The following is a 144,179-nucleotide window of genomic DNA, read 5'->3' as shown; positions in this document are numbered from 1 at the left end:
GTTGAACAAAACTCACTCACACCTAACTCTAGAAGCTGTGAAGCACTTGAATCATAAGAACATGAAACTCTTGAAACACAACAATACACCACGATCATTGTATGCAGAAAAGTATGAAATGCATATGAAACAGGCTTAAGGTGATCAAGCAAAGATGAAGTGAAGTATCAAATCATGGCTTGATCAACCAAGTAATCACCACAAGGTAGTGATCACAGTGCTCATTCACACTTGGAATGAACACTAGAACATACAAGTTAACAAGAACAAAGCAAGTTACTTGTATGCCTAACACTCAACCAATGCTTACACTAAGTATATGCATCTAGGAACAATCCTACAAGGGCACAAGAGTGACAGTACTTAAAAGAAAATGCAATACATTTAGATAGAAGTACTGATTTAAACAAAGCATAAAAGGTTGCCTAAAGCATGGTACAAACCATAAAGCCTACAAACATGCATAAAACATAACCCTTCAATGTCATGTACATCATCAATGTCATGTGCATCCAAAGTGAACTCTTTACCTCTAATCCAGCAGCTTAGATCATCCTCCCTTATCACAGCATTAGAATAAAACTCCCTAATCAGGGGTTCACACACAACTAGGAGATCACACAGAAGCTTTTCCCATCCTCGCCCTTCAAAACAGTTGGGGATAAAAGTGCCTCTCAAATCCTCCAAAGCCACAAACCTTTCTTGAATAATTCCTGTCTTTAAGAAGAAGTCCTTGTATCTCTCAAAGTGGGAAACAGACCTGAACAGGTTAGGGTCCATTTTCATTCTTTTATCTGCTTTCTTTGCAGCTGTTTTCTTCTTTGGGGATGAAGGAGTCATCCGTGAACAATCAGAAGAGGCCACAACAACATAGTACAATACATGTGTAGAACAAGTCAGCACTATGTTAGTAACAAGGACAAAAAGGCAACCACACAGATGAACTTAAAACAATTAAACCTCATGCTACTTAAATCAACCACACAGATGAACAAGTCTAAAAGTGGATACACAAGAACAACTGGTATAATGCAGGGGAGTATTAAAGCAACAAAGATTGAAACATCCAAAAGACTAATATATGTCAATGAGACATACAAATTGATGAGTATGACATGACTCAAAGAACAAAAGACAGATGCACACAATAGATGAACATGCACATATTCAGCATAGTAAACCTCACAGCCAAAACAGGAACATTTTGAATCAACACAACAACATAAGATCAGACAAGATGAGTAACCAACAAATAACACCCCTAGCTAAACACATGATGAAGAACAAAACCAACAACTTAATTAAGTTCAAACTAAATCAATAGCTTCCATAAGCTAAGCATGGACAAAGAGCAACAGCCGAAACAAAAACCCAACTCAAAAACATAAACAAATGCAAATAATCAAGAGGGAAAAATACAAAATCAAGTAAAATAGAATTCAAGAAAGAAAACCCATACCTATTACTTGAAGATTTTGAGTTGAAAGGAAGCAACGATGGAGTTTGAAATGGTTACACGGAGCGTTTGGGAAGGAGACAGTTGAGAGAGAAGATGAATAGTCACAAAAAGTTCGAGGGAAAACTGAAAAAGATTTAAAAACTGCTCTTATTTTTGCCAAACACGCGTTTTTCGCGACTTAAGTGAGTCGCCAACAAGTCGCCAAGTCAAGCCGCCAAAACACTCAAGGACAAATCTTGAAAAAATTTTCTAAGTGTTTTTCGCGACTGGAAAGTCTACCCGCAAGAGAGTCGCGGGCTGAGCCGCGAAAATCTCTGAGTAACCCTCGCGAACAAGTAGCCAAAATTGACCCGCGAACTCGCGACTGAGGCCTGCGACTTGACTTACCCGCGACTAAGTCGCCAAAACAGGGCAAAAATGAATTTTTGAAATATTCAGATTTTAAAAACAAAATACTTTCCAAAAACACCTAAAACATTCAAAAATCATTTTGTGCTTGAATCAACAAAGATTGAGCATGTGAAAACACATTTCAACAAGTACAATCACACAAATGAATATGGCATTTATTGAGCATAAACTTGTGTGTTGTGTGTGGATATCAACAATGAGATAGTCCTTAGTCTATTGTGAAGTTTCAATGATCAATTCAACTAAGGCATACACAATTAGCACTAGATCATGTGACCCATCTTAATTATAGAAATATGTATATTTGACCTCCCACAAAACTTGATAACATATCTTAGAGCTTTACATTTGACTCCACTTTTAATCATAACATTTGATTTTTTTTTATCCTTTCGAGAAAATCACCTCTCATTGTGAGAGTGATAATTGATATTTCACCTTGATGAGATAGCCTTTGGCTTTTTGAATAAACTATCACTTCAATTTTTGGTCGCTTTCCCTTTTTCCTAGTCGAATACTAGTATGTGCGACAAGTTTTTGCAACTCAATATCTCTTTTCATTTAGAGATTTACATTTGGTGAGCTCTTTTTAGCAAAAACAAAAAATAAAGAGCGGGAAGATATATGGACACAAGTCTATGCATGTCTCAAGATCATCATAACCATTCACTCATCATTCATGACAAGTTTGAAGATCTATTTACAACAATCACATAGATTTCAAAATTTCTCCCACAGCGATAAGAGTGCAAAGAAACAAGTTATGCTCGAAAATGCACAAAACCATTAGCACAAAGGTACAAGGCAAAACAAGTTTTGAGACAAAACTCAACTATGTCAATCAAACTTTTTGATTTTCTAATTTTTTATGTGATTTTTTGGATTTTTGACACAAGAAGAAAAAATAGATCAAAAACAAAAAGAAAACCAAAAGTATGCACAAACAGACAAACGAGCAACCATCAACATAAACAACAAGCAAACAATCAAACATCGTCACAAAGCATAGGAAGTATTAATGCATGGACATGTTGTAATGCTAATGCATTGACATGTTGTAATGCTTACGCATGAGTACCCTTTTTTACCCACACGTCACTTGCGTTTGGGATGATTTCCTTATAGGATTGGGTACGAGAGTTAGGGCTTTCAAACCTTTGTGTGAAGCTTTCCAAGCAGTTGGTGAATGCACCAATCATCTTCATCACGTTCATCATTCCGTGATCATCATTTTGATCTCTTGATGTTGACCTGCCCAATTTCTTCTATCATTTCTAAGTCTTCATGACCTTTGAGGAGTTGCACTATTCTTTGCTCTCAGCTTTTGACAATTTGATCGAGTATGCCCTTGAAGTTCGCAATGATGACACACATAATTTGATCTAAGACCTCTTTGTGGTCGTGGATGAGACTTGGCTCGAGATTCAGACCTACCCACAGATTGATTACGTGAATTCAACAACCGTTCATTCCCCACATTTCTCTTCTCCTCTATCTTGGGCTTCTCAGCAGTAGGACCAACATCAGCTGATTCTTTGGCTTTTATAAACTTCACTTCTTTAGTGACATTTCTAGATGAGCTACTTCCTCCGGTATATCCCAATCCAGATTTTTCTGAAAAGCTCTTTTGAGATGATATAACATCATCTAGCTTCTTGATGGTGACCCTCTCTATTTTAGCATTTGCTTGCACAACCTCTTGCTCAAGAAATCTCACTTTTGTGTAAGTTTCTGACAACTCACCATTCAGTGTTTCTATCTCACATTTGGCCTCTCTATATCGGATTAGGAGACTCTTATAGTCCTCATCTGCCTTCTTCATTTTTCTCACAGCTGCCTTGGCCACCCTTGTGTACTCACCCGACTTCTCCAGAGTGAGTTATAATTCTCTTGAAGATTGGCTGTGCTTTCATCTTCTTCAACATCTGATTCTTCAGCAACTCCTAGTGATTCTTCATCACTATGTTCTCCAAGGTCTCGTACAAGCAGATTCAACTCGTCTGAAAACTTAACATGGGCAATAGTCATAAAAGCTGAATAGTTCCCCTCTCTATCACAGCTTTCTTCAAATTCTGAGTCAGATGAATCCGAGTCACTCAATGTCGTGGCATACACTTTGCCTTTCGATTTCAAATAATTCGAACATTCTTTCTTAAAGTGTCCATGCCCGTTACATTCGAAACAAGTGACACCTTGTGTAGGTTGAGATTCTTTTCCATCTTTCTTTTTGAATTCCCTTTTCTCCCTTCCTGAACTTTGGAATTTTCCTTTATCACCAAATTTGCCATTATTTTTGAATTTCAAGAATTTTTGGAAATTTTTCACAAGGTATGCAACATCTTTATCAACCACATTTTCTCCCGATGAGTCATGGTCTTCCACCTTCTTTAATGGTCTTAAGAGCAAGAGATTTACTCTTCTGTTGATTGGGCAGCGACATCTCATAAGTCTGAAGAGAACCAACCAGCTCTTGAACTTTGATGTCATCAAGGTCCTTACTCTCTTCAATCGCTGTCACTTTAGCACGAAAACTTTCCGGCAATGATCGAAGGATCTTCCTTACAATTTTAGAATCCTTCGTTTTCTCTTCCAAATTGAACTTGCTAACAATCACCTCATTCAGCTTGTTATAGAAAGAGTCAAAGGACTCATCCTCACTCATTTTTAACTCCTCAAACCGAGTGGTTAGCATCTGCAGCTTGGTGTCTTTTACTTTCTTCGTGCCTTTGTAAGTGGTCTCCAATATCTCTCATGCTTCTTTAGCAATGGTAATGTGAGAGATCCTGTGAAATTCATCTAGAGACACACCACAGAAAATAGCATTGAGTGCTTTACTGTTAGCATTAGATGCAGCGAGTGCTGCCTTATCCCATGTGGATTTGGCTTCCTCAGGCCTGATCCAACCTATCTCAACAACATCCCAAACAGATTCATCAATGGAACACAGAAAAACTCTCATGCGAACCTTCCAAAAAGTATAATTACTATCATCAAAATATGGAGGTGCATTTAGAGATTGAGACCGATCCATCTCAATAGGGAGTCCAAGGATCACACAATGGTAATGAAACCACAAGAAGTGTACCCGCTCTGATACCAATTGAAAGTTCAAATATGTGTATAAACACTCTTGAACATTTAGTCCCCCAATTTACAAATTAACCAATTCAAACTTTATGTCAAACAACTAGTGTGCAGAAAATGAACATAAGCTATAATATAGAATTGGAAAAACTATCTAAGCCAAATTAAAATCACAACCCACAGCAGATAATAAAAGGCAAAGATAAAAGGGAAGAAAGATGCAAACACAAAGACAACACGCGATGTGTTATCGAAGAGGAAACCGAAGCCCTCGGCGTAAAACCTCTCCGCCGCCCTCCAAGCAGTAAACAATCCACTAGAAAATGTAGTTGGGATACATGGACAGCAATAGACCCTCCAAGCCTAATCTACCCAGTGCACCTAAGCCCTCCAAGCTTCTTGCTCCAACGAGGTTGCGCCGAACCTTTTTCTTTTCTAACTTCCCGGATTCTGCTACTAGACCGTAGCATCAACCAATGTAGATTGGTTCCTTCCTAACTGCTTCCCAGAACATCAAACAGCCCTCTCACAATGATGAATATGGTGAGAACAAGGTTTTGGTAAAATGCCTCTCAAGGGTTTTACAATGGAGAGGAAGAGAGTTGAAGAATTTGAAGAGACTCTAATGTATAAATTGTAGGTGAATTAATCTTGTTTTACTCTAGGGTTTCTCTCTCAAAATTCTCTCTGGAAGCTCTCTTTCATTTGTGGGTATAAAGGGTATTTATACTAGGGTGAGAGGAGAATGTGAAACGTCAGGTTTTTCAAAACAGGGGTGGCTCGCGGCTTGGCCTCGCGACTTGACTGAGTCGCGAGACCCAATCGCGAGATAACCGTATGGCCAGTTGTCCTGTTTTGTCCTGTAGTGCTCCAGCTAGCATGACTGTTCACCTTTTGGCATACTTGGCACGTGTGCTGCATCTAGCGGCTTGCAGCCGCGAGTTACCCGCGAGATCAAGCCGCAAGTCTCTGTTTTCTTGCACACTCTTAAGCAATCAACACTCTATCTCACTCACTACCTTTACAACAAAATCCACATAAATACAGGATTACTAAATGCTGAAATACAATCAAATTTGGCACGGGATAAAGCTAATAAGATGGTTGATTAAATTCAACCTTACAAATAACTATATCATTAATTAAATATTTAAATTTCAGATTTTTATAGTATAGAATTATGCATAAAAAATAAGTTTATGGATTGAATATTAGTAAATAACATCTAATTGACATTAAAATTGACATGCATGTATGTTAAGAATATACAATTTAACAATTAAATTTTCAAAATATATAACCATGCTAATTTTTTGAGTAGGATTGTAGCCTTAAGCTACAATCAAATTTGTAGCTAAATTTCGTCCTTATTTGAAATGTTTCATTGTACTCCTTGTACTTTTAAGTCTGTCTAAAAAAATGTGCCATTGACTTTTGTTTTGATATTCTTCTTCTACAAACAGGTATAAAAGAAGTTAACAAAATATTTGAATAACCAATCTTTTTTCCTTTACTATTATCAAAATCCCAAATATTTCACTAAAACAATCTCAACTTAAAATCAAAGCAAGAGTAATTAATGAGATGGACCTTTTTAACACAACTTAAAAGTATATGGACTAAAATGAACATTCCAAATGACATGGATTATTTTGAAACATGGGACAAAGATTGAGAACTAAATCTAATATTAAACCTTATCATTTTTACAATTTTTATTTTAATTATATTAGGAGTTAATATATTTTTTGGATTTGACATGTATACGTCATTTCAAGTTTAAAAAATGTGACATTAGATATACTTTTAAATTTATAATATTTAATATGAATTATGACTTGAAATATATTTACTTTAAATGGAGAGGATATATATACACATTTGACAATACTCACAACATTGAACTACACATAAAGTTCCTAAAATTATTTTCTAGAAAAGCTAAAAAGAAAGTTTAAAGTGCTTTTGTACCAGGTCGTTTGATCACTGATAATGTTTTAGTAGCATATGAATCTTTGCATGCCATGCATTGTAAAAGATCAGGCAGAAGGGGTTCTATGGCGATGAAACTGAATATTAGTAAAGCATATGATCGGGTTGAGTGGCCTTTTCTGAAATGTATTATGACTAGGTTGGGGCTGCCTGAAGTTTGGATTGATAGAGTCATGACATGTGTGACAACTCCGAGTTTTTTAGTACGCATTAATGGTAAAGCTTATGGTAATATCACACCCTATAGGGGAATCCGATAAGGAGACCCTTTATCACCTTATCTGTTTTACTATGTGTAGAGGGATTCTAATCTTTATTGGCTAAGGCAGAAGGAGAGGGGTGAATTCACAGTGTGTCTATACGTAGGAGAGCTCCCAATATATCCCATTTATTATTTGCTGATGATTCTTTTCTATTTTCAGACATATGTAGCATCCTCGGGTCAATGTATTAACTTTGAGAAATATTCTATTTATTTTAGCAATAATACGAAGGGTGAACAACGGGAGAGGATTAAGACAGCTTTGGGAATAAAAAAGGTCAACAAGTTTGAATCCTATCTTGGGTTACCAACGTTGGTGGGTAGATCAAAATACAAAACTTTTGCCTATCTAAAGGATAGAGTTTGGAAGAAAATCCAAGGATGGAAAGGCCAATTGTTGTTAAGGGCTGGCAAGGAAGTTTTGATCAAAGCAGTAGCTCAATCTATCCCTACTTATACCATGGGAGTGTTCCAATTACCAATGAAGTTGTGTAATAATTTGAATGTCATGTATGCTAGATTTTGGTGGGAACAGGTTAATAATGAACGGAAGATACATTGTTAGAGTTGGAATGTACTTTCTCAATCTAAGAAGAAGGGTGGTATGGGCTTTCGAGACATACGGTGTTTTAACTTAGCTATGTTGGCAAAACAAGGATGAAGATTGCTACATGATAATGGCTCTTTGCTATATGAGTGCTTCAAAGCTAGGTATTTCCCAAGATGTACTTTTTTAGAAGCTACTGATGAACCTAATAGTTGGTATGTTTGGAAAAGCTTAATTGCGGCCCAACCAATTCTGAAAAAAGGATGCTGTTGGTGGGTAGGGGATGGATCTACCATTCGGGTTACTCAAGACAGGTGGATCCCAAACTATCCAACAAACAAGGTCCTACACCCACCACTTGATGAGGAATGGGAATGGCGAGTATGAGACCTTATTGATTGGACTGTCCATGACTGGAATCGTAGTGTCATTGCTGCCAACTTTCACCAAGAAGATATGGAAGCTATTTTGTAGGTTCCATTGAGCAGACGAGTGGTACCAGATGCTATAATGTGGCTCCACAACAAAAATGGCATTTACTCAGTGAAATCGGGCTATCACATAGCTCGACTGGTTTCAAAGGAAGCTATTGGAATGATGGAGAGCTCGGGGTTGAAGAGGAAAGGACTGACCTGGCCTAAACTATGGAAGTCTAATTTGCCTAGTAAAATAAAAGTCTATGGATGGAGGGCCTGCCAAGGAATTTTGCCAACTAAGGAGAATTTGTCTTGCCGAAAGATTGTGGAGGATAACTCAGGTGATTTTTGCAGGCAAGGTGCTGAGTCTATTCTTCATGTCTTGTGGGAATGTGGGGTTGCCCAAGATGTGTGGACTGGAAGCAAGGTTTGTTCGCAGAAGTGCACGACGGGTAGAGGAGAAATATTGCAGCTAATTGAGGATTTGATGGCTCGACTAACCGTGGATGACATGGAGTTAATCTTTGTTCAATGCTGGGTTATATGGAATCAGAGGAATTCGGTGTTATATCGAGGCAGTATACAGGACCCTTCTCAGCTAGTTCGACGAGCAGAGGACTATCTGAAGGAATATCGGGATGCTCAAGACCATCTTTTGTGATAGAAGCAAGCTTCAGGGAGATAATATTAGAGAGGGATAATGTTAATGTCATGAAAGCTATTATGGCTCCATGCACCAATAGGTCTAGGCTAGGACATATTTTTGAAGATGTCTACTATTTTAGAGCTTTCTCTATTAGTCATGTTAGGAGGACAGCCAACTCTGTGGCACATTCTTTGGCTAAATTTACTAGACAGATAAATGGTGAGAGGATATGATTGGAAGAATCTCCACCACCTTCTCTTGAGGCATTTTATGTTAACAGTTGCAATATTATGAATGAATGAATTGCTTTGTTTTCACACACACACACACACAAAAAAAAAACTCTTAATTTTAAAAGTTTATAAATTTAGAAAGATTATGAGGGCAAAACAAAGCCCTCTAAAATATATTAAAACCGAAAAGCATTTGCATCAATGTCGAAAACAGTAGCAATTATATACTTTACTTTTAGTAGCTATCACAAATTCAAATATTTGGGGGAAAATGTTCCCACCATATATTTTTTTGTCAAAAAATAATAAGAAATTGTAAAAAGTATTTTATTGGTGAAATTATAAATTATTATCTTTAAATTTCTCCAAAATTCAATTTAATTTTGTAACTTTTGATTTATTCATATCTATCCTATAACTTTGACTTTTATTCAACGAAGTCTTTTTGTTCACTCCCGTTAAGTCAGTTGTCATTTCTAAAAATGATGTCGTTTGAAAATCTAAAAACTAGCAAAATGATGTCATTTTTAAGACACTTAATGCAATGTTGCAACAAAGAGGATGAAAAAGACTATATTGAACACATAATTATCTTTTTTTTCTCTATCTTAATATATTAAGGAAATTGTCATCCAAGTTAAGTCAGAATGCGTGAAACCTAGATTTTTCTTAACCAAAATTTGTGTGAAGAATTCATAATTCATGCGCATGTAGCATTCTATACTTGTATGAGGGATTAGGTTCTACAGGCCAATCCCCTCATTCTTCGCAAGAATCATTTTTTGTAATCAAGTTAGTAGTTAGTATTTTTTTTAAAAAAAAATTAATAATTTGATATTTATAATGAAAAACAATATTTAATGGGGTTAAATCTTAAGCATCATCATTGAAAATACTAAAACGTGTCGCTTGAGATATAAGAGCATTCTCATCAAGAATGCTAAATATTTTAGCATTTACCACTTCAAAATCCTACTTTATCAATTTTAAAATACCATTTTACAATCCACAAAACATCAAACATTCTTTTTTTTTTTTTACAACTTCATTTAAATAATATTATTTTTATTTTACCACTTTCTCTCTCTTTCCACCACTTTCTTCTTAGCCCAAGCAACCCCAGTCAACCACCACCACCACCATAAACCATCAACATTCAACAGCAAACCCAGACCCATGGCCAACCCACTGCCACCACAATCAGCATCCATCCAAAAATCGACCCCATAGCCAAAAAAAAAAATAAAAACAACAACAACAATAAAAACTAAACTAAACTTGAGAGAGAGAAGCCTCACCGTGAGAGGAAGAGAGGGAGGCGAAGGATAGAGTGGCGAACAAAATCCACAAACCCAAGACCTACAGCTGCCATGGCAAGCAAAACCCATCAAACCTAGAGACCCACGCCTCAGCCACAGCAACCCACCTTAGTCACCACCCACCTAGAGACCCATGAACTTAAACCCACAAATCCAGACCCATAAAATCGCCGAAGCACATCAGGGAGAGAAGAGTGGGTTCGATATGGGTTCACTCAGAGAAAGAAGAGGCTATATTTGTGATGGTGGTTCGGTCAGAGGGAGTAGTGAAGCGGAGATGGGTTTGGTAGCGTGGATTGAGGGAAGGGAAGAGCGGCTTGGGTTGAGGGAGAACGAAGAAAAAAAAAAGGAAAGGAGGCAGAGGCAGAGGTGGAGGCGTAGGTGTGGAAGAAAGAGTGAACCAGAAAAAATAAATAAATAAATAAAAATGAGGGAAAACTAGTAGAGATAGGCACGAAAAGGGAAGCGGGTGGGAGGGAAAGTGATTAAACAATTTTTTTTTTTTTTTTACAATCTTGTTATAGTGGGCTACTAGAGAAAGCAGTCCACTATAGCCGGATTGCAAATTTTATAGGATTTAAAAGTTTTGATGGAGCATGCTGTTTAACATTTATAGCATTTATCATGCTAAAATTTAGCATTTATATCATTTAGCATTCTTAATGAGAATGCTCTTAGCAAAGGTGTCAAATACTATAAATGTTATAATTTAACATCAAATTAAAAAAAAGCACCATCCATCAAAGGTGCTAGATGTTATTAATTTTAACATCTAGCTATAGTGGGCTGCTATCTCTAGCAGCCCACTGTAGCAAGATGCTAATAAAAAAAAAATGTTTGTTTAATGAAACACCATAGATGTGATTATTGATTTAAATGAATAAAGAATAAAAAAAGAATATTTCTTATCAAAAAAAAATATTTAAATGAAGTGGTAAAATAATAGAACTTTTGATATTTGGTATATTTTAAAGTGAGTTGTTAAAATAAATAAAATAACTTTATACTAAATGCTATATTTTATATCATTCTTGATGAGAATGCTTTTAAGACTTATGGCAAAAAAAAAAAAAAACATTAGTTAATATGCAATGTAAAAAAATAACAAAATAAATAAGTAAATTAAGTAAATTGTAAAACGTACCCAAGTTTTGGCAGTCCCAGAAACGCAGCGTTTCGAGCTTCCACAGCTTTTCATTCTTTCAGTTTCAGGTTTATGAGCTAGTGTCGAAGTGGAAGACCAAAGAGAGAGATACATTTGACACTGTTGTTGATCTCGAAACCATGTGGGCAACAACTACAACTGTCTCTTTCCCTTTTTACACAAAGGCGAAGCCACCAAATTCTCTATCTAGTTTTGCTACTAACAACCGCAACTCTCTGAAGCTCAAAGCATCTCTCTCTGACTATCCCCTTGCAAGCAGAATCATGGTCAGAAGTAAAGTCTATTTCTCTCTCTCTCTCTCTCTCTCTCTCTCTCTGTATATTTTGATTCATTTCTCATCTGGGTTTTCTTCCATTACAGTTAAATTTGAACCTTTTGGTTGATTTCTCATCTGGGTATTCTTACATTCGTGGTATAATGCGTGGGTTTTTCTATTTGTTTGAGTTTAAGAGTTTGTTTTGTGTGTAAATTCTGTTGTTAGTATGAGTTTTTATTTGTTTGTTTCTGTAAATTTCTTTAGTTAGTACTATAATTCATGAATTTCTGAGTTCGTTAAGTCCTTAGAGTATGTTGCTACTTAATTGTTTTCATCCTTGGGTTTCTCTAATTCTATTTGCCCAACTTTGGTTGAATAACCCATCTTGGTTTTCTTTAACGAGTGATAAAATGAATGAATTCTTGAGTTGATTTAGCATGAATTCTCTGTTATTTGTGCAATTACGTGTCTGAATTCTTCATTTTTACAAATGCTTTCTATTGTGTGATTATGTTGATTACGTTCTAGTGAGTTTGGTTCCATAACTAGCCCTCCATCATGTGCTCTCTCTCTCTCTCTCTGTGTATGTGGATAAAGTGGTCTGTACTTAGAAATTTTGGGTTAAGAGGGGAAAGAGAGGAGAAAGTCTCTAGGTGTATGCTTTTTGTAGATGATACAGTTTTAGTGGATGAATCTTGAAGTTGAGTTGATGACAAGTTGGAAATTTGGCTGGACTTTGGAATCTAAAGGCTTGTGGTTAATTAAGACTAAGAGTACATGAAATGTAAGTTTAGTAAAAGTTGAAACAAAGATGAAGGGGCAATAAGACATGATGGTTAAAGAATACCAAAGAGTGATAGTTTTCTAATATCTTGGATGAATAATTCATAAAGATGGAGAGATTGAAGAGGATGTGAATCATAGGGTAAAAGCAAGGAGGATAAAGTGGAGAAGCGCATCAAGAGTATAGTTTGATTGTAGAATACCTATTAATTAAAAAAAAAAAAAATACATGATACACGGTTTTGGCGGGTGGAGTCTTGTATCTATGGTTTACTCCCCAAGTGTGGGTCGAAATGGCCCTACCTTGATGAGGTTCCATGTCATAAAAAAAAAAAAAGGTTAAAAAAAAATTATAAGTTTGCCATAAGACTAGTTATTAAGCAACTTATTGATAAAATGAGGGCAGTTGAAATGAGAATATGTGGGAAGGTCGCTTGAAATGGTTTGGTCATGTTTAGAGTAGAGCGATTAATGTGCTGGTGAGTAAAAGTGGGTTGATTCAAGTTGAAGGGAAAAAAAGAGGTAGGGGGGAGACAAAAAATAACATCAATAGAAGTTCTTAAAAAAGGACATGTCAATTAAAAGTATCAAAGAGTATGACTTCAAATAGAACAAAATGATGGAAAAGAATACATGTGGCCAACCCTGATTAATCTGTTAATGAGACACAGCTGACCCAAAAGTTTTGGGAGTAAGGCTTGGTTGTTGTAAGAGAAGACCAATGGAAACTGCTCACTTCATAATGTTAGTTATGTTCTTGAATTTTTTTTTTTTCTTTTTTTTGATAGGTAAAGAAGACGGATGAATTCTTGAAGTTTCTGAAAGTTCTAAGTTATTACTTAACTTGCAAAATAGTAGATTAATAACAATAAATAAGTAAATGAAATATGTAAATAATGCCAATGAGCGCTGGCTTAAGATATGGTCCACACAGAGGACTATTGTTCTTGAAATCAAATCTATCCCCATCAGATAGTCACGTTAGGTCATCAAGTAGACTACAGTGGTATCCAATCTCCAAAATTCAAGAGCCTACTATAGCATTTAATGCAAAGTATGAAATTGGTTTGGGATATCTAGACTTTTGCCAACTCAATTCAAACTACCTACTCTGGGAATGCAATTGTCTTAGATATAGGAGACTTATTGGGGCAGGAGTTGAAAAAATTGAGGTTTCAGCTATTTTCATTGGTTTGGGAGAAGTTCCGATGATGTCCTTTAGTGAGACCACTTTATCAGTCTACGTGTGTCTTGCATGTCATCAGTCCTCCATGTCATTTTATTCAACTGCAGATGCCAAACCATGTCATTTTATTCAACTGCAGCATCACTTGACATTTAAAGTGTCGATTGTGAGTAGAGCTGGACAGAGGGATCAAATTGACAACTTCGTACAACTTTATTGACATTACTAAAATTGGAACGATCCCAACTTTAGTGAGTTAATCCCTTATGTTGCCTCAATTACTGTTGGATATATATATATATATATTTGGATAAGTTACTGTTGGAATTTTTCATCAACATCATTAATAAAAAGGAAATTGGTTATTGTGAAATTGGCAATGGCTGCATGAGTTTTCCACTTGTAATTAAATGTGTAGCACACATGCAATGTGTAACATAGATGAAGGTTGTTGCCACTAGCTTGAAATTCAATGTTTATGCTTAGAGTTGGTTACATTTGAGGTTATAAAGTGACACCTCGTCAGCTTTTCTAATCAGTTAATTTCAATGTTACAAAATGCTCTCCAGTTGAGATTTCAAACGCTATATGTGCTAATCCTTGTAATTTCTATATATTTACCTTTAAAATTTTAACTTCCAATATGATGTTTTCAATAAATCCCCCCCCCCCCCCCCCCACCCCCAACACCCAAAAAAAAAAAAAATCAAGTATCACCTTTGTTACCGCCACTAGTGGTTGATTACTTGAACTTTGTGAATCAAATTTGACTGATTGTCGAATTCTTTAGATGCAGTCAGTGATTTCTGTTAACTGATTACAGATTACCTGGACATTGGGTGAATGAGCACAGAGCCTACAGAGGCAATTGTGGGCTCTGGATAACTTTCCTGAATCCCTCTGGAAAGAAATACCAAAAGGGATTGTTTGATTTTTCAATTTTTTGATAAGTAAAACAGGGATTGTTTGATTTAAAGGACCCATGCTCCGTAGCATGTTGAAGTGACTACAATACCATAAATATACTAATAGAAAGTCCTAAAATTTAAAAATTCCATTGTTTTTTCATTTCTTGAAGAACACAAGTAGAATTGGTCAATTGCTTTTTGAATGCAATACTCATCTAAAATTCCTTGTTTACTTAGCTCTCTTCTTGCAAGTTCTAATTCTGTATATTTACAGTGCAGATTTACCATATTCAACCAATGAAAGTAGTTTGCAACAGCAGTTTTCAAATTTTGGCCAGATAGCTGAAGGTAAATGTTATATTAGGAGTTTGGTATGTTTTAAACTTTCTTCCTGCCCTGCATTTGTTTCACTATGCTACTGTATTTACCATATCTGGCAGTGAAACTAGTCAAGAATGGAGCCACAAACAGGTCAAAAGGCTTTGCATTTATTCAATATACTTGTCAAGAAGATGCCATGCTTGCCCTAGAGAATATGGATAATAAGGTTCTACTTTGCCTCCTCCCTTTTGTTTTTCTGGATATATTAACCTCAAAGATTTACCTACAATAAGAAACTATATATTATATATCAAGTTAAGAGACTAATGTGATCTTTTTGTCAGAACTTTGATGGCAGGGTGATTTATGTAGAGCTAGCAAAGCCTGGGGGTGATGCCTCTAAAGGATACCTGAGAACCTTGGGACCACCAAAGGTGCCGCATTTGCATTTGCATTTGCAGGAGCAGGATGAGGTGCCAGATTGCTGGTACTAATCATTTGTTTTTTATCAAAATCAAGAAAATAGGATAGGTGACAAAATGGGGGTGGAGTTACAATGGAGCATTGCTATTCAAGTAGATCTGGACAATATGATCAATGTAACTGATAATGTCTGTGATTTACCAATGGCATTGGTTCTAATCAAGAGAATATGATCAAACACTCTCCGAGCACTTGGTACCCTCAATAAATAATTACATCACTATATTTTACACTATAATCTGTGATCTCTGCGAACCAGAAAGCCATGCTTTGTTGCCTCAAAAAAGAGGAGACATAATACTGAGATAAAAAAGATGAATAAAGATTTACTTGAATTTTTGTTGCAGGTATGCAAAGGTGACATTTTAAAAGGTCTCTTTTATGATCACTAAATAACCTTTATTGATTATGTGACTAATAAATACATTATATGTTTTAAAAACACAAGTTAATGATCGCCAAATAATGTTTTTTAGAGAAAATTTTCTTCATACTTTTTTTTTTTTTTTTTTTTTTTTTTTTTTTTTTTTTTATGTATAGATAGTCTCGTGAACAATAACATAGTGGGTTGGAGTGTCCTTTAACTTAGTTGGAAGAAAATTTTGGGTTTGTTTGGCTGGAAAAAAGGGTAGAGGGTGGAAAACTTAGAAGAGAAAATGGTGGGGTGTATTTCTTCCTGGGTCCACAATTTTTTTTCTCTACAAATCAGAAAGAAAATATAGCAAGAAACTTCCCCTAATTGGAAAATGAGGCAAGTTTTTACTCCAAAACTTGTTAACATGGATAAGGGCATAATTGTAAGTTCACACATGCCATCTTTTCATCTGTTTTATCCTCCCTACCTATGACACATAAGAAGGAAAATAATAATAGTATTTTTTTTTTTTTATTTAATCTCAATTTTCTATCTTCCTATATTATCCATCCTTCCAATTTTCGCTCATCCTAACCAAATGAATCATTTGGGCCTAATGCTCCAATGTCAATATCAAGCAATCACCCATATTGGGTTAAAAAGATTTTAACATAGGTGCAACTCAACTTCTTTAGGTTTTTGTCCCCTTAGCTTGTGTATCTCCAATTAGTAGGATTTGTGTTTGACATGAGCGGTTTATTGTTAAATACATATTAATTTGTTGAAGCAGTTTATCACATGAGCGGACCTTGAACTATAAATACTTGCGAAAAGAAAGAAACAACACCAAAATCTAATTGTTAATCTCACTAGCTATTAACCCGTGCTTCGCACGGTTTTTTCATTTATAAATTAATTGTTAACTCGTACCATGTACATGCATATAAAATGGTCACTGCAACAACCTTCTGAAACTCGTTAGTTTAACCTGAAAAGACCATTTACTAAGTTCTTCTACAACTCACTTTATAATCAATTAATCACGGTTCTTCACTTTCTTGAGTAGTTCTCAAGTGGGTTGAATCAATTCATAACTATAAGTGCTTTTTGAAATGTTCATGGATTATGGATCATGTAACGTTTTAAATCCTTAAATAAAAGTTTAGCACACTAAACTAAATGATGAATTCTATAAAACTTTTTTTTTTACCTCTCACTGAATGGAACTACTGTAAAACAACATGAACAAAATATAACAAAACAAAATATTCACATTCATCGTACCTTAGGGCTTGAGCGACTTCCCCAATAAAGTTGACGGGGGAAAAAATAGCAATTTCAAATTATTTGCTAAAGCTATATACCTATTATTGATACTCTTATTTACTCAATTGTGTTAGGCCCTTATTGTGTATGGTGATGTCATTAGATTGGGAATCACCAACACAGACAGAGAGAATAAAATTATGTAATGTGACAATGAATGAGGAGTCCCAGTATTTATAGACTCCTCATGTCTCTTGGGAATAAAAGATATGTTTATCTACCAAGAGATACATCTTATCTAAAAGACAAACCACTTCTATAAATAACTAACTTTAACGCTTAATTAATTCTCTATTGATGGTTGGTGAAGCAACACCGTCCACCAAGTGGGTGTTATTATATAGGTGAGGATGCACCATATTATGGTGTGATTACCTATCATTATTATATGCTAACATCTCCCACTTGTTTGCACCATAATAAATGGTGTTAGCTACAATCAACATATACTATAATGTCACCGCAATATTGCCCTATGTTGATTCTCATCTGTGTCTTTCATAGATCGGCATCAATGTCTGACTCTAGCAAAAATTGTGTACGCATCTTGTCATGTACCACTGATCTCACCCTTCGCTATATACCACTCCTGTAGTATACTTCGGATGTCTTATCATTCACTATTATTTCAAATGAATGGCATATAACATGTGGAACGCTTGTTACCACACGCAACTGGAAATCTTAGTCCATACCCGCATCGCCAATCGACGTCCTTCAACCACACATATTAGATGTGTGTTGACCTACACTGAATTGTTTAATGCTTCCTCTAAGCTAGTATCCTGAAAGTTTTCTCATACGACTTCAACGATTTTTTTTTATTGTACAGGTTGTATTATGTATGATGCACATTAGTGGACTTTACATTCATACACCAATTTCTTATACAAGACTATTCTGCTTGATATTGACCAATTATGTCCCTAAAGCAGAAGTTGCATAGCCATGTTCTCCGGGCGTCCCCAGTCCTTCCATCTATGCAAATACATGTAGTATACCATCTAGGTTTTTGGATTCACAAGTCCCATATTTTTTTTACATGTACTTTAAATTTATCTAGAGTCAATCCTTTGGTTATAGGATCGGTCACCATCTCGCTTGAGGGGATAAATTGGACTCATATTTCACCCCTTTCCATTATATCTTGAATATAGTGATAATTTGTTTTGATATGTTTGCCTATAGAGCTTTTTGCTCCACTTTTTATCAACGAGATAGCGGATTTATTGTCACAAAACACATCAATTGGTCTATTTGGTATACCTAATTTTAAACTGTTGACAAATCACTTAATCCAGACTGCTTCGCTTACTGCTGTGCTGCATGATATGTATTCTGCCTCCATGGTATGTTTTGTAACACAACCTTGTTTCTTACTTAACCAAGAGACAACTATTCCACCAAATAGAAATACATGACCACTAGTAGATTTTCTATCATCTACGTCTCCTGCAAAATTAGCATCTGTATATCCTATTATTTCTAGATCACTAATTCTAAAACATAATTTCATACCTTTGGTGCCCTGGAGATACCTAAAAATTCTTTTGATTGCCTGCCAATGTACCCTTCTAGGATTAGATTGATATCTACTTACCAATCCTACTGCATGACAAATGTCTGGCCTTATGCTTGTCATTGCTTACATTAAATTGCCCACAGCTTGGGCATATGGGACTTTTTCCATAAATTCTTGCTCTTCTTTATCCTTAGGGCGCATATTCTTACTTAATACAATTCCTTTACTTACAAGTGTACTCAAAACTCTTGATTCTGCCATATTAAATTTCTTAAGTACTTCTCCAAATAGTTTTCTTGATCCAGATATAATAATTTTGTATTTCTATTTCTAGTTATTTTAATTTCTAATACATACGTAGCAGGACCCATATCTTTCATTTCAAATCTTAATGATAGGAAAGATTTTGTCTTTGACATCATGTCTAGGCTATAGATTTCATCCTCACTTAAATTTTCCTTTATGTTATATAAATGATAGTCTTTAAGCATAGTTGGCGGCCGTCTAATCTTTTTACTCCCACTGTTCTTAGGATCAAAGGTTTGTTAATCTGGTACCAATTTATCTGATGTTCTTATGCTGCCACTTTCAGAAGCATCCTTATAATGATCTTGTGTTTTATTATCAAGGTCTTCTTGTAACCTTATTTCCTCAAGTGGTGTAATTTGATTGGTGCTTTCAAGGAAAATAGCATCTCTACTTTCTACTAATCCCTTTTCTTGATTATAAAATCTATAACAACTACCGTTTTGAACATATCCAATAAATTTGCACTCCCACGTCTTCCTTTTTAATTTATCTCTTAATGGTTTTGGTATTAGTACATGGACTTTGCATCCCCTTCCCTTTTACAGAACTCATCAAAGACTTTATATTCACCACCTCTATCATTATTTATACTTTTAATTGGTCGTCCTAATTGTTTTTTCTACTTTAGTTTTATAATTTAAAAATTTTTCAATTGCTTCACATTTGTGTTTGAGTAGATATACATATCCATATCGAGAATAATCATCAAAAAAGGTGATGAAGTATTCCATTCCTTTGTGTGTTTTGGTTCTCAAAGGTCCTCAAATATCTAAGTGGATTAGTTCTAATAACTCTAAAGATTGCTAATGTTTAGTGAAAGGTTTCGCTATCATCTTTCCTTTGATACATGATTCACATACATCAAAATTTTCAATGTTTAAATTAGGTAATATACCAGTTTTACTCATTCTTTTTATTTTATTTTTACTTATATGTCCTAATCGAAGATGCCTTAAATAAGAAGAATCTGACACAATAGAATAATAGCAAACTGAATCTTTATTAAAAATATTATTGTCAAGTGCATACATATCATCAATTCTCACTCCTTTGAGTTTTATATTACCCTTACAAATGGTCACCCGACCAGACTTCGACCTAATTTCATAACCTTTCTTATCTAGTACAGAAACAGAAATGAGATTCCTACAAACATCTGGTACATATAATACATTATTTAAAATTATAGCAATACCATTAATAGATAATCTACAGTTTCCTTCACCTAATACATCACTATAAGTATTATTTCCCATATAGACTTTTTGTCCTCCTAACTTCTTTTCCCTCAAATCAACGAATAATTCTTTACTTCTTGCTCTATGTCGAGTCGCGGCTATATCGATCCACCAATTGTCTGATAATGGCTCAATTATCATTGCTTCAGAAATGGTCATTATTATTTGCTTTGTTCCATTGTTTTTGTTATTATTATGATTAGGACAATTTTTCCTAATATGATCAAATCTTCCACAATGATAACAAGCATTTTTTGGTCTTCCATTGTTTCTTTGCTTATTTGGCCATCGTTTTTGGAATTTTCTTTTCTTATATGGAAATGATGTATTTTTCCATTGTCGCTTAAGGGGTCTAATTTAGGAACTGTTTGAGTCATCAACAAATTGTGAGTGTGGTAACTATATGATCCCAAGATGGTGGAAGGCTATTTAAAATGGTTGTTTCTTGCATTTTTTCCGACACAGGATTATTTGCATTGGCCAATTCTTTGGCTAAAAGTTCCATGGTATTAATATGATCACCTATATAATCACCTTCATTCATTCGTGTACTATTAAATTTATCCAACAATAATTGTACATGTGTGTCAGATCTTGGTCCATATTTAGCTTCTAATGCTTCCATCAATTCCTTTGCAGTTTCTTTATTCTCAAATAAAGGTAGTATATTATCTTTTATATGGTGTAACATAGAACCTTTAGCAAGTGAGTCATCCACTTCCCAATTATATTTGGCTTTAATTCCCTCATTATCATTTTTATTTATTGGTATGTGTTTTGTTGTTGACAATGTATATAAAGTCCTCTCATGCGTCAATAAATATTTTATATGACGTTTCCATAATTGGAAATTAATGCCATTGAGAATTTCAATACGATTAGAATCAAATGAGGTTTTTATTGTCATTGTAAAGTAAATATACCACCCAAGAAATATATTGAAAATGTGTTTAACATAATAACAAAATAAAACTAATAAACACACCAAACTCTTTATCATATAAGAAAATTAAGTACAATAAAAATACTTATATTTTCTTTGTTAAATATAAACACACCAAATTGGAAAATAAAACTAAAAAGTAAAATAAAACACACTTACATATAAGCACAATATTTAAAAGTAAATAATAAAACTATTATATATAATGACGTTTATAGTCATTCATGTGTCCTTTCCAATATGCTCTTCTTGGGTTTTGCCATGGATATCCTCTAAATGATTCTGCATACCTTCTCTTGTATTGTGGGAATCTCAAATTGTGTCTTTGTCTTTTGGACTTAGATGACTCTCCTCTTTCAAATTTGCTAAAATTTCTTTTCCTTTTGTAATGAGGATTGGGAATACCTTTGACTTGTTTACCTTTTGGATTTTTGTCAATTTGTGCTTGAAACTGTGAATGAACTTCTTTGTAATAATTATTGTTGTTGTAACTATTTTCAAAGTCAAGAGAATCCAATTTTTTATTCAAGTTTAGAGACTCAGAACAACCACGAATTGGACTCCAAGTGGGCCTTGATTGTGGGCTTGATTCAAGACTTGAATCACTCCAAGTCTTAATAGCTTTGCGAAGTGGGCTCGATAGTGGAGTTGGAGGCCTTATAGTCTTCTTGGCTGTTGCTCTAATACGTGGACCTGTTTTGGGTTGAATAAAAGGTTCAATAGGATTAGGATTAGGATTGAATTGCTTTATTTCTTGACCTTTGGGATAATCTTGATAGATACTTGGAGAGTCTTGTTTGACTTTGCAAGCAAAGTTATCTTTATTGTTGGCAAAGGGACTCTGAGATGCAGATTGAACTAAAGTCGATCTGGATTCTTCGGATCAATCCAAAAATGGGTATTAATATTATCTTCTTTTTCAATTTCCAAATCGTTGATCTCAGTTTCCAATTGATTCAATGTTTCTTCTTGTATCTTTTCTTGTTCAGTATAAGAATCCCAATATTTTTCTTGAAGAACAAAATCTTCATGTACTTGATGAATATCACTAGTGAATGGTAAACCACCAATTCTCACCCAAAACGGAGGTTCATCAGGATAGGTAATGTTTTGATGATAATTATAATAAGACACTGATGTCACTAAGCCTAATACCTGTCTACGAATTGTTTGAAAAATTAATTTCAATAATTCAATAGAGTGATTATAGGTTGTGGGTGAGGGTGGTGGTGGTGGAGGAGTGTTTTTTCCCTTTGGAACCTGGCTCTGATACCATTGTTAGGCCCTTATTGTGTATGGTGATAAAATTATGTAATGTGACAATGAATGAGAAGTCCTATATTTATAGACTTCTCATGTCTCTTGGGAAAAAAAATATGTCTATTTATCAAGAGATTCATCTTATCTAAAAGACACACAACTTCTATAAATAACTAACTTTAACGCTTAATTAATTCTCTTCTGTTGGTTGGTGAAACAACACCATCTATCAAGTGGGTGTTATTATATAGGTGAGGGTGCACCATATTATGGTGTGATCACTTATCACTATTATATGCTAACAAATTGAACACCACATCAATTCTCTACATATCTGCCAAGAGCTTCTAGATGTCTTTTACTAATATTTGTTAGGCTTTGTGGAGCCTAGTTTTGTTTAATCTGATTTGACAACTTAACTCGACTCGAATAATATTGTGTGGTTTTTAATGGGAGATTTATTGAGGTTTAGTTCATGAAGCAAAGGCTTAGGTTGATAAGCCCAAACTGGAGCGCTCATGGATAAGTCTCTTAGGGTTTCGGGGGCAACGCTCCTGGGAATCTGGTTTGACAATTCGACTCGACTCGAATAATATTGCATGGTTTTTAATGGGAGATTTATTGAGGCTTAGTCCATAGAGCGAAGGCTTAGGTAGATAAGCCCAAGCTAGAGCGCTCATGGACAAGCCTCTTAGGGGTTCGGGAGCAACGCCCCCTGGAAAATTTTTTTGGCCTATTTAGCCCATTGTGGACCCGACTTTGGTGATTAGGTTTTTATAGAGTTGTTGCCGTGTTTTTGTGAGTGTGAAAAAATCTTGTAGTTGCACTTTGTATTTCTTTTTCCCTAATAATAGTGAAATCTCTGCAACTCCGTGGACGTAGGCAAATTGCCGAAGCACGTAAATATTTTCTTGTGCGTTTGATTGCTTTCTTTGGCATATGTTTTCTCTATTTTTTTGTTTCTCACAGGTTGGGATTTTGGTTAAATTTCCTGCAATATTCGCATCTCCCAAGCCATATATAGCCATAGACTGCCATAGATCTCATTTCCAAGCTCCATTTTTCCATGGCTCTCTATTGTGGTGTTGATGAAGGAAGCGTTAAATATATGCCAGAATGGAAATTAGATAGTTATACTATTTTCAATTTTATTAAGGATATGGGAAGAGGAGAAGACATGCACATTTCGAGAGTTGAAGGAAATGTAACGGCTAATTAATCATATGAGTGCAATAACTAAATGACAAAATTTAGTTACAAAATTGGTTGTAACCTAAGACTACAATCTTACTCAATATCTTTTTAATGGAGGTAATTTTGAAAAATTCATCATTGGATTACATCTTCTTCTTATATTCTCCATGCTTGCAAAATTTCTAAAAAATTAAATATCAATAGTTATGTCATCATTAAATTGTTTAAATTGCAAGTTTTTATGGTTTAAAATTATGCATAAAATATAAGTTTATAGATTATATAGTAAACAATATCTGATTAACACAAAATTTGACATGTGTATTAAGAGTATAAAGAATATGCAATTCAACGGTTAAATTTTCAAAATATATAATAATGTTTATTTTAAACTTTATAGTTTATACTGTTTTCAGTTTTATTAATGATATGGGAAGAGGATAAGGCGTGCACATTTTCAGAGTTGAAGGAAATGTAACGGCTAATTAATCATATGAGTGCAATAACTAAATATGTAGATTGAATAAAAATGAGAGAACAAAATCAGAGGTGGGTTAATAGAATTCATTTAAGATTTTTTTTTTTTTTTTTTTTCACTTGAATTGTAATGGTCATGGACATAGACAACCTTTCTTCCAATTTTGAGCATTGTACCACCATGCACCCTTGGCACGATGGTCACGCCACAAGTATAAGTGTTTGTGGGGTGTGGGGGGACAAGGAACGAGGTTCAAGTTTTCAGAAGAGAGTTTCACATAATTGCGTCGTCTTTCCATTTATGTTGTATTAATTGCATTTTTTTTTCCTCTTGAATTTTATAATTGCTACACGTATGGACAACTGATTTATTGCTGCCAAATGTTTCCAATTTTTTTGCGTTGTAATTGCAGTGTCTTTTAATGCTCCTGTCATATTGTAACACTTAAATCTTTTTTGCTTCCCCCCCCCCCCCCCCCAAATTGAAGTGTAATACCAAAGGATGTGTATTATTGTATTGTATAAATTCAACATTCACTTCTTTAATGAATAGGTATGGTGGCACATGTCATTGTAATTTGTAATTAGCTTTGATAGAAGGAAACATGTGCATCTTCTAGTTTTAGAATCCAACTTTTATAAGATATTATAAGTTGTTAATGTCGAATGAGTACTCTCCTATCCTATGTTTAAGTCAACAAACATAGGGTCTATGATCTCTAGTACAAGTATAAATAGACTTCTAGTACAAATCAAGTTTTCTATTTATACTCTCCTATCCTATCTTTAAGTCAACAAACCTAAGGTTAAACCTTAATAAAAGACTTGATTTGTATACAAAATAGAATTGAACTTGAGACTATATTATTAGGCTAATATATAATATATCTCAAACAGTTGTTTTTTTGGAATTTATGAGGGTACCCATCAGTTGCCCCCCATTCCCAAACCTAACCGTATACTTGTCTCAAGCTTTGGGAATCTGTCCCTCCCCAAAATCTGGTGATAGTTTTCTTAGGTAATGTGGGAGGCACATCTGATATTGCCTTGCCTTCATGGTAACTAGGTGTGATGTGAAAGTGAAAGCGAAAGCAACCATTTTTTTATTTATTTAATTTTTTTTTGAGTAAAGTGAAAGCAACCATTTTAGTTTCAAGGCCACGTGACATTTCCCTATGGAGGTCGTACCCCTTATTCCACGTTTGACTGGCATTTAAAGGTTTGTTTAGATATTATTTATTGTTAAAAATTAAAAATTGAAAATATTGTAACAAAATAATTTTTAAATAGGTGATTTGTGCATGAAATTCAGTTTTAAAGTTTTTTTATTTTGAGAAAAATATATACGGGTTTCATGAATATTACACGGGACCCACTAAAAATAAAAACACTGAACTTAAAATCTTTCCGTATAAGTTTTCAGCGAAAACGTGCACTTACTTAACAATTTAGCACGTCTTCCTTGAAAGCCCATATTCCAGTACATGGATTTTCCATCAGAGGTTCAAAGTTCAAACCAAAATATATAGGGTCAAGCCTAAAAGACAGTTTCAAGCCCCCATGACGGTACAAACAAAAGTCAAACCCAAAATTTCCTCTATTTTGCGGCCACTAGACGAAGAATCAAACAAAAAGATTCTTGAGAAAAGAAAAGTAAAATAAAATTATAAAAAAAAAAGAGAAAATAAATTCTCTCCAACGAGCACTAAAAAAGAGGAAGAGGAAAAAAAAAAAAAAGATAAATTCAATTACTTGATATAAGCTAAAAAAGAAAAAATAAACAATGCAAAGATAAAGAAAAGTTGAACCCCAATTGAATGCAAAAAAAGAAAAAGAAAATCATACGACAAAGGCTAAAATGTTAAAATAAAGAATGAAAAGATTAAAAAATATATATATATATATATATATATATATAAAGGAAAAGGAAAGAGCGTGGCAGTAGCTTTTTCTTTTCTTTTATTTTTTATTTTTTGATAAGAAAGAAAATAAAATAAAAAGTGTCTACGGTCAAAGTTATGTTTATTATCCAACCACCAGGCCACTTAAATCATGTTATGCGTAGTATGGGATCACCCAAGAACTAGTGAGACATATCAAAATATATATATATATATATATATAATTGAAATTTTTGAAGTTCCCATAAATTTTCACGTCAGCATAATATTAAAAAAAAAAACATAATAAAAGATATCTTTTCACGATGTCTACCTCTCGATGCTTTGCCTTTCCCTTTCATGATGCTCTGTCATCTCTTTCCTGCCTTCCTCTTCTACCAGCTCCTCCTCGATCAGACCCATGGCAAACCAACGGCAAAGCATCGCATCTAATCTAAAAACCCAAAAATTCCTCAATGAAAACCCACCATATCCACAAACCGACAAACCCAAACTCTTTTTTTCCTATTCACATCATGATTCCAATCCCAACAATTGCTATGCCTCCCTTAATCCCATCAAGCCTACTATATATCACCGTAGACCCCACTCCCCTACTAAAACTTTTCCCAAGAATGATAAATACTCTTGCGGACAAATCAACAAGAGAAAGGGTGAGCTAAAAGACAAAATCTTGAACACTTACCAGTTACCTCTACAAACCAACCCCACAGCCGCAGTGAACAATAATTCTAAGGAAGAAGAAGATGGAGGGACTGATATATATGGGTATTTTGACCACAATATAGAGAGAGAAGAAAATATATATATATATATTTTTTTTTTTTTGAGAAGCAAGAGAAGAAAATATATATATCAAAAGCTTTTGAAACTCTCACAATATTTAAATAAGATTATCATTTTATTTAAATAATATTATTTTTGTTTAGTCCAAACTTAACAAAGAGTGAAACTCTATTCCTCTAACAAGTTCAACTTAAACTCAAACTCATCATTTTTTTTTAAACAAAATTAATTTTGTTTAATCCAAACTTAACAAAGAGTGAAACTCTATCTCTCTAACAAGTCCAACTTAAACTCAAACTCAAACATTGATGTTATTATTATTATTATTATTATCTCTCTACTTCACTAATGTGATATTTTATGATAGGGTGCAAACCTATAGCCATGGATTATTCTTTTGAATGTAACCCAATCTTTTTCTTCTATTTTTCTATTTTTTAGTCATATATATTTTGTTTTGTTTCAATAATTTCTAAGCAATAAATCATTTGATTCTTTAATATTTTTTGGTCTTTTAGAAGTTTTAATATTTGAATTTTTGAGTTTTTTTTGCTGTATCTGAAATTATCTGACAAATTTTTTATAAGTCATTGCACGTTCAAGTAATGGTTTCTTCATCAAATTGTAACACAAATTGAAGTCATACAAGAACAACTCATGTAATGGTGTAGTTTTTTAATCAATTTAAGACTTTATAAAATTATTTTAGTCTACCTTACAAATATGTAGGTTCCCATGCATAGCACGGGTTAACGACTAGTTACTATTCAAACTCATAACTCTAAGCGTTTTTTTTTTTTTTTTTTTTTGGAGAGAGTTTTAACTTATGGCGTTCGCTTCTGATGGTAGCTCTTTATCATCAGACCAAGATACCAATCATTTTTGGTGTAGGCGGGGATTGAACCTCAAATCTCTTATACAACCATCAGAAACTTTACCAGTTGAGCTAACTAGAACCCACCATAATTCTAAGTGTTAGCTTTCAAAGATGATTGAGAGCAAAAACTTCCTACGATTATACCATCTCTTTGAATGATGAGTAAAGTAATCCCACATGTTAAAAAAACTGATTAAACCGATCGGTCCAATCAAAAATCAAACCCTTAAATAATCCGATATAAGTCAAGTCAAAAACTAGTAAAATCCAAAACCGAATCTAATTTCGAATCTTTGGCTGTTTTAGGGAGTGTTTGGTAGAGGAGTTTGAGTAATATTATTTAAGTGTTTTTGATATATGTGTGAGTGAAAAAGTATGTGAAAAAATATTAGTGGGTTTGAAATGCTCAAAAGATTGCTCAAAATGGGCTACCAAACGGCCCTTAGTTTTTAAAATAAAACCATAGTTAGGTGGAAGGTACTAGGTAGGAAGCTGCAGAAGGGCCTTTTTTTATTTTTTTTGGGAAATAAAAAGGGGATCCAATAGACGAAAAAGGGGCCGTACAAAACTAGGAAATTAGTAGAGTTATAAAAGGATTAGTAGACTAGAAAATAGAAGAAATAGACTACTAGTAGTCGTCAAATAATCATAGACGAAAAAATCTTGTGTTGGATATACTTTTTATTTTTTATTTTTTTGCCTTAAACGCAAGCAAAGCATAACCCAAATTAACAAGCCAGTTCAATTCTAACGCTAAAACAATTACTCACATTACACAACCTTCTTCTTTCTTCTTCTAGAGAGAGAGAGAGAGAGAGAGAGGAATGGAGGAGCGACCGGTTAGAGTATATGCGGATGGAATCTATGATCTCTTCCACTTCGGCCACGCCCGTGCTCTCGAGCAAGCCAAGAAACTGTCTGTATTTACTCTCTTTATTTTCTGTTTGTTCCCGGGAAAACTTAAAACAGAAAACAGCTTTTCCGGGGAATTTGTTGGTTTTTTTTTTTTAATGGGTTTCATTAATTTTGGATTTCGATATATTTTTCAGACAATTGGGTTGCTTAATTTTCATTAGGTTTTGCATAATATATAAGAGATTTCTCAGTGTGTGTGTTAATGAATTGTAAGTTTGTTCCATACTCATTGTGTTCTATTTCTATGTGCAAGTTTGGACATTAATATGATATGATTATCAGTAAGCGAAAAGATGGTGGATATCTTTTCCCGGGAAAATTTTGTTCCTTTACTTGATGGGCTTCATTAGTTTTGGAATTTGAGTTTGGTTTAAGGGCCCAATTCATGATGAATTGTAAGTTTATCATGGGCTTAGTAATTTGATGCTGAATTGTGGATTTTCCATGTAAATTATTTGGTGAAGATTGATTGGTAATGTACTTTATGTAATAATATGAGGGTTTGTTTGGACGTCCTTTGATAATTGAATTGCCCCATCCTGATTTTGTTTTGCAAATTTTTTCATTATATCATATCATGATCAATAAGAAAAATGGTGGATATTGAAAAGTTTTGAAGTACTGTTAAAATTTTGACATGGGAATTTCATGTTAATCAAAAATTTCATCTTATAATGATAACCCAATGGTCTTTTTTTGTTTTTTTTTTTAAAAGCTTATTTTCAGATGATGGATTTGTTGGTTTAGATATTGTAGTAAAAAGATTGGGGAATTCAATTGCAATGGGGTGTCCAAAGATGCCTTCCTTGAATTTGTTATTAAATTTTCGTCCCTCTTGTGTGTGATTCTGCTTTACTGATTTCTGGGTTTCCTTTGCATCGATCCGTATCCTGGTGAATTTTTATATTGTGAAGTGTAAGTGAAGGAAATTTTGTGCAGCCAAAAATATAGCCTATCAAATTTTCTTTTATTTTCAGTCTGAAAAGAAACATGCTTGTATGCTTTGAAATTTGGGTGAAGTTTATTTAACTTTACACTGCCTTCCACATTGTTTAATGCCTAGGTTTCCAAATACTTATCTGCTTGTTGGATGCTGCAATGATGAACTCACCCACAAGTATAAGGGCAAAACTGTTATGAATGAGAAGGAACGATATGAGTCTCTCCGCCACTGCAGGTTGGTCTATGTGTTTTTTTTTTTTTTTTTAAGATTTATGTTTTCATTCATGTAGCCTCTGTTGGTTGCTCTTAAAACATGGGAAAATGACAACTTGCAGAGTCTTAAGAAGATTACTTCTTCTTTTGCCACCCCTCCTTTCCTCCCTTTAAAAAAGAAAAAAAAAGAAAAAAGAGAAAAGGGGTGAAAAAAAAGGAAAGAAGAAAAGTTTTAGGTCACACAACTGAACCCAAAGGTTGCATGAGGTGTACTGTAGTGCTTTTCAGAGTGGAGCTTTGTTTCTCGGAAGTGAGAGAATGTTAAATTTGAAAACCCTAGAATACCTCACTCTATGCCAAGTGCCTTAGCTAACTTTGATCTTAGTCCTACAACTAGTAGACGTATCAACTAAAAACAAAATTCAAAAAGCATATCCTTTGCCTTTTGGTGGTTATTGAAGTATTTTTGCTTTTAGAAAAAACCAAGTTTAACTGAAACTAAAGTGAAAATCAATGGAAACTAGAAAAACAAAGTTAAGAGAATCTATTTTTCTTAATCATAGTCCAAAAGAAAAAGTCCCTTTCTCTCAATACAAAGAGGAAACAATGTGATCTCACTGTTCACAGTTCCAAGGGTTGAGAGTATTGGTAATTGATAAAAGAATCATCAGAGTTGAGGTTACAAGAAATTATCTGTAGAGGTTATGGATAACTGTGGTTATTGCTTTCAGTCTGAAATAGCTTCCTCTTATCTGTCAAGTGCTTGCAAAACAAGGTGGATTTTAATTTGATAGCTCTTTGGAGCATCAGCAGCTTTCTTTGATTTTTCGTTTTGTGAGTTGAACTCATCTTGAGTTCTTTTTCTCAGCTAAGGTTATTTGTTAAGTTCTAGGAGTTGCATCTAATAGTTTTTCTTCTCAAGCCCATATATGACCTTTAAAAGAAAGAATTAATCTGCCTTATTTTTTAAGCTTATTATTATTATTATTTTTTTTTTTTTCTGATATCATGTTTATGTTGCTAGAAGTTGAGTTGGTTTATGGAGTTATGTTAGGATTTTAATGATATCCTATATACTTTATTGGGTTTTGATGGTGCTGGATTTGTGCACTCGGTGAAATAGCGTTATCCTACTGGCAGAATTTCATTGTGGTTTTTAGCTACTAGACCTGAGAATCAAGGTATTTATATGTTTTGTTGACAAGATATTTAAAGATGAATAATAAAGAAAAGTACCATAGTAGCACAATGTGTCATGACAAATCCAACACTCTACCTGTCTCTGTCAGAGCTTAGGGTAGCTTCTAAACTAAGCTGAAGACTTATAGGAACAGTTTTAATGCATCTGGATTGCTAGTTGATTCTTGAATAATATATGTGCAGTATCATACTCAATTAACATTTTTGTATATTTGGATTTGAGTGCATGAATAACGATTTTTTATGCTTGATGCAGATGGGTTGATGAGGTTATCCCTGATGCACCATGGGTGCTTACACAGGAGTTCATTGACAAACATCAGATTGACTATGTTGCACATGATTCTCTTCCGTAAGTATAACCAACCCGAGATAAGATACTTTCAATGCTTTTTAGCTTAGGATTTTCTAAAAATTATTAGGTGCCGAAAATTTCGTGTGTTTCATTTTCCCTGGCTTCAAATTCCAATCTTCTAGTTTATTTGTTAACATGAAGGGGAGGTCAAAGGAAAGGAAAGGGAGGGGGCTGAGGGGAACATTATCTCCCTTTGGGTCTTTGGTTGCATTGAAGGTATCGGTTTGGAAGGAAAATATTGTCACAACACTACAATTATTAAACACTGAAACTGATGCTTTTACTCTTCTCTTATTTCCACTTCCTCCCAATTTGGGAGAAAAAAAAAAAAAAGATCGGCCTGTAGTGTAAGGGAATCCTTTTATACCCCTTCCCTTTCCACCCAACCAAGCAAAGGAAATTTACTATCATTCCTTTTACATCCTCCTTTTTTGTTCCTCTTTGATTTTCCCTCATGCTAAACATAATGAAAGAGAAAAAATATGGCCTATGTGTATGGCAAATGAATGGTGCCTTGAATTTGGGTTGATTTGGGTAAAATAAAAGAAAGTTTCACTATGGTCTCCATGAAATTTTTTTTATTCATAATTTAGTAATGATTATTCAGAACATGGCCATGGTCTTCAATAGTTGAATAGCTTACTACTTTTTCACTGATAAGTTATACACGCACCCAATGGATTTCTTTCCCATGATCTCACCCTCCATTCCAGCTTCTTTATGATTTTTGATGCCATAAATCCCTAGATAACATGATATTTAATCTCTAGATAACATGATATTTGTGCATTCCAGTATATGATCTCATGGAAATATATTCAAATATGTATCTGAAAATAGTGGAAATAGTTGTATATTTTTTAAATGATTTCTTATAGCCTGATTACTTACTTCTGTAACTTTTTTATCTTAAGTTCACTATGTCCTCAAGTCTGTTAATTGTCTATTCTTTGCCTGAGAATTGTAGTTATGCTGATGTGAGTGGAGCTGGAAATGACGTCTATGAATTTGTAAGTCTGTGTGATGACTGAACTCTATGATTATATGCTTTTTTAATCATTGGGTAATGTCTTCCCCTTGCTCTTCTCCCTCCTCCCCCTTTCTTATAGTAAGACTATAGCTTAACATGATGTAACATATTAATAATCTGAACTGAACTTATTCAAAAAAAAAAAAAAAAAAATCTGATTTAACTAGATAAGGCATATTTATATATATCCTGTTTAATCTATTGCTACCAGGTCTTTGTTATCCATTTCATCTTGCATCTTCCTCTTCTAAATCTTTGTTTTTTATCTTTCTTCTTGTCACTATTTCCTCAATTGTCTGGTCTTTGATAAATGTGTGTATCCAAATATTTTAGCTTTTTTTTTTTTTTTTTTTTTTTTTTTTAAAGTATTCTGTTACCAACTGGTCCTACTCTTGCTACTGCAGTTCCAATAACTTCCACATGTTATGGATATGTTTCTTGGTTTCTTGATTGTCTCATCATTCTCCACCATAAAGTTTTGATGGTCTCATTCCAATATATTAACATAAATCTATGATGCAGGTTAAGTCCATTGGGAAATTTAAGGAAACAAAACGGACTGATGGGATATCTACATCTGATATTATAATGAGGATTCTCAAAGATTACAATCAGTATGTGATGCGTAATTTGGCCCGTGGATATACAAGAAAGGACCTAGGTGTTAGCTATGTCAAGGTGTTTTCTTGTTCATATATCATGTTTATCTACTTCTTTAAGATGGTTGATCCAGTGCATGAACTGATCTCTATCAAGCTATTTCTTGCTATCAGGAAAAGCGGCTTAGAGTGAACATGGGTCTGAAGAAATTGCAGGAGAGAGTGAAGAAACAACAAGAGAAAGTTGGAGAGAAGGTATGTTTGTTGTGATGCTGAAATCATTATAAACTGGCATTGTATATGCATCTTCTGCTATGATTACTTGGAAAATCATGCAAAATATCTTAGTGTTACAGCATGGATTATGTTCTATGAATTTTTTTTTTTGGGTCCTCGTTAGGATTATTGGGTATTACAATCTTGATAGTTTAAAATAAACATACCTAGGTGGGTTCTAGTTGGTTCAACTCATAAAGTTTTTTGTTGTTGAATATGGAACTTGAGTTTGAATTCTGCCCAAAGACCAATTGGTGTCTTGGGTTAATGATAGAAAGCAATAATCATATAACGGACACTATTGGTTCAAATCCTATTGTCTTTATAAAAAAAAAAAAAAAATAACAATAGTAAACATGCCTAGGATTAGGGGAAGGAAAAAGAAAATTGCAATAGGCATGCATGGTAACTCGAAAGATTTTATTTATTTATTTATTTATTTATTTTTTATGACATAGGAGAACTTCACTCAGATTAGTTGCATGTCGCAGAGCATACTATACAACAATCCTCACTGTTAATCAAACTCCTACGGGCAACTGACCCCACCCGCCAGAACCAGTTATCGGGTAATCTAGGGGCTTTTCACCCCTGATGGGTTAAGTAGTTTATCCTCATGCCTAGGAGGCAATAACCCGAAAGATAATGAATCTCACACTGTAAATATGTAACTCATGTAACCTACAGGATTTAAGTACTGTCTAGAATGCTTGCTTGCTGGGATCACCGTTTTCTAGAAGAGACAAAAAATCACTAATAATTAATGTCAACAGTTGTTCCAAATTTGTTAGTAAATTTCAAAAGTGATGTAGATGACCTAATTTTCAAGGGGAAATAGTGTTTGGAAAATAAAAGATAAAAGAAATAAAACTTAGGAGTCGTGACCTAAGGTTGCCTGGAGTTAGTACCATGCGGTGGTAATAGGGATAAACCTAGGAATTAGATCATAGGTTGCTTGAGATTGGGTCCAATTAGTGGAAAGTAGGACTATCCATGGGCTGGTTCGGATTAGGTTTAGGGTCAGCCTGTCACCCGACCTGCTCAAGTCAGGGTAGGTGGATCTCCAACCTGCTATCGACTGTATGGTCGGTTGAAACCAAATTTGTTGGTTCTTCAGTTGGATGGATCATTTTTCTTCAGGTTATCGGATTTGAAGGAAAAACAAGAGAAATGAAACAGAGAAAGAGATTGAACTAGAGAAAGAGATCGATTCAAATAGTCCACAAACCCAAAGACTACAACAAGAGAGAGATGAGAGCACAAACAGAGAAAGAGAGAGAAATCAAAACTCACAACAAGATTTAAAACAACAAGACCAGTAGACCACAAATCCAAAGACACTGAAAGGGAGAAAGGGGGAGAAATAAGATTGAAAATCATTCTTGAGAGAGAGAGAGAGAGATATGAGACTCCATTAATGACAGAGAGTCAGCGAAGGTGGCAAGTTGGTGACAACGAGTTTGCAATGGCGGCGGGCAAGTAATGAAGGCTAAGTTTCTTGTCTATATGCCACTTGCAGTTAGTACCAACCTTTTGAAGAAAACTTACTTCCTAATTTTATTAATCCTTGGTCAACCTGTCTATAATAGTGAATTTCGGACCTTCAATTGGACTCCCAAATTATATCAATCATGGAAACAAATTACTTGTAACTATTTTTTTTTAAGATAAATCAGGGAAATAACTTGTAACCAATTGCATCAGATACAGCTACAAACTGTAGTAAAAACTGCTGATGGGGTTTTTTTTTGGCTGACTTGCAGATACAAACTGTAGCAAAAACTGCTAGAGTACATCGTAATGAATGGGTGGATAACGCAGATCGATGGGTTGCTGGATTTCTTGAGATGTTTGAAGAAGGTTGCCATAAAATGGTCAGCTCTCTCTCTCTCTCTCTCTCTCTCTCATGCGCGCGCGCACACACATGGGCTTCATTAAATAGATAGTTTTTGCACACACAAGCTGATGCACCCAAAGTTAGTACTGATTTATTTTTTGAGATTTTAACATTTGTTTTGGGCTGACATCAGGGAACAGCCATTAGAGACCGAATACAAGAGCGGCTTAGGGTGCAGCAGTTAAAAGGACTTATATATGATGAGGAAGTTGACAATGAGTACTATGAAGACTCTGAAGAAGAAGAGGAAGAAGAATACTATGACTATGAAGAGGAAAAATGAGTTGCTCTTTTATGGGGCGCTGATTTTGTTCATGGTGTCAAAAGCATAGTAGTTTATATTAACCTCCACTCGGGTGATCTTCCTGGCAGATACGGGATAGACTTAAGCTTGGAAACCAGTTAAAGGCTAGCCTGGATCTTTCATGATCAGTAATTAGTATATGCATATCTGGTTTGAGCAAAGAAGATTAGTATATGCATACCTGCTTTGAGCAAAGAAAAGCAGTTGCGTGTTGGAAATAGCTGGTGATAACATATGTATGGTAAAAGGCAAAACTTGTGTGAATGGTTTTGGAAGTGGTATTGATTTGTATGTAAGGTAAAAAATACTTAAAACTTTTGAAAGTTAGACCAAGCAAACCAAACTTTATTAACTTGCCTTTTTACCCAAAGACCAAAGTCAGCAATAAGGCTCACTATCCAAAAAACCTAAACCTTCCCCACACGACACCTTCTTATCCCACTTTTCCATATTTTCTCATTTTCAACTAAAGCTCTCTAAGCAAAAAGGAAGACAAGGGAAACACGAAAAGAGAGATCATTTCAAATATTCATACAAGCATACAATCAGCTCTCACAAGTCACACCACACTTAGGTCATTAGTTACTATCTTTAATCCCTTCTTGACTCATATACAAAGGAAACCATCTTCACTCTACTTCATTTAACCTTACAGCACTAAAAAGACCCTTCAAGTAATGAAAGTTATTCATGAAGGAAGAGCCCAAATTCCTTCGGTTGTTGATTAATTAGAGGATTAACCCTAATCTTTTGAAGCTTTATGTATGAACTCATAATAGTTTCTTGTTTTATAACCACTAGATTCACAATTATTCTTCCCACTGAACTTGTATTATTTTGCTATCATTTTGTTGTTGAACTCGAAACCATTTTTGTTGTTCAATTTGTATTGCTTTACTGCTTTTTTTACCACTGGACTCATAAACTGTTTTTGACATTAGAAATGGTTGATAAATTACTGTTTCTCTACCTCCGAATGTGTATTGTTTCAATATTACTTCAACATTGAACTTGTTTTATTAGTGTTATCGTTGGATTCACGAATAATAGAGAACTGTTTTGCTTAACTTTTATTTAACCTCTAGACTTGCATTATTCTATTCACATTCACTGTTCAAGAATTAAATAGTTACCAAAATTCAAGAATAAATTTATAAATAAAAAGGAAAAAGTTTAGTTACAAACTTAATTGTAATTAATAGTTACAATTCCCACTAAAAAAATTAACATTATTATATATTTTGAAAATCTAACGGTTGGATTACATGTTCTTTATGTCTTTAACATGCATGTCAAATTTCATTTAAATTAGATGTTATTTACAATTTGATCCATATAATTATTTTTTGTGCATAATTTTAGATTATAAAAACTTAAAATATAAACCTTTAATTGATCACATAACTATTAATTTTTTATCTTCTGAAAGTTTTGCAAGTATAGAGTATATAAGAAGAAAATGCAATCTAATGGTGGATTTGTCAAAATTCATATTCAATAAAATGATATTGAATGGAGTTATAACCATTAGTTATAATTAACCAAATTTGTAGTCAAACTTTGTTATAATGGGAAATAATATTGGCATATACTCCATGTTAATAAAATATGAATAAGAGAATATACAAAAATAAAATAAAATTTTCTTAACACATTTCAAACCAATCATCTATCAAATGGAACTCAACTTTTTTAAAATCCTAAAAATCATCTATCAAATGGAACTCAACTTTTCTAATAGCAATTTTATTTTAAATGTATAAAATCAAGGAGTCCCTTAGAAAAATATCTTCTTCTTTTCAAATCCCAATTTTGACAATATTCTATATTAGGAAAAATAATTTGTTTACGAAAGAGTTTTAATTGCATGAAACATCAAAAATAATATTTTAATTAAAGTTTTATATCAAAAGGTTTTTCAAGACTTTAAATATTTATTATACAATTATAATATAGATTAATTTTTGGGGAAGGGTGTGGTGGTTAACGTAGAATTGTCCTTGATCAAGATTATGATATCTTACTATGTGACTAGTGACTACAAGTAAAATTATTTTAGCTTTCTCAACATTAGAATTGGACTTATAAATTACATCAAGACTATTTTTCTGTTCCAATTATACACGTGAACCCAAAAAATGGTTTGTTTGTTTGTTTTTGTTTTAATTTTCATAGACATGTAGTTCTTTTATTCAAAGAGTTAGTGTTCCTGATAATGTCGTCAATCTGACAAACTTTTGAAAAAAAATAAAATTATAAGTGTGAAACTAAAAGAACTAATGAGGCATAACTAAATTATAGGTTTTATAAAAAATAATTAGTTCTATTTACCCATGTGGAAATACTTTCTTGAATCTTGATATTCATCAACCACAAATTATAACATTTAACTAGGAAACAACTGAATTCATAATGCCTACGAGGAAACATGTAGGGTACCTATATTCCACCAACGTCTATTATTTGCACTCACATCATCAAGTGGATGCTGCATATTCAATGGTGTCAATTATTTCTTGTCAAGCAATAAAAGAACTCAAAGGTACCCTAACCTAATCTAGTATGTTCCAACATTTTCCATGTTCTTGGATTTGATTTCAAGATCTCAAGTATGAGGATGAGGTTGAGGATGATGCTAGTCCAAAACTAGAAATAGAGATCTTTGCGTTTTTTTTTCTATATTTTTGTTTTTCACGGGTGCTGAGAATTAGGGTTCGTTCATCACACTCTCGCCATGTACAATGTGGATTATATAGTGATTTTTTCCATCGAGAAAAGGAAAAGAAAAGAAAATAGACTAGATCAAATTTTCATTGGCCACAATTTGGGTCCTTTAACCCAAGTGGACTTCCGTGGCCGTGCAACTGATTGTCCTTGAGAATGACGGTAGTGGTGTCTTCCATAATAACACATTTTGCTACAAATTGTACAATCCCACTTTGCAACTATGAGACAACTTTTAGATTGTTATCCATATGCTCTAGTCAACATAATGCTATAACACCAATTATTGCCTTGATTTTTTTTTTTTTTTTTTTTTTTTTTTTTTTTTTTTGTGTTCTTATAAGCAATTAAATAGATCAAAGGATTATTTCAATTGATTATAAATTTTCAAAAAAAAAAAAAAAAAAAAAAAAAAAAACAGAAATATGTCCAATAAAAAACAAGATAAAAGAAAATAAAAAGACCACGTCTCCTTCAAATTCTTTGAAACCATATGAAGTATAATATTGGGTATATAGTTCCCCCAACAAGTCAACATCAAAAGAGAATCCAAAGCATTATTTATATAGGCATATCATTTTCATTTGGAATTGATATATTCATGGTTCAAATTAAACACTACAAATTTAAATGTCTATTCAATATCACTATTATTAAAAAAAAAAAAAAAAAAAAAAAAGCAAAATAGATACTGTCCCTTCCAAATAAAATGGAAAGGATCCTATTTAGAAGAGTAGGAGAGAAATTACAACTGATAATGATAATTAGGAAGTTGAGTCTAATATATAATTTTATGGAATATATAATATAAAAGAAACATCACAAGAGGACTCAGGCCATTTCTAGCTACTAACAAGGCCGGTACAGACAATCTCTATGAAGCCTATGACAAAATTAAAAAGAAAAAAAAAAGTTACAAAAACCCTAATTGAAGAGACAAATAGCACAAAATATATATAAGTATACTAGGCTATGAGTTCCAAGTGATAACTCAGTGGAATTAGTACCCTTTGCAGTACCTAATATCAGGGGTTTGCAACTTCAAATCCTAGCAGGAATAAAAAAAAAAGTTCACTAGGCTGTGGCAATCTCTAAAGGGGGCATGCAGTCACTGGACTTAAGCCGATGCCGGCAAGTAGGGCAAGAAGAGTGAGAGAGCAGCCACTTATCAATGCATACGACATGAAATCTATGGTTGCACTTGGGCAGGACCCTTATATTGTCACCATCCTTGAAGTCCATTAGGCAAATTGCACAACCTGAAGCTGATGATGGTGATGATGATGGAGAGCCTGAATTGGCATAAACAGAAGTTGGCAAAGCCACCATTTCTTTCTTCTTTAACCCTGAATTTAGTCTACGAGAGGCAACCCAATGGACTGGCTCGGTGAGGGCACATCGAAACACACATTGTAACGTAGAGTTAAGGCCAAGAGCACAAACAAAGGCACATAAAATTGCTGCAACAATCACCATAATGTTGAAATCGATGGCTGGTTCATAAGGTTCATCGTGACAAGTTGTGCTCATGGTTGGACTAAGTGTAGGAGGATAAGTTTGAGCCATATGAAGAGAGTGATGAGATGTGTGGGAATTTAAAGAGCTAGAGATGGAAAAGATGGAGAGCACACACAACACAAACACAGAGGAACAAACATATTGAAGGCAAAGACAAAGCCAAAGAGTAGTTTGAGTGCTCCATTTGTAATGGGATAAATGGGGACATGGGATATGCTTACTTGATAATCCACTGTCTTCTCTTCCTTTTATCATGCGCTTCAAAGCATCTAACTCACTCATTTATCTCAACACATTTTATCATTTCTTATTGGTGGTTTTCATCAAGTTGTCCTTGACATGAAGTATTTTTTTAGGTGGAAAAGTAGACTAGCAAAAGACCAATTATTATCACTAGTAATCTCATGAGATTAATAAGTTCAATGTTTCATTTCAAGCCACTATTTCCTTTTTCTTTTTCAATTTTTTTATTCTTTATTTTTGGGAAAGGGTGGAGGGTGGGATTTGCTGATTTGGGGGATGGGGTCTTGGATCATCCTCAAAGAAATTTTGCTTTAAAAATGTGACTGAGATTTGATGGTCACATTGTTTCCCTCCCCTACTTTTTTTTCTCCTTTGGGTCTTTGGTGAATAAAAAATTGGTGTCACAAAAACCACTTTCGGGCTTTGGTTTGGGTTGATAATTGATATTGATATTTTCCTGTTCCTTGATGCCTTTTCTTGCTGGAATGTTTCTACTGGAAGTAGAGACTCAAATTTTGCAGTCCATAGTTTTGTACAATTGGCTCTTGATTGTATCAGGTGTTCTGTGTGAACCTATCCCCATTTTAGATCTTGTGTTTTGGCCCTTTTGGGTGCTCTCATTTTGGGAGATGGCAAAAGGCCCAGTTTTCCTTATCTTTTCTTTTGATTAATAAAATTTAGTGTATATATATATATATATATATATATATATGTATGTATGTATGTATGTAAGTACAACAAACGGGCTAATAAAAAAAATCATATATAAGAAAATGTTTTAAGTTATGCGATGATAATTAAAATTGAGTTTTTGTTAAAATAAAAAATTAGAATAGATTATTAAAATAACTCAAAATTAATAAATGCTTTGAAACTTTGGGCAATTGAGTTTCAAATAGAGTACTGAATACATATATATATATATATATATATATATATTTATATATTTAAAACTTTGGAATTAAAGTTTCACTAAAAGCAAATTAGATTAATAATTTAAGTGTGCTTATAGTGCTCCACAAGAAAAGAAAAAAGAAAAAAAATCGTATGATCATGATGTATAACACCTAGTTGAACCCCATAACACAAACAAAATGTGTAAGATCCAATTATCAAAACAAAATAAATTATGACAGGCTATTAAAATAATTAAATCTCTTTTAATTTTTTAGAAACGTTTAGTAATAGAATTGAATTGAAGTAGATTTTTTTAACCCATTCCTAAAAGCTTTAAATTTCAAGAATAAAAATTGTACAGAAGAATTCATCTTGATAAAAGAAGAAATCAATCTGATACCTATGTGCAAGACCTTATGATCACCAAGCAAAGATTGAAGCTATTTTGTGCTGGTTCTTCTCATGTATTAGATGTGAAAATTCTGGACTAAAAAGAAAAGCATTACAAAAATTTCAGGGAAAACAAAAATAAGAACAACGAAATATACCAACACTGATGTAATCAGGCCAAGAGATCCAAATCCTATACCAATGACAACAGTTGTTTAACATAAACTAAACAAATAATTGTCATACTTGGCTATGACACTCCCAGAGCAAGAACCTTTGCATTCTCTTCTCACGTGGATACAAACACTAGGCTAAACAATCACTCTGCATATCCCCATCATAATTTTTACAAGCCCATACATAAATTCCTTCAATCTAAGAGAATATGCAACCATATTGTCGATAAGATGGTGTTCATAACTATCACAATTCAGCCATATATTATATATAGGTTGATGACAAACTGCTCAAAATGCATGAAGTAATTAGATGATGGCGTGGATGTTAGGGATTTCACCAAATCAAGGAGTAATAATGAGAGAACAAAATGAACACATCAAGTTAATAGAAATTAGTGATTGACTTGGAGGCAAAATTGAATGTTATCCTTAAACAATATTTGTTCCTATACGCAAGTTTATTAGATTATACAAATTGCAATTTTGGAGAATACCCATAAGATTTCCTGTGTTTCTTAGAAACTAACTTTCGAGAGAGAAAAAGTAGTTATCAAATGAATATAAGCCAATATTTATACCCAAATGATTATAACTCTTCAATATGTACCTTTTCATTTAATAGGTACCTTTTGGTCAAAAAACACTTTTGATATATATCAAATTTGAAAGGTTATATTATTTCAATAGACACATTTTTATCAAAAGGTACTTCTAATATATATATATATATATATATATATATTACAACCTATCTTGTATTTGCTTTATATATACAACAATCCCCCACTAGGTTGTAATATTCATATTTTATTTGGTTGACATTCTGTCATGCACAAAAGAAGGTGTCTTTCAACCTAAACCTCCCTTTAGTATAATTGCCTCAAGACTTCAACAGAGTTTATGGTGGCTTAGTGCATAAACCAAAACTCTTATGTGTTGACATTGGAAACAACACACACATGAGAATATCTACAACACATTTAGAAATCCATGTTGTTAGCACTATTATGGCCTTGTGCTATTCCCGGTTTAGTGAACATGTACTAGAGAAAACCCTTTTACTCTTGCTAGAAGTGGCACCACTCCTATGTTCACAAAGGAGAAGTTCCTTCTTATGTCCCTGTTACACAGACATTTATGATTTATGAACTTTATTAAGAGTTTAAAACTCATAATTTATTTTCATTATAACAGTCTGCACTAATCCATCCTAAATGAGACACAAATTTAGTGCTCTTACGAACCACGTATCAATAACTTGTTGTTACCATTTAAACCTCTTGGATTTAAATCAATTTAAGGTTGGATTCCCACTATTGGTGATTCTCTTAAAAGAGGGATTTTAGTCTCATTCCAATGGATGTTATCCTTATCAAGTCTCAAGACACACTTTGGTAAAGGATCTATTATGAATTTATGTAAACAATGGACTAGTCCAACCACACTTGACTTGCCTTACGTATTCTTGTCTTAAAATTTTAAGTCTAAGTTCACTTTGTATACAACTTATGTATACCATATGCATTGTGGTTTCACAACTATAGTACAAGGAATAGCTTACTATGGTCGTGGCCATGACACTTTATCAAAACCTTAGCCAAGTTCCTTCCTTGCCCATTACCATTATAATCAATGCTTTCAATTTAATTCTATAGTAGAGTAAGAAATACACCTTATTTCTTTAATACTTACACATAGCACCTCCACATGTAGTAATTATCTAACTAGACATAGATATTATCACTCACATCAATAATAGAATTAACTTTGAATATTCTATATAATAGATATTCATCACAATTAATTACTTTCTAGTGATCAACCTTAAGTTTTAGAAATTTTGAAAGTCTATATATTGTGAAGGCAATGTCTAGTTTTGCTTCATACATGATACACAACGTATACTTAATTCACTAGCAAACTCGAGCTATGCATCTGCCCTTCCAGTAATCTCTTTATTTATTATTGGAATTAGAGTGTCTTTGTTTCTTTAACGATACTGAAATCTAATAAGCAAGTTCTCAACACTAATCTCAACACAATGAGATAACACAATTCTCAATAGAATGAGACAACACTAATCTCAAAACGAGATTAATATAGTTTACATCTTCACTATATTTCTTTACTTGATTTTCATTCATAAAAAACTTTCATTTAATTATTTAAGGAAGTACAAACCCATAGGTCTTTCAAGCAAACTTTCTTATCAAGATCACTATTTAAGAAAGTACAAACCTGCAGGTTTTTAAGCAAACTTCCTTACCAAGATCACTATTTAAGAAAGTCACTTCACATCTATATGATGCATACTCAAGTTATATGTGGAGTGGAGACACAATCCAATATTTCATTATTGATCCTTGAATGTTCAATTAATGAACTCACTTGTACTCTATTTCACAAGAGATACTTTCAAAATAGGATCACAACATGTGCTTGATTAAAATTAAGACATCTACCACACATGGCAGAATTTAATCACAATGAATTTAACATCCCTAGATGTTAATTCTCAATATCTTTAACAAGCACATCTTTGATACACATTAGCATCCTTATGAGTCCAAGACTCTTTTGAGGGTTAACCCGCACACTTCTTGGATATTATAATTCCACAATTTGAGTTTCTAAACCCTTACATTTAGGTTTTCAACCATTCCAAAATTCACATATATATACACATCATTGTAATTGACTCCGTTTCGTTCCGTTCCGGCCATTCCGACCGGAAAATTTAGTACCAGTCACTTCACCGGCACAAAGCACCCCCTTGTTCCACCTTGGGTTGAATTCCGATTGATTCCGAGCTGTTCTGGTCATTCCGGTCGATTTTGGTGAGTTTCGGCCGGTATACCAATTCTAGCCGGTATTGAAATCAAACCCGATCAACCCATCTTGTCATAGCACCGGTCACCTGAAGAAACGCATCTCATCACAACAGTCTTCTTTTTCTTCTTCTTCAATTTTTCTGTGCGTTTCATCCTCTGCAACTTTCTTTCTAATTCTTGTTGTGGCTATTTTCTGTCCGGTTCAACTTTTTATTGTGCTTAGTTTTGTTTTTTGTAATATTAGTTTTAGTTTTGTGAGCCTTCAGCTTTTTATGTTGACTTGTTAGCCCCCTGCCCTCCTCCACTCACGTTGTCATCTAGCATTTTTATAAAAATAAATTTCAACTTTTATTTTTTATCTTTCATTATTTATATACATTTTAATCTTATTAATATTCTAAAAAATTGTTAATATTTGTTTATTTAGGAAGTTGAAAAATGGGAAAAACTGAAAAAGTAGTCAATAGGAAGCTTCTTGGAAGCTCACTTGTGTACAATTACCTAAAATGTGAGTTTTATTTTAAAAAAAATCATAAATAAATGTTTTTTAAAAAAATAATAATCCCACTTTTTTTAATAGAAAGCTATATTAAATTCATTATTTTATATAATAGTAATAATAATATATAAATATATATATTTTAGCAGTAATTCCGAAACAGTTTCCGAAACGGTACCCGAAATTGACTGGTACCGAAATATTTCATTCCAATGAACAAACTGAAACGAGTTCCGAAACGGTATTCATAACATTGATACACACTGTAATTACATATATCAAAATGTAATAATCAAACATAGTGAATTTCTTTTAAATTATATGAATGATTTAAAAAATATATCAAGCTAATAATACAAATATTTATTAGTGCATAGATATCAAAATCTATCTTTTCCCTTTTGTTTCAAACCTTTTACAACTAACCTTAGACCAAAAGATTTTATATCTTGTTCTAATACCTCACTCTCAACCAATTGGTTTTGAAACTAGAGGTAGATCCATTAAGACCCAATTATTATTAAATATTATTGAGTTTATTTCAACATTAATAGCTTTTATATTAGAAAGCTACATCTTTTAGAAGCACAAAACTTTCTCAAAAGTTTAGGATCACTTCCCTTAAAGAATACTATAGGCATTTGTTTAGGACTACACTTTAATTACCTTCAACAAGGTAAACAAGAGCTTCTCATGAAATAAAATTTGGATCAAAATCCTTTTATTTCTTACACTTTGACTCCACCTTTGTTCACTTGGTGAACCACATTTAAATCGCTTAATGTGATATTTAACATTGGAGTCATTTACTTGTGTTTAAGTAGATATCAGGGTATCTTTGAAATCATCTTTGAATTTAAACTCAATAAATTCAATCTCTTTTGATTTCACTCTTATATTAGAAATTAAGTCTAATAAATTATACACCCACGAATTTACACAAAATCTACATATATACTTTATATAGCTCTTTCACTAATTAGTCCTCTTTGGTCTATCATTTTACAAAAGGTTAAAAAAGGTTAAAAACCCTCACATTTTAAAATGATAAGTATTTGGTCACTTTCTCATTTCATAACACATATAAAATACCTTTGAGATAAAACTCTATTGTGCACATAGCATATGCTAAGCAAAGCTTCTTCCCAATGATCAAATAGGAATTTAGTTGATTGCACTCAAGATTATGACATTCACCATATCAACTAGAGTTCTTTTATCTTTTCTTTTTGACAAAAACATTTTATTAAAGTGTATAAAGGACTGCACTTTGGTGTATTATGACATATTCCTCACAAAGAAGAATATCCATTTAGAAATATTCACCATCTCTAGTTAATATACCATTCAACTCAAATCATGCTTATATAAAATTATATCATGCCTTGATATAAACTTCAAGAATTTGAAATTTAAATGTCTCAATCTAGCATGCCACAAATAAAAGAATCAACAATATAAGCACAACAAAAAACATCTTAAATAATAACACTTAGTTTGAACTTGTCATTAGTAGCATATCCATTGCCTACTAATATCCCATTCTTGGACAAGACCATTCTTAAATAACAAATTGGCTTTTCTTGATATAAAGTACATGAAAAACATTGGTCAAGAAGAATATTCATTTAGAAATATTCACAATCTATAGTTAATATATCATTCAACTCAAATCATGCTTATATAAAATTATATCATGCTTTGATATAAACTTCAAGAATTTGAAATTTAAATGTCTCAATCTAGCATGCCACAAGTAAAAGAATCAAGAATATAAGCACAACAAAAAACATCTTAAATAATAACACTCAGTTTGAACATGTCATTAGTAGCATATCCATTGCCTACTAATATCCCATTCTTGGACAAGACTATTCTTAAATAACAAATTGGCTTTTCTTGATTTAAAGTACGTGAAAAAAATTGGTCAAGAAGAATATCCATTTAGAAATATTCACCATCTCTAATTAATATATTATTCAACTCAAATCATGCTTATATAAAATTATATTATGCTTTGATATAAATTTCAAGAATTTGAAATTTAAATGTCTCAATCTAGCATGCCACAAGTAAAAGAATCAACAATATAAGCACTACCAAAAACATCTTAAATAATAACACTTAGTTTGAACATGTCATTAGTAGCATATCCATTGCCTACTAATATCCTATTCTTGGACATGATCATTCTTAAATAACAAATTGGCTTTTCTTGATATAAAGTACATGAAAAACATTGGTCAAGAGAACTTTTTGCCAAAACTCAATTTCACTTCAACAATGCATTTTCCATGAACTTTTGCCTTACTGTGGATGCCCATAAGCACCTTTAGTTCTTTTTATTTAGTTGGAGAGTAAAAAGGGAGGATGAAAAATTTAGTTTATATAAATTGACTATTATATTCTTCTTATATAATAGTGGGAAAGTGAGAGGGGTAGGTGAGTGTAATAAAATGGGAGTATTTATGTAAAATACATTTCTCATCACTTTTCCCTCCTCATTTTCCTCCCAATTTGGGAGGATAAAAAAAGTGGGCCCAAGAGGGAAAATTTTCTCTCCTATTTTCTTTCCTCAACCAAACAGTAGAAAATAGCATTTTCTACCCTATTTTCCTCTCTCTATTTTCCATCCTCTCTGTTTTCATCCCAACCAAACATAAACAGGGAGAATGGAAAAAAATGAGAGGAAAATATGGTGGAAATAGAATTTTCTCTTGTTTGGTTTAGGAGAGAAAACAAGAGAGAGAAAATGGGGTGGATAATAATCCCTTCAGGCCCACATAATTTTGTCCTCCCAATTTGGGAGGAAATCTAAGGAGAAAAGATGATGTAGGTAATAAATTACACAAATATCCTCATCTTTATTGTACTCAACTACCCCTCTCACTTTCCCACTACCTGTGACCTGATTAACCTTTTGCCTCTTTATCCTTATCTCTTTCTTAGTATCTTCATAGCATAGCAACGTGAACTCTAGGTTCTCTTCTCTCTCTCTCTCTCTCTCTCTTTTGCCTTGTCCTCATTATATTCCTTATTCTATTGTTTCTTATCCTCATTAATCTATTGTTTCTTGTTGATTTTTTTGTTTCTTATGACATTCAAAAATATTTTTTTTCCATCCCCCACTTTTCCACTCTTCCAACCAAACAGCCCCTAAAAGGAATAGTAATGTAATAATTAGAAATCCTCATAATCATTTATAAACTCAAGATCTACTAGTAAACATGTGATATGGGACTCCACACCCCCCTTGCACAACACACATTCAAACAATTCAATCCACACAATTTGAGGTATCACAGATAGAGCCTTCCCGTAAAAATTCAGAGATTTTTAGCTGCTGTATCACAAATCACACAGCATGGATAGAATGAGAAAGAAATGGGAGAATGGAAGTGCTTCTTCTCCCAATTGCTCTCCCCTAAGCTTTTTTGATCTCTGGCATAATCTTTTTCTATTAAAGCTTGGGAAATGAATCCTAGGGAGTAATGGAAAGAGAGAGAAGTATTTTGTCTCTTCAATCGTTGGAGCTCTTGTAAGGGCTTCAATACTTTTTTTTTTTTCTAGACCTTTTAAATTTCCTCTTCTTTTGTTGTTTTCTTAACTTTCCTTTTACTTTGGTAATCGATATTCAAAATAAGCAACAACTAAATTTCCAATGAGATATTAGACATTGCTCACTATTAGATATGGGCTTCAGTGCATATGGACTGAGCTTGAACACTTACGCCGGTCCTTGACATTAATGACATCCCAATCTAAACCTGGTGTTCAGTCTGTGAAATTAAAGTCTCGTGAGCCTTCCCTCAAAAAAGAAAAAGAAAAGTCTCATGAGCCAGTTGAAATCCTTCTTTATATACGCATAAGGAAGTTGGAAATTCTATATGAAATCAGTCATAAAATCCGTATACTTGTGATTCATTGTGATTTGTGACGCATATGATGTTTTCTTCAAAAAAGTATTTGGTCTCTACATTCATTTGTTTGATTTTGTGTAATGTGCTTGGTGATCACCTTTTACTCTTGCTTTCACACTAATTAATTTTTGGTATAGGCTGAGATTGAACCTAGATTTTTTATTCAACAATAAAAGATTTTATTAGTTAAACTAACTGAAATCCACTCAAACATGATTAAATTATGTTACTTTTAGAGGTTTTTTGAGGATATATTCTTGAATTAAGTTGCAAGCATAATTGATCCATGTCCGATTGCCCTACAAGCACTCACAAACAGCTAAGCTCAACCCAATCGGCCACTGTGTATGAAATGCAGGCTTAGGAAGCAATGTCAGTCATGGTGATGATTTGATGTGAAATGGTCAAGCAGAGTTTATTTTTGTTGATTTATTAGTGCTTTCTTAAAGAAATGCCCTGGCTCACAGAATATCAATCAGCGAATTCACCAAGATCGGAGTTTTTGAATATCAAAATAGTGTTGTGTTCCAAGTTTTGAACTTGGAAGTGCGGAGGCAGCGGGTTGGTTGAATCTTTATGTGTTGCCCTGTACTGAAAAGAAAACCAAGTCAATCTGGATTCTGGGCCCTTGGCTTTATCATGAAAAAGAAACTGGCTTTCAAGAAAACATTACAAACCTGGAACAAGCTGGATAATTAGTTCTCTGAATACAGTACCTGTTGTAAATGGAAAGCACAGTGTTCCTTTTATTAAATAGAATCTGAAGAAAATAACAATAGACCATAAGGGAAGTTCATTGAACAAAAGGTTAAAAACCCATTTGAACGACTCCACATTTGTTTCAAGTTAAACTCCTTGACATGAGCTTCATCTGTCAAAACCAAACCATTTTTATATGCTAACAATAAGCCAGTAAGTATGACAATTATTTCTTTGGTTAATTGTGTGACTTTCCAATGCATACGGTACCTGGAGTCATAGTTGCACACTTTATTGCTACATTGTGCCTACAATGGCCAAATTAATGGAACAAATCAGACAAGGAAAATAAAAGCCATTAAAGGGTAGCAAAATTTAGAGACAAGCAATCACTCTCTTTCTTTGTAACAACTCTAACTAGCAATACCTTGTTCAAAAGGAAAACCACGATTAATGGAAACGGCAACAAGCCACATTTTGTAGAAGATGATAATCATGTCAATATAATGAGCTTTGGCTCAAATATCACTTCCTCATCCCACAAGAATTTGTGGAGGGTGAGATTATGGGTTCGAAACCACTGTTCACATTAACCAATAAGAAATGAATAATGTTATGCAAGAAGCTAAGAGATTGTAAGATAAAATACATACCAAAGAGTGGCTTAAGCACTTTCAATTGTAGCTCTATCTTTGGTGGCAACAATTTTAGGGAGAACAAGATCAAAGTACTAGTATCCAACTTCACATAGGGAAATATACATTGTTGAAAATCAAAACAAAATTTATACCATACAACCACAAGAGAGATCAGGTTTCATGCCCCTCTCCTTCACATGATGAAAGAGATCATGGGATTCTCGTAAGAAATTCATCTGTAATAACCATATATCATCATTATGTAGGAAATAACATCAGGAATTAACCCGCTTTCAACTCCATCATCAAAAAGCCACTGGACCTTTTTCATATTTCCAGCCTCACACAGAGCAGCTAAGACTTTCTGAACATTATTTTTATTGGTTTTACATTCAATGCCAACATTGTCTCAAGCAACAATGCACCTTGAAGGTCTATCGTAGACACTTTCCAAGCAAAGGTTACTCAGTAGTTCAGCACATGAACATTTTTTTAATTAAAACCCCTAGCTTTGACAGCCTAACAAAAAGCTTAAAGGCCTCACTTGTATGGTTGGCTACACAGTACCCATTAATCTTTGCAGAATGGTTATCCAGTCTCATATTCCAAACTTCTTAGCAGTTCCTCAGCTTCCTCCACCTTCACCTTTACAAAAACCTTCAATAATCATGTTGTGTGTAACAGAGTTTGGTTTCAAACCCTGTGCCTCCATATAATCCAAAGGGTCACGTTCCTCGGATGTGAAGCCATTTCTAGAAAACCCCGCCAGTATGTGCATCATAAACAGCAAGGTCAGGCTTGAACCCCTTTTCCTTCATTTGCTCAAATAGATTCGAGGCAATAGAAACTTTTCCAAGGAAATAGTATCCTTAAATCAAGGTCATCTACTGCTTAATATCTAAACCCATATGCTTACCTTTCATGTATTGGCTTCTTCCACTTTCCCCTGTTTGCACAAAACATCCACCACAATATTGTATAGAAGCTCATCAGGAAAAATTCTGGATCCCTTCAATTCTTCAAATAGACACAATGCTTCCAAAGGCATGCCCATGTTACACAATCATTGAAGAATCAAGCCAACAATCACATAATTACTAACTTTATATACCCTTTTACATCATATCATTAAGCTTATAGAAAATTTCAATTCTTGCAATGCCTATGGATCAATGCACCATATCTTGTCACAGAACCCACAAATGACAGCAGCATAAGCATATGCATCAATAGAGGCAGATGCCCCTTTCCATGCTTGTAGCACTTTTTATCCCAAACCTGACCTCTGATGGGTGCAAAGCCCTTCAATATATTCTGTCCAAGCGAAAGCTCTAGGGGTAACCCAGCTTCCTCCATCTCCTGAAAAACATGAACAGCTTCTTCCATATCATCAGTCCTGCAGTGTGCTTCAATCACAATGGCATAGGTGTAATCATTAGGGCTCCATTTTGGCATGCTTAAATAATTGATTCATGAGAAAATTATAGGTGAAGATATGGGCCAGCACTTCTTCATTTGGAACAAAACATCAATGGCCTCATCAAACATATACCAAGATCTAACCAATGCATTGTATGCTCTAAGCAATGTCTCATCAGGCTGCAGCCCCTCCGCTGCAAGCCTGCAAGCGTTTCAAACAAATCAGAAATTTCCATGGCTTTGTGTATAAGGTACAATCTAAAGAAAAATAAGAGTTACAAGACTAAAACTCCGGTTGCAATCCAACTACAAAAAGAGAATAAAAATTATAAAATGAGAGGTTGTCTTTGGAATTTTTCTTAGTTCAACAGAAAGCATATATAAACAAAAAAAATAGGGTCATTCTGACCAGCACTCCAATAAGCTACACTGATGACATTCAAACAGGACATGAGCTTGACCCCAAAAAGTTTAATTAGCGGAAAACCTCAGTAGAGTTGTTTAAACTCTAAAATAGTATTTCATTCCATTACCACAAAACATTTCAGTGTCAAACAACCAATGTAGTGTTATTACAAAACTTGTAGTGTGGCCTATGAAACTTGATCTAGGAACATTTGTAATGTTTGTATTTCTTGTTTTCACCTTGTTTACAAAAACATTTGGAATCTACATTATTCACACAGATGGGCAGAGTAATTGGCAATCACACCAGCTTTGGCGAGAAGGGAAACAAGCTGACCTCCCTACCAGTTTTCTACAACCACTGCAATAACAGATAACAAGAAACTGAAAATTGTATTCTTCAATCAGTCCTTTTAGGGTTCTATGTCCTGTCCACTCTGCTAGAGCTGCTTGAACATCACTTCCATGTCCTTCAAATAGAACATACATTTAAAACAAAAAGTTCCTCAAGAATACGGTATAGTGAACAGTCATCGAGTTTCTCATTGTTACGAAAATAGAGAAGTGATAAGTGTTGTTCAACTTGGATGGTAGAAATGATCATGTAGGCGAGATCAAAGAAAGCAGATGATGGTAATTGGACAAGAATTAAACTATAGGATTTTTTTATTCACATCAAATTTGGCATCTGTACTCTCACTATGACAGAACTTATCAGAGATTCAAAATCTCTATCAAGTAACAGGATATCTTTTTTAACATATGCATTTGTTATGGGATAACATATGCAGATCTAGTTGAATAGAAGCTTGCATACTATGATGGATAGATTAAAAAAAAAAAAAAACCTGAAGATCACGAAGTGTGTGGAGGATATAACCTTCTTGCCCTAGTTCAACACCATTTCTAGCTCTTCTTTGCTCTTTCTTCTTGCTCTGAACACCAATTCCATTTCTTTATTTGTCTGAGAGAGAGAGAGAGAGATGCACATTGATAGTTCCACAACCAATTATTTTACTGCTATTCTGTCTCTTTGGATACTACTTCAAAGTGAAATACTGCATTTATCAATTCTTGTAGGTCTCTTACATCTTGAGAAACAACTGGGATATAAACATCCCTAAAATTGAAAAACATCAGCATGAAGCATAAAGCTCTACTGATTACAAGATTTGGCTTTAAATGGGCTATTCAAAATTTAAGCAGGTGAAAGTTTATACTCTTCAAAGTCTTCACATGTCTGAATACTTAGAAGCCTTCACATGTCAGAATACTTTGACATTTCCCATGCTATTTTTTGGCTTTCAATCTTCAGAACTCCCTAACTGATATTAGAGTCTCAGGCATACTTAAGGGCTGCTTCGTTTTTTGATTTCTGCAATTATCAAACGAATGAGATCAAAGAAGTTTATATTAGTCAATCACAATTTGAAGCTATTTTAATTTTAATTTTTTTTTATTTGACTTACATTGGAAATATCTATCCACAAATTAAGCCTCTGAAGAGCTTTTCCTGATTCTTGTGTTTCACGAGCCAAAATTATCCCTTCACCCAAGGTGTTCACTTGACCACTAACCAATAAAGCAGCTGCTGCATTCATTATCTGTTCAAATATTTTGGTAATTATTAGATTTCTCGATCATAAGTAGTAAACTCATGACATTAACAGCTTAATGAGAGCCAGACTGCCAAAGAACTTACAAGTGCATCGGCAATGGACCCTTTCTGTCCTGATAACACACGCTTTAGAACATCCGCATTATACTCTGGATCCCCACCTTTCAAGCTATCTAGGGTGCAGCGGGGAATGCCAAACTCCACTATCCAGTAAACATTACATCTTTATCAGTAAGCATAAATAAATTGTTCATAACCATTACTATGTAGAAACTAATCAAACATGAACAAATTAAAAATTAGAGGCAAGATTCTCACATGGATCAAATGAGAATGTCTCAATGTTTTTTGGAGTGACATCAAGGATTAGCCCAGGTCCTGTATTCAAATCATTGATCCGTGACTAAGATGAGATCTACTAATATACATAAACAGATAAACTTTAAAAGGGCACCACCTCATCAAGATTGATAGAGCATCACCATTTGTACACGTATTGATAGGCTTCTAGAAATTTTTAAATTATGCGATACACTGAGGAAAAATATGTGAGAGGACATAAATTGAAAATATAAATTATGGTTTTTTCCACTTAAAAAAGATGTTCTTTTTTGACATGGATAAGCAGTGTTATATGCCATTCAAATATAAGCAAAAAATTTAATAAGTTGGCACCAATTACTAATGCAAAATGTAAGAGATACAATTTTTTTTTGTTTGTAAATCTATGTGAATGGTTTGGATCAATAAGAAAACTGACCAAGGCATGTAAAGATGGGTTATGCTCGATCAATCTTGATGGAAGGCCTCTTCATCATAGTTTATCTCATAATTTAAAGAGAAAGAGAGAGAGAGAGAGAGAGAGAGAGAGAGAGAGAGAGAGAGAGATACGAAAATGTCAAATTCTACAGTTGCAATATGCATACTTCAGCATTCAAAAAGAGAAGTATCTTACCTAGGGGGCTCATTTCATCTAAGCCCTCTGAGTGAACAACTAATGCTCTTTTCATGCCAAAAAGTTGCAATGCTTTAGCCATTTTTAAGACCTAAACAACAAATAGAACATATACTAAGAAAAAAACTATTATCACATATACGCAACTAATTACTTGAAAAGTGAACCCAAGTCCATTAACAGTATATAATTTTGTATCGGCTTCCTTCTATTAGTAGAGAATACACAATGAAATCAATGATGAAGTGATAACTGTAATAATAATATGAAACATTAACATAGTTGCTTTAGTTTGGTTACATGCTCTCAAACTGAAACAATAGAGATTAATTTTTGCTACTATAAGTTGTCTAAGCTCTACTGCAAACAAAACATTTTAACTTGATTACAATTTGAGATACTCCAGGACTATGTTGAGCCAATAAGCAAGTACATAGCACTCAAAAAGTTTTGAGTCAATTATACATTAATCAACAATTCAGGCAAGACCCAAAATCAAAATCAAAATCAAAAACCTTTGAATCTTACTAACAATTAATCTATTAATTATCTATTTAGTCACAACCTTATATCTATTGAAACCATCCTGGCAACATAGTGACTACATTTGAAACAATGAAATATTCAATCACTTTTGTTATGTAATTAGTTTCAAATCTTTTTATTTTTGGTGGAGGGGAAGTTATATGAAATTAAATCATCAAGAAATAAAGTTTTAGGAGAGTAGATGATAATTTTAATATTCTTGATACAAATACTTACCAAGTCTTCTTTGTATACTCCAACAACAGCAAAAGGTACCCTAGATGGATTCAACATTGGGCCCAATATGTTGAACACAGTTTTCACTTTTAGCTTTTTTCTAACAGGGCTGACAATCTTCATGGCTGGGTGATACCTTGGAGCCATCATAAACCCAATTCCTCCTTCGTTCACGCACCTCGTAACCCCCTGAGTTAAAGAAAAAACAATGAGAAATTGAATTAATATAGGAAAAAATCATTTGTTCAGAATATTGGCACTCTTCTCATATTATATAAGTAGAGCACATATATTCACATTTAAAAAAAAAATTATCTGCTAGGTGTAGCTTGGGGTTTCAGTGGGTATAGGTTTGGAAATAATACTATGGGCATAAATACTAATTACCATTGTGCTTATGAGTGAAAAACATCTATCATCAGATAGAGATAGCATCCTCATCTGACTGCAAAATTATCACGATAACTTCTAGGTTGATATGTATATCATAAATTGTCTAAAACTATAAAGTCTAGTGCAGCCAGTTTATAATCTCCTAATGGTCAGAATATGCTTCTCACCACACAAGAAGCTGCTCTGAAGCGTAGTCACTCACTACCCATAATATCATTGGAGCATCAACTAAATTTTGAAAAATAAAATTAATTACACTAACCTCAGGATCCAAGTCAAAAGCTACTCCCAATGCTTCTAATACATCAGCACTTCCACAGGCGGAGGAACTTGACCTGTTTCCTTGCTGAACACAAAACAATTAATCAATCACTATTTCAAACAATTGTAATACATCTCACTAAAGATCACAGCCTCAAAGTAAGTGTAGAGGAATGCCAACCTTTGCAACTTTTGCACCACAAGCTGCAGCAAGTATTGAAGCCCCAGTGGAAATGTTCACAGTGTTTGCTCCATCACCACCCGTTCCAACAATGTCAACTGCATCATTCAACCCTTCTACCTTCACACTATGCTTGAGCATTGCCCTTGCCAACCCCACAATCTGTTTAATCATTAAAAACCCATAAAAATATTAACTTTCACTATCCTCCATTTTTTGAGATAGGTAGATAGTGGGGGAGGGGGAGGTGGAGTTTGAACCATAGACATGGGCCACCACACAGGAAGATGCCATCACCACAAGGCTTTCGCTTGAACCCTTCATTATCCTCCATTTGTTATAACATTAAGCATACTTTTGTAGACAAAAATTGAATTGGCTTAAGTCCTCAAGCATTTAGGCAAAAAACTTGGGTGGTTGGCCTCAAATTTATCAAGTAAAAATCTATTAACATGATTTTTAAGTGTTAAGAAGCAGCTAGAAAACATGCCTTCAATATCATTATTCCATGAAATTTCACTCAGACAATAAATTCTAATATCATATCTATCAATTCCAAGTGGGCAAACAGCATACTATAATTTTGAAATGTCAATGATAAAACTCATTCTAATAGAACCCAAAAGAAGAGAACTTTTTACCTCTTCATATGTCTCCCCTTTAGCTCTCAGCAGAACAAGAAAAGCACTAATCAGTGCCTCATTTGCATCTTTTAGTAAAAAATCAAGGGAAGCCTCAGCCTCAGCCTCAGATAAATCAACACGATCTATCAATGATTCAATCAACTGCAACAACCCCAAAAAACCAAACAAAATTCAGAAACCAAAACAACCCAGAAACCAAAATTACAAATAAACACAAATCGAAACAACCCCAAATCCGTACCTCATTGAAAGATTGTACTTTTTGGGTTGAACTATCAGATACAGTGCCGGGAAATGCAGAGACCAGAGTGGTTCTTTGACTTAGTTGCTTTGCGTGAGGAATTGGGTGTGGGAAAAAGCAATTTCGAGGAGCATTAAACTTGGGAATGGGATTCAAAGAAGGGAAAAGGATTTGAGATTTGTAGGAGGAGACAGCCATTGCAGCCCAACTTCACAACAAAAAACCAATCTTTGAGAACAGAAACTGTGAGTCTCTCTGTGAATGTATTTGGCTTTATGAGGGAACAAGAAGAGATGGGTTGTTTTATCATTGTCCAGCACAGAAGGCCAATGATTAAATCGGAATCCATATTTGGGGTTACCATATGTGAAGATTTAACGTAACTTACCAGTTTTCTATGTAAGATGTCATCTGTCTAAAAGGCGCATTGATGTCATGTAAATCCGGTGATGACTGTTTAGGTGAGAAAAAATGTGTGGATAAATCACCCACTTACCCAAATGGCCACATATAACCAGAATTAGCTCCTACTTCAATCCTCTTCCTTATCCCATATTCTATAAATGCTTATACTTATGAAGTGATCATTTATGCGGTGATATTGGTTTGTTTGTTATTAGTAAACCAAATTATGATCAGATTCTCAATTGAACCGATAAAGTTTGGTCCGCTTTTTAAAACTATGCATTTAACCTCAAAAAACAAAAATCTAATACATATTTGTATTGATCAAATAAAAAACAAAAAATATTTATCTTTATTTCTTTTCTAAGGAATTTTAAATCCAATCCACTTATTAGTTTGATATTTTATTTTATTTTTGAATTCTAATGCACTTCGATATTGTGTAGACTGAGTGATTAGGTGAGAAAAATGTGAAATAATCCTTACTATTATCATTATTTTTTTATGAGATTAAATTTTATAAGGATGTGGGGTAAAACTCATGTTTTACTTTTCCAATCTCAAATGTCATGTCATTTTATCACATATTTAACAATAAATTCAACCACACCCAATCAATTATAATACCCATATATTAATCCAACCAAAGTGGGATTTGGGAGCTTATTTGGATGTTATTAAGTGTGGTAGTTGTATTGAATTTTAAGTAACATGTTGATATGACAATTTCTTATTGGATGGTGCAAAACATGGGTTTTACATCCCAACTTTACCAAATTTAGACTCTTTTTTTATTCCCTCTAATTATTTTTAAATGGGTAAAATTTAGGTACTAGATTACTCTATTAAATTCTTTCTAAAAAAAAAAAAAAAAAAGATTACTCAATCAAATTCTAATAGATTTCAATACTTTGAATTTATTTGGAGAAGTTATTATACAACACTAAAGGAATTGTATCTTATTTATTTTTCCTTTTTAAATTAGCATTGTAACCTTTTGTTTTTAATGTTGTGTTAGTTGGGGTGAAAAGAAAAAAGGAAAGAAAATGGGTGGTTAGAGTTTCCACCAAACCCATTGTTTTTTTATCCAAATTATAAAATTACAAAATTACCCCTACATGTTTCCATTCTTACCACCAAACTCAAGCCAAGGGGCTCTTTCATTTCCCAATTGATCAAAGTCTTAGCATTCATTATATTTCCTCTATAGTGGGTTATTTTGTCTTTCCCTTCATTCATAAAGAGTAGACATCATAGTTTGAAACTCTCTCAAAAAAAAGTTTCATCGTGATTTTGTCATATTAAAACAAGGGACGTGCCCTTTTTGTTTCCCAATTCTTATGGCCTTAGAGCCTCTCATCCATTAGGCTATCTAAGCAATAATTTAAGGTCCACAAATAGAAGAAGGTGCCTAAAATATAATATAGGGTAAATTACAAAGTTGGTCCTATCCTTGCACCATATTTCAATTCAGCCCCTAGCCTTTTCGGTGTGTGTCAATTTAGTTATTGCCATTATCCTTTGGATGGAAAAAAATTAATGTGTCATCTGCTAATTGTATCATTAAGTCATCATCATCCCTTCATTGAAACAAAAAGTCACCATCAAGATCGAGTCTTCTCTTCCATTAGGATTTCCAGCATTTTATTTTTCGACTTAATCTGCCAATGTCAAATCTTGTCCACCATTCCACTTCTTGGATTGCTTCAAAGGATTCAACCTTATATGCTCAAAGTGAAAGCAAAAGTTACTCGCATAAAAGTATTGGCCCTTTTTAGTGAGAAATTTTAGTCTTTCTCTGCAATAATATAGGTTTTCAAAAAAAAAAAAAGTCTAGATGTGCTTCTCATTCATTTGAAAGAATTATTTCAAAATCACCTCGAAGATTACATATGATCCCTATGAATTATGATTGGTTCTTAAAAAGAAGCTTCATATCCCTATTATTATTGAATGTATAAAAAACGTAAAGAGTGAGATGTGAGTTGTATTTGAAAAGTTGGTAGCTAAAAAAGCAATAAAAGTAGTTTTTTTTACTTTAAAAACTTGCTAAAGCTTTCAAAGTTGGATGTGATTCACGTGAAAGCTTATGTTCATCAACAACATTACCTTTTATTTTTGGGTCAAACACACCATTTTCTTAACTTTAAGATTTACCCAATTTGGGCCTTAAATTTTGCATTACTTTGTTTTTCTTTTTCTAAACTTTAAAAATTTCTTAGGGTAAATTGCAAATTACACCTTTAAATTTTGGGGGTGATTGGATTTTACACCTTGAAATTTTAGAATTTAGATTTTACCCCCTGAAGTTTGAGGTGTTTGGATTTTACACCCTAATGTTTCAAAACTTGGATTTTATCTCCTAAAGTTTAGGGTTGTTTAGATTTTACACCACCAAATTCTGAAAATTTAGGGAGTAAAATCCAAACTCTAAAATATAGGGGGTAAAATCATGGTTTTGTAACTCAGACCGTTCATTGAATTGTAAAAATGAGAGGTTCAAGATTTTTAAGACCAAACCGAAGTTGAATTGGAGTCGAACCGTGATAACATCATAATTAAATTATTAATTATTTTAAATATAAATAAATGTATAAAAGTATTACAAATAGAATATTTTATTAAAATAGTACAAATAAATATAGAGATGCACCACTTTCAAGTTTAAAATATTACTTTAAAGTTTATCTTAATATATTAAATTAAAAAGTTTAACATTTAAAATTAAATATAAAAATGATTGCATTAAAGAAAATGTCCACTCTTGCATTTAATTTACCCTTTCCCTAAACAAACTCTCTTCCCCATGCGTTAGTATTCCCCATCCTCATAAAACCATCAGACCCTTGCCCACTAATACACTGCCACTAGGCTAGTCTTTTCTTTCTTTCCCTTACACACTTCTTGTTTTCTCTCTCTCTCACCCCTCTCTCTTCCAGAATTGATTTGAGCAAACTCTTCTCACTTTCTTCCAAAACAGATCTGAGCAAAATGTCCCCCAAAACATCAATTTAGCGAACAAGATCTGCTACTTTTGGCTTCTAGCGAACAAGATGACCCTCTCGACAATGAAAGATTCAAAACTTCTAGCAAGTTTTCAGTGAATATTTTCAAACAAAATGCCCAAGTCTGAACAGAAAACCTGTACACGGTCTATAATGTCCATTTCGTTGCCTTTTTTTTTTCTTTTTTTTTAGGTTCAAATTCAAAGGGAAGTAGGGAACCGTGAGAAGGGGTCTGGTCACGGTTCTCAAAACCGTGAGGTCTGACCACGGTTCGTACGGGTCCCTACTTTTTTTCCATAGAGCGGTTCCTGAGGCTAAAAGAACCACAAAAATGAGCGATTCAAGGTTTTTCCAGTTGGACCGTATGGTCCGGTCCGGGTTTTAAAGCCATTGGTAAAATCCAAATTCTAAAACTTCAGGATATAAAATCTAATCACCTCCGAACTTTAGGGGTGTAATTTGCAACTCACCCAATTTCTTATTATCATTTTTAAATTATTGAAAGCATTACATTTTCTTTTTAAAACATTTTTTTCCATAGTTTAGTTGCAAAAATAGGGATGATTTTATTTTACTTTTTTCAATAGTTTAGAGATGAAAAAAATATTTTAAAAGTTTAAGGAGAGAAAGTGTGGTGTTTACAATAGTTTTGGGACAAAAAAAAGGACATTTTAATATTGATAAAAGTAGAAATTTATGCAAATTTTATAAAAATGAAAATAATGTTAGGAAAAAATTTAGACCCCAGTTGATTTTGGGGCAGAATTAATAAATATATTAAATTACCACTCAGATTAATTTACAAGCTAATTACCATCTAGCTAGCAACATAAAACCATATGGAAAAAAAAAAAAAATCACACAAATAATAAAACATATGGTGACAGGGAAAAATGAAAGAACAACTATAATAAAGTAAAAAACGACGCTGAGGACTTTAACCATCCACTCAAATAAATATATTAACCTTAGAGGCAAAACAAATTCACATATCCACTGATCAAATAATTGAAGTTTTTTCCAATGAAGAATACCTTATTCTAAATTGTTATAGCCTATATAGTACTTACTGACGTTACCAACACAGATTTGAATCCACAAATTCAAATACTCATGACTTCAAATACCTACTTGTAGATTTTCTCCACAACAGTAGTAGAGTATACACTGGTTGCAGGCTAAGATCTACTCTTTTGAAAAGTTTAGGATTTTTGATGCTTTACCTCTCCAACCTCCATAAAGGTCGGGTTTGATGTGCCTTTATATAGGCTACCCATTAGGATTACAAAAACTCACTTTGTCTAGCCAACCTAATGAAAAACCAAATAGGTTAAAATCTGAATGTACTATTCTTGATTGATCAACTAATTGTTGAAGATGTGTCGAGATAAATTTTCAATTGATCAAGTAGGTGTCGAAATAACATGCTTTTCTTAAAATTAATACCACGGTGATAGTTCCCTATGATCACATAATAGTGTCGTTTTATTTTACCGAGGATGCTTGATAGTTCCCTCTTACCATTTACTACATGAACTGTCATTTTAATTTACTGTGGTTGCTCGCATGTAATTTCTAAGTCATCATCCATACCCTTTTCTATTGTAAATATGGAAAATTAGACAACATCAATTTTCAGATTAGTGTACTGACCAAAATGAATCGTTTTACATTATTTAAAGGCCAAGTTGCTACTTTTTAAATGTTAAGGATAAAATAAAATAAAAATTGGACAAACTTTTTGATGATCAAATATTTGTTTCATGTGTTTTTAAGACATTGGTGGATTTCAGTTAACTCAACTAGTAAAATCTCGGATGGCTAAATAAGAAATGAGGGGTTCAACTTCCGTCTACACCAAAAACTGATTGATATCTTAGTCTAATGATAAATAACTATTATCAAGAATAGACACCATAAATTGATATTCTTAAAAAAAAATTATTAAAAAATAAAAGACACTGGTGAATACGTTAAAATTGGATGAGGTCACACATCAGTTACGTACATCACTTACATCATTACCCAAATACACTAACTTTGCATGCACAGTTACAATGGAAACTGACAAAACTCTGGTTGGTGAACACTCATAACAAACACTCTTTTGGGTTTTTTTGTGAATCAATTATTATATCAAAGCAAAGCAGTAACGAAATTGGCTTCTAATTTTTTATGTACACATGGCTGCACAATCTCAGTCATGGTTACGTCCATTATTAACCCCAAGAAACCAGAAAATTCATGTCCACAATTTTTTCTATTTTTTGGTCTGACAATTACCACCACTAGTTTATACTTTATTCAGGAAAGGCAAATGGCTATGCTTATAAATTGGGTTCCTCTCCTACGACACAGTCACAGCATAAACTCACAGAATCACTCATCTATACACAAGAGAGAAGAGAGAAATGGAAGTTGTTCAAGTGCTCCGCATGAATGGTGGAAAAGGTGAAACAAGTTATGCAAACAACTCTCTGGTTCAGGTAAAATTAATTACCAAACCCCTACCACGAATATTTTCAAATCATATAGGTATATATATATATACAGGTGGTACATGATATTCCCACTTAATTGACTGTTCAAGTCAGGCCAATGCCATGTTAAAAAGGACATTTTTTATGTGCCATATATTGTTACGTAGAAAATTTTATTAAATACTCGTTATTGCACACTTTGTAAACACGATATTAGTTAAAATTGTAAAATCATGTTTTAAAAATATGATTTTATAATTTCACATTTTTAACTAAAATAGTGTTTTAAGAACATGAATTCAATTTGAGATAGTGTTTGTATAGAGAATATATAATAATGAGTGTGTGACAATTATTTTTCTTTGTTATAGCATAAAAGTTTTTTTTACTGCCCTAGTTGGATTGACTAAACACAAAGAGGAAGAAAAATTACAATACTTTGAATAGTTGAATATAAGATATACGCGATTATCATCACTTCATTTTACCATACACAACCCATTTCATAAAGGACAATTATTTTCTTAGTTTATGAGCGTATAAATTACTACTCATTCAAACTCGTTTTGTTTGGACTTTGACAGCAAAAAGTAATATCTTTGACCAGACCAATCACAGAGGAAGCTATTACCAATCTCTATTGCAGGACCTTGCCAAGGAGCCTAGCCATCGCTGACTTGGGTTGTTCTTCAGGACCAAACACTTTGTTTGTGGTTTCTGAAATTATCAAGGTAGTGGAAAAGCTTCGCAAAAAACTAGGCCATGAATCACTTGAATATCAAGTGTTTTTGAACGACCTTCCTGGAAATGACTTTAATACCATTTTCAAGTCATTGCCAAACTTCCAAAAACAAATGAGTTGTCAAATGGGGCCTGGTGCTGGTCCATGTTTGTTCTCAGGAACTCCTGGTTCTTTTTATGGTAGGCTTTTTCCAAGCGACAGTTTGCATTTTTTGCACTCTTCTTACAGTCTCCAATGGTTATCTCAGGTAACTTATTCTTTAAACAGAAAAAAGGTTAATTTAATTAATAATTATATCCATAATCATGTGATTAATAAACTACCACTCTATCCAAAAGGCCAACATGTGAGATTTTTAACTTTTTAAATGAGGGGTAGAATGAAAACAAGGTTTGAGCTCAAGACGATTTACTCTAATACTGCATTACAAAAGAAATTTGCATTTCTTATCTTGAATTTTAAGCAAGAAATTGAAACCTCATTGTTAATGTGAAGTGATGATTTATTATATTGTATAATGATTGCATACAATATCCCTCTCAAACCCATTCATATGAATGAAATATTGTATGCAACAATACACAAATAACCACCTCCAATTAAGCACTTATGAAATGAGTTATTTATATGTCAATCACTCAAGAATAACTTTAGCATTCAATTGATCTTAAATACATAAGACATAGTTATTCCTATTCTTGAGGTCAATTGGTATTACTAAGTTATCAAATTCTTCATAAGATGTGCTTTTGGTAATACATGCTTTAGCATTTTTCTTAATGTAACTATTCAAGATCTATGTGTCAGCTCAACTAACACCTATTTGTGTTTATAACAGAGATGTTCACAACTCAAATCTTTGCACCATCATTGTAATTTTCGAATTACAAAAAGTGATATTAAAAAAAAATTATTCAAGATCTATGCAATGATAAATTGCCAAATATAGTTCACACTTTACTAGCATGAGAATAAAAAACACAGTAATGATATGAATTTTATTATGCAATAGGTTCCAGAAGGGCTGGATAATAACAAAGGGAACATATACATGGCATCTACAAGCCCACCAAGTGTACTTAGGGCATACTACGAGCAATTTCAAAGAGATTTTTCAGTGTTTCTGAAGTGCCGTGCAGAGGAGCTGATGGTAGGAGGGGGAATGGTGTTAACATTTTTAGGGAGAAGAAGTGAAGATCCATCTAGCAAAGAGTGTTGTTACATCTGGGAGCTTTTAGCTATGGCCCTCAATGACATGGTCTCTGAGGTAACATAGGCTACTACAACTCTGGTTACTAATGATTAAAAGTTTCCAATTAGTTTCACTTAATTATGATTAGTATAGTCATAATTAATTAAATAATCTTGAAAATTTGAGTATTCAATCTGAATTTGTATAAATTGACGGAATGTTAATAATGGAATTAGATCCTACTATCTATTTATTTTTGAATTAGTTAATGAAATTTTAAAAAATCAAAGGACTCCACAGTCCAAATATGTTGATAATATGATGACCTATAGGAGTTTCTTGACCATGAACTAATAGAACAAGTGGTAATGTAGCATGTTTGCACTAGGAAGGAATAATTGATCTCAAATTTGCATAAAATCTATTATGCTAACCATAGGATGTACATTCCAGGGACTCATAGAGGAAGATAAAATGGATTCCTTCAACATCCCTCAATACACACCATCCCCATCAGAAGTGAAATCTGAAGTTTTAAAAGGAGGATACTTCTCCATTGATCGCCTGGAGGTTTCTGCAGTCAAATGGAATGATTATGATAGTGAATTCAACCCATCTATTGCATTTAGTGATGATGGATACAATGTTGCAAATTGCATGAGAGCTGTGGCTGAACCCTTGCTTGTTAATCAATTTGGAGATGCAATCATTGATGAGGTTTTCCGTAGGTACAGGAAAATTATTTCCGATCACATCTCTAAAGAGAATACTCAATTTATCAATGTGACCATTTCCATGAAAAAAAGTGGTCATTTCATCATATGAATGGCTCACGTTAGTGTGGTTTTCAAATAATGTGGTAGGTCAACTGGTCTTGTATTTGTTTTTTTCCTAGTTCTCGCTCGCAATAGGTGTTGCCATATATTATCCGCTAGTGCTTTCTTATGTAATAAATAACATGTATTTGAATTGTTCTCAGTGAACTCTAGTGCCTACAATTTCTCATTTTCTCTAGCAACTTGGCATGAAGAAAATCATATATTTGGATGGTTTATGAATTATGCATTTATTGTGAGTGAATTTCAATTATATCAAATAGTAAAGTTTTTGTCATTGAAGATTTTTATTTTTTTCCCCCCTTTTATGGCCACTAGTCTTTATATAAGATTAGCTACAAAAAAAATGCGAAAATACTCAACTTGTCAATTGATTTTTCTTTATTTCATTGTCAAACTTTTCATTTGACATTTGATTTAAGATATAAACGAGTTGAGCCAAACCAAGTATTAAAGATTCAAGTTTGTTCTTTTAATAATATTTTGAACACAAGCCAAGTTTAATTTCATCATGAAACAAAATTACATGTTCAAACTTGGTTTATTTTCTTGTCCAACAAGCTCAAATTAGTTCATGAGCTACTTGATTAGCTCTTTCCCCCTATTTTAAGTAAGACCATGACTAAAAAATTTTACATCTCCACAAATCCATTAATTTTTTTACTATGAATGGATTGTCTATATTATTAATAAACTTTAAATAAAAACTTGATATCATATGAACTTGATATCATATTATTAAGTCTAAATAAGTATATTTTTAGGCAATTATGCATATAGAAATATAAAATTATATATAGTTAAATCGAGCCTTAGGTTCATCAATTTGATCATGAATATATATTATTATGTTTGAGTTTGACATGTTTAATAGGAGTCTAAACTTGACATAAGTTTGACTTATTTGCTAAATAAACGAACACAAATAAACATTTTCCCGAATCAAGCTCACGGTTCATTTACACTGTAGCTATATATCAGCATATATGAAGCAAGTCGGTGTGAGGAGAGCTTAAGAAATAAGCCAACTCAAAGATTGATCAAAGAAACGGCATGAAATGCCGTATAGGACGTTCAGACCATTGCATATTGTTTAAAGTAACCGATGAATACATTGAACCCAGATGTAGACAAACATCAAATCAGTAACATTACCGGCACTAAGGCAAATGTTTTCAATGTTTATCTACGTTTGCAATTGCAGAAGTTGTTAATTAGAAACTAACAAAACTGTGGTTGGTGAACACTCTATATACCAAAAGCAGTACTATTTGAAGGTATTTATACCCCTATTTGAGAAGCTTCTTCCATTTAGGATCCTCATTTTTTTTTTCCAAAAATGTCCCTATATCCCTATGTTTAAGTAGAGGCAAAATTAAAGAACAATTTGGTAAAAATACAATTCTAATTCCCACTAAAACATTGCCTAAAAAATAAGGTCACTCTCATGTTGATATTCAAATTACTTTATCTACTTATAAATTAAATTTTCAAAATAAAAATTATATATATAAAATAAAAATATAGGTTTAAAAAAAAAAAAATTGCTTCATTGCACATGCGAAGCACGTGTGATGAGGCTAGTATATTATAGTTGTGATGACCTCACGGTATGAGGTTTGTATTTATAATTCTTGTGTGGAAGGTTAAAAAAAAAAAAAAGAAAGGATAATGCCATTGATGATACGTAATATACACCCATAATTTTTGTACATAGTTCACTAATTCTGAAAGGTTAAGAGGTTATCTATCAAATTCTTTGTTTGATATCTATATATAATAATGGATTTTATTAGGAAAAATTTAACATTGACTACTGTATATCATATATGAAAAGGAAAGAGCCAGCGTTACGTACTTGTGATGACCTAGAGGTTGGTATTGAAGGCTTCAAATAATTTACTTCCATTTTCTTTTCTTTTCTAAGTTATGACCACAAGCGTTAGTCCTTCTTCTAAGCACAGTAGTCTCATGAGACCATGTCTCAATGACATGTAGGACTTACGTGTCATTGAAACATAATTCTCATGGTCATGAGATTCTCTAACTAAAAAAGAATCACGACCACTTCTTTCTCTTTTCGGTTTTTTGTTTGTTTGTTTTTTTGATTTCACAATCATGAACAATAATATCTTGAGAAAAGGTACGTTTGGTTGTATATTGGTTTCATCTCCCTCGATACAATCAGCTCAAACTCACATAACCAACCAGCGGATTGCGGATTGAGATCAGGACCTAATGCAATTTACTCACTTTCTCTCACAAATTTTTTTACATTTTTTACTTTTTAACTTTCCTTTAATAGTTGAGATGGAAAGTTGAAAAAACAACTTTCAATCTTAGCCATTGATTACAATTGTATCAGGTACAATACTTAGAGTATTGCACCTAATCTCAATCCACCAACCAGCTATACAAGATGGAAGTTGTTCAAGTAAATTCGTGACAATTACTTTTTTTATTTTTTGACAATCATGACCACTAGTTACTTGGAAAAGGGAGGTGCCTATGACTATAAACTAGGTTCCTCTCCCGGTATAGTGCAATTATATTGCCATATCAACATTTTATTTATTTATTTTTGAATTAGTTAATGTAATTTAAAAAAAATCAAGGGACTCCAAATATTTTGATTATGACCTGTTGGAATTTCTTGACTGTGAACTAATATAGCATATTCGTACTAGGACGGAATAATTGATCTCAAAGTTGCATAAAATCTATCGTGCTAACCATAGGAAATACATTCTAGGAACTTAGAGGAAGATATTATGGATTCCTTCAATATCCCTCAATACACATCATCGCATCAGAATTGAAATCTAAAGTTTTAAAAGGAGGATACTTCTCCATTGATCGCCTAGAGGTTTTTGCAGTCTAATGTAATGATCATGATAGTAGATTCAATCCATCTATTGTATTTAGTGATGATGGATACAATGTCGCAAAATGTATGAGAGTTGTGGTTGGACTCTTGCTCGCCACTCACTTTGGAGATGCAATAATTGAGGAGGTTTTCTGTAGGTACAGGAAAATTATTGCTGATTGCATTTCTAAAGAAGAAGCTCAATTTATCAGTGACCATTTCTATGACAAAGATAGTTATATATGGCTGATTGAATAATGGTCCTATCATCATCAAATGCAAATTCTCTGTACCACTTTTTGTATACCACTTTATGTTCCACCAATCACTACTAATTATCATGTGTATGATTGCTTTTCATTCTAAATTTCAGTTATTTTATAAGGAAAGTAAAATCAAAACATGAAAAATAGTAATTGGTGAAACATAGAGTGGCATAGAAGATTTGTATTCATCGTTATATGAATGACTCACACAGAGGTGCTTCTCTAATAATGTTAATGTGGTAGGGTTGACAAGTACTTGTATTTGTTTCTTTTTCTAATTCTCATACAAGGTGTTGCCATATATTTGTTGGGTGCATGTGGGCACCTCCAGGCCACATGCCTATTAGTGGTCATTTAATGAGTTTGTGGTGGTGTGGCTTGTAAGCCACGTGATGGACAAAAATCCTATTTCAAACGGGAGACTTAGGGTCCGTTTAAATACAGTTTATTTTGCTGAAAACTGAAAATACTGTAGTAAAATAATTTTTAAATGTGTGAATAGTACCGTAGGACCCATTTTTAACTTTTTTTTTTTTTTTTTTTTTTTCTGAATAAAGTGGTTGTGGGTCCCATAAACAGTGTGTGAACAGTGCATAAATAGTGCACTTTGTCTCCTGCGCAGTGAATCAATGTGCATGAACTGTGCGGTTACTGTTCATATGTGCTAAAAAAAAAAGGAAACGTGAAACTCAAAACGCAGACGAGCAATAAGCCCAATCCAAACGGGCACTTAATGTGACAAGCAAAGAATCTTAATTCAAATAAGATTAGAAATAAACATGCTTGAATTTTTTCATGAATTACTTGATTAAATTTTTTTTTTCTATATAGAGTAATACCATGATTAAAATTTTTTACGCTTTCACAAATCTATGAATTATTACTACGAATAGACTGTTTATATTATCAATAAGGATATCATGACTTATTTACAAACTTATACGATTCAATCTCAAGTTTATATAAGTATATTTTTAGACAAGTATACATATAAAAATATAATATTATATATAGTTAAATCGAGTCTCAGGTTTATGTTTATCCAAAAAAAAAAAAAAAAAGTCTTAGGTTCATGAGCTTATTTATAAATACATTATTATGTTGGACAAAATGGGCTTCTACCCTTTTTGGGCAAACTAATTAGCCTTTTGCCCTTCTTCCCAAACTAAATAGGGAAATGCCCCTCTTTTGGAAATCGAGTTTAAAAAAAAAAAAAAAAAAATTCTGGAGCCCTATAGTGACGTTTTCAAGGACCTATAGTGACGTTTTCAAGGACCTATAGTGACGTTTATAAGGACATATAGTGGCGTTTTGTAACTTGATATCCATGAAATCGAGTTATAGGCAATTTTTATTGCCTATAACTCGATTTCATGGATATCAAGTTACAAAACGCCACTATATGTCCTTATAAACGTCACTATAGGGCTTAAATCGATTTTGAAAAACTCGATTTTCAAAAGAAAGGCATTTCCCTATTTAATTTGGGAAGAAGGGCAAAATGCTAATTAATTTGCCCGAAAATGGTAGAAGCCCATTTTGTCCTTATTATGTTTGAGCTTGGCTTGTTTAATAATTGAGCCTAAATTTTGATTTAAGTTTGATTTGTTTACTAAACAAATGAATATATATATATATATATATATCTTGAGTTTGAATTCAAACTGTTCATAAATAGCTTCATTCATTTACAACCCTGTCTAATTGTGAGTTTGAAGCTTCGTTTGTGAGGGACCTCGTATATTGGATAGTATGTAACGAAATTGGCTTCAAATATTTTACTTCCAGCTCCTTTCTTTTAAGTTATGACCGCAAGCATTAGTCCTTTAGAGTACAATACCCTCAAGAAACCAAAAAGAAATCACAAGACCACAACAAATTTTTCTTTTTCTTTTTTCGTTTTTGGTTTCACAATCATGATAACTAGTTCTTGAGGAAAGGAATTGGTCCGACTGGGTTTCATTTGCTCAATACAATCAGCTCAAACTCACAGAGCCACCTACACACAGAGAGATTGGAAATTTTCTATACTTTTGTACACCACAGGGGTTACAAAAAACTTGAAAATGTGCCATAGGATTCCTTTTATACCTTGGCTTCAAAACCACAAAACCCGACCTTCACAACAGCTGATAGAAACAGATCTAATCACTAGATTTGCACGAATCTCAACAAGTTGAGATTCTATCTCAATGGGTCGAGGTAAGAGTCTCAATCTATTGAGAAGAAATTGAACAAGAATCAAGATTCCAGAAACTTAATTCTTCTTAAACTTGAACTCCGACTTGTTTTGGAGTCAAAATTAACTTCAAATGCCCACGAGGCTCACCAAGACTTTTACAAATTGAATATAATTGAGAAAAAGACTCCTATTAATAATGATGATTTTATGTAGTGACAATTCATCGATATCTTATTCACTCGCAACAAAATGTTTTCTTTGTGCGGCGGTATTTTTTTTTTTTGAAAAGGAATACTATTTCGCCGAATTACCAGTGTAAGGACCAAATTTGAGTCCCTAGCCCAAATGATAAATGAACTTAGGTCCAAAAGCCCATTACAATGAATTTGTAGAGAATGGATTAGAAAACTGGATTTTAATGAATCAAACAACAAGTAAAAAAGACTCAGATGACAAGAAAATGAAAATAGACTGGTTTATTCTAAATAAAACTGTCCTCAGCACAGTATGAGGAAATTAGTTCTTATATACTTCTCTCAAGATAGATTACCAGTTCAATTCTTGATTGCTATGGTGTTTTTTTCTTTATTTCTTGATCTCTTCTCCATGGAAGGTCTCTTACATTATATAGTCTCCTTTAAACGATCTTGATCTTGACCTTTCACTTGTTGATTTTCTAAGTCACTACTTGAGTGCTTGTCTCATCGGACACCCTCTCAGACCCTCTGTGAGTTGGGCAGCCAAGGTGGTACTATTTAAGAGTTTTCTTCACATTAATGCAACCAAAAAGTTAGCTACAGAGCATTTAATGCGGTGGTAGCAACTTTCACTTTAGATATTTCATAGCCTCCCTATAACTTGTTCCTTCTTGATACTTATTCTCATCAATGGAATTGTCAGGAACGTTACTTTTGATGTCAGACTGTACCTTCTGACCTCGGCTTTGCATAGCTGAGGATATAACCCTCCTCGGACTACCTCTTTGGATGATTATGATCGTACTTCACTTTTTCACTTACTAACACAAATTCTCATGAAAGTATTTACTCGTCCTCGAACTATTTAATGTCATTGGATTGGGCCCCTGATCCAATATATACATAAATATGTAGTCTTAGGCCTATCACTCCTACAACCGGTATGTAACAAATTAATATATAATTTTTTTTTCTCATAAAAGTGGTAACAAAAGGTATAACTTGTAAAAATCTTTCCATATTCCTTTTATATCCTATCCATTCGTTGGAAGAGCTTTGTACTCCATTGCTATTTATGAAGCAAGTTGGCGAGAGGAGAGCCTTAGAATTAAGCCAACTCAAAGATTAGGTAGAGAAACGGGCCGTATAACTAGGGCGAAAGGAGCCGACAGGTTCATACCATTGCATGTGTCTTTTAGAAAACTGATGAATACGTTGAACCCAAATGTAGACAAACATCACTTCAGTAACGTTACCTGCACTAAAGCGAATCTTTTTCGATGTCATCTACGTTTGCAATTGCTCTTTCAAGTTCATTGGAAACTGATTGATATGTACCTTTTTTTTTTGGTTGGTTGTTTAGAGGAAAGTAAGACCATTTAATTGATAAATGAACTATTTGAGGGAGTCTAGACTTTCAAAATAAAAACTCACTTAATATTTTAATAATAATATTTTAGTATGTTTTAACATCAAGCCATATATATATATATATATGTATATATATATAAATGTCTTTACGGGATAAAGTAACATTCAAATTCAAAAGAAATCTTCCTTTAAAAAAAAATAAACAAAGAAAACCTAATCTCTATCAATTGATTATAAATAAATAAGATTTATTTAAAAACTGACCTAACAATCTATTCTAACCTTGCCTAATGACCCAGCTCCTAATATAACATAACAAAAACCAATTTTTAAAAATTAAACACTGAAGAAACCTTTCATATTGGGCATCCATTTGTAAGTGCGGTGTTGTTGTATATATATTGAAGAGCAAGTGCTTGAGTCATTTGCATCAGTTAAAGGAGTCTTTCCTACTGGGGGGACAAAATCACTTCTTAAAGACAATGAATTTAGTTTTATGCCTTGACTCTAAAAAATCGATAAGTTGCAAATTCCGTCAAGTAGGGTTTTGATCCATTATTTGAAATAATTCATGATTCGCTTTTATGAAAGAATATCCACATGTTCTGGGATCAAGATTCCATTCTTAGGTATTTTATCAAAAAGATTTCTTGAAATCCTAACATTTCTTTTAAGATATAAGGGTCTAAATTCCGCCACCATGCCACATTAACATTTCACTAACAATGCCTTTAAAATAATAAAAATAATAGTGCAAACAAAACCAAATACTTACTAACGTCATTAACTATCATGTCCTCCTTCATATGCCAATCCAGTTTCCCCTCCCCAAGGCGACCTGCCAAACTGGTTTCCTTCTCCGGCAACTTGCATGTATAGTTCTGTGCTCACTTTCATTTGATCTCTTGATAACCAAACAGGGGGTGGGTTTATTCCAATTAATTTTAATTTTACTGTATTGAACAAAACAATCAGTGGATATAAAGATTTGTGACTTTGATTGGGATAGAATAGACTTTCTTTTCTTTTTTCATGGTTCATCTTAAAGTGAATTTTTTTTTGGAATAAATATCTTGAAGAGAAATTTGTTGAACCAAGTTGACTCAGATTGGAGATTGTTGTCTTCAATAGTGTAGACTTTCTTTTCTTTTTTCACGGTTCATCTTAAAGTGAATTTTTTTTTTGGAATAAATATCTTGAAGATAAATTTGTTGAAACAAGGTGACTCAGATTTGCGATTGCAGTCTTCAATAGTGTAATTTTCTTTTAATCCATATGAATAGAATTGTGGAAAATGGAATGAGTTTGTTGTATTGAGATGAAGATTTGAAATAATGTTAAGAATGTTATCAATAATCATTCAGGGACGAATGACTTGCAGAAGGTGATGAAGACAACCCAAAAGTTGGGACATTTTGGATGATTCTAGAGAGAAAGAGTTTGGCAGAAGAGTTAGTTTTTTTTTTTTTTTTTGGGCAACATTATTTTATCATTTTAAAAATATTGTCAATGGAATGACAACATGATAGAATTTAGATCATTAAATTATAATAAAAAAATGGTTAAGATTTAAAGAAAGCTATTAGATAGTGTACCCTAAGAACTGTAGAGAATCTGAATGTCGTGTTTTGGCCATATTTTGCATTATATATCAAATTCCTTGTTTGGCATCCATCGTCCTTATAAATTAGTTATCAGTCAAATTCCTTGTTTGATATCTATCATTATTGTAAATTAGGAATTTGAGACAAATCTAATTAACTTTGACTACTGTATAAGTGTATATCATATATGAAAAAGGAAAGAACCAGGCTCATGTTATGATCTTATGTCTATGGGGTTGGTAATGAATAATTCTAGCGACATGTCCAATCACCCACCTTAATTCACAACTTACTCATTTATGTAATTTCCTTTGAAAGTACAGGATGAAAGTGCCAAGATAGTTGCATTACAAGTTCTTGGCACTTAATAAAAAAAAAAGTTTAAAATAGTTTTTACACTAAGTTCATCTCTATCTTTATTGTTAAATTGCAATTAGCATGTTTGTATCTTGTAATCAAAATCATAGATAAAGGACAGTCATTTGAATAGTTTATGTGCATAATAATGTAGATTATAACTCATTCACACTATTAATTGGTTTGGACAGAAAAAAATAATATCTTTGGCCAAACACATCTCAGAGGAAGCTATATATAACCAACCTCTACTGCAGCACCTTGCCAAGGAGCCTAGCCATCGCTGACTTGGGTTGTTCTTCTGGACCAAACACTTTGTTTTTGGTTTCTGAACTTATCAAGATAGTGGACAAGCTTCGCCAAAAACTAGGTCATGAATCACCTGAATATCAAGTATTTTTGAACGACCTTCCAGGGAATGACTTTAATACCATTTTCAAGTCATTGCCAAACTTCCAAAAACAAATGAGTTATCAAATGGGGCCTGGTATTGGTCCATGTTTGTTCACAGGAACTCCTGGTTCCTTCTATGGCAGGCTTTTTCCAAGCAAGAGTCTGCATTTTGTCCACTCTTCTTCTAGTCTCCATTGGTTATCTCAGGTAACATATTCTTTAAATAGGAAAAAAAGGTTAATATAATTATTAATTAATAATATCCATAATGTGTGATTGATAAACTACCACTTTATCCAAATGCCAACTGGTGTGATTTTTAACTTTTTAAATAAGAGATAGACTAAAAACAAGGTTCAAATTCTAAGAAATTCGCTTTGATACTAAAAGAAATTCGCATTCCATATCTTGAATTTTAAGCAAGAAATTCAAACCTCATTATTATTGCGAAGTAATGATTTATCATTTTGTGTAATGATTGCATACAACATCGCTATTATTCTTTTTTTTTTATTTTTTTTTAATTCCTCTCATATCAGGTATGAGAGAAATGTTGTATGCAACTATTAAACCAACTATCACCTCAAATTTAGCAATTATGTAATGAGTAATTTATATTTCAATCACTCAACAGTAACTTAGCATTTAATTAATCTTAAATATTGAATAGAAAGACACTGTTATTCATATTCTTTAGGTCAATTGGTATTGCTAAGTTAACAAAGTCATAGTAAGATATGTTTTTGGTAATACATGCTTGGACAAAATTGGCCTCTGCCCTTTTCGGGCAAAATAAATAGCATTCTACCCCCTTTCCCAAACTAATTAGGGAAATGCCCCTCTTTTGAAAATCGACTTTCTCAAAATCGAGTTAAAAAAAAAAAAAAAAATTTCTGAAACCCTATAGTGGCGTTTTAAAAAGTCTATAGTGACATTTTAATGACCTATAGTGGCATTTTGTAACTCGATTTCCATGAAGTCAAGTTACATGCAATTTTTTTTACCTATAACTCGATTTCATGGAGCTTGAGTTAAAAAATGCCACTATAGGTCCTTAAAAACGTCACTATAGGACTTAACTCGATTTTGAAAAAGTTGATTTTCAAAAGGGGGTCATTTCCCTAATTAGTTTGGGAAAGGGGGTAGAATGCTATTTATTTTGCCCAAAAAGGGCAGAAGCCAATTTTTCCCATACATGCTTTATCATTTTCCTTTAATGTAACTATGCTTATCAATTGATCTTAAATAACCCTAGCATTCAATTGATCTTAAATACTGAAGATAAAGACATAGTTATCCATATTCTTAAGGTCTTCTTTTTTTTAGGGGATTCTTAAGGTCAATCGGTATTGCTAAGTTAACAGAGTCAATTAAGATATGCTTCTGGTAATACATGCTTTAATATTTTCTTTTAATATAACTATTCAAAATTTATGTGCTTAGAGTCTAGCTTAAGGTATCTCCTAATATTTACAACAGAGACATTCAGGACTTAAATCACCACTCCTCTATTGTTACTATCGAATTATAAATAATAATAAAGAACCATTCAAGATCTAGTAAATTGCCAAATATAGTTCACACTTTATTGGCATGACAATGAAAAATACATTAATACTATGAATTTTATTGTGCAATAGGTTCATGAATTTTATTGTGCAATAGGTTCTAGAAGGGTTGGATAATAAAAAAGGGAACATATACATGGCATGTACAAGCCCGCCAAATGTTCTTAGGGCATACTATGAGCAATATCAAAGAGATTTTTCAATGTTTTTGAAGTGTCATGCAGAGGAGTTGGTGGCAGGAGGGGGTGAAAGTTCAAAAACGTGTAAAAACACCTTTGAACGTTTAGACCCCCAAATAACAACTTAATCAATTCAAGCAATATGTCAAACAACTAGTGTGCGGAAACTTAACATATGCTATCATACGAAATTGATTAAATATTATCTAAGCCATAACAAAATAAAATCCACAGCAGATAATTAAAGGCAAAGATAGAGGAAGGGAAGATGCAAACACAAAGACAACACGCGATGTGTTATCGAAGAGGAAACCGAAGTCCTCGGCGAAAAACCTCTCCGCCGCCCTCCAAGCGGTATCAATCCACTAGAAAATTATAGTTGGGATACAAGGACAGCAATAGACCCTCCAAGCCTAATCTACCCAGGCACCTAAGCCCTCCAAGCTTCTTGCTCCACGAGGTTGCGCCGAACCTTTTTCTTTTCTAGCTTTCGGATTCCGCTACTAGACCGTAGCATCAACCAATGAAGATTGGTTCCTTCCGAACTGCTTCCCAGAAATCCAAACAACAACTCACAATGATGATGATGGTGAGAACCTGGTTTGGTATAATGCTCTCAAGGATTTGACAATGGAGACGGAAGAGAGTTGAGGAATTTGAAGAGATTCTAAAGGTAGAGACTTGTGGGTGTTTGAAACAATCTGGTTTTTCTTTAGGGTTTCTCTCTCAAAATTCTCTCTGGAAGCTCTCCTTCAATCGTGGGTAATAGGGGTATTTATACTGGAGTGGAGAGGAATGTGAAACGTCAGAATTCTACAAAACAGGGGTGGCTCGCGGCTTAACCTCGCGGCTTGACTAAGTCGCGAGATCCAGTCGCGAGATAACCGTATGGCCAGTTGTCCTGTTTTGTCCTGTAGTGCTCCAGCTAGCAGACTGTTCACCTTCCAGCATGCTTGGCACGTGAGGTTGCTTCTGGCGGCTTGAAGCCGCGAGTCACCCGCGATACCCAGCCGCGACACTCTGTTTTCTTGCACACTCTTGAGCAAACTTCACTCTATCTCACTCACTACCCTTACATCAAACCCACCTAAATACAGGGTTACTAAATGCTGAATTACAAGCAAATTTGGCACGGAATAAAGCCAATAAGATGGTTGAATAAATTCAACCTTACAATCTCCCCCTTTGGCTATTCCGTGACAAAACCCTAAAACAGACTCTAGACTTAACATGTGAGTTGGGAACAGTTGAACAAAACTCACTCACACCTAACTCTAGAAGCTGTGAAGCACTTGAATCATATGAACATAATACTCCTGAAACACAACAATACACCATGATCATTGTAAGCAGAAAATTATAAAATGCATATGAAACAGGCAATAAGTGATCAAGCAAAGATGGAGTTATGAAACAAACCATGGCTTGATCAACCAAGTGAACACCACAAGGTAGTGATCACAGTGCTCATTCACACTTGGAATGAACACAAGAACATACAAGTTAACAAGCACAAGGCAAGACACTTGTATGCACAACACTCAACCAATGCATATCACACAAGGCATATGCATCTAGGAACAATCCTACAAGGGCACAAGAGTGACAGTACATAAACCAAAATGCATAACATTTAGATTAAAGTACTGATTTCAACATAGTATAAAGGCTGCACTAGGCAAGGTACAAACCATAAAGCCTACAAACTATGCAAAAGACAAACCCTAAAAGCTTACATAAGCACATGGGTACAAAACCAAGCATCCTGAATAACATCATCAAAATATATTAAACTTTAAACCAAGAGTATAAGTTAAGAGTTAGAAACAATACACCAAAAACATAGTGTAACAAACCCATAAAACCCATAAAAGTACTTAAAAAACATAAATATATAACCAAAGTTTTAGAGTTTGACATGACTCCCCCTCAACACATTACTCCCCCTTAAGGGCTGCTCTTCTGCTTCTCAGTCCATCCCTAACAGAAACATCTCCCCCTTTTTGTCAGGAATGGCCAAATGGTCAGTGTTCAGGCTGAGTGGTGAAGCTGTCAAGTTTTGCAGTCAAAACATCAATCTGATCTTGCATAGCTTTCATTCTCTCAGAGTGCTCAGTCTGGACTTCTCTGATCCCATCAAGTCTTTCCAGAATGATTTGGAAAGCATCTGGAGGAGTATCTGAAGAAGTTGATGCTCTGGGTCTTTTGCCACTCCTCCTGGGTGTTGAGGTTGATGGATGCCCTGCTGCCTCTGCTTCAGTCTCCATTGGGACACCTTCTCCTTCATCACCTTCATCTTCTTCTCCTGGAAGTCTAACACTTATCCTTTTGCAGGTAAGCCTGTTAATTGCAGAAGGTGTGGACATGGGACTGATGTCTTGTGGGATAGGAACACCCTTCCTTCTAAAAATCCTCATTAGCAAACTGGGAAAGATCAGTTTTGGCCTAGAGGTTGTTCTTGTCTCATCCACAATGATGTCATATATGTGTGAACTTATGTCTATGAAGTTTTTTTCTTTGAGATCCATCAGAAAGATTGCTCTAGCACAATTGATGGTAGTCAACTTCTTAATGGGATAGAGGTTAAACATCATGATGATTGTTAGACACCTCATGTCCACTGGAAAGGCAGTGGTATTCAAACATTTTCCTTCTCTCTGCCCACCTAACCTTTGTTGAACTGTTTCAATGGATACACTCCTATCCTTGTAGTTGATAAACTCCTCATCATCTAATCCTTCAAGTCCTAGTGCCTCATCTATGACATGAGCATCTAAAATGAATTCTTTCCCTCTAACCCAGCAGCTTAACTCATTCTCCTTTATCACAGCATTTGAGTAAAATTCCCTAATCAGGGGTTCACAAACTACAGGGAGATCACTCAGAAGTTTTTCCCATCCTCTACCTTCAAAACAACTGGGGATAAAGGTTTGTCTTAAATCCTCCAAATCAACAAATCTCTCTTGAATAATTCCTGCACTCAAGAAGTTATCCCTGTATCTCTCAAAGTGATGAACTGACCTAAAAAGCTTAGAATCCATTTTCAACCTTTTGTCAGCCTTCTTCGCAGTAGTTTTCTTCTTAGGAGGTGAGGGAGCCATCTGTGATCAATCAGAAGCGGCCACAACAATACAGAGCAATATACGTGTAAAACAAGTTAGTCACATGTAATTATCAAAGAGATATCATCCATACAACTGAACTCGAAGCATTTAAACACAGGCTACTTAGATCAATCACATGGAAAAGCAAGCCTAAGATAGGAAATACACATAACAGCATCAGATATAGAGACAAACTTAAAGGCAATTATATGTCAATGAGACAAAAACTGGAAAATGATATGACACATAATCAGTATGCTCCCAAAAGATTAACACAAAAGAGCAGGCATATTTAGCACATTAAACTCACAACCCAAAAAAAAATGAAACAACTCAACAGCTCAAAGATCAGTGAAAATCAAAGAATCACATAGCTAAGCACAGAATGAAAAGTAATAGAGAAACAACTAAGAACAAATCATATTCTAGTAGCAGCATTCGCAATCTAAGCGTGAACAAGGAGCAAATTCCGAAACAAAAACCCATTTCTAAAACACAAATATATGCGAAAGATCAAGGGGAAAAGCACAAAATCAAGTATAAAAGAGTGGCAGAACAGAAACCCCATACCTGTGACTTGAAGATTTTGAGCTACAAGTATGCAACAATGGAGATTGGAAATGGGAGCACGGAGTGTTTGGGAGGGAGAAGATGAACAGTCACAAATATTCGAGGGAAAAACTGAAACAAGTTTTAAAACTGCTCCTATTTCTGCCAAACACGCGAGTTTCGCGACTGGATTAAGTAGCCACACAGTCGCCAGCTCAAGCCGCCAAATCACTCAAGAACAAAATTTTGAAAAATTTTTCTAAGTGTTTTTCGCGACTGGAAGGTCTACCCGCGAGTATGTCGCGAGCTGAGCCGCGAAAATCTCTGAGTGAACCTCGCGACTGGACCTTCCACTCGCGAACAAGTCGCCAAAAATGACCAGCGTAGGTGCGACTGAGGCTCGCGACTTGACATACCCGCGACAGAGCCGCCAAAACAGGGCAAAAACTGGATTTTTGAAATTTTCAGATTTTTCAAACAAAATACTTTCCAAACACACCTAAAACACTCAAAAATCTTTTTGTGCTTGAATTAACAAAGATTGAGCATGTGAAAACACATTTCATCAAGTACAATCACACAAATGAATATGGCATTTATTGAACATAAACTTGTGTGTTGTGTGTGGATATCAACAGTGAGATAGTCCTTCGTCTAATGTGAAGCTTCAATGATCAATTCAACCAAGGCATACACAATTAGCACTAGATCATGTGACCCATCTCAATTATAGAAATATGTATATATGACCTCCCACATAAACTTGATAACATGATTTGGAGCTTTACATTTGACTCCACTTTCAATCAAAACAATTGATCTTTTTGATCTTTTTGAGACAATCACCTCTCATTGTGAGAGTGATATATGATATTTCACTTTAAGGAATAAGCCTTTGGCTTTTTGAATAAACATTCATTTCAATATAAGGTCGCTTACCCTTTTTCCTAGTCAAATACTAGAATGTGCGACAGGCTTTTGCAGCTCAATATCTCTTTTCATTTGGAGATTTACATTTGGTGAGCTCTTTTTAACAAAACAAAAATAAAGAGTGGGAAGATATATAGACACAAGTCTATGCAAGTCTCAAGATCAACAAAACCATTCACTAATCATTCATGACAAGTTTGAAGATCTATTTACAACAATCACAAAGATTTCAAGATTTTTCCCACAGAGATATATGTGCATGAAAACAAGTAATGTTCGAAAATGCACAAAGCCATTAGCACAAAGGTACAAGGCAAAACAAGTTTTGAGACAAAAGCTCAACAAAGTCAATCAAGCTTTTTGATTTTCTAATTTTTATGTGGTTTTTGGATTTTTGACACAATAAACAAAAAGATTGATACGACAAAATTAAACAAATTCACAAGTAGACAAGCAAACAATCAAAACAGCAAAAATAGCAAGCAAAACAAACAAACATAGTCACAAAACATAGGAAGTATTAATGCATGGACATGTTGTAATGCTTATGCATGAGTACCCTTATTCACCCTCACGTCACTTGCGTTTGGGGTGATTTCCTTATAGGATTGGGTACGGGAGTTAGGGCTTTCAAACCTTCGTGAGAAGCTCTCCAAGCAGTTGGTGAATGCACCAATCATCTTCATCACGTTCATCATTCCAGGATCACCATTCTGATCTCTAGATTGATCTCCAGCCCAAATTCTCCTATCATTTCTAGGTCCTCCTGACCTTTGAGGAGTTGCACTATTCTTTGCTCTCAACTTTTGGCAATTCGGTCGAGTATGCCCTTGAAGTCCGCAATAGTGGCACACATAAGTTCCTCTAGGACTTCTTTGTGGTCGAGGACGTGACTTGGCACGAGATTCAGATCTGTCTGCAAACTGATTGCGAGGATTTAACATCCGTTGGTTCACCAAATTCTTCTTCTCCTCCACCTCGAGCTTCTCACCAGTAAGGTTAGCTACAACTGGAGCTTCAGCCTTTACAAACTTCACTCCTTTACTAACATTTCCAGACGAACTACCTCCTCCGGTATATCCCAATCCGGATTTGTCTGAGAAGCTCTTTTGAGATGATATAACATCATCTAGCTTCTTGGTGGTAACCCTCTCTACTTTAGCATTAGCTTGCACAACCTCACTCTCAAGAAACCTTACTTTTGTGTAAGTTTCGGACAACTCTCCATTCAGAGTTTCTATCTCACACTTGGCCTCCCTATATCGGATTAGGAGACTTTTGTAGTCCTCCTCAGCCTTCTTTATTTTTCTCACAGCAGCCTTGGCCACCCTTGTGTATTCCCCGGACTTCTCCAAAAGTAAGTTATAATTCTCCTGAAGATTCGCGTTGCTTCCATCTACTTCAGCATCCGATTCTTCAACAATTCCTAGTGATTCATCATCACTATGTTCTCCAAGGTCTTGCACAAGCAGATTCAGTTCATCTGACAACTCAACATGAGCAATAGTCATAAAAGCCGAATAGTTCCCCTCTCCATCACAGCTCTCTTCAGACTCTGAGTCAGACGAATCCGAGTCACTCAAGGTCGTGGCATACACTTTACCTTTCGATTTCAAATAATTCGGACATTCCTTCTTGAAGTGTCCATGCCCATTACATTCGAAACAAGTGACACCTTGTGTAGGTTGGGATTCTTTTCTATCTTTCCTTTTGAATTCCCTTTTCTCCCTTCCAGAACTTTGGAATTTTCTTTTATCATCAAATTTGCCATTATTTTTGAATTTCAAAAACTTTTTGAAATTTTTGACAAGGTATGCAACATCTTTGTCAATCACATCTTCTCCCGATGAGTCTTGATCTTCCACCTTCTCATTAATGGTCTTTAGAGCAAGAGATTTACTCTTCCGTTGATTGGGCAGCAACATCTCATAAGTCTGCAGAGAACCCACCAGCTCTTGCACTTTGATGTCATCGAGGTCCTTGCTCTCTTCAATTGCTGTCACTTTAGCTCGAAAACTTTCCGGCAATGATCGAAGGATCTTTCTTACAATCTTCGAGTCCTCCGTTTTCTCCCCCAAGTTGAACTTGCTGACAACCACTTCATTTAACTTCCCATAGAAAGAGTCAAAAGACTCATCCTCACTCATTTTGAGCTCCTCAAACCGAGTGGTCAGCATTTGTAACTTGGTGTCTTTCACTTTCTTCGTGCCTTCATAGGTAGTTTCCAAAATCTCCCATGCTTCTTTGGCCACGGTAATATGAGAAATCCTGTGAAATTCATCTGGAGACACACCACAGAAAATAGTATTGAGTGCTTTACTGTTAGCATTAGATGCAGCAAGTGCTGCCTTATCCCATGTGGATTTTGCTGCCTCTGGTTTGGTCTAACCAATCTCAACAGCATCCCAAACGGATTCATCAATAGAACACAGAAAAGCTCTCATTCGAACCTTCCAAAAAGCATAATTACTACCATCAAAATATGGAGGTGCATTTAGGGATTAAGACCTATCCATCTCAAAAGGGAGTCAAGGATCACACAATGGTAATGAAACCAATATCAGTGTACCCGCTCTGATACCAATTGAAAGTTCAAAAACGTGTAAAAACACCTTTGAACGTTTAGACCCCCAAATAACAACTTAATCAATTCAAGCAATATGTCAAACAACTAGTGTGCGGAAACTTAACATATGCAATCATACGAAATTGATTAAATACTATCTAAGCCATAACAAAATAAAATCCACAGCAGATAATTTAAAGGCAAAGATAGAGGAAGGAAGATGCAAACACAAAGACAATACGCGATGTGTTATCGAAGAGGAAACCGAAGTCCTCGGCGAAAAACCTCTCCGCCGCCCTCGAAGCGGTAATCAATCCACTAGAAAATATAATTGGGATACAAGGACAGCAATAGACCCTCCAAGCCTAATCTACCCAGTGCACCTAAGCCCTCCAAGCTTCTTGCTCTAACGAGGTTGCGCCGAACCTTTTTCTTTTCTAGCTTTCCGGATTCCGCTACTAGACCGTAGCATCAACCAATGAAGATTGGTTCCTTCCTAACTGCTTCGCAGAAATCCAAACAACAGACTCACAATGATGTTGATGGTGAGAACCTGGTTTGGTATAATGCCTCTCAAGGATTTGACAATGGAGAGGAAGAGAGTTGAGGAATTTGAAGAGATTCTAAGGTAGAGATTGTGGGTGAAACAATCTGGTTTTTCTTTAGGGTTTCTCTCTCAAAATTCTCTCTGGAAGCTCTCTTTCAATCGTGGGTAATAGGGGTATTTATACTGGAGTGGAGAGGAATGTGAAACGTCAGGTTTTTACAAAACAGGGGTGGCTCGCGGCTTGACCTCGCGGCTTTACTAAGTCGCGAGATCCAGTCGCGAGATAACCGTATGGCCAGTTGTCCTGTTTTGTCCTGTAGTGCTCCAGCTAGCATGACTGTTCATCTTCCAGCATGCTTGGCACGTGTGCAGCTTCTGGCGGCTTGCAGCCGCGAGTCACCTGCGAGTCCTAGCCGCGACACTCTGTTTTCTTGCACACTCTTGAGCAAACTTCACTCTATCTCACTCACTACCCTTACATCAAACCCACCTAAATACAGGGTTACTAAATGCTGAATTACAAGCAAATTTGGCACGGAATAAAGCCAATAAGATGGTTGAATAAATTCAACCTTACATATTGGGAGTGTTAGATTTAGATAGAGAGTTTCATATGTATCTAATTGTGATTATTCTTAAATGCAATTATGCGTTTGAAAATTTTACAAGCTTGATATTCAATTAAATTAGAATCTCAACCAAAAAAAAAAAAAAATGCTAATCCACTCTTTTATGTTAGATACCCCAAATTATATTTACAACCCACGCTAACTTTTTGCAATTTCTAGTATATTTAAAAATAATTTCATCCCATTCAAAACTACTTCCGACTAATTTGAATCTAGCACAAGCCCGTTCAAAACTACTTCAAATTAATTTGAACCTAATATAATTACTTCAAATTAATTTGAAACTAATACAGAATCTCTTACCAAAACTTACTACTAACTCAAGTATAAACATCAATGAGAAGTTTACCATATTCTAAAGTACTATAACTATGATTTTCAATATATGTTCATACTAACTAAATTTTTATGTTTATTTATAAATATTGAATATTAAAAAAATTGATTATATCACATTTTGAAAAAATTGTCAAGAATTAAAAAGTAAGTATGTAAATAGGTAAACAAATCACCTTCGTATTTCTTTAAAAATGGAGCAATTTATGCATGAGATTACAAATTATTATTATTAGCATTAGTATTATTTTTAGATTACAAATTAGTTATTAATAGCATATTTATCTCAAATATATTTTTTAAGGCTGCAAACAACATATTTGTGATATACTTTGTTTATGCTTATATATAAAAGAATAAGCTCCTTAATAGTTTGTTTGAATGGAGGGAAAGGAGAGAAGAGTAGAGTGAATGAGAGGGATATAGTTTAATGAACCTTACTTGGATGTTTTAAGAAGGGGAGGGGGTAGAGGTTTGAAGGGATTTGGAGGGGTGTCTTACCCCTCCTAACCCCACATTTTATTTTCCCCAAATTAGAGAGATTTGACAAGAGAAGGGAGTACATAAAGGATTAAAAAAATTGAAATGCCAATTTTGCCTTTAAGTTCTCCTCCACTCTCCTCTTCCTATTTCATTTTTAGTACATTCACATAAAGGGGAATAGATATTTATTCCTTTGTTTGTATGTTTAAAAAATTAAGTAGGGAGAGATAAGGGAGGATAATTTAATATAAATTGACAATAATGACATTATTTTATTAATTTTTAAAGAAATAAATATAAATTGACATCTTAAAGGAAATATTCTTTTAACCCTGATAGGCCACAAACAGAATGACCCCTTGTGATAGAAATTAATTAATTCATTAGCCAAGTTATTAATTAATCAATTTATCATGCAAACGCGTGGTAGCACAAAAAAATAACCAATAAACTAATTATGCAGTGGAAAATAAATAACACGGTGATTTGTTTACGAATGGGAAAATCTAACGACAAAAACCCCATTGGGTGATTTTCAGGTCACCACTCCCGAAACTCCACTATTATCACAACAAACGGTTACAAGTAAAGGAATCCTAAATACCTTAACAACCTACAGTTGAACCCTTACCCCAATATCCAATTGGACTTGTTCTGTAGTGACAGTTCCCCTTTCTGATGCACGACTCCTGAAAGTTCAAATATGTGTATAAACACCCTTGAACGTTTAGACCTCCAATTTACAAATTAACCAATTCAAACTTTATGTCAAACAACTAGTGTGCGAAAAATGAACATAAGCTATAATATAGAATTGGATAAACTATCTAAGTCAAATTAAAATCACAACTCACAGCAGATAATAAAAGGCAAAGATAAAAGGGAAGGAAGATGCAAACACAAAGACAACACGCGATGTGTTATCGAAGAGGAAACCGAAGCCCTCAGCGTAAAACCTCTCCGCCGCCCTCCAAGTGGTAAACAATCCACTAGAAAATGTAGTTGGGATACATGGACAGCAATAGACCCTCCAAGCCTAATCTACCCAGTGCACCTAAGCCCTCCAAGCTTCTTGCTCCAACGAGTGTTGCGCCGAACCTTTTTCTTTTATAGCTTCCCGGATTCCACTACTAGATCGTAGCATCAACCAATGTAGATTGGTTCCTTCCTAACTGCTTCCCAGAAAACCAAACAGCCCTCTCACAGTGATGAACAAGGTGAGAACAAGGTTTTGGTAAAATGCCTCTCAAGGATTTGACAATGGAGAGGAAGAGAGTTGAGGAATTTGAAGAGACTCTAATGTATAGACTGTAGGTGAATCAATCTTGTTTTTCTTTAGGGTTTCTCTCTCAAAATTCTCTCCAGAAGCTCTCTTTCATTTGTGGGTATAAGGGGTATTTATACTGGGGTGAAAGGAGAATGTGAAACGTCAGGATTTACAAAACAGGGGTGGCTCGCGGTTTGGCCTTGCGACTTGATTGAGTCGCGAGATCCAGTCGCGAGATAATCGTATGGCCAGTTGTACTGTTTTGTCCTGTAGTGCTCCAGCTAGCATGACTGTTCACCTTCTGGCATGCTTGGCACGTGTGCTGCGTCTGGCGGCTTGAAGCCGCGAGCAACCCGCGAGAACAAGCCGCGAGTCTTTGTTTTCTTGCACACTCTTGAGCAATTAACACTCTATCTCACTCACTACCCTTACAACAAACCCGCCTAAATACAGGGTTACCAAATGCTAAATTACAAGCAAATTTGGTATGGAATAAAGCCAATAAAATGGTTGATTAAATTCAGCCTTACAATCTCCCCCTTTGGCTATTCCGTGACAAAACCCTAAAACAGACTCTAGACTTAACATGTGAGTTGGGAACAGTTGAACAAAACTCACTCATACCTAACTCTAGAAGTTGTGAAGCACTTGAATCATAAGAACATGAAACTCCTGAAACACAACAATACACCATGATCATTGTATGCAGAAAAGTATGAAATGCATATGAAACAAGCTTAAGGTGATCAAGCAAGGATGAAGTGAAGTTTCAAATCATGGCTTGATCAACCAAGTAATCACCACAAGGTAGTGATCACAGTGCTCATTCACACTTGGAATGAACACTTGAACATACAAGTTAACAAGAACAAAGCAAGATACTTGTATGCCCACCACTCAACCAATGCATAATACACTAAGTATATGCATCTAGGAACAATCCTACAAGGGCACAAGAGTGACAGTACTTAAAACAAAATGCAAGACATTTAGATAGAAGTACTGATTTAAACAAAGCATAAAAGGCTGCATTAAGAAAGGTACAAACCATAAAGCCTACAAATATGCATAAAAACATAACCTAAAAGCTTACATAAGCAACATGGGTCAAAGCACAATATAAACTGAATAACATCAACAATATATATAAAAGAGTAAACCAAGTTCAAGTTATGAGTTAGAAACAAATATACACCAAAACCACAGTGTATCAAACCCAAAAAAAAACACTAAATATCCAAAAAAATATAATCATAGATAAACAATGTCTGATTTTGATTGCTCCCCCTCAACATTTTACTCCCCCTTAAGAGCTACTTTTCTGATTCTCATAAACAAAAATCTCCCCCTTTTTGACCGGAATGGCCAAAGGGTCACTGTCCATGCTGGGTGGTGAAGCTGTCAAGTTTTGCAGACAAAATGCCAATCTGGTCCTGCATGGCTGCCATCCTCTCAGAGTGCTCGGTCTGGACCCCTCTGATCCCATCAAGTCGTTCCAGAATGACTTGAAATGCATTTGGAGGTGTATCTGAAGAGGTTGATGCTCTAGTCCTTTTGCCACTCCTCCTGGGTGTTGAGGTTGATGCATGCCCTGCTGCCTCTGCCTCAGTCTCCATAGGGACACCCCCTCCTTCATCACCTTCATCTTCTTCACCTGGAAGTCGAACACTTATCCTTTTGAAGGTTAGTTTGTTAATTGCAGAAGGTGTGGACATAGGACTGATGTCTCGAGGGATTGGAACACCCTTCTTTCTAAAGATCCTCATGAGCAGACTAGGGAAGATCAGTTTTGGCCTAGAAGTGGTTCTAGTCTCTTCCACAATAGTGTCATATATGTGAGAACTGATGTCAATGGATGTTTTTTCTTTGAGATCCATCAGAAAAATTGCTCTTGCACAGTTGATTGTAGTAAACTTCCTTATGGGATATAGGTTAAACATCATGATTATAGTGAGACACCTCATGTTCACTAGAAAAGCTGTGGTATTCAGACATTTCCCTTTTCTCTGTCCACCTATCCTCTGTTGAACAGTTTCAATAGACACAATCCTATCTTTGTAATTGACAAACTCCTGATCTTCTAATCCTTCAAGACCTAGCACATCATGTGCATCCAAAGTGAACTCTTTACCTCTAACCCAGCAGCTTAGATCATCCTCCCTTATCACAGCATTAGAATAAAACTCCCTAATTAGGGGTTCACACACAACTGGGAGATCACACAGAAGCTTATCCCATCCTCTCCCTTCAAAGCAGCCGGGGATAAAAGTGTCCCTTAAATCCTCCAAATCCACAAACCTTTCTTGAATAATTCCTGCTTTTAAGAAGAAGTCCTTGTATCTCTCAAAGTGGGAAACAGACCTGACTAAGTTAGGGTCCATTTTCATTCTCTTATCTGCCTTCTTTGCAGGGGTTTTCTTCTTTGGGGATGAAGGTGCCATCTGTGAACAATCAGAAAAGGCCACAATAACATAGAACAATACATGTGTAGAACTAATCAGTACTATGTAATTAAAACAAATTGCAACCACATAGATGAACTTAAACACCTAAACCTTATGCTACTTAAATTAACCACACAGATGAACAAGCCTAAAAGAGGATACACAAGATCAATAGGTAAAATGCAGGGTAGTATTAAAGCAGCAGAGATTGAGAACATCCTAAAGACAGATATATGTCAATGAGACATACATTATGATGAGAATGACACGACTCAAAGAACAAAAGACAGATTCACACAATAGAGGAACAGGCACATTCAACACAGTAAACCTCACATCCAAAATAGGAACATTATGAATCAACATATCAACATAAGATCAGACAAGATGAGTAACCAATTAACAAACCCTAGTTGAGCACATGATGAAGAACAAAACCAACAACTTAATTAAGCTCAAACTAAATCAATAGCTTCCACAGGCTAAGCATGGACAAAGAGTAACAGCCGAAACAAAAACCCATCTCAAAAACATAAACAAATGCTAATAATCTAGAGGGAAAAACACAAAATCAAGTAAAATAGAGTTCAAGAAAGAAAACCCATACCTGTTACTTGAAGATTTTGAGCTGAAAGGAAGCAACAATGGAGTTTGAAAATGGGTACATGGAGTGTTTGGGAAGGAGACAGTTGAGAAAGAAGATGAATAGTCACAAAAGTTCGAGGGAAAACTGAAAAAGATTTAAAAACTGCCCCTATTTTTGCCAAACACACGTTTTTCGCGACTTAAGTGAGTCGACAACAAGTCGCCAGGTCAGCTGCCAAAACATTCAAAGACAGAATTTTGAAAAAAATTTCTAAGTGTTTTTCGCGACTGGAAGGTCTACCCGCGAGAGAGTCGCGAGCTGAGCCGCGAAAATCTCTGAGTAACCCTCGCGACTAGACCTTTCACTCGCGAACAATTCGCCAAAATTGACCCGTGAACTCGCGATTGAGGCTCGCGACTTGACTTACCCGTGACTGAGTCGCCAAAACAGGGTAAAAATGGATTTTTGAAATTTTCAGATTTTTCTAACAAAATACTTTCCAAAAACACCTAAAACACTCAAAAATCGTTTTGTGCTTGAATTAACAAAGATTGAGCATGTGAAAACACATTTCATCAAGTACAATCACACAAATGAATATGACATTTATTGAACATAAACTTGTGTATTGTGTGTGGATATCAACAATGAGATAGTCCTTAGTCTAATGTAAAACTTCAATGATCAATTCAACCAAGGCATACACAATTAGCACTAGATTAAGTGATCCATCTCAATTATAGAAATATGCATATATGAACTCCCACAAAACTTGATAACATATCTTGGAGCTTTACATTTGACTCCACTTTCAATCATAACATTTAATCTTTTTGATCTTTTCGAGAAAAATCACCTCTCATTGTGAGAGTGATGATAGATATTTCACTTTGAAGAGATAGCCTTTGGCTTTTTGAATAAACTTTCACTTTAATTTTTGGTCGCTTTCCCTTTTTCCTAGTCAAATACTAGTATGTGCGACAGGCTTTTGTAGCTCAATATCTCTTTTCATTTTGGAGATTTACATTTGGTGAGCTCTTTTTAGCAAAAACAAAAATAAAGAGTGGGAAGATATATAGACACAAGTCTATGCATGTCTCAAGATCATCATAACCATTCACTAATCATTCATGACAAGTTTGAAGATCTATTTACAACAATCACATAGATTTCAAGATTTCTCCCACAGTGATAGGAGTGCAAAGAAACAAGCTATGCTCGAAAATGCACAAAGCCATTAGCACAAAGGTACAAGGCAAAACAAGTTTTGAGACAAAAACTCAACAATGTCAATCAAACTTTTTGATTTTCTAATTTTTATGTTATTTTTGGATTTTTGACACAAGAAGAAAAAGATTGATCAAAAATAAAAACAAAATCAAAAGTATGCACAAGTAGACAAGCAAACAACCATCAGCATAAACAACAAGCAAACAATCAAACATCGTCGCAAAGCATAGGAAGTATTAATGCATGGACATGTTGTAATGCTTATGCATGAGTACCCTTTTTCACCCACACGTCACTTGCGTTTGAGGTGATTTCCTTATAGGATTGGGTACGGGAGTTAGGGCTTTCAAACCTTCGTGTGAAGCTTTCCAAGCAGTTGGTGAATGCACCAATCATCTTCATCACGTTCATCATTCCGGGATCACCATTTTGATCTCTCGATGGTTCTCCTGCCCAATTTCTTCTATCATTTCTGGTTCCTCGTGACCTTTGAGGAGTTGCACTATTCTTTGCTCGCAGCTTTTGACAATTTGGTCGAGTATGCCCTTGAAGTCCGCAATGATGACACACATAAGTTGATCTAGGACCTCTTTGTGGTCGTGGACGAGATTTGGCTCGAGATTCAGACCTACCCACAGATTGATTACTTGAATTCAACAGCCGTTCGTTCCCCACATTTCTCTTCTCCTCTATCTTGGGCTTCTCAGCAGTAGGACCAACATCAGCTGATTCTTTGGCCTTTATAAACTTCACTTCTTTAGTGACATTTCCAGATGAGCTACTTCCTCTAGTATATCCCAACCCAGATTTTTCTGAAAAACTCTTTTGAGATGAAATAACATCATCTAGCTTCTTGGTGGTGACCTTCTCTATTTTAGTATTTGCTTGCACAACCTCTTGTTCAAGAAATCTCACTTTTGTGTAAGCTTCTAACAGCTCAAGATTCAGTGTTTCTATCTCACATTTGGCCTCCCTATATTGGATTAGGAGACTTTTATAGTCCTCCTCTGCCTTCTTCATTTTTCTCACAGCAGCCTTGGCCACCCTTATGTACTTACCCGACTTCTCCAGGAGTGAGTTATAATTCTCTTGAAGGTTGGCTGTGCTTTCATCTTCTTCAGCATCTGATTCTTCAACAATTCCCAGTGATTCTTCATCACTATGTTCTCCAAGGTCTCGTATGAAAGTTCAAAAACGTGTAAAAACACCTTTGAACGTTTAGACCCCCAAATAACAACTTAATCAATTCAAGTAATATGTCAAACAACTAGTGTGCGGAAACTTAACATATGCTATCATACGAAATTGATTAAATACTATCTAAGCCATAACAAAATAAAATCCACAGCAGATAATTTAAAGGCAAAGATAGAGGAAGGAAGATGCAAACACAAAGACAACACGCGATGTGTTATCGAAGAGGAAACCAAAGTCCTCGGCGAAAAACCTCTCCGCCGCCCTCGAAGCGGTAATCAATCCACTAGAAAATATAATTGGGATACAAGGACAGCAATAGACCCTCCAAGCCTAATCTACCCAGTGCACCTAAGCCCTCCAAGCTTCTTGCTCCAACGAGGTTGCGCCGAACCTTTTTCTTTTCTAGCTTTCCGGATTCCGCTACTAGACCGTAGTATCAACCAATGAAGATTGGTTCCTTCCTAACTGCTTCCCAGAAATCCAAACAACAGACTCACAATGATGATGATGGTGAGAACCTGGTTTGGTATAATGCCTCTCAAGGATTTGACAATGGAGAGGAAGAGAGTTGAGGAATTTGAAGAGATTCTAAGGTAGAGATTGTGGGTGAAACAATCTGGTTTTTCTTTAGGGTTTCTCTCTCAAAATTCTCTCTGGAAGCTCTCTTTCAATCGTGGGTAATAGGGGTATTTATACTGGAGTGGAGAGGAATGTGAAACGTCAGAATTCTACAAAACAGGGGTGGCTCGCGGCTTGACCTCGCGGCTTGACTAAGTCGCGAGATCCAGTCGCGAGATAACCGTATGGCCAGTTGTCCTGTTTTGTCCTGTAGTGCTCCAGCTAGCAGACTGTTCACCTTCCAGCATGCTTGGCACGTGAGGTTGCTTCTGGCGGCTTGAAGCCGCGAGTCACCCGCGAGACCCAGCCGCGACACTCTGTTTTCTTGCACACTCTTGAGCAAACTTCACTCTATCTCACTCACTACCCTTACATCAAACCCACCTAAATACAAGGTTACTAAATGCTGAATTACAAGCAAATTTGGCACGGAATAAAGCCAATAAGATGGTTGAATAAATTCAACCTTACAATCTCCCCCTTTGGCTATTCCGTGACAAAACCCTAAAACAGACTCTAGACTTAACATGTGAGATGGGAACAGTTGAACAAAAACTCACTCACACCTAACTCTAGAAGCTGTGAAGCACTTGAATCATATGAACATAATACTCCTGAAACACAACAATACACCATGATCATTGTAAGCAGAAAATTATACAATGCATATGAAACAGGCAATAAGTGATCAAGCAAAGATGGAGTTATGAAACAAACCATGGCTTGATCAACCAAGTGAACACCACAAGGTAGTGATCACAGTGCTCATTCACACTTGGAATGAACACAAGAACATACAAGTTAACAAGCACAAGGCAAGACACTTGTATGCACAACACTCAACCAATGCATATCACACAGGGCATATGCATCTAGGAACAATCCTACAAGGGCACAAGAGTGACAGTACATAAACCAAAATGCATAACATTTAGATTAAAGTACTGATTTCAACATAGTATAAAGGCTGCACTAGGCAAGGTACAAACCATAAAGCCTACAAACTATGCAAAAGACATAAACCCTAAAAGCTTACAAAAGCACATGGGTACAAAACACATTATATTGAATAAAAATTTAAACAATATAAACTAAAAGTGCTTAAAATTTCTCCCCTTCAAAGTGATGAGAAGCTATGATGCACTTGGAACATATATATACTTGTACCCTCAAACACTTGCACAAAACACATTAGACCCTCAAGGTAAAGCAAGTAATAAATGACAAGTATAATATAACAAGTATAGAAATGACTACAATGATCACATAGCAAAGCAAATGATCATCTGAACATGCATTCAATGAAGCATAATAACATAGGGATACATGCATGTCCAAAGCACAACATGATGCAATGAGAACACCAAAGCATAACACAAAGCACCATAAAGCCAACAAGAAAACAAACAGAACAGGTTTTCTAGTTAACACAATGTCTTCTCCCCCTTGGTATATGCATCTCCCCTATGGAATATCTCTCCCCCTGCAAATGTGCTTGAGAAATAAAATTTCTCCCCCTAAGGATGTGCACAAGAGTCATATAGAAATGACAAAATACTCCGAAACATTCTCTAGAGTATACTCTCCCCCTTTTTGTCAGGAATAGACAAAGGATCAAGAAGAAACGAGGGCAAGAGATGAAGGTATGAACAATGCTAATGATGCATGAGGGGTGCAAGATGAATGAGAAAATGAAGCTCAAACCCATGACAAAGTAAAATGCTACAAAGCATAAGACAGACATGACATGCTAGGATGAAGAAGCAAGGTATAGACCAATGCATGACAAGGGTAGCAGAGGTGTGTGCAAGAGGTGGCTAAGTGCAATGCATGACCAATGCATGAAAAATGCACATGTGGGGCAAAGTGTGCAAAATACACAACCAATGAACTAAACATGTTCCTAATGAGGAAACATGAGAAACCCCAAAGTTTGGTACTCATCGGAGTCCAAACAAGCGAGAAAATGTCTAAGAGGCATTTTATCAAACACCTAGCATGCACACTATGAATAAAAATGTGATACAATGCATGAACATCATGAAATCCACCCTTAATACATGTTCTTTCTGCCACAAGGGGCCAACATCCAATGCATATCAACAAAAGAAACCAATCCCATTTCTAAAACACAAATATATGCGAAAGATCAAGGAGAAAAGCACAAAATCAAGTATAAAAGAGTGGCAGAACAGAAACCCCATACCTGTGACTTGAAGATTTTGAGCTACAAGTATGCAACAATGGAGATTGGAAATGGGAGCACGGAGTGTTTGGGAGGGAGAAGATGAACAGTCACAAATATTCGAGGGAAAAACTGAAACAAGTTTTAAAACTGCTCCTATTTCTGCCAAACACGCGAATTTCGCGACTGGATTAAGTCGCCACACAGTTGCCAGCTCAAGCCGCCAAATCACTCAAGAACAAAATTTTGAAAAATTTTTCTAAGTGTTTTTCGCGACTGGAAGGTCTACCCGCGAGTAAGTCGCGAGCTGAGCCGCGAAAATCTCTGAGTGAACCTCGCGACTGGACCTTCCACTCGCGAACAAGTCGCCAAAAATGACCAGCGAAGGTGCGACTGAGGCTCGCGACTTGACATACCCGCGACAGAGCCGCCAAAACAGGGCAAAAACTGGATTTTTGAAATTTTCAGATTTTTCAAACAAAATACTTTCCAAACACACCTAAAACACTCAAAAATATTTTTGTGCTTGAATTAACAAAGATTGAGCATGTGAAAACACATTTCAACAAGTACAATCACACAAATGAATATGGTATTTATTGAACATAAACTTGTGTGTTGTGTGTGGATATCAACAATGAGATAGTCCTTCGTCTAATGTGAAGCTTCAATGATCAATTCAACCAAGGCATACACAATTAGCACTAGATCATGTGACCCATCTCAATTATAGAAATATGTATATATGACCTCCCACATAAACTTGATAACATGATTTGGAGCTTTACATTTGACTCCACTTTCAATCAAAACAATTGATCTTTTTGATCTTTTTGAGACAATCACCTCTCATTGTGAGAGTGATATATGATATTTCACTTTAAGGAATAAGCCTTTGTCTTTTTGAATAAACATTCATTTCAATATAAGGTCGCTTACCCTTTTTCCTAGTCAAATACTAGAATGTGCGACAGGCTTTTGCAGCTCAATATCTCTTTTCATTTGGAGATTTACATTTGGTGAGCTCTTTTTAACAAAACAAAAATAAAGAGTGGGAAGATATATAGACACAAGTCTATGCAAGTCTCAAGATCAACAAAACCATTCACTAATCATTCATGACAAGTTTGAAGATCTATTTACAACAATCACAAAGATTTCAAGATTTTTCCCACAGAGATATATGTGCATGAAAACAAGTAATGTTCGAAAATGCACAAAGCCATTAGCACAAAGGTACAAGGCAAAACAAGTTTTGAGACAAAAGCTCAACAAAGTCAATCAAGCTTTTTGATTTTCTAATTTTTATGTGGTTTTTGGATTTTTGACACAATAAACAAAAAGATTGATACGACAAAATTAAACAAATTCACAAGTAGACAAGCAAACAATCAAAACAGCAAAAATAGCAAGCAAAACAAACAAACATAGTCACAAAGCATAGGAAGTATTAATGCATGGACATGTTGTAATGCTTATGCATGAGTACCCTTATTCACCCTCACGTCACTTGCGTTTGGGGTGATTTCCTTATAGGATTGGGTACGGGAGTTAGGGCTTTCAAACCTTCGTGAGAAGCTCTCCAAGCAGTTGGTGAATGCACCAATCATCTTCATCACGTTCATCATTCCGGGATCACCATTCTGATCTCTAGATTGATCTCCAGCCCAAATTCTCCTATCATTTCTAGGTCCTCCTGACCTTTGAGGAGTTGCACTATTCTTTACTCTCAACTTTTGGCAATTCGGTCGAGTATGCCCTTGAAGTCCGCAATAGTGGCACACATAGGTTCCTCTAGGACCTCTTTGTGGTCGAGGACGTGACTTGGCACGAGATTCAGATCTGTCTGCAAACTGATTGCGAGGATTTAACATCCGTTGGTTCACCAAATTCTTCTTCTCCTCCACCTCGAGCTTCTCACCAGTAAGGTTAGCTACAACTGGAGCTTCAGCCTTTACAAACTTCACTCCTTTACTAACATTTCCAGACGAACTACCTCCTCCGGTATATCCCAATCCGGATTTGTCTGAGAAGCTCTTTTGAGATGAGATTACATCATCTAGCTTCTTGGTGGTGACCCTCTCGACTCTAGCATTTGCTTGCACAACCTCACTCTCAAGAAATCTTACTTTTGTGTAAGCTTCGGACAACTCTCCATTCAGAGTTGCTATCTCACATTTGGCCTCCTTATATCGGATTAGGAGACTTTTGTAATCCTCCTCAGCCTTCTTCATTTTTCTCACAGCAGCCTTGGCCACCCTTGTGTATTCCCCGGACTTCTCCAAGAGTGAGTTATACTTCTCCTGAAGATTCGCTGTACTTCCATCTTCTTCAGCATCCGATTCTTCAATAAGTCCTAGTGATTCATCATCACTATGTTCTCCAAGGTCTCGCACAAGCAGGTTCAGCTCATCTGAAGACTCAACATGAGCTATAGTCATAAAAGCCGAATAGTTCCCCTCTCCATCACAGCTCTCTTCAGACTCTGAGTCAGACGAATCCGAGTCACTCAAGGTCGTGGCATACACTTTACCTTTCGATTTCAAATAATTCGGACATTCCTTCTTGAAGTGTCCATGCCCATTACATTCGAAACAAGTGACACCTTGTGTAGGTTGGGATTCTTTTCCATCTTTCCTTTTGAATTCCCTTTTCTCCCTTCCAGAACTTTGGAATTTTATTTTATCATCAAATTTGCCATTATTTTTGAATTTCAAAAACTTTTTGAAATTTTTGACAAGGTATGCAACATCTTTGTCAATCACATCTTCTCCCGATGAGTCTTGATCTTCTACCTTCTCATTAATGGTCTTTAGAGCAAGAGATTTACTCTTCCGTTGATTGGGCAGTGACATCTCATAAGTCTGCAGAGAACCAACCAGCTCTTGCACTTTGATGTCATCGAGGTCCTTGCTCTCTTCAATTGCTGTCACTTTAGCTCGGAAGCTTTCCGGCAATGATCGAAGGATCTTCCTTACAATCTTCGAGTCCTCCGTTTTCTCCCCCAAGTTGAACTTGCTGACAACCACTTCATTTAACTTCCCATAAAAAGAGTCAAAAGACTCATCCTCACTCATTTTGAGCTCCTCAAACCGAGTGGTCAGCATTTGTAACTTGGTGTCTTTCACTTTCTTCGTGCCTTCATAGGTAGTTTCCAAAATCTCCCATGCTTCCTTGGCCACGGTAATATGAGAAATCCTGTGAAATTCATCTGGAGACACACCACAGAAAATAGCATTGAGTGCTTTACTGTTAGCATTAGATGCAGCAAGTGCTGCCTTATCCCATGTGGATTTGGGTGCCTCTGGTTTGGTCCAACCAATCTCAACAGCATCCCAAACGGATTCATCAATAGAACACAGAAAAGCTCTCATTCGAACCTTCCAAAAAGCATAATTACTACCATCAAAATATGGAGGTGCATTTAGGGATTGAGACCTATCCATCTCAAAAGGGAGTCAAGGATCACACAATGGTAATGAAACCAAGATTAGTGTACCCGCTCTGATACCAAATGAAAGTTCAAAAACGTGTAAAAACACCTTTGAACGTTTAGACCCCCAAATAACAACTTAATCAATTCAAGTAATATGTCAAACAACTAGTGTGCGGAAACTTAACATATGCTATCATACGAAATTGATTAAATACTATCTAAGCCATAACAAAATAAAATCCACAGCAGATAATTTAAAGGCAAAGATAGAGGAAGGAAGATGCAAACACAAAGACAACACGCGATGTGTTATCGAAGAGGAAACCGAAGTCCTCGGCGAAAAACCTCTCCGCCGCCCTCGAAGCGGTAATCAATCCACTAGAAAATATAATTGGGATACAAGGACAGCAATAGACCCTCCAAGCCTAATCTACCCAGTGCACCTAAGCCCTCCAAGCTTCTTGCTCCAACGAGGTTGCGCCGAACCTTTTTCTTTTCTAGCTTTCCGGATTCCGCTACTAGACCGTAGCATCAACCAATGAAGATTGGTTCCTTCCTAACTGCTTCCCAGAAATCCAAACAACAGACTCACAATGATGATGATGGTGAGAACCTGGTTTGGTATAATGCCTCTCAAGGATTTGACAATGGAGAGGAAGAGAGTTGAGGAATTTGAAGAGATTCTAAGGTAGAGATTGTGGGTGAAACAATCTGGTTTTTCTTTAGGGTTTCTCTCTCAAAATTCTCTCTGGAAGCTCTCTTTCAATCGTGGGTAATAGGGGTATTTATACTGGAGTGGAGAGGAATGTGAAACGTCAGAATTCTACAAAACAGGGGTGGCTCGCGGCTTGACCTCGCGGCTTGACTAAGTCGCGAGATCCAGTCGCGAGATAACCGTATGGCCAGTTGTCCTGTTTTGTCCTGTAGTGCTCCAGCTAGCAGACTGTTCACCTTCCAGCATGCTTGGCACGTGAGGTTGCTTCTGGCGGCTTGAAGCCGCGAGTCACCCGCGAGACCCAGCCGCGACACTCTGTTTTCTTGCACACTCTTGAGCAAACTTCACTCTATCTCACTCACTACCCTTACATCAAACCCACCTAAATACAGGGTTACTAAATGCTGAATTACAAGCAAATTTGGCACGGAATAAAGCCAATAAGATGGTTGAATAAATTCAACCTTACATCGTACAAGCAGATTCAACTCGTCTGAAGACTCAACATGGGCAATAGTCATAAAAGCTGATTAGTTCCCCTCTCCATCACAGCTTTCTTCAGATTTTGAGTCGAATGACTCCGAGTCACTCAATGTCGTGGCATACACTTTGGCTTTCGATTTTAAATAATTCGGACATTCTTTCTTAAAGTGTCCATACCCGTTACGTTCGAAACAAGTGACACCTTGTGTAGATTGGGATTCTTTTCCATCTTTCTTTTTGAATTCCCTTTTCTCCCTTCCTGAACTTCGGAATTTTCCTTTATCACCAAATTTGCATTATTTTTGAATTTCAAGAATTTTCTGAAATTTTTTACAAGGTATGCAACATCTTTGTCAACCACATCTTCTCTCGATGAGTCATGATCTTCTACCTTCTCATTAATGGTCTTAAGAGTAAGAGATTTACTCTTCCGTTGATTGGGTAGCGACATCTCATAAGTCTGAAGAGAACCAACCAACTCCTGGACTTTGATGTCATCAAGGTCCTTGCTCTCTTTAATCACTGTCACTTTAGCACGAAAACTTTCTGGCAATGATCGAAGGATCTTCCTTACAATCTTAGAGTCCTTCGTTTTCTCTCCCAAATTAAACTTGCTTACAATCACCTCATTCAGCTTGCTATAGAAAGAGTCAAAGGACTCATCCTCACTCATTTTTAACTCCTCAAACCGAGTGGTTAGCATCTGCAGCTTGGTGTCTTTTACCTTCTTCGTGCCTTCGTAAGTGGTCTCCAATATCTCCCATGCTTCTTTAGCAACGGTAATGTGAGAGATCTTGTGAAATTCATCTGGAGACACACCACAGAAAATAGCATTGAGTGCTTTACTGTTAGCATTAGATGCAGCAAGTGCTACCTTATTCCATGTGGATTTGGCTTCCTCAGGCCTTGTCCAACCTATCTCAACAACATCCCAAACAGATTCATCAATAGAACACAGAAAAACTCTTATGCGAACCTTCCAAAAAGCATAATTACTACCATCAAAATATAGAGGTGCATTTAAGGATTGAGACCGATCCATCTCAAAAGGGAGTCAAGGATCACACAATGGTAATGAAACCACTAGAAGTGTACCTGCTCTGATACCAATTGAAAGTTCAAATATGTGTATAAACACCCTTGAACGTTTAGACCCCTAATTTACAAATTAACCAATTCAAACTTTATGTCAAACAACTAGTGTGCGGAAAATGAACATAAGTTATAATATAGAATTGGATAAACTATCTAAGCCAAATTAAAATCACAACCCACAGCAGATAATAAAATGCAAAGATAAAAGGGAAGGAAGATGCAAACACAAAGACAACACGTGATGCGTTATCGAAGAGGAAACCGAAGCCCTCGGCGTAAAACCTCTTCGTCGCCCTTCAAGCGGTAACAATCCACTAGAAAATGTAGTTGGGATACATGGACAGCAATAGACCCTCCAAGCCTAATCTACCCAGTGCACCTAAGCCCTCCAAACTTCTTACTCCAACGAGGTTGTGCCGAACCTTTTTCTTTTATAGCTTCCCGGATTACGCTACTAGACCGTAGCATCAACCAATGTAGATTGGTTCCTTCCTAACCGCTTTCCAGAAAACCAAACAGCCCTCTCACAGTGATGAACAAGGTGAGAACAAGATTTTGGTAAAATGCTTCTTAAGGATTTAACAATGGAGAGGAAGAGAGTTGAGGAATTTGAAGAGACTCTAATGTATAGATTGTAGGTGAATCAATCTTGTTTTTCTTTAGGGTTTCTTTATCAAAATTCTCTCCAGAAGCTCTCTTTCATTTGTGGGTATAAGGGTTATTTATACTGGAGTGAGAGGAGAATGTAAAACGTCAGGATTTTCAAAACAGGGCTGGCTCGCGGCTTGGCCTCGCGACTTGACTGAGTCGCGAGATCCAGTCGCGAGATAACCGTATGGCCAGTTGTACTATTTTGTCATGTAGTGCTCCAGCTAGCATGATTGTTCACCTTCTAGCATGCTTGGCACGTGTGCTGCGTCTGGCGGCTTGAAGCCACGAGCAACCCATGAGAATAAGCCGCGAGTCTTTGTTTTCTTGCACACTCTTGAGCAATCAACACTCTATCTCACTCACTACCCTTACAACAAATCCACCTAAATACAGGGTTACTAAATGCTGAAATACAAGTAAATTTGGTACGGAATAAAGCCAATAAAATGGTTGATTAGAATCAACCTTACAACTCCCAAGTACATGACTAACCAATTACGCGGATCCCAGTACGTAACTTCAATCACCAACTAAGAAGGTTGTTGGTTACAAAGTTCTTCAGTTCATTCACATGATGAAGATCAAGAAGATGCTTGGTCACAAAATCCTACGGTGCATATACACAACAACTTCTTCAATAGAAAGAGATGAACTAGGGTAAGAACTTCGTCTTCGGTCACAATTTGCTTGAACAGAGTTTGCTCAATGCTTGTGCAACTTGTGAACTCTTTGACGGCCCTTGAAACAATCCTTTTATATGTCTAGGTTTAGGAGAAAAGAAGGCCCAAAGACATATTCACGGATCCCTAGAAAATCAGATTAGAATTCTAAAATTCTTAAACCTCGACAGATAGAAGGTGTCGAGAAGCTGTCGAGCAGGTGTCGAGCACACCAAATCTAGAACAGCTTTTTTTAAGCTCGATAGATACAGCTGTCGAGTTTTAATGAATTTGCACTATCAACTTGTTTTCTTGGACAAACTTGAAGGCTTCAACACTTGATTTTGAAAGATGGTTTCTTGAAGTATTTAAACACATCCTAAATCTACCCAAATACAAGTAAAGTGCGTTTTTTCAAAGGATAAGCCAATTACATAAAATCAAGACATATCTTTTTAACATGTGAAACACATATGTCCTAACAATCTCCCCCTTTGGCAATCTGTGACAAAACCATAACAAATAAATGAACATATGAGAGAAGTCATAAATCACTCTAGGGGTGTAAATTCGTGTTCGCGGGTCGGGTTCGTGTCATGTCGAGCCATAAGTACTCTGCTATATGGGTTGACCCGAACCCGACCTGTTTAGTAAACGTGTCAAGAATCCTTAAGCCTAACCCGACCCGTTTATTAAACAGGTTGACCCAACCCGACATGTTTAACCTGTTTAATTAATAAGTCATATAAAAGTTAATACAAATAACCTGTTTGATTAATAGGTCATATATGACCTAAATAATCTATTATTAATTTTTATATATCTAAAATTAAAATACAATTACAGCCATAAATATAGTAATAAACATATAATTACAACAACAAAATTAAGCAATAATAACAAAATTTAATGCCTTTATTATTTAAACGGGTCAAACAGATCAGACGGGTTCACATGTGTGAACCCGAATACGACCCATTTATTAAACAGGTCAGCCATGTCAACCCGAATATGACCCGAACCCATTTAGCCTTGACCCATGATCTGTTTATAAATGGGTTAGTCCTGTTGGATTCGCGGGTCGTGTCAGATTTTACCACCCCTAAATCACTCAACTCATATTCACTTGTTGAATACAATAAAATCTATCCTAACACAAACTCTTGAAAAACTTTGCAAGAAGAGAGTTTATGGCAAGTAGACTTTGACAACCTATATTTCTAAAACACTTTAAAACAAAACTCATCAAGGCATCTTTGTGTGAAACAGAAATAATAGATTGCATACAAGTATAAGAAACATGTGTATTAAGAGAGAAAAGAAACAACATATGAAGGGGTAGGTGAAAGAAAAACATACATCAATATAAAGAAAGAGATAAGTACAATGTATATCTATAAATGGTCACAAGACCTCATGTACAAGAGTAATGTATCTAAAAAGAAAGGAAAGAAGAAATACATACTATCCTTACTACATCCCTCAAAATGTGTCAACACTCCCCCTAACAAAAATGGTCCTATACTAACTCTCCCCCTAAGATAGACTACTTCTAAATCCAAAACTACTTCCCCTTTTTGTCACGAGTGACAAAAGATAAAAGTGTCAAGTAGACATCTCATCAGTAGACCTAGCATCTCCAATAGCATCATCCGAAGCATCAATGTCATCACCATCATCATCATCCTCATCCTCAGAATCAGAAGCCACGGGAGAAGGTGGTGAAGGAGTAGCCTGAGCAAAACCACCCATGGATGCCTATCGCCATGCAATACGAACGACACGAATGTTCACTTGATACAACTCCGTAGAGAGTGTATCTAGGCGAGCATCCATGTGCTGCAACTGCGCTATGATGTCTCCTAAAGTCACATCGCCCGAAGAAGAAGGAGGAGCAGAACGGGATGGAGCTGAAAGGGAGGAAGGAGCTGCTGAATCCGACTGCCACGACCAAAGCTGGGCCTCGCTACGTTTAACGATAGCGTAATCTATGGCACACATGACGGTAAAATGGTCGGAAGAGGGAAAAGGAACAGAAAAATGGCATAAGATCCTCGTGATAGCGGAAGGAAAAATGAACTTATCACGGGACACCGAATCTAGATGAACATCTATAATAGACAGAATGGAAATGAAAAGGGAAATCTATAGTAAGATGCTCAAGAAGCGACAACAAAAATCGAGCACGAGGCTCTGTAATAGAGTTATAGCTAGAGAGTGGATGCAAAACAAAGGTCATCACCATGTTCATGAATCTGGGATCTTTAGCAAAAGGTTGACATGGTGTAAACAGGCACTCACCCCAAGCAGAAGGCCGCTCACAAAAAGCAGACATGAGCTCATCCCTGGACACAGTCCTCAGACGCTCACAACTAGGATAGTCAAGAAACTCTATCCTAGGGACCCAAAGCACATCCGTAATAAGTTGCGGTGTGATAGGAATGCGCGTACCTTGAACGCGAGTGAAGAAAAAAGGTACTGAACGATCAATCCCGTGCATGTTGGAGTAAAACTCCTAGATAAGCACGAGAGGACAGGTGACCGGGACGTCACACAATGACTCCTATCCCCTACTATGAATGACAGAGGGAAGGTCGATGTCGGCAAAGTCCATCAGAATGACTTGGCGTTCCGAATGAATGCCTCGTCTAGAAAAGTTCTCCGAAAATGCCTTAAAGACATCATCATCACGGAACCGGATATGAGATAGAGTAGGATCAGATGATGAAGAAGCTTCGGAACGAAGAGGGTTCCGGGCTGGAGTGGATTTATGCTTAGGTGCTATAGACACGACTAACGTAAACAGACAGAGAGGGAGAGAAAGAATGACAATCAGAAAAGTCCCAAGCAAATTCAAATATAACAAATATATTGAAAAGGAGTACGTATGCATGAGAAATGCGTGAACATATGACATGTAAAAGAAATTGCATCATGGGCTCAGCCCAATCCAAACCTATCAGCACATAAATAGATAGCACACATCTAAATGCATGACAATACCATTATAATGCTAATGTGATGCAATGTATGAGGTTTTAAACACATTTAAGTGAAAACCCATCCCAAAATTTCAATAATAACTCATCAATTTTGAAAAACCCCAAAATTTTTCAAAAATCCCAAAACCTAGGTTTCAAAACATGAAATGCATGAATATGAAAGGATTAGAAGCTTACCAAGTAAAGAAAAACTTGAAAAATCTTGAAGAAATCTTGAGGAACAATGTTTGGAGTGAGATGAGAAAGTTTTGGGGGGAGAAAACAGAGAAGTATCGAGAGAGAGAGATCGAATGAAATGAAAACCGAATCACACAGGGAGCTTAAATAATACTAGCAGTAAATCCCGACAAATGCAGGTGTCGAGAGGTATCGAGACACCTGTAGAGGGAGGTGTCAAGAAAATGATTGTCGACAACTGAGGTATCAAGGAGGAGTCAAGGAACAACTCAACAGAATCAAGAACAGAAGCTCAATCGATCCACCAGGTGTCGAGAAGCTATCAAGGATGCAGACCCATTCTCGATCGATCCACCAGATATCGAGAAGCTATTAATTGCGATTAGAAAAAGCTGAAGAAGCTTGATAGATAGTTAGGTATCGAATAGGTGTCGAGCTAGCTTTTAAAAACAGTTTTTCGAGATAAAAAAACACAGACATGAATGCAATCCAACATGCAACTCAACCAACGATCCAATCAATATATTAAGCTCTCAAAAACATCTCTCAATTAAAATTTTAAGCACATGGATCTTCAAAAACACACACACACACTAAACAAGTCTAACCAATTTTATATTTTAAAAACAAGTCAAGACAATTTAGTGAGCATACATTAACACATGTAAAACCTTGTGATGGCCAAATCACATTGTACCTACACATGTATCAAGAACAGCAAAGAATATTGCATGTTGTGTGTGAAAAACATTGCAAAATTGCATAAGTATACATGTTATGACGATTTGAGATATGAGAAAATCATTTTAACTCACACACAATCATAACTGCTTGATGGGGACTATCATCTTCGAAGTACATCCTATAACTCCCACATCTCCTAGAATTCACGCTTGCAATCATATTTAAAGCATTTTTGATCTTCTTGCTTTTAATTTTTCCTTTGCATATTTTTCTTTTAAGCATATCATGCATGGGCATATAAAAGAGAGAGAAAAGAAATACCCAATGATATTTGATATTTCAATTTTGCTATGCCTAAGCACATAGATGACATTGACACTGCACTTTTGCTTTGCCGAAGCATACAGGTGTCATATTATGATTGGCGAGCAATAGTGGTGAGATGGTTATTTATGCCTTTCTCTTAGGATTTTCTAGTCATTCCCGTAAAAAAGAGTGATATGAGTGTTAAGTATAAGAGACAACTTAATCTTACTCATCACAAACACGAGTCACAAAACTCACTTCCTTAGTTGTGCATAGAGATGCTCATCTAAGCTACAAATGATACAAAGTTGAGAAGACTTTGTTTCAATGGTCATCCAAGGTACACAAGTACCAATGTATACAAACACACACTATTTTTGTATTTTTTTGATTTTTTATTTTTATATGAAAAACAAAACAAAGCAAAACTAAAAAATAACCAAATAAAAACATGTTAAACAACCAAAGCATAACAACTAGACTGACTAAAAACTTGAAAGCAAAACACATAAGTAATGCACACACAAAAGCAAGAAGAGAGAGATAAAAGTGACAGAATCACTTGGAACCCTTTTCCTTCCACACCCTGGAAGAACCCTTCCTTTGATTAAACCCTTAAACCAGCGGTGAGGGGGAAAAACCGTTCAAGTTCGAAAGGAACATGAGGGCTTTGAGAAGATCTCCAAGGGGAGCAAGAGAGGATTGAAGCTGATTCTGATTCCCAGTTGCTATCATGCCGTTGCTTTGTTGAGTGGCAAGCCACTTGTAGTAATTTGGTCGAGTATGACCGGTAGCTCCATAATGATGACAGAGATACTGCTTCTTTTGTTTAGGCTTTTAAGAGTTAGCCTTCTTAGCCCTAGGGTTTTTAACATCTTTCTTCTTAAGTTTAGGGGGTGCTCCTAAGATAGATTTACCCTTGTTTATGTTCTCACTAGCTAATTCAGTTTTAATCTCATTGTTCTCAATTTTAACATTATTAGTAGGAGGAACAAAAATAGTTGTACTAGAAGAAGCAGTATTAGAGGAAGAAAGTCCATACACTAAACCTGTTCGATCTGAAGCAGATTTCTGAATGCTGAGCATCTCATCAAGCTTTGCACTTGAAGTCCTTTCTAATTGAGCTTTGACTTGAAACAGCTCTGCTTCAAGCTTCTTGGTCTTCTCAGCCAAGAAATTGTTCTCGAACCTTAGTGCTCCAATAGTCTGATTTGCTTCATCAAACTTTGTGGAAAACTCCTTACGATCAAGCTCCACGTCACTGAGCTTCTTGGTGGTTAGCCTATATAGTTTCTTATGCTTCTCAGAAAGGTTGTACAACTTCTCATAGGCTATATGGATGTCATCTTAATCATCCATCTTCTTAAGTTTTGATTCCACCAATTCCTCTTCTTCAACCACATCATCAACAATCCCATCAGTAGGATCAACAGTGGCAGTGAAGGAATTCAAGATTCCGTCATCCTCATTATCAGAATCATCCTCAGGCTCGGTGTCACTCAGGGTAACAGCAAGTGCCTTGCTTTTCCCAATGCTCTTGAGATATGTAGGACATTCATGCTTCATGTGACCGAAACCTTGACACCCAAAGCACTTAGGTCCTGTGGGAACAGCGTACTGACCACCTTCCTTAGCATCCTTCTTCACTTTATCTTGGCCTTTAAACTGAGAAGAACAGGATTGCCTGCGGTCCTTGTCAAAACCCTTTCCATTGGCGTTCTTCATAAGCTTCTTAAACCGCCTGGTGATGTAGGACTACGTCTTGGAATCTTCATCATCAGAAGATTCATCTATTCCACTACTCTTGGCCTTCAGTGCCATACTCTTGCTTTTACCCAACTTGCCTATTCTTGTCAACCCTAGCTCGTAGGTCTGCAAGTTTCCAACCAGCTCAGTCAGAGAATGTTATCAATATCCTTTGATTCCTCTATTCCCGTAATCTTGGCATGGAATCTCTCGGGTAGAGATCTGAGCACTTTCCTCACAATCTTGGGTTCAGGAATGATTTCCCCAAGATTGAAGGCTGAGTTCACTATGTCCTTTAACTTGGCATAGAACTCATCGAATGACTCATCCTCTTCCATCTTTATCTCTTCAAAGCTTGTAGTGAGCCTCTAAAACTTTGAGTTCTTGATAGCCTTAGTACCCTTATAGGTTGTCTGGAGAATGGTCCAAGCCTCCTTGGTAGTTTCAGTTGAGGATATCTTCTTGAACTCCTCATTGGTGACTACACTGAACAATGCATTCAAGGCTCTGCTGTTGAAGTTTGCCGCCTTAATCTTGGCATCATCCCAGTCGGCTGGCGCTTCTGTAGGCTTAGTCCAGCCTATTTCCACAGCTTGCCACACTTTCTCATCTAAAGACTACAAGAAAGCTCTCATGCGTACTTTCCAGTATGCATAATTAGTGCCATCAAATAAAGGAGGTATGATTAATGATTTTCCTCTATCCATGACAAACAGGGGTCAATGGATCAACACAGCAAAGATTAAACCCTAATCAAAGTGTGTCTGCTCTGATACCACTTGATAGGCCACAAACTAAATGACCCCTTGTGATAGAAATTAATTAATTAATTAGCCAAGTTATTAATTAATCAATTTATCATGCAAACACGTGGTAGCACAAACAAATCACCAATAAACTAATTATGCAGTGGAAAATAAATAACACGGTGATTTGTTTACGAATGGGGAAAACCTAACGGCAAAAACCCCACCGGGTGATTTTCAGGTCACCACTTCCGAAACTCCATTATTATCACAACAAGCGGTTATAAGTAAAGGAATCCCAAGTACCTTACCAACCTACAGTTGAACCCTTACCCCAATACCCAATTGGATTTGTTCTGTAGTGACAATTCCCCTTTCTGATGCACGACTCCCAAGTACGTGACTAACCAATTGCGCGGAATCCAGTACGCGACTTCAATCACCAACTAAGAAAGTTGTTGGTTGCAAAGTTCTTTAGTTCATCCACACGATGAAGATTAAGAAGATGTTTGGTCACAAAACCCTACGGTGCACATACACAGCAACTTCTTCAAGAAAAAGAGATGAACTAGGGCAAGAACTTCGTCTCTAGTCATAATTTGCTTGAACAGAGTTTGCTCAATGCTTGTGCAACTTGTGAACTCTTTGACGGCTCTTAAAACAATCCTTTTATATGTCTAGGGTTAGGAGAAAAGAATGCCCAAAGACATATTCACAGATCCCAAGAAAATCATATTAGAATTCTGAAATTCTTAAACCTCGACAGATAAAAGGTGTCGAGAAGCTGTCGAGCAGGTGTCAAGCACACCGAATCTAGAACAGCTTTTTTTAAGCTTGATAGATACAGCTGTCGAGCTTTAATGAATTTGCACTATTAGCTTGTTTTCTTGGACAAACTTGAAGGCTTCAATACTTGATCTTGAAACATGGTTTCTTGAAGTATTTAAACACATCCTAAATCTACCTAAATACAATTAAAGTGCATTTTTTCAAAGGATAAGCCAATTACATAAAATCATGACATATGTTCTTAACATGTGAAACACATATGTCTTAACAAACCCCCTCCACTCCATTCTCCTTCCAAATCTCTCCAATTTGGGGGAATTAAAAAAGAGGGGTTAGGAGGGATAAGATACCCCTTCAAGTCCCTTAAAACCCCTCCCCTTCCCCCTCTTAAAAAACATTTAAGCAAGGTTCATTAAGTGATACCCCTCCCATTTACTCTCCTCTCCTCCCCCTCCATCCAAGCATTCCATTAGGTATGCAAATCTATAAGAATGTGATATTTGCAAGTCTGAACATTAACAAGTATGTTAGGGTCATATTTTTATGTAATTGACATATCCTATGATAAAATGCACTTTACTTGTAATTGGGTAGTTCTAAGTGTTTTGAAGATCATCATGTAGTACTTTGAAGAAGTATAACAAGTGGTAGTATTGAAGACATGAAGAGTACTCAAGAAACTACTCAAGAAAATCTAAATCTATGAGTCCCGATACCTAGCTTGACACCTTCAATCTATCGAGACTTAATGAAGCTCGATGCCTCTCGATCTATCGAGATACTAGATTTCAAAATATAGCTTGTAACATTTTATTCTAATTGGCTATTTGTTTATGGGTTTATGTAAATCTAATAGGAATAGGAGAGCCCATTTAAAAGGTGTATTAAGCTCTTATTTAAATAAGGTGGTAGAGAAAGAAAACCCTAACCCTAATGCTTCATAAGTTTTTTTTTTTTTTTTTTTTTTTTTTTTTTTTTTTTTTTTTTTTTTTTAATTTAAACCCTAGCCTTCATCTCCTGAACATGTAAGTTTTAGAAAATAGAAGAAAGAGATCTTGTTGCGACTCTTGTGCGGTTTTGGGTTCTGTATCAAGAATTGTGTATTTGATTACGTTTGAGTGTTGTAGTTTGAAATGAGTTTGTGCCCTATTTGTGGAAGATATTTGTTCATGTCACATGCTCATGCACATTCATGCGTCGTTCTTCAATTCTTACTCTTACATGTGTCTAAATCTTCTGCTCCTTCTTGTATTCCTCCTCAAGATTAGTTCTATGATACCAAAAATTGTGTGGCTTTTAAGGAGGACTTTTCTCTGCGTTCTATTCTTGCCGAATGATAAATACTCATCTGAGCTTACAAACAATGGTGCCCAATATGTTTAGGTCTTGTGGATGGGGGTTCCTATGTGAATGACTAGTTACCTATCCCGGTATATTTATATAAGAGTTTACTCCAACATATACATCACCAATACCTTTGTACCCATGTTTATTACTTACATTCGAGGTATAGGTATCATTGTTACACTAAAGCTTATCTCTGATGTACTCTGAGTTCCACAGGTAGAAAAACCTGACTACCCTGGGTCATTAGTGCTCTCTTCTATCTCTTGAGATGCACTGGCCTTTTGTTTTTGTGAATGTCCATCTACTTGGGCTGGAACCCTCAGTATGGTGACAAGTGATTTTGCTCAAAACCTAGGATTTTGAACACGATCATGACATTCATACGCACTCTTTAGTCTCATCATAAAACCATCATCGAAACTCGTGCCTGATTTCTTTATTCATTACTAAAGGTCTATCCATAGACTTTCCTTTGCAGATGACACTATCCATTATGGATACGTATCTTGATACTACAAACCATGATAAAGCTCATTTTCCCCTTTGCTATCACTTAGCTACTTAGTCATTTTTGAGTTTCTTTCCCTTTTTCTTCTGCCTTCTACGTCATGGGTGCTTTAAGGAAGGTGACTTTATCTAGGAACTCTTCGCAACTAACAGCCTAGGCAATAGGTCTAGAGATAATCTGACTATTGGTTACCAAGAAGAGGCTGAGTTTGGAATTGCTGAGGATATTGCCTTCACATCCCGGCCATCATCTGCATTTGCTCCATCTTCTTCTTTTGGAGTAGAGGCAAATCTTGCTACCATTATTGATTAGTTGCAGATAGCTAGAGGTGACATTGGTGCAATCTGAAAGCTTCAGACCTCTCATGATGATTGTCTGACACTTCTTACTGATAAGATCTCTCAAATGAACAATTGCATAGGATGCATTGCACGCTTACTAGTGGAGAATGTCTCTCTGGTTGCCTCTTCTACAAGTGGAGATGATGATGATGAAGCTTCTGCCACTTCTTCTAATGACGAGATGACTACCTCACAGTGATCCACCTTTGCCCATCATGACAAAAAGGGGGAGTAGTTTTGATAGTGGATAGGCTAATTGTTAAGGGGAGAGTGCTTTGAGGGATGTAGTGAGGAATTTTTTTATGAATTTTGTATAGTATAAGAGTTATCTCATGTACCTTTAGTTTTTGTAAACCTTTCATATAAATTTGAGCTGATTTGATATATACTTTAATTTATGTTCTCTTATTGTATCACATGTGCTTTTCTTTTTTTTTTTTTATCTCTTGCACGTGGATTGCATTTATATAACTTGTCTTATATTTCATACATGATGCCTTAATGTATCTTGTTTAGTGTTTCAGTTAATGACAGGTTGCAAAGTCATATTCATACAATGATCTCTCTTCTTGCAAAGTTTCTCAAGAGTTCAAGTATTAGAGTAGACTTATTTTCTGTGTGATCATTAGTATAATGTATTCTAGAACATTCATTGTACTCTTAGGGGTTTTGTCACGGATTGCTAAAGGGGGAGATCGTTAGGGATATCTTTATTTAATTGGCATATCATATGACAAAATGCACTTTACTTGTAATTGGATAGTTCTAAGTGGTTTCAAGATTATCATGAAGTACTTTGAAGAAGTATAACAAGTGGTAAGAATGAAGATATGAAAAATACTCAAGAAATTGCTCAAGAAAAGCTTAATTTGCAAGTCCCGATTCCTAGCTCGAAACCTTTGATCTATTGAGACTTAATGAAGCTTGATACCTCTCGATCTATTAAGATATGGGATTTCAAAATTCAACCTACAACATTTTATTCTAATTGGCTATTTGTTTATGGGTATGTGTAAACCTAATAGGAATAAGAGAGCCCATTTAAAAGACCCATTAAGCTCCTATTTAAATAAGGTGGTAGAGAAAGAAAACCCTAACCCTAATGATTCATAAAGTTTTCTTATTGAAACTCTAGCCTCCACCTTTTGAACCTGTGAGTTCAAAGAACAGAAGAAAGAGATCTTGTTACGAAACTTGTTTGCCTTTAGATTTTGTGCCAAGCAAAGTCTCTATCACTAACAATTGAAGATCTTATTGGTGTTTTTATGTGTAGTTACTGCAAATCGACTACAACAATCAAAAGGGTTGTTGTGGAGTCAGTCACGTATTGGGATTTTTGCAAAGAAGTCAGTTATGCAGTGAGATTCGTGCAAAGAAGTCAATCATGTAGTGGCATTTGTTCAAAGAAGTCAGTCACATATTGGGATTCATGCAAAAGAGAAGGCTTCTACAAGATCAAGTCCAATTGAGGATTAGAGTAGAGGTTCAATTGTATGTCAGTATATAGTTGTAAGATTCTGATAGTATATAGTTTAAAGTATATACTTGTAACCGCTTGTTCTTGATTAATGAATTCTTCGGGAGTGGTAACCTGAAATTCACTTGGTGGGGTTATTTCTTTGTGAAGGTTTTCCCCATTCATAATCAAATCATCATGTCAAATTTGATTTCCGCTGCACTCTAGTTTAGATTAGTGATTTGTTTGTGTGTCCAAAATTTTGCATGTAATTTGATCTAATTAATTAACTTGAATAATTAAATTAATTATCCAAGGTCAATCGATTCGACTTTGGATGCATATTTGAAGGTCTTTCCAAATTGTACTTGTAATGATCTTAGTGTCCCTGGAAAGATCTGGATGTCTAGTTCCTAAACCACTAAAGAAGTTAAAATTCCAACAGTCGGATCAAAAGTTATGACCTCGCGAAGTGCGCTGATGTGCTCCACCAGATTTTTGAGATATATCAACCGTTTTAACTCTGATTTTGACCCATGAATAGTAGTTGGAAAGAGAATTCTATAATATTTGCAATGATGCAAGCCCTAACCCGTTCTAACGAATGGATCAAAATTAGGGTTTTTGGTACCTTCAGGAGTCAACCTCAAGTCAAACTTGGTCAAACTTTGTCAAAGTTGACAAAAATCTTTGAGTAGCTCGGGTTTGATGTAGAAATATGAAAAAAAATGTTGTTTTGCGATGATTTTGACCAACTTTGACTTTCAGTCAACCTAGGGTTAACTAGGGGCATTTTGGTCAATTGGACCTAAACCGGCACTTCGAATGTTAGGACATATATGTTTCAATGTTAGGAACATATGTCAATATTATATGTAATTGGCTAATCCTTTGACAAAACGCACTTTACTTGTAATTGGGTAGATCTTGGATGAGTTTAATACTTCAAGGAATAAGGTTTCAAGTTCAAGTGTTAAAACCATGCAAGTCTGTTCAAGAATCAAGTAAGAAAGTGATGAATTTTAAAACTCGACAGCTAGCATCTATCGAGGTTTAAAAACTGTTTCAGCCCGTGGCTCGACAACTAGCTCGATAGATAGCATCTATCGAGGTTTATGAAACTTAGTTTTTCAAAGCTATTTTTCATTCAATCCGAGAGCATGTGTTTAGGCCTTCTTTTCTCACAACCCTAAACATATATAAGGATTATTTTAAGAGCTGTCAAAGGTGACACAAGTTGCATAAGTGTGAAGCAAAGTTTTGTTCATGCAAATTGTGACCGTAGATGGAATTTGCCCTAATTCATCTTTCTCTTGAATAAGCTACTGTGTTTGTACACTGTAGGGTTTTGTGACCAAGGAGCTTCTTGATCTTCATCATGTGATGAACTGAAGAACTTTGCAGCCAACATGCTTCTCAAGTTGGTGATTAAGTCACGTATTGAGATTCACGCATCTATTGATTAGTCAGGTATTGGGAGCCGTGCATTGAAAATGAGAGATTGTCAATACAGAACAAGTCCAATTGGGTATTGGGGTAAGGGGTCAACTGTAAGTTGGTATAAGGTACTGGGATTCCTTTACTTGTAATTGCTTGTTTTGATAATAGTGGATTCTCAGGAGTGATGACCTTAAAATCACCCGGTAGGGTTTTTGCCACATAGGTTTTCCCCATTCGTAAACAAATCACCGTGTCAATTTAATTTCCACTGCATTTTAGTTAATTGGCGATTTTTTTGTGCTACCACGTGCTTCGCATGTTAATTAACTTAATTAATTCACTTGACTAAATTGATTGGTTAATTTATCACAAGGGGTCAATACATTCTTGGCCTATCAAGTGTTATCAGAGTAGGCACACTCTGATTAGGTGTTAATCTTTACTTTGTGATCCATTGACCCCTGTTTGTCATGGATAGAGGACAGTCACTTATTATACATCCTTTATTTGATGGCTCTAACTATGCATACTGGAAAGTATGCATGAGAGCTTTCTTGCAGTCTTTAGATGAGAAAGTGAGGCAAGCTATGAAGATAGGCTGGACTAAGCCTACGGAAGCACCGGCCGACTGGAATGATGCTAAGATCAAGGCGGCAAACTTCAACAGCAAGACATTGAATGCTTTATTCAGTGCAATCACAAATGAGGAGTTCAAGAAAATATCCTCTACTGAAACTACAAAGGAAGCATGGACCATCCTCCAGACAACCTATGAGGGAACCAAGGCTGTCAAGGATTCAAAGCTTCAAAAGCTCACTTCAAGCTTTGAAGAGATCAAGATGGAGTAGGATGAGTCATTCAATGAGTTATATGCCAAGCTCAAGGACATGGTGAACTTAGCCTTTAATCTTGGGGAAATCATTCCTGAACCCAAGATTGTGAGAAAGGTGTTTAGATCTTTACCCAAGAGATTTCATGGCAAGATCACCGCGATTGAGGAATCAAAGGATATTGACAAAATTCCTTTGACAGAGTTGGTTGGCAATCTACAGACCTATGAGTTAGGCTTAACAAGGATTGAAAAATCAAGCAAGAGAAAAAGCATGGCATTGAAGGCCAAGAGTAGTGATACTGATGAGTCTTTAGACGATGAAGATTCTGAAGTGAAGTCCTACATTACAAGGCAATTCAAGAAGTTTATGAAGAATGCCGATGGGAAGGGCTTCGACAAGGACCGTAGGCAATCCAGTTCCTCACAATTCAAGAGCCAAGATAAAGGGAAAAAGGATGCTAGGAATGGAGGTCAATACATTGTTCCCTCAAGACCAAAGTGCTTTGGGTGTTAGGGCTTCGGTCACATGAAATAATAGTGCCCTATGTGTCTCTAGACTATTGGGAAGAGCAAGGCACTTGTTGCTACATTGAGCGACACTAAGCCTAAGGATGACTTTGGCAATGAGGATGATGGAATCCTAAATGCCTTCACTACCACCGTAAATCCTATTGAAGGGATTGTTGAAGATATGGGTGAAGAAGAGGACTTGGTGGAGTCTAAATTTGAGAAGATGGATAAACAAGATGACATCTAAACAGCCTATGCAAAGTTATACAAGGTTTCGGAAAAGCATGAGAAGTTGTATAGGTTGGCCACCAAGAAGCTTAGTGGTGTGGAGCTTGAGCGAGAAGAAATCTCCACTAAGTTTGATGAAGCAAATCAAACCATTGGAGCACTAAGATTTGGGAATAATTTCTTGGCTGAGAAGACGAAGAAGCTTGAGGCAGAACTGTTCCAAGTTAGAGCTCAGTTGGAAAGGACTTCAAGTGCTAAACTCGATGTGATGCTCATTCTTCAGAAATCTGCTTCCGATCGAACAGATTTAGGGTATGATTTCTCTTCTCCTAGTATTGTTTCTACTAGTACTACTATTTTTGTTCCTCCTACTAATAATGTTGAAATTGAGAATAATGATGTTAAGAATGAATTAGCTAGTAAGAACGTAGACAATGGTAAATCTATCTTAGGAGCACCCCCTAAGTAGGATAAGAAAGAAGTTAAAAACCCCAGGGCTAAGAAGGAAAACACTTAAAAGCATAAGCAAAAGAAGCAGCATCTCTGTCATCACTATGAAGTAGCTGGACATACTCGACCTAATTGCTATAAGTGGTAAGCCACTCAACAGAACAATAGCATGATCACGTCGGGAAACTAGAAACAGTTTCCATCCTTATTTGCTCCTCTTGAAGATCTTCTTAAAGCCCTCATGTTCCTTTTGAACTTGAACGGTTTTAATTCGTCCCCCCTCACTGCCAGATCAAGGGTTTGCTAAACGGAAAGGTTCTTCCAAGGTGTGGAAGGAAAAGGGCTCCAAGTGATTCTGTCACTTTTTCTTTCTCTCCCACTTCTTGTTTTTTTGTTTTTGCATTACTTACGTGTTTTGCTTTCATGTTTTGAGTCGATCTAGTTTTATGCATTGCTTTGTTTAACATGTTTTTGTTTGTTTACTTTTCAGTTTTGCTTTATTTTTTTTTCATATAAAATAACAAAATTGAAAAATCAGAAAAATCAGAAAAATACAAAAACAGTGTGTGTTTTGTGTATATTGGTACTTGTGTACCCTAGATTGCCATTGAAACAAAGTTTTCTAAACTTTGTATCTTTTGTAGCTTAGATGAGCATCTTTATGTACAACTAAGCAAGTGAACTTTGTGTCTGGTGTTCGTGATGAGTAAGATTAAGTAATCTCTTATACTTAACACTCGTATCACTCTTTTTGATGGGAAGGACTAGAAAATCCTAAGAGAAAGGCATAAATAACCATGAAATAACATTTATATGCTTCAACATAGCAAAAGTGGAATGTCAAATGCTCACCATCATTGGGTATTTCTTTTCTATCTCTTAAATGCCCATGTATGATATGCTTATTAAAAGAAAAATATGCAAAGAAAAATAAAAGCAAAAAGATCAAAATGCTTTATATATGATTGCAAGCGTGTATTCTAGGAGATGTGGGAGTTATAGGATGTATCTCGAAGTTGATAGTCCCCATCAAATAGTTATGATTATGTGTGAGTTAAAGTGATTTTCTCATATCTCAAATCATCATAACATGTAGGCATTTATGCAATCTTGCGATATTTTTCACACATAACACGCAATATTCTTTGCTACTTTTAAAACATGTGCAGGTACAATGTGATTTGGCCATCATAAGGAATACATGTGTTTATGTATACTAGCTAAACTGTCTTAACATGTTTTTGAAATATAAAATTGGTTAGACTTGTTGTGTGTGTGTGTGTGTTTTGGGATCTATGTGCTTAATATATTTTGTGATTGAGAGATGTTTATGAGAGCTTAAAATGTTGTTTAGATCTTTGGTTGAGTAGCATGCTTGATTGCATTCATATCTGTGTTTTTCTCTTCTTTGAAAAACTATTTTTAAGCAATCTTGATAGCTTCTCGATAGCTCTCGACAGCTAGGCTATCTATTGAGATCCTTCAGTTGCTTTTTATCGCATTCTCGATAGCTCTCAATAGCTAGTTTGATCCATCGAGAAACTTTCTGTCCTCTCGATAGCTTCTCGATAGTTTCCTCGATCCATCAAGCTTCATTGCTGAGGAAACCTTTGAATAGCTCCTCGATAGCTAAAACACGCCTTTTTAAATCTCGATAGCTCTAGATTGCTCTCGATCGATCGAGGTTTATGAAGATTCTATATATAGGCACCTCGTGATTTCTCACTCACTTCTCTCGATCTCTTTCGATTGCTTTGGCCTCTCTACCTCCCAAAACACCTCTCACTCACTTTAAACTTCTTCCCCACTCATTTTTCAGTCTTAAGAGAGAATTCTTCCTCTAGTACGATCTCTTTTCTATCATTCTATCGTGCATTTCATATATTCTGACCTAACTTTTGGGAGTTTTGGAAAGTTTTGAAAATTTTCAAAATCAATGAAGTTTTTGCTCAATTTTTGGGATGGGTTTTGTCAAAATGATGTTTAAAACTTCATGCAATGCATCACATTTGCATTATAACTATATTTTCATGGATTTTAGATGTGTGCTATATATGTTAAACTGTTTGTGTGTTGTTAGGTTTGGATTGGGCTGAGCCCATGATGTATTTAAATTTGCATGTCACATGTTCATGCATACGTACCTTACTATTTTTATCTTTTGATATTAAAACTATTTGGTGCTTTTCTGATTCTCTCTCTCTCTCTCTCTCTCTCTCTCTCTCTCTCTCTCAGCATTATGGCACCTAAACGTAAATCCATTCCATCCTGGAACCCTCTTCATTCAAGGGGAATCTTCTTCTTCTTCTCATTTTGACCCCACTCCATCTCATGTACGGTTCCGTGATGAGAAGGCCAAGTTGGACTTCTCGAAGAATTTTTCACGACGAGGCATTCATTCGGAACGCCAAGTTGTTTTGTCAAATTTTTCTGACACTGACCTACCCACTGTCATCTACAGTAGGGGTTGGGAGTCACTATGTGGTGTCTCGGTCATGTGCCCTTCTGTGATCATACAGGAGTTCTACTCCAATATGCATGGGTTTGATTATTCTATACCCCAGTTTGTCACTCGCGTTCGAGGTATACACATGGTAGTTACTCTGAATATTATATCCAAGGTACTACACGTTCCCAAGGTAGCGCATCCTGACTACCTTGATTGTGGTCATCTTAAGATTGTGTCTAAAGATGAACTCACGTCTCTATTTTGTGAGACAGCATCTTCTTGGGGTGAGCGTCAAAACACCCTTTGCTTGGCCTTTGCAAAAGGTCCAAGATTCCTTAATATGGTGATGACATTTATTCTTCATACTTTGTCACACTATAACACTATCATAGAGCCTCGTGCTCGCTTTTAGTTATCCCTCATTGAGGATCTTTCTATTGAATTTCCTTCTCACTTTATACTCTCCCTTATAGATGTCTATAAGGATATGGCAACCCGTGACAAGCTCATTTTTCTTTCAGCTATCACGTGGCTCCTTTGCCATTTTTCTGTCTCCTATCTTGAGGCTTCCCACTTCACTTTCATGTGTGCCATCGATGTAGCTACCGTTCAATGGAGTGCAGCACAGCTTCGATCGAGGTAGCCTCAGACAACTCCTCCAGCTTCTACCGCTCCATCCACCTCCGTTCCTTTATCTTCAGCGGGTGGAGTGACACTTGAGGCCATCATGGCACAACTTGTGTGCATGGATGCTTGCCTTGACACTATTAGCGATGAGTTATGTCAGGTGAACACTTTTGTTGGTTGTATCATGCGACGATAGGTTGTCATTAGTTGTTTACTGTGGCTTCCTCTCCTTTTCCTAAGGCATCTGAGGACGAGAGTGACGATGGCTTTAGTAGTGATGATGCTGGTGAGGATGATGATGATGGCTCGCCTAGTGATGATGAGATGTCTACTTAATATACTTGCCCTTTTTCACTCATGACAAATAAGGGGAATAGTTTTGAGATGAGAGTAGTCATACTCATAGGGAGAGGGTTAGTATAGGAGATAGGGGGATTGTTCATGAGGAATGTAGTGAGGATTTTTTTTTTTTTTTATCTTTTCTTTTCTGTCTCTTTTAAATACATTATTTTTTTGTATATTGGTCTTGTGACCACTTGACATACATTGTACTTATATTTGGTTTATATATATACATATATTGATGTATGTTATGCCACTTATCTCTCCATGTGTTGTTTTCTTTTCTTTCTTTATACACATGCTTCTTATTAAATGTATGCAATCTTATATTTTTGTTTCACACTAAGATGCCTTGATGAGTTTTGTTTAAAATGTTTAAAAAATACAGGTTGACAAAGTCTACTTGCCATAAACTCTCTTCTTGCAAAATTTTTCAAATGCTTGTGTTATGATAAATTTTATTGTATTCAACAAGTGAATATGAGTTGAGTGATTTATGACTTCTCTCATATGTTCATTTGTTTATTGTGGTTTTGTCATGGATTGCCAAAGGGGGAGATTGTTAGGACATATGTGATTTAATGTTAGGAACATATGTCAATATTATATGTAATTGGTTAATCCTTTGACAAAATGCACTTTACTTGTAATTGGATAGATTTAGGATAAGTTTAATATTTCAAGGAACAAGGTTTCAAGTTCAAGTGTTAAAGTCATGCAAGTCTGTCCAAGAATTAAGTGAGAAAGTGCTGGATTTTAAAACTCGACAACTAGCATCTATTGAGGTTTAAAAGCTGTTTCAGCCCGTGGCTCGACAGCTAGCTCGATAGATGGCCATTTATCAAGGTTTATGAAATTTAGTTTTTCAATGCTGTTTTTCATCCAATCTGTGAGTACGTGTTTAGGCTTTCTTTTCTCACAACCCTAAACATATATAAGGATTATTTTAAGGGCCGTCAAAGGTGACACAAGTTGCATAAGTGTGAAGCAAAGTTTTGTCATACAAATTGTGACTGGAGACAGAATTTGCTCTAATTCATCTTTCTCTTGAAGAAGCTGCTATGTTTATACACCGTAGAGTTTTCTGACCAAAGAGCTTCTTGACCTTCATTGTGTGATGAACTGAAGAACTTTGCAGCCAATATCCTTCTCAAGTTGGTGATTAAGTCACGTACTGGGATCTGCGCATCTATTGATTAGTCACGTACTGGGAGCCGTGCATTAAAAAAGAGATATTATTACTACAGAACAAGTCCAATTGAGTATTGAGGTAAGGGTTCAATTGTAGGTTGGTATAAGGTAATGAGATTCCTTTACTTGTAACCGCTTGTTTTGATAATAGTGAATTCTCGGGAGTGGTGACCTTAAAATCACCCGATGGAGTTTTTGACGCGTAGGTTTTCCCCATTCGTAAACAAATCACCGTGTCAATTTAATTTCCGCTGCAGTTTAGTTAATTGGTGATTTGTTTGTGCTACGACGCGCTTCGCATGTTAATTAACTTAATTAATTCACTTGGCTAAATTAATTGGTTAATTTATCACAAGGGGTCAATACATTCTTCGCCTATCATTGAGTGCTCCGATGCCCAAATGGGTTCCGCCACGTTAATCTATATGTTTCTGTGGCCCCATGGAGAAAAGTTAATATTTTCAGAATTTTCAGGGTCCGACACAAAAATTGAGGGCAGACCAAGGATGACGATTTCGTACCGTACCGGCCGGTATCGCCGAAATATTCCGTTCCAGTACTTTAATCGGTACCGAAACAAGGCTGAATTGTACCGCCCCAATACCGGGGTGTACTGGCTCGTTTCGGCTGTTCCGGCGGATTTCGGAGCTTTTCGGCAGTATTAGCATTTCCGGCCGGTACAAATTTAAATGGGTTTTTTTAAAAAAACTTTATACTTACAGCAACTGGTGGCCATCATTGAAGCATCAGCGTGCCAGATCATCAACAAAATCATCTTCTTCTTCATTTTAGCCACTTAGATCTTCTTTTGAGCCACTGATCTCCCTTCGTCTGCTTTGCTTGTTTTCTTTCTCTACACAATACACAGGTTTTGAATGTTTTAAATTTTACATTGACGATGTACTTGTACCAGTCAAGCTGTGGTGCCATACGCCTACACCCACATTCACCTCATTTTCTCTTGGTTTCTCCGCCAAAAGCTTGATAGGCTTTTATTTTATTTGCTTTTGCCAAAGCCCACGTGACTCGGTCCTTATCTCCTCTCTTTAATGCTTTTTTTTTTTTGAAAGCCTCTTTAATGCTTATTAGGCTTTTTTTTTTTTTCTTTGTGACTGAATGCTTATTTTGCTCTTTCAAATTTTCGTTTACCTTTTTTTTTTTGTCAATTTCTTAGATGGGCAAGTGTCAACTCCTAGTAGCATTTAGTTTTAATTTACTCTATTTAATAAATGACATTGGTCATAGATGGAAATTTAGCTATTCTGAAAATGTATTAATAAATTCTGTAAGTCCTAAACAACATAAAAGGTAAGAAAATTATTATTATTACTATTATTATTATAAATAGCGGTAAACTCGAAACGGTACACCGGTATGAATCGGTACCGAAATATTTCGTTCCAATAACCAAACCGAAACGGCCTCCGGTACGGTATTGACACCCTTGGGGCAGACAAAATACAATATCTGCACATGGTATGATCTATGCTGCCAGCAACCTGAATTGTAGGCCACCTACTATGGGAATGTCCATTTGCAAGGAACGTTTGGCATTGTGTAAGGCAAAGATTCAAAAATGTTTCAATGCTATCCAAGATTTCTTCGCTTTATTTAGGTTGATGGTGGACAGACTTCCTCAATTTGATGTGGAATGTTGGGCGGTGATGTCATGGCAATTTGGAGTAATTCTCGGAATAAGTTTTATTTCGAGAAATTTCAAGCCCACCCTAGATCCATTTTAGATGGAGCCCTTGGTTTCTTGGATGAGTATCAGTCATCTGAGGCTCGTGGCTGCACACCGAAGCTCTTGATTTTGTTTGTGACTTTCATCTGCTTAGGTTTTACTTGTACAATGTTTCCTCCATGTTTTTTTTTTTTTTTTGGCTGTTTCTTCCTGCTGCTATAGCCATTGTCTTTCCCCTATTTGGCTTTATGCTCAGTGTTTTTACTTCGTATACTTTCAGTTATCAATATAATTTCTGCCTACTACCTAAAAATAAAGTTGAGTGAAAATATAATTGCATATTTTTTTATTAAAAAAAAAAAAAAAAAAAAAAAAAAAACGAGGTTTTAAAATAACTATATATAAAACCAACATTCATAAATTAACTCTCCAAGGTGTGAACAAAACAGCACATAATTTAATAGACTGATCGAGAAAAGAGAGTGATACTCATTGTTGTAGATCCACTGTTTCCAATATACAAGCCGATTTCCACTCCGATATGCAAAAGACAAATCTTTTAAAACTCTACATTTCCACAGGTCCAAACCCACTACCCCATCTTTTCTCTTCATACCCCAAAAGACATAAAGATCAGTTCCCTTTAAACAAGCCTTTAATGTTTCTTTCTGTTAATAGTTTTTGTATATATTTTCTCTTTGTTTTGAGCGTGTAGTTTTTGCAGGTTTGTATGGTTTATCTACAATCATATGCTCTTCTTCCAATGGCCGAGACCCTAATTCAGTGGACAGTGGAGTCAAGAGCGTTGAGAAGCTGCTGGAAGAGAAACGCCGTGCCGAGTTGTCTGTTCGGATTGCCTCTGGAGAATTCACTGTGGAGCAATCCGAGCAGACAACTCGGCACGGCGTTTCTCTTCCAGCAGCTTCTCAAAGCTCTTGACTCCACTTTCCACTGAATTAGGGTCTCGACCATTGGAAGAAGAGCATATGATTGTAGATATAAAGCCAAAGCATTCTTCTTGCTCCATGCATGTGTAGTTGGTCGGTGGTTGTTTCAACAATGTTCCAAAGATCATGATCCATTAAAATTGTTTTCATCCGATTGCTCCAACCCACATAACTTTCTTCCTCCTCCTCTGGAAATGAAACACCAACAACAATTTAATATATCATTCTCACATATAAAATTGTGACTCAGTGAAGATTCTATTAAACTCTTTTAGATATCCAAAATACCGTAGTGGGGTATTAGGTATATTACATTTCAACCATTCTTGCTTTACGTGTTTACTTGATCTTAACTTTGATCAAATCGGATGAAGAAGTTTGTAGCAAATGATTCTGTTATTTACGACTTGCAGCTTAGACATCTAAATAGAGAAACCGACAGGTAGCTTAGTTATGTATTTATCCCACCATAGTGACAGTATATGTGTTATGTTGTCATTGGTACCTAGAGTTGGTGGACCGTTCTGTTATGTTAGTTATAAGCTATTAATTAGTCAAAGTTTCATTTTTTCTTATTTTTCTAGTTTTGTCTCTGCTTCTTGTATATATAAGCAGAGATTGAGTTATTCATTCAATGAGAAATCAGAGAAGATTATCACATTCTTGATCTCCAATCACAAATTTAGACCCTAACTTTTTAGTATCATGTCAATTTAGTCTATACTGTTATTTCTTAGATGGAAATTACTGACATGACTAATGGCTAAAATAAACACTTAGTTGTAGTTGATGTGGCAATAAACTAATTCTTTATTTTTGCTGTTTTTTATGTCAATAATTTTCTTCCAAGAGATATAACAGAGACTAAATTGACAAAATACTGAAAGGCTGGGAACCAAATTGAAATATAATGTAAGGGATGGAGACCAAATACATAATTTACCCTAAATTTAATTACTAGCCTTCCTAGATTCTTATTAAAAATATGTAATGCATTTAAATAGTTGACTAATGTATTGTTTATTCCCTCTTATTACACTTATGTCATATATAGCTCATTAAATTAAAGTATATTTAATGTATACTATATATAATTTAATTATTTTTTATTTTTATTAAATTGACTTGTATATTTTTAGACATATCAAGACTTATTTATTCATTTTTTGGCAAAAATGTAAAAACTTAATGTAAGTATTTTTGTTTAAGTAAGAAAATATTGTATGTTAAAATAAAAATTATAAACATTCTTCATGTGTGTGTGTATATATATATTGAAAAAAAATTTGGCACCGCCACTACTTCAATCTTTGCTTCTTCGATCAACATTTGCTAAAACTCGTTCTCCAATCAAGCTTCAACTAGAGAATCCAGGCATTATTTTGGAGGATAATCTAGGCATTATTCTTTTCACTCAACTTTTTATGGACGACACAATTACAACGCTTGAAAGTAGATCTTTTCTCATGGTAGTGACTGCCAAAAATAAGATTTGTTATGTTGATGGAACAGTATTGCAACCCTTGGATTCCTTGAGCCCAGTGTTTAATGCATGGAGGCACTATAATAAGATGCTGCTATCATGGATCTTCAATTCCATCTCGAAGGAAATTACATTTCATAGGAAGACATGAATTGAATAAACTTGAAAGTAAAGAACTGAATTAAACGAATGTAAAGTTTAAAAGCTAAACTGAATTGAATTTGAGACAAAATTAGATGATGTAATTTGTAATTTAACCCAAAACTTATTAGATAATTAACTAGCATGAGATTTGATCACAAAAGAGCCTACCTTTATTTTTTGGAAAAAAAAAAAAAATAAATAGAGCCTAACTTTGTGATTATAGCATAAAAGCATATTATAAGACCATGAATTATAATTTATTTATATCTAAATAAAATTGCCATGGGGATGGGGCATTTCTGCAGCAGTATCAGAATGGGTCTTTTTTGAATGCTTCAATCATGGATCTGGCACCCATCACATGTCCTCCGGCATAAGGCCATTCCCACTGTTCAAATGTTGGCTTTGCTTCTGTTAATACTGCTGTCTGTTGGTGTATTACTAAGGTTGTAATGGTGGTGGCAACCAAATGAGACAGAGGGGAGGAGGAAAAGCGTGATGATTCTATATTTCATTTCATTTCTTTCTTCTAAGTTTTTTTTTTTTTTTTTTGGGTAAGTTTATTATAATATCTTCTAGACCATAGGCCTATTTGAGGTATAAAATGTTTGAGCACGTGCAGAATAGAGAGAGACATACCAAAATAATCACTTTTGGGGATGCTGCATATTGATTCCAAAGTTTCCCAAGCAATTTTGGTGGAAGTAATCAGACTAATCACATGACATATCCATTACAGGCATGAAATTTGGATCACATGTAAAGCCATGGCATTCTTCTTGCTTAGGACATTTGTCGGTTGCTTCAACAATGTCCCATATATCTTGAGCAATCAAATAGGTTCTCACTTGGACACTCCAAACCAAATAATTAATGTTTACATTAAGAACTTCACTTACAGCCACACTTGAGGCTATCCTTGTTTCCATCTTTAATCTGTCAATATACCTACATGGTGTTAGGATCGGGGTACACTGGCAATCAAATACGATTAGAATATAATCCAATTAGGTACAGGTTTAGAATCTGCGCAACTAAAATTGTTGCATTTTTCTTTTAAAGATTAATTTTTAGTCTTTTATGGGTCGGATTAATTTAGGATGATATCACTTATGTCATAATGTGTACACATATTATATATAAAACATTAAAATTCTACCATTTTATTAAAAAGATGAATATTAAATCTCTCATAAACACAACTAAATACATAAAATTTGAGGATAGAATATAACAAACTGGATTAACAGAAAATAAATAAATAAATAATTCGAAAAAAAAAAAACCTATAGAAAATTTATATTTAAAAAAAAAAGGACTACTCAATATTAGTACTAAATCTAAAATTAAGAATATTTATATTTCAGAATTGCACATCAAATTATTTTTCAGTTTGGCACCCCATCTATAGAATTAGACCTCTCTCATTATTTCTCCCAAAAACTTTCAAAGTGACCACAAACTTGTATTTACATAATAACCAACCAAATAACTCAATAAATCGTTATTTTTATATATTCTTCTTTATGCAGATTTAAGGTACCTGCCCAAGTTTACAGAAATAACTGAAGTCTAATTAAGAGCATCTAATATATTGCGGGAACCTTTAGGGGGGCCAGGCCACCCCAAAATAATAATAATATGGGTAAATTCCACTAAACCCCCCTGAGGTTTGGACTAATACCAATTAGGTCCAAGACTTTTCAAAAATAACCAACTTGATCCTCAAAAGACAAATTTGTCCCTAACTAGCCAAACCCTTCTCATCTTAAACCAACTCTTCTCTTTCTCATCTCAGACCCTCTCTTCAATCACACTACACTGCTACACAAATCACACTACATAGCTGCACCATCTCATAGAACACAAACATAGACACATAGCCATACAAATTCCAAAACCTAAAACCCCCCAAAAATCATCCCAAATTACCAATCATGCATAGATTCATATGCACACACTAACAAAATCACCATATTAGAGTCATTTTGAGACAAATCCTAAATCAAAAATACCCATAAATCTACTAATGACCATACCCAAACCCCCTTTCAAACCCAAATAAAAAATCACACAGCCTAATCTGCAAATTGACCAAGACCCAAACCAACAAAGAACCAAACCAAAAGAGAAAAAAAAATAATAAAAAAATAAAAAATAAAAAATTAGAACAGAGAAAGAGGGAGATCGATGGCCACTAATGGTGGCGTCGCCAATGGTGGTGGCGGAGCTCATGGGTCTTTGTCAAACATTCCCATGACGTTTGACATGCAAACCCAAACACAAACAAAGACCCAAACCCAGAAATAGAGATCCAAACCTAGAAACGAAGACCCAAACATGTTTTGCACCAGATTAGAGATGTTGGCATGGAACAATAGCAGTGGTGGGATGTGAAGCTCTAAAATCCCTAGCCAAATGTCTCCATGGCACTATTTTTTCTTCAACATTCACATTCTATCATATGATAAAATTGTGACCAAAAAGTTGGAATACTGCTACAACCACAAATTATTTTACAACTTATTGATATGACAAATTCATACTAATTTTTGCGTTTTATCTAGATCAACCACTAATATCAATTTTTTCACTTACCAATTATCACTCACCATATTATCAATTCGTAAAAATATTTATAAAATAATTTGAATATCATTACTCAAAACTTGTGAAATAAGCTACGGTAATAAAATTTTAAAACAATGGGCAGAGGAAGAAGTAGATTAGTGGTGGTTCCGTTCTAGATCTAACTGGATCGGGTTAAATCCGAGCTCTGACACTGCCAACCTATGATTTGCAATTCCTTTATGGCCTGTTTGGATGTTTAGAGAGGGAGGAGAGTAGAGGGGAAGAGAGTAGTGGAGAGGAGAGTAGAGGGGAATGGTTATCCTCCACCTTGTTTGGATGTTTTTAAAATTAGTAAGGGGGAAGGGAGTAATTAGTCCTTACTCTTGTTTGGATGTTTTAAAAATCATGGTGGAAATGAGAGGAAATTATTTAAATAGACAAATTTACCCCTATTTGAAAATGGACTTGCAATATTGGTCTGTGATTAATTTGTTAGATTAAATAATTATTTAATCAACATTCTCATTCCATCAAATACCACTAATAAAAGTAAAAATAATTAAAAATAATAATAATAAAAAATAAAAAATTAAATACACTAATTATTTAATAACTGTCATATAGATTTCACCCAAGTGATAATATATTAACAATTACCAAAAAAATCAAAAAAATCAAAATTAAATAATAAAAAATTTAGAAAGAAAGTAAAGAGGGGACCCAAAGAGAGGACCAAGTGAGGTTGAATAAGGTAGTGAACCATAGTAGGAAATTAAAATGTATGAGCCTCGATTGTATAGTTTCTTCAGGTTCTTCTTCACGTGGATTGATAGGTATCTTATGAACACCACTAACACCACCACCAAAACCACGTCGAACCAGACTCCATGGCATCCTGGTGAACCATTGTGGCCATCGGTGTTGGCCTAAATGAGCAATGGCTGGAGAGATAAGGGACGAGACTCAAGGTTGATTTGGAGGCTCATCGTCAACATTTTTTTGGATTTTGTTTAGTCGGTGGTGGTTATGGAAACCCTAATTTTGGACTGTTGGGCATTGTTTGGTTGGTGAGAAAATAAGAGAGGAAAGAAAAGAAAAGAAGAAAAAAAAAACTTTACTGAAGAGATTGCGATGAAACGAAAAGTTTGCGAGACGTTGGACTTGTAAGTGGAATTTCGATGAACTTGCAGAGAGCAGAAGTAACTGGTTGACACGATGCCATATTATTTTAAATTAATTTTTTTTTGGTAAATGTACATATTTTCACAACATTAGTCAATGAAATAGTGAGATTCAATTTCTTTTTTTTCATTCACCTTAAATTTTCTCAGGAAACAAACAAAGATTATTTATAGAACTGGTTTGTAATTTGGTTAATTTAGAAAGGGTAAATTGGAGAATTCATTTGGTCAATAATTTATCTACTCTACTCTCCCTCCAAATCTCTCCAATTTGGGGGAATTAAAAATAAGGAGTTAGAGGTAGTTGAAACCCCTCCAAACCCCTCTTCTTTCTTCCTTAAAAATCTTCCAAACAAGGTAATTGAATTACTCTCCCTTCCTTTACTCTACTCCCCTCCTTTTTTAAACATCCAAACAGAGCATTACTGACCACTCTTGCAAGGTTTCTCCGAGTAAGCACCCCTGACTTTCTAGTGGCTGTGGTTTTTCACTGTACAATGCTGTTTCTTCACTGAGATTTTTCCGATGCTTTTTATTTTATTTATTTTTTAATTTTCTTAAAAAAAACGATAAATTCTAGGAACTACGAAAAAGAAAGTTGCTTCAAAAAAGCTTCGCAAATGATTAAAAGCTCGTAATAAAAAGTTAGCAAGCACACGAACCTGAACGGCTGAGCTGAGTTCCTACTCCAAGAAGATTGGATTGATTCTGGTCTAGAAATATTTACTGGCCGACAAAAAGATACTAAAGATAGGAAAAACTTATTATAGTCTAGTTGTTTAAATAGGACTCGGTTATTGTTCCTCCAAAAAAAAACTCGGTTAACCATAAATAGAAAAAGACATACCATACAATACATGACGTAATATATTCATTAGTGGTCACCCGAAGAAATAATGCAGAAAATGGAATAGAAAAAATAAGTTGCTAGTATTTGTCATTTTTTAGGGTCTGTTTGGATATCACTAATTACTGAAAATTGAAAACTGAAAACGCTGTAGTGAAATAATTTTTAAATATGTGAATAGTATCATGGGATCCAGTTTTAAAGTTAGATTTGCGTTTTTCCGTACTTATGGATCCCGTGAACAGTACACGGGACCCAGCCAAAAAAATGCAATACACGGGACCAGTCAAAAAAATGCAAACGTGTGGTCTGCCACTATCCAAACCCAGCCTTAAGATTTGATTAGATGATGTCCTTTTATTCTTTTTACTTTTTAGAGTGTATTTAAATTAGGTAAATGTTAGTCATTGTCCGCATTAGATTAGGGGTTATTTTTATAAATATTTTTATTGAGAGAATGATAAATTAATAAATGCTGTTAACAATTTTTTATATTTTTCATGAAAGTGATATAAATTTTTTTTATTACAATTTATTAATAATTGTTCTAAAAATATTGGTTCGCATAACCCTTTAAATTAACAAAAGAGTTGTTCACTTGTCCTAAGAATGCAATAAAAGAAATTACAATATTTTCATTATAATTGAAGTATTTGTCAACCAGATGAAACTAAAATCAAATCAAATAATTAAATATTATACCAAAATTTACCGTTGTTTTTTTTTTTTTTTTTTTTTTTTTTTTTGTCATAACTAAAACTACAACTTGATTAGAACTTGTTGAATGCCATTCATTTTTAAAGTGAAAAAGTGATAGAAAAGAATAGAAAAGTAGAGAACATAAAAGTTATAAATTAATATTCTTTCTTATCCAGTGGAATAAAAAAAATTGAAAGGCAAGGAAAAAAAGAAATAAGAAAAAGCTGCCTTGGCTGAAAAGTCAACAGGGAAGACTTTGAAAAGGACCAAAAAAGGGCATAAGGCATTCTATTGGTGGAGGGGATTACGTATTATCTCTTGTCAAATATGAATGATTGATTAACATTTTTTTTTTTTTTAAATGACCTTAACTAGTGGAAGAGAGTCCTCCAAAGTGGGTGGAAGAGGATCCTTTATCCAGTACATATCTTCAAATACATTCATAGCATTTTTAGTAAAAATAGCTTAATTTTACATATTTATATCATTATTAAAAAGTATTATCATACTTATTTTGAGTTAATTCATACATTTTATAGTTGGTTTTGAAATAATGCAAAATAATCAATGTTTTTACTTAATTGAATTTTAATGCGTGAATTTATTTTTTGTAGGATAATGAAATTAAATAAGTAGATTTGTACAAAGAAGAAATCTAATGGACTTTAATTTTACAAGGGTCATGATGAAGTCAAAGAAAACCAATCCAATTAAATTCAAGTCCAATTGGAGCAAGGAATCAAAGGAAATTTGCACCAAATCCAAGTCCAATTCGGATTAGGATTCTAGCTTGCGTACCAGTTAGTATTTGGAGCATAACTTTTGGTTCAAATGTCCAATCAAGACGATTCAAGTTGGGCTGAAAATCTAACTTAAAGGGTTACAACTTTGTAGTTTACCAAAAGTCCTACTTCTGAAATTAAATGGGCCAAAAACGTCAGTTTATAGAAGCCTAAAAACCTAGGATTTTCTCCAAACAGGAATTCAACTTGTAATAGGATTCCTTGACCTATTTAAAGGCTCTTTAGAGCAAAAATTCAGGAGAGAGCTGCCGTAGAACATAATTTAGGTTTTCTTAAAGTTTCTTTACAATTTTTAGAGTTTTATTTGTGTTATGGCTTGCTAGAAGTTTTATTAAGGCAAGAGGTGAAACTCAACCGTTTATTGGTATGTTCTTAACAATTATTTATTGGTTTTAATGCTTATGTGTTTTATGTTTTTGATTGTTTTACTCATCTAGAAAAGTGTATAATCCTTTAATTTATTGTAGACTCCGGGCATCTTAAATGCTTTGTATTCCCTACGAACTAATTCACTAGTTTTGTTTTGCCTAAAATCAATCAATTTCATGGAACTACCTTAGACAATTAATTAATGAGTTTTTATTGTTAAAACATCCGACTAAGATCGTCCTTCATATGAATTTTAGTTGAGTTATAAAATAAATATTGTTAAGACTACCAATAAATGTGTTGTGTGTGAATCCCTAAACCTTAGCACCTTAATATATTGTTATTTTCTCTTAATTTAAATTAACTTTATTAAACCATCAAAAATCTTTTCAATTAAACTTTATTGTTTAAGTTTTATTCTCTTGTGGTTTGCTAATCAATTCCCTTTTCCCTGTGGATTCGACCTCAAACTTACCAAGTTATTACTTCGTGACAATCTTGCATTTGTGAGCATTATTTAAGTCGCAGCATTTAGCTAAAGAGTGAGCCACATAATTAGCACCCCAGTTTACACAACTAATGTTCACCCAACGAAGCCCCTGAGCAAGTCATTGTTAATCATGAATAATATGGCCTAGTCGAGACAGGTTTATGCCAGTGGAAGAGAATGATTTCATGACATTTGCATTATCCCCCTCAATTACCAATTTTTGAGAAACCTATGTCAATAGCAAACTCCAACACCTTTCTACAGGCTAAAGTTTCTACCTCTTCACTATCTCCCATCGGAGTGCCTTTCACCAACATAAATGTTATCACCTTACCCTTCTCATTACAAATTATTGCACCAACATCGGAGTTGTTCAATTTTGAAAAAAAAAAATTGTAGCATCAAAATTCAACTTGAATATTGACTCTAGAGGAGGTTGCCATATATGTACAGCAATATGTCTCATTGGGATTATCAACTATTCTTGGGCTTGATGAAAGTCCTCCAAATAGTCCCTGGCCTTTTGTTTAGCCACCTCCAATCCTTTAATCTTCCCCCATGGTTCACAGCATTCCTTTGATTCCAAATCAACCATGCTTGAACTAAAAATAATTCAAACTCAGCTGTAAACAATCTAGTTAGCAAGTTGCAGAATAACTGAAGCACATCTTGTTAGCCTTGAATGCACTTCTGTAGCCTAATTGAACAATCAGCCTAGACATCTTACGCCATCCTGCATTCCCATAGCGCATGGATCCTAGATACAGTAGTCCTTGTTCATTGTGTACAAACATCATCTTCTATAATCTTTCTCCTTGCAAGATTTTCATGACAGTAAATTAGATATAAACGACAGTAAAATACTATTTTAGTTTAAAGTTTTTTTTTTGTTCCTAAATTTTAACAAGTTTATTTTTTGTCCTTAAATTATTGAAAACATTTCACGTTTTGTCCTTAATTTTTTTTTAAAAAAATTCATCCTTAAAACATTGAAAAAATATTTTTATCTCTAAATTATTTTTAAAGTTAAAAAAAAAAAAAAAAAAAAACTTTTGACAAAATTTAGGGGTCAAAATATTATTTTACCCAAAATAAAAATGTTAAAGTAGCACATAAAATTTGTAAATTGATGTAACAATAAATGTAATTTATACAAGTAAACTTCACCTATTTGATATAATATTGTTTATATATAAAATCTCTACATGCAACACTATTAGACTAAAACTTAATTATATTATTTGGCCTATGTGATGAAGACTTAGACAAGATAAAGAATTTTTGTTAGGATAAAATTTAATTATAATACTTTAAGTGTAGTACATTATGTTGTTCAATTAAATTAAACTTAAATGAATTAAATTAAACTTAAATGCATTAAATTTAATTGTCATTAGAAATAAAAACATCTTTTCTTTTATTTTTTGTCAATGCAACAAGTATATGAATCTAATTGGGAAATCCAATATACTGCATCTTAGTTTTACCTTTTTCATCAAAAATAAAATTATAAAATATTGATAACCCCCAAATACTACAACAGTATTAATGGGTTCTTCTAGAATCACACCATTTGACACAACTTTAGCAACAACTTGAAAAAATATGTAATTGTTATTTGTGAACCATTACTTTTACATAAATCCATTACTTTTTATACACCACTCAACCGTGTCAAGATTCTAGCAAAAGTTAGTGCCACAAAACTTGAGCCCATAGACTTTCTCATTATTGACTCACATCAAAATATTTTCTTTCCATCAAGTCGAAACAACTTTATTGAAAACTTTAGTTTTTATACCTTAGTATAAAAATCTAGAAGTTTAATTGTTAGACTCTTATATCTAACTTTAGCTAGACTAGATATTGCTTATGTTGTTCATAAACTTAGTCAGTTTTTGGATAAACCAAGAGAGAGATGCAAGGTGCTAATAGGGAGAGAGCCTAACAGGGAAGAAGTTAGCAACAATTTTGCAAGGGCTATTTGGGAGTTTTAATTTTTAGAATATCAAGTAGGTAAAGTAATAGTTATTACAGTTATTTTGATAATGAATGGTTATTCTTCATTATAAAAGAATAATTTTTCTAATGAAAAATGAAATAACTATTCCTCGTAATAAAATAACAACCAAAAAATTGAATGGTTATTGCTAAGGAACAATTATCTTATTGGATCTATTATAGTGTGCTAAACGTCAGAGACAAGATTTCAATTGAGGGGAGCCAAAGCATCAAGAAAAATTCATGAAAATTCAAAATAACACCCATTTAGTATTAACAAATTATGTCTACCTTTTGTCTCAGAAAAAAGTATATACAAATTATGAACAAATGAACAGACACAAAATAATTATTTCTTAATACATTACAATACATTTATTATTGCTTAAATTAATTATGGTTGCTAGGTAAAAAAGAATAATACTAGAAGAAAAAAAATCCAAATTAAATGTTTGCTAAGATTACGATTGTTGTTAATATTGATAAAAAGTTGGATTGGTCGGATTGATTGGTGATTTCTTCCTCTAACGTAGAGAGTTTTTCACCTAGTTAAATTTTGTGTTCTTGTATAGTTGTTGCTTTTTTCCCCCTAATGCTTGTGTGAGTTTTGTTTAGTTATTGCTTGGGGTTATTTAATTCCTTTTAACACATAGGTATTTGACCTAACAAAGTAGTGTTAAAAGTAAAACTTCCATTTACCTTCAATAAGGATTGCTAAGAATAAATTCTATTTTGAAGGTCTGCAACTACATGCACCACTAGTTTTGTTTCGAGTCTTTAGATCGTAGCACAGCAACCTGGAGGAGATGTGAATTTGATTTTGTACATTGACCTTCATGCGGCCAACGGGATCCACGTTTGTATACAAACAAGACACAGTTAATGGGAAACAGGTTTTGCCTTGTTGGAGTTATGTTCCAAACTTCCAAGCACTACAAAAAAACTGGACTATTGCGGTGGGTGCAAAAACCACCGCTATATGTTTCCTATTGTGGCATTTTTTGTGACAACTGCTGTACATAGGGTCTATAGCGGCATTTTTTGGGACCGCTACTATAGGTCTAGACTTTTGCGGCATCCTACAGCGGCGGGACATAAAGCCACCGCCATATATATGTTTTAGCGGCGATAACATAGATATAGCGACGCTCCTGAAACCCGCCGTAATAAATACATCATTTTGCGTAGATGGTATAGCTGCAGTAGAGAAAAACGCTGCAATATTCAAGCTTTAGCGGCGTTTTGTATGACTGCCGCAATAGGGTCTCCTTTTGCAGCATTTTACCTTAGTTATAGTGGCGGGTTAGACCGCCACTATAGACCTTCTAAATCCGCGCCCCTCCCCAAATCTTCCCTCTGTGTTTTTTTTGGCTTTTCATTTTGGGTTTTCTTTTTTTTGCCAAAAAAAATGTGTCTCTCCATCTCTCATTCACTATATCTCTATCTCATTCGCTTTAGAGACCCAAAATCCCAGCTCTCTCTCTAACTCTTACTCTCCCTTGCAGACCTAAAATCCCACCCAAGCACTATTTATCTTTTAAACCCCCCCTCTCTCTCTCTCTCTCTCTCTCTCTCTCTCTCTCTCTCTCTCTCAGACCCAAAATCCTAATCCATGTCGTTGGCGCCACGTAACAACCCCAATCCACCTCGTCGCTGCCACCTCATTTCACTCCCAAAAACCAAATGCTCTCTCTGTAAGTTGTCTCGAACACTCTCTCTGTTTTTTTATTTTTATTTTTTTTAATCTCTGCGTTGGTTTGTGATTTTCAAATGTGCATTGGTTTGTTAATGAAAAAAAAATTTCAAATATTTTTTTTGGTCTTGGTTTGTGTTTGGTTGCTGAGAAAATGATAGAAAGGAAAGGAAAATTAGAGGGAAATTAGCTCGGTTCAAATTTCTTTGCATGCATGCACTGTTTAAGATAATTTGTCTACACTCTCATCTTGTGGGGTTGATTTTTTCTTTGTGTCTCAGTTGGAGTTTTAAGGTTCTAGATTGCTTTATAAAAGTCAGTTCCTTCTTGGTCAATTTTCACAAATCGGGCTTTATTGTATTTCTTTTAATTAATTTTAATGCTGGGTGTAAAGTTGTGATTTACATCTATGTTTTATGTTGGCTTTATTCCATGACAAAAAGTGTTGTAATTGCTTTAATTTATTTCATTGTATTTTGTGGGATTTTATTGTATTGGGTTTAGTATTAAGTTGGTGAAAACTCAAGCTTAATTGAAGATCAGTGCATTTCGCGACTAGCTTGTGAGAAGTTCGCGAGAAGGGTTCCTGCGAAAAGGGCATGTGAGGAGCACATGACCGGAAGCTGAAGAGTCATGCCAGGCTGTCGTTTTTGCGAGTGTCTCGCGGGTAAGGCCTTCCCGCGAGGTAGTTGCAAAATATTCTGCCTAGAGAATTTTTATGTGTGACTTTCTTACCCTTCACCTATGTTATATATACTCTCATTACCCACAAATGTAGAGGAGACAATTCAGAGAGAAAAACCCTAGATAGGTTTTCTACAACACACACACCCATCTTTTTGAGAGAAAGCTACTCATCTTAGTGAGAAATCATTGTAGCCTGTTCCCCTTCCCTCTCCCATTGTTATACCTTGAGAGGGGATTTGTACCCAAACACAACCCACACATTTTCAGAGTGTAGAGAGTGTTTTGGAGCTTGGGAAGTATTGAGAATTTGCCAAAAGAAGCCGGTGAAGCTTGGCGGATGCAATCGGGTGTATTACGGGATCTAGAAAGCTAGACAAGATATGGTTCCAAGAAGCCTTGTTGGAGTAGGAGTTTGGAAGGCTTAGATACATTGGGTAGATTAGGCTTAGAGGGTCTCTTACTATTCGTATATCCCAACTTATTGTCTAGTGGATCGATTCACCATTTGGAAGGTGGTGGAGAGGTTTTTTGCCGAATTCTTCGGTTTCCTCTTTAATAACACATTGTCGTGTTATCTTGTGTTTGCATTTTTCTTCTCTTACTCTTGTGCTTTAATTTTATTATTTGTTGTTCATGTTTATACACTAGAGTAGTATCGGTTGATTGCGCTTCATTTACTCTTGTTTCCGTACTTAGATAAGTTAAAGTAAAAGCAATCTAGCTGTAATTTTTAATTGGGGGTCTAAACAAACTCTTGTGTTTTAACACAATTTCGAGCTTTCAATTGGTATTAGAGCGGGTACACTCACTGTGATGTTATTACCTGAGTGTGATCCTAGACCCCTTGTGTGTTTTCCATGGATAATGCTTTGTATGCGTCTATGGAAATTTTTGATTGTGACATGCCATGTGTTTGTGAAAAAGCCTCTATGAGTGTTTATCCACATGATTTTGATGACATGTTGCATGAATCAATGGGTGTTGTTGATATTCCAAACATCAAACTCTTAAAGAAAAAGGGTATGAAGTTTCATAAGAATTTAACCAAGTTTCGTTGTGAAAATGATGATTTGATTGTTAAGCTCAATGAATCCAATAAATTGGTTGAAAAGTATAAGAAGCTTGCTGAAAATTCTCTTGAAAAGCTGAAAGAGTTTGAATGTTTAAATATAGACTTGGATGCTAAACTTGTTTTTTCTAACAAACTAGTTGATGGGCTAAAATGTGAAAATGAATCTCTTAAGATGCATGCCAAGTGTTTAATTGCTGAACCTTTTGCTAAAAATGATGAAATTATTTGTTGCAATCATGTTGTGGTACCTGATTATGTGCCTATTGTGTGTTCTACCTTAAAGGACAAAACAGTGTACATTCCTCCACACAAAAGAAATTAAAAAGTGGAGAGAAAGGCTCTTAAGCCTAAGCCTCTATTTAGGTCCCATTCTAATGAATTGAGAGGATCTAAGTTTGTTCTTACTTGCCACCATTGTGGTGTAATTGGTCATATAAGACCTCAATGTCATAAGTTGAAGAGAGAACAAACCCATGTTGCTAGATCCTTTCCCAAAAGGCCTATTGAACCTAAATACATTGTTTGTCACCATTGTGGTGCCTTTGGTCATCTTAGACCTCATTGCTCTAAGTTTCAAGCTCTTAAAAGAATCAAAAGAAAAAAGAAACCTGAGTTGTTTGGAAGTTGTGTTGTGCAAGCTAAACCGGATTTGAGGGAAAATGGTAAGTTATTGAAGAAATTTTTTGATGTTCTTACCTCCTTGTCTATGTGCATCTCCAGTTTCCATTCTTTCAACCCTCGTCTCACTTCTCATGAGACATTCATTCCAAACAATCATTCCATTTGGATGAGGAAGGGTTCCTATGGTTGAGCTTTTGCCCATTTAGTCTTTGATCTAATTCTTTCGATTTTTGTAGGACCCTTCATGCATTTGATGCTTCATTGTCATGAATTTGTGCATCATGCATCTCTTTATATGCATTGTTTTCGTTGTTTTTGTATTTGATCTTACTTTTATGCTTTTGTTTTGTGTGAGTAAAAATCCAAAACCACATAAAAAGTAAAAAATTCAAAAAATTTGATCATATATATTTGAGCACATTTCACATGTGAGTTTGGCCTTGTACCTTCGTACTCATGGTGTAGTGCATTTACTAGCCTAGCTTGATTTGTATGCACATATATCTTTGTGGAAGAAATTTTGAAAACTATGTGTGATTGTTGTAAATAGATTTCAAGCTTGTCATGAATGATTGGTCAATAGTCTTGATGGTCTTGATGGTCTTGACACTTGCATAGACTTGTGCCTATATATCTTCCCACCTTTATTTTTTATGTTTTTGCAATAGAACTCACCAAATGTAAATCTCAAAATGAAAAAGAGATTATGAGCTGCAAAAACCGTCACACATACTAGTATTTGACTAGGAAAAAGGGAAAACGACTTTTTATTAGAAATGTATGGTGCTCAAAAAGCCAAAGGTTCACTCTCAATATTGAAATATCAAAAATTTCAAGCACTAATCTCAAAATGAGATGTATTGTTCAAAAATGATCAAATGTTATGATTTGTGCAAAAGCCAAATGAAAAGCTTCTAAGATTTGTAATCATTTTCTTGTGGGAGGTCATATATGTTCATTTCTATAATTGAGATAGACCACTTGACTTGGTATTAGTTGTGTATGACTTGATTGAATTGATTATTGAAACTTCACTCTAGGCTAAGGATTATTCCACATTTCATACACACACAACACACAAGTCTAATGTTCAATGAATATCTATTTCATTTGTGTGATTATTCATGTTCAAATGTGATGTGTGTGTGCTTAACCATATGTGGATCAAATCAAAAAAAAAAAAATTTGTTCTTTTTGTTTGCTTTTGGAAGTGATTTGTATCACCCATTTTTTTCAAAGTTTTTCAAGTTTTTTTTTTCTTTTTTTTGGTGGAAAACATGTTTTCTAGGTGTTTACGTGACCCATTTCATGTGTAAGCTTAACTGGGAGTTAAATGGTCCAAATCTCAAGTTTTTCAACTTTGGACAAAGAGTTTCACAACTGTTTTGCGAGCAAGGCTTACTCGTGAAAAATTTCGCGAGTAAGCTTCCTGCGAAAATTTCCAGATCAAGTTTTTAAAGGGCATTTCATGGGTCATTTGTTTTAAACGTCTCCCATCCTCTCCCAAACCCCTGTTTTAATGTTTCTACATCAAAATCCAACTAAATTCAAGTTTTTTGTTTTCATTCCATTAACATCTCTAAGGTAATTTTTAACTCTTTTTATTGATTTTGATCATCAGATTATGTTTTTGGGGGTTTTATGTTCATAGTTGAGATTTTTTTAAATGGGAGTTGGAAAACTAATTTTTGTCAATCTTTTTGATAGGGCTTTGTTTTAAATGATGATTTTCTTTGGATGTTGACCCCTTGTAGCAAAAATAACATGTATTTAGGCAAGTTTTTCATATGTTCATGCATTGTTTAACATACATGTGTAGTGTGTGCACTTTATGTATTTGATAAAATGCCCAAATGACATTTTCTCATTATTTTGGACTTCGATGAGTACCAATTTTTGGGGATTACCATGATTATGCATGTTTATCGTGTTGTGATTATTGTTGTGTGTTTTATACACTTTGCCCTTTAAGTGCTTGCTCATGCATTGGTCATGCATCTCATATGCACACTAGATGCACCTTACTGCACCCACTCTAACACTTGACATATTTTTGCATTCACTCATGCTAGTTAAGTCTTTTTAGACCTTTTAGCACATATAACATGTTCTTGTGTCTTTATCATACCTAAGTCTATATCATATTCCGTCATCCTTAGCATGTCATGTTTACTTTATGCTTTGTAGTATTCTTTGTTTTTGTCTTTGTAGTATTCTTTGTTTTTGTCTTTGTAGTATTCTTTTTTTTTATCTTTCGTTTGAGCTTCATTTTCTCATTCATCTTGCACCCCTCATGCATCATCTTTTACCCATTTTCATATCTTATTTTCTTTCCCTCCTTCCTCTTGATTCATTTGTCTATTCGTGACAAAAAGGGGGAGAAATTCCACCTCATGCACATTTGTAGGGGGAGAAAGCCATAGAGGAGATGCATATACCAAGGGGGAGAAGACATCCTTTTATGAGAAAACCTTGTTTTGTCTTGTTTTACCTTATGCATGTTTTCTACTTTGAGTTATATTTAGTATCTATGCTTTGTTACTCTTATCGCATCATGCTTATGTGTTGGACAGGTATACATCTTATGCTATTGTGCCTTATTGGTTGCATGTTTGGATGATCATTTGCTTTGCTATATGATCATTGTAGTCATTTCCATTTGACTTTTTTGGTGTATGATCAAGTTGCTCACATGTTTCACATAATGTTTACTTGATCGCAATTTATTTGTTACATTATACTTGTCCTTTTATCACTTGATTTACCTTGAGGGTCTAATATGTTTTGTGCAAGTGTTTCAGGTTACAGGTATATAGGTTCCAAGTGCATCACAGCTTCTAGATTTAGGTGTGAGTGAGTTTCACCATTGTTTCCAAACACACATTTAAGTTTAGAGTCTGTTATAGGGTGTTTTGTCATGAAATAGCCTAAGGGGGAGATTGTAAAGTTGTGATTTACAACTATGTTTTATGTTGGCTTTATTTCCATGACAAAAAGTGTTATAATTGTTTTAATTTATTTCCTTGTATTTTGTGGGATTTTATTGTATTAGGTTTAGTATTAAGTTGGTGAAGACTCAAGCTTAATTGAAGATCAGTACATTTCACGACTAGCTCGTGAGAAGTTCATGAGAAGGGTTCTTGCAAAAAGGGCATGTGAGGAGTACATGACTGGAAGTTGACGAATCGTGCCAAACTGTCATTTTCATGAGTGTCTCGCGGGTAAGGCCTTCCTGCAAGGTAGTCTCGAAACATTCTGCCTAGAGAATTTTTATGTGTGACTTTCTTGTCCTTCACCCATGCTATATATACCCTCATTACCCCCAAATGTAGAGGGGGCCATTCAGGAAGAAAAACCCTAGATAGGTTTTCTACAACACACACACTCATCTTTTTGAGAGAGAGCTATTTATTCTTAGTGAGAAATCATTGTAGCTTATTCTCCTTCCCTCTCCCATTATCATACCTTGAGAGGGGATTTGTACCCAAACACAACCCACACCTTTTCAGAGTGTAGAGTGTGTTTTGGAGCATGGGTAGCTTTGGGGATTTGCCAAAAGAAGCTGATGAGGCTTGATGGATGCAATCGGGCGTATTGCGGGATCCGGAAAACTAGACAAGACACGGTTCCAAGAAGCCTTGTTGGAGTAGGAGCTTGGGTACATTGGGTAGATTAGGCTTGGAGAGTTTCTTGCTATTTCTGTATCCCAACTTATTGTCTAGTGGATCGATTTACTGCTTGGAGGGTGGCGGAGAGGTTTTTCACCAAGTTCTTCGGTTTCCTCTTCGATAACACATTGTGTCTCTCTTCCCTTACTCTTGTGCTTTACTTTTATTGTTTGTTGTTCATATTTATGCGCTAGAGTAGTATCGGTTGATTGTGCTTCATTTACTCTTGTTTCCACACTTAGATAAGTTAGAGTAAAAGCAATCTAGCCGTAATTTTTAGTTGGGGGTCTAAACAAGCTTTTGTGTTTTAACACAATTTTGAGCTTTCAATGGGTTTTAGGCATGTAAGATATTGTTGTTGGATTAAGGTTTGGTTGGGCTGATTTAGGAGTTTGGAGTTTAACAGTAACTGTTCTATTGCTGTTTGTCTGTGTGTTTTGATTTTTTTTTTTTTGGTTGCCAAATGCAAGATTGTATCTGGGTTTCTTTAAAGCTAAACTATGTTTAATTTAGTGTGGTTGATATGCTTACTAATTAAATAGAAAGTTTTCTTAATGTAGTTCTTGAGTTATTGGTATTTAGATACAATGTAACTTTGGTCTGAAATTCTCTCATGGATTCTACCAGAAGAGGGAAAAAAAATAATGAAATAAGAGAATAAGACAGTTGTGTAAATACCACATTGGTGAAAGTATTGTTGTTAATAATAATTAGTTACATGCAGAATAGTTGTTGTTCATTCATATTACATTTTTCTGCTTTTGCTTTTGTTTTTGTTTCTTTTTTGTTATGTTATGTAATGTGTCCAACATTATATTTCATTCATATCAACTTGTTTTTTACTTGTCGTTTTGCTTATATACTTGTTTTTATTTTACACTTTGACAGTTGAAATGGCAAGGCGAAAATTAGTTTTGCACACGTGTTCCAAGAGCATAACTGTGGAAGGAACTTCTACAGAACATGTGGATGAAGAAACGAACCAAGAAATGTACGAAGCTTCTACACAAGGTATGGGCTTACAACTTGATATCAAATATTAGCTATTTCTTATCCTTCAATTTCTTTGCCAGTTTTATATGCACTTCAAGGGTGATTGTCTTGTTTTTCATCTTTCTGAACATTGGAATTTGTGGAAATATGTTTTTTTTTTTTTTTTTTTCCCTTTAACTGTTAAGGATATTTCTCCTTTGTGGAATGTGTTTTAAGGGTATTTTTTTTTTGGGTCATTGGAAAGTGCTATTTAGATGCATCTCTGTTTTGAAGATCCAAGTTAATTCTTGTACATCTAGTTTGAATGTTAGATTGCTGATGTACCCATTATACATCCCTTCCTAGTCCTCTCATTTAATACCTCCTTAAAATGGGTCTTGATGCCAACATATATTTGTAAATATTTTGTGACTTTACTCACTACAACTAATGCTTACAAGCTTTGCAGTGTTTATTAGTTCTTTTGAACTAGGCATAGAAGATAAGTATGGTTCAAAATGGTAAAGTAATTTTTGACCTTCTGATTATATATATAGGCATCTAGCATCCTGATGCAGCTTGTTCAACAAGAAGATCTTATCACATGAATTGATGACAACTTGATAATAATAGTAAGAACTTAGGCTTTATGGTGACAAAAAGAAACAAAAAATTATATCAGCAAGATACAGACTTTTTTTTTTTTTGACAAGTACATCAGCAAGTTACAAACATATGAATAAATGATTTACCTTCTTCTAGTTTCTCATAATTAGCATTGTCAAAGTTCTACTTCGGGTGTTTGATCCTCACCTTATATCTTTTTATGTAGTGTGGTGTAATTGATTCTTTGATATCTTCTTCATCATCGTATTTACAAAACCATTTTGATTTTGGTGATCTTGAGCTTTGTCTT

General features: G+C 35.0%; 5 protein-coding genes, 1 long non-coding RNA gene and 2 pseudogenes across 6 annotated transcripts; 4 read left to right on the top strand and 4 right to left on the bottom strand.

Moving 5' to 3' along the window:
* Positions 1-11,541: 11,541 nt before the first annotated feature.
* Positions 11,542-15,709, top strand: LOC115967449 (glycine-rich RNA-binding protein 4, mitochondrial). The gene is made up of 4 exons (XM_031086544.1): positions 11,542-11,807; positions 14,947-15,015; positions 15,108-15,214; positions 15,333-15,709. The coding sequence occupies exons 1-4, from the start codon at positions 11,654-11,656 to the stop codon at positions 15,480-15,482; spliced, it is 480 nt and encodes a 159-aa protein (XP_030942404.1). The 5' UTR covers positions 11,542-11,653; the 3' UTR covers positions 15,483-15,709.
* A 12,578-nt stretch (positions 15,710-28,287) lies between these two features.
* Positions 28,288-36,299, top strand: LOC115968487 (choline-phosphate cytidylyltransferase 1-like). The gene is made up of 8 exons (XM_031087898.1): positions 28,288-28,575; positions 29,638-29,751; positions 31,186-31,281; positions 32,252-32,294; positions 32,837-32,992; positions 33,088-33,168; positions 34,953-35,063; positions 35,220-36,299. The coding sequence occupies exons 1-8, from the start codon at positions 28,484-28,486 to the stop codon at positions 35,367-35,369; spliced, it is 843 nt and encodes a 280-aa protein (XP_030943758.1). The 5' UTR covers positions 28,288-28,483; the 3' UTR covers positions 35,370-36,299.
* A 2,583-nt stretch (positions 36,300-38,882) lies between these two features.
* On the bottom strand, positions 38,883-39,808 carry LOC115967296 (RING-H2 finger protein ATL74-like). Its single transcript, XM_031086372.1, has one exon. It carries the CDS (start codon positions 39,678-39,680, stop codon positions 39,189-39,191), a length of 492 nt encoding a protein of 163 aa, XP_030942232.1. The 5' UTR covers positions 39,681-39,808; the 3' UTR covers positions 38,883-39,188.
* Positions 39,809-49,813: 10,005 nt separating this feature from the next.
* On the bottom strand, positions 49,814-51,560 carry LOC115966409 (annotated as a pseudogene).
* A 1,201-nt stretch (positions 51,561-52,761) lies between these two features.
* On the bottom strand, positions 52,762-57,216 carry LOC115968390 (anthranilate phosphoribosyltransferase, chloroplastic-like). The gene is made up of 10 exons (XM_031087779.1): positions 56,808-57,216; positions 56,564-56,707; positions 55,923-56,084; positions 55,743-55,826; positions 55,088-55,276; positions 54,326-54,416; positions 53,689-53,748; positions 53,455-53,573; positions 53,222-53,356; positions 52,762-53,127 (listed from the first exon to the last, which is right to left on the bottom strand). Exons 1-10 carry the CDS (start codon positions 57,003-57,005, stop codon positions 53,092-53,094), a joined length of 1,218 nt encoding a protein of 405 aa, XP_030943639.1. The 5' UTR covers positions 57,006-57,216; the 3' UTR covers positions 52,762-53,091.
* A 5,347-nt stretch (positions 57,217-62,563) lies between these two features.
* Positions 62,564-65,698, top strand: LOC115967326 (salicylate carboxymethyltransferase-like). Its single transcript, XM_031086398.1, has 4 exons — positions 62,564-62,703; positions 63,282-63,686; positions 64,452-64,706; positions 65,085-65,698. Exons 1-4 carry the CDS (start codon positions 62,629-62,631, stop codon positions 65,454-65,456), a joined length of 1,107 nt encoding a protein of 368 aa, XP_030942258.1. The 5' UTR covers positions 62,564-62,628; the 3' UTR covers positions 65,457-65,698.
* Positions 65,699-74,183: 8,485 nt separating this feature from the next.
* On the top strand, positions 74,184-123,954 carry LOC115966408 (annotated as a pseudogene).
* An 89-nt stretch (positions 123,955-124,043) lies between these two features.
* Positions 124,044-130,084, bottom strand: LOC115967293. Its single transcript, XR_004086424.1, has 3 exons — positions 130,004-130,084; positions 126,229-126,525; positions 124,044-124,150 (listed from the first exon to the last, which is right to left on the bottom strand). It is a non-coding gene; the product is annotated as an uncharacterized LOC115967293 (long non-coding RNA).
* Positions 130,085-144,179: the final 14,095 nt, after the last annotated feature.

This window comes from Quercus lobata, chromosome 11, assembly GCF_001633185.2.
Source record: "Quercus lobata isolate SW786 chromosome 11, ValleyOak3.0 Primary Assembly, whole genome shotgun sequence".
Classification (NCBI taxonomy): domain Eukaryota; kingdom Viridiplantae; phylum Streptophyta; class Magnoliopsida; order Fagales; family Fagaceae; genus Quercus; species Quercus lobata.
This window is presented reverse-complemented; position numbering and strand designations above follow the sequence as displayed.

Bases quoted from the DNA above. Each gene is read 5' to 3' on its own strand.
- LOC115967449 (XM_031086544.1), top strand. From the start codon at position 11,654: ATGTGGGCAACAACTACAACTGTCTCTTTCCCTTTTTACACAAAGGCG. The intron at 11,808-14,946 runs GTAAAGTCTATT...TTTACAGTGCAG, and splicing joins AAGCAGAATCATGGTCAGAA to ATTTACCATATTCAACCAAT. The intron at 15,215-15,332 runs GTTCTACTTTGC...TCTTTTTGTCAG, and splicing joins TAGAGAATATGGATAATAAG to AACTTTGATGGCAGGGTGAT.
- LOC115968487 (XM_031087898.1), top strand. From the start codon at position 28,484: ATGGAGGAGCGACCGGTTAGAGTATATGCGGATGGAATCTATGATCTC. The intron at 32,993-33,087 runs GTGTTTTCTTGT...TCTTGCTATCAG, and splicing joins TAGGTGTTAGCTATGTCAAG to GAAAAGCGGCTTAGAGTGAA. The intron at 35,064-35,219 runs GTCAGCTCTCTC...GGCTGACATCAG, and splicing joins AAGAAGGTTGCCATAAAATG to GGAACAGCCATTAGAGACCG.
- LOC115967296 (XM_031086372.1), bottom strand. From the start codon at position 39,680: ATGGCTCAAACTTATCCTCCTACACTTAGTCCAACCATGAGCACAACT.
- LOC115968390 (XM_031087779.1), bottom strand. From the start codon at position 57,005: ATGGCTGTCTCCTCCTACAAATCTCAAATCCTTTTCCCTTCTTTGAAT. The intron at 55,277-55,742 runs GTTAGTGTAATT...TCTTTAACTCAG, and splicing joins CTTTTGACTTGGATCCTGAG to GGGGTTACGAGGTGCGTGAA. The intron at 54,417-55,087 runs GTAAGTATTTGT...TTTGTTGTTTAG, and splicing joins GAGTATACAAAGAAGACTTG to GTCTTAAAAATGGCTAAAGC.
- LOC115967326 (XM_031086398.1), top strand. From the start codon at position 62,629: ATGGAAGTTGTTCAAGTGCTCCGCATGAATGGTGGAAAAGGTGAAACA. The intron at 62,704-63,281 runs GTAAAATTAATT...GGACTTTGACAG, and splicing joins CAAACAACTCTCTGGTTCAG to CAAAAAGTAATATCTTTGAC. The intron at 63,687-64,451 runs GTAACTTATTCT...ATTATGCAATAG, and splicing joins GTCTCCAATGGTTATCTCAG to GTTCCAGAAGGGCTGGATAA.